General features: G+C 39.8%; 8 protein-coding genes across 15 annotated transcripts; 6 read left to right on the top strand and 2 right to left on the bottom strand.

Annotated features, from left to right (window-relative positions):
* Positions 1-261: 261 nt before the first annotated feature.
* LOC103463406 (tensin-3-like) lies at positions 262-45,653 on the bottom strand. 4 transcript variants are annotated; one of them, XM_008406725.3, is made up of 28 exons: positions 45,260-45,653; positions 44,937-45,016; positions 42,413-42,586; positions 41,712-41,762; positions 41,508-41,630; positions 41,326-41,390; positions 39,175-39,258; positions 38,923-39,035; positions 37,976-38,036; positions 37,824-37,899; positions 37,430-37,559; positions 37,200-37,265; positions 35,555-35,659; positions 30,081-30,959; positions 23,075-23,205; positions 21,404-21,512; positions 21,243-21,311; positions 11,022-11,166; positions 9,089-9,546; positions 7,535-7,618; positions 7,246-7,377; positions 6,255-6,350; positions 4,520-4,597; positions 4,063-4,140; positions 3,797-3,965; positions 3,223-3,291; positions 2,318-2,347; positions 262-1,850 (listed from the first exon to the last, which is right to left on the bottom strand). In XM_008406725.3, the coding sequence occupies exons 3-28, from the start codon at positions 42,560-42,562 to the stop codon at positions 1,709-1,711; spliced, it is 3,693 nt and encodes a 1,230-aa protein (XP_008404947.2). In that variant the 5' UTR covers positions 42,563-42,586; positions 44,937-45,016; positions 45,260-45,653; the 3' UTR covers positions 262-1,708. The 4 variants fall into 4 exon arrangements, with proteins under 4 accessions (XP_008404947.2, XP_008404946.2, XP_081462326.1 ...); XM_008406724.3 differs by lacking the exon at positions 44,937-45,016 and having other exon boundaries at positions 45,055-45,653; XM_081606200.1 differs by lacking the exons at positions 44,937-45,016; positions 45,260-45,653 and adding an exon at positions 44,446-44,462.
* Positions 45,654-46,588: 935 nt separating this feature from the next.
* LOC103463407 (PH domain leucine-rich repeat-containing protein phosphatase 1-like) lies at positions 46,589-63,925 on the top strand. The gene is made up of 17 exons (XM_008406727.3): positions 46,589-48,637; positions 52,190-52,386; positions 52,948-53,073; positions 53,289-53,437; positions 54,973-55,119; positions 56,626-56,853; positions 57,950-58,152; positions 58,238-58,298; positions 58,378-58,473; positions 59,680-59,835; positions 59,932-60,132; positions 60,267-60,429; positions 60,722-60,852; positions 60,928-61,044; positions 61,142-61,336; positions 61,430-61,667; positions 62,251-63,925. The coding sequence occupies exons 1-17, from the start codon at positions 47,107-47,109 to the stop codon at positions 63,358-63,360; spliced, it is 5,049 nt and encodes a 1,682-aa protein (XP_008404949.2). The 5' UTR covers positions 46,589-47,106; the 3' UTR covers positions 63,361-63,925.
* A 5,444-nt stretch (positions 63,926-69,369) lies between these two features.
* LOC103463410 (MARVEL domain-containing protein 3) lies at positions 69,370-75,073 on the bottom strand. 2 transcript variants are annotated; one of them, XM_008406731.2, is made up of 4 exons: positions 74,838-75,073; positions 72,970-73,063; positions 71,500-71,618; positions 69,370-70,824 (listed from the first exon to the last, which is right to left on the bottom strand). In XM_008406731.2, the coding sequence occupies exons 2-4, from the start codon at positions 73,059-73,061 to the stop codon at positions 70,166-70,168; spliced, it is 870 nt and encodes a 289-aa protein (XP_008404953.2). In that variant the 5' UTR covers positions 73,062-73,063; positions 74,838-75,073; the 3' UTR covers positions 69,370-70,165. The 2 variants fall into 2 exon arrangements, with proteins under 2 accessions (XP_008404953.2, XP_008404952.2); XM_008406730.3 differs by having other exon boundaries at positions 74,739-74,880.
* c4h8orf82 (chromosome 4 C8orf82 homolog) lies at positions 74,756-79,284 on the top strand. 2 transcript variants are annotated; one of them, XM_008406729.3, is made up of 4 exons: positions 74,756-74,884; positions 76,660-76,850; positions 76,935-76,983; positions 78,388-79,284. In XM_008406729.3, exons 2-4 carry the CDS (start codon positions 76,686-76,688, stop codon positions 78,864-78,866), a joined length of 693 nt encoding a protein of 230 aa, XP_008404951.1. In that variant the 5' UTR covers positions 74,756-74,884; positions 76,660-76,685; the 3' UTR covers positions 78,867-79,284. The 2 variants fall into 2 exon arrangements, with proteins under 2 accessions (XP_008404951.1, XP_008404950.1); XM_008406728.3 differs by having other exon boundaries at positions 74,778-74,889.
* A 978-nt stretch (positions 79,285-80,262) lies between these two features.
* naprt (nicotinate phosphoribosyltransferase) lies at positions 80,263-86,602 on the top strand. Its single transcript, XM_008406736.3, has 13 exons — positions 80,263-80,775; positions 81,741-81,868; positions 82,179-82,261; positions 82,687-82,817; positions 82,886-83,001; positions 83,545-83,741; positions 84,174-84,314; positions 84,404-84,488; positions 84,567-84,647; positions 84,727-84,829; positions 84,977-85,134; positions 85,707-85,814; positions 85,951-86,602. The coding sequence occupies exons 1-13, from the start codon at positions 80,367-80,369 to the stop codon at positions 86,035-86,037; spliced, it is 1,827 nt and encodes a 608-aa protein (XP_008404958.3). The 5' UTR covers positions 80,263-80,366; the 3' UTR covers positions 86,038-86,602.
* A 2,621-nt stretch (positions 86,603-89,223) lies between these two features.
* Positions 89,224-114,565, top strand: LOC103463411 (1-phosphatidylinositol 4,5-bisphosphate phosphodiesterase gamma-1-like). Of its 2 annotated transcripts, XM_008406735.2 has the most exons (32): positions 89,225-90,286; positions 98,667-98,816; positions 99,599-99,692; positions 100,936-100,983; positions 101,792-101,876; positions 101,971-102,051; positions 102,343-102,377; positions 102,725-102,797; positions 102,891-102,986; positions 103,063-103,181; positions 103,843-103,928; positions 104,026-104,146; positions 104,278-104,446; positions 104,675-104,794; positions 105,405-105,512; positions 105,609-105,793; positions 105,920-106,120; positions 106,693-106,812; positions 106,959-107,142; positions 107,573-107,650; positions 108,014-108,117; positions 108,205-108,301; positions 108,395-108,461; positions 108,730-108,896; positions 109,154-109,250; positions 109,340-109,564; positions 109,649-109,794; positions 109,899-110,013; positions 110,103-110,264; positions 110,361-110,449; positions 111,745-111,929; positions 113,027-114,565. In XM_008406735.2, exons 1-32 carry the CDS (start codon positions 90,025-90,027, stop codon positions 113,085-113,087), a joined length of 3,930 nt encoding a protein of 1,309 aa, XP_008404957.1. In that variant the 5' UTR covers positions 89,225-90,024; the 3' UTR covers positions 113,088-114,565. The 2 variants fall into 2 exon arrangements, 1 of the variants encoding a protein (XP_008404957.1); XR_533507.2 differs by lacking the exons at positions 111,745-111,929; positions 113,027-114,565 and having other exon boundaries at positions 89,224-90,286; positions 110,135-110,264; positions 110,361-110,453.
* Positions 114,566-114,703: 138 nt separating this feature from the next.
* LOC103463413 (alanine aminotransferase 2-like) lies at positions 114,704-122,456 on the top strand. Of its 2 annotated transcripts, none has more exons than XM_008406737.3 (12): positions 114,704-115,620; positions 116,167-116,354; positions 116,913-117,002; positions 117,556-117,664; positions 118,264-118,397; positions 118,803-119,046; positions 119,131-119,210; positions 119,275-119,411; positions 120,806-120,980; positions 121,064-121,219; positions 121,502-121,608; positions 121,701-122,456. In XM_008406737.3, exons 2-12 carry the CDS (start codon positions 116,238-116,240, stop codon positions 121,801-121,803), a joined length of 1,452 nt encoding a protein of 483 aa, XP_008404959.2. In that variant the 5' UTR covers positions 114,704-115,620; positions 116,167-116,237; the 3' UTR covers positions 121,804-122,456. The 2 variants fall into 2 exon arrangements, with proteins under 2 accessions (XP_008404959.2, XP_008404960.2); XM_008406738.3 differs by having other exon boundaries at positions 116,222-116,354.
* Positions 122,457-122,542: 86 nt separating this feature from the next.
* Positions 122,543-127,380, top strand: LOC103463414 (alanine aminotransferase 2-like). The gene is made up of 11 exons (XM_008406740.3): positions 122,543-123,107; positions 124,304-124,393; positions 124,492-124,600; positions 124,681-124,817; positions 124,904-125,147; positions 125,297-125,376; positions 125,460-125,596; positions 126,053-126,224; positions 126,486-126,641; positions 126,765-126,877; positions 127,122-127,380. Exons 1-11 carry the CDS (start codon positions 123,009-123,011, stop codon positions 127,210-127,212), a joined length of 1,428 nt encoding a protein of 475 aa, XP_008404962.2. The 5' UTR covers positions 122,543-123,008; the 3' UTR covers positions 127,213-127,380.
* The last annotated feature ends 13,956 nt before the right edge of the window (positions 127,381-141,336 follow it).

Here is a 141,336-nt window from a genome sequence, read left to right on the forward strand (position 1 = left end):
CAGAATACAGCCTCAATATTTTTCTACATTGAGATCAAAGCCCCATTGATGACTGGCCTTATATTTCCATTAGGAGAGATGCTGTCCCACACCATGACACTGCCTCCACCAAAAGCAGTTTGGAATTGGCAGGATAAATTTGCGAAGATCTTTTGCACAGCCCACAAACTCAACAATGTTGCTATAAATAATGCTGCAGATGATAAGTGTGTAGTTCAACACAAATCTAAATTAATAAAAAAAAAAGAGAATCAGACTAGAAAAGGGAATAAAACAAACCTGTATTTAGATATTAGGAACATATAGTACAAACATATAGTAGAACAATTTTTAAAAAGTGACCGTTATATGAAATCCTAATGTACAGTATGTGTTAATACACAAAATAGCATGGCACAAAGATTTTTAAACATCTTTAATGAAGGATGAGTGTTATAATACACAATAACATCTTAAGTACAACCACACCGTTGATGTTGGTTGTTATTCATTTTGACTGACATGAATTGTCCTGTGGTTACCAGGAAGCTGTGGTTAGATCTGTTTATGTGCCAAAAACTCAAACTGAGGTACAAATTATGTTTTAATGTTTTTTACTACTGTATAGAATTAATGTTATAAAAAATACATTTTGGTTAAAAAACCTTTGTTTTTAAATTTTACAAACGCTCAACAAAGAAACTTGACAATTCAAATTCAGATAAAATTTTTTCATCTTGGATATTTTATGTCATTGTTGTCTAAATATTCGCTGCTAATTTGGACAAAAGTGTGGCGCTGCCACTCAGATAAAAGAAACATGGAGCTATTACTTAGTTTCATGTTTTTACCATCATGTTATAACAATATATATAGTTATATCACTTTTTAGCAAATTTTACACGGACTAACACAATAAATTATACTGTACAAATATGAAAATTATATTGCTAGAACTATATATATATATATATATATATATATATATATATATATATATATATATATATATATATATATATATATATGGAGGATTATTATTATTGATAAAACAAACATTTATTTCAGGTATAATAAAATAAAAGGTAGTTCACATCTGTTTTTTTTCGTTTTTGTTTTGCCTGAGTGGCTGAAAAAATATGTTTTGAACACAATAAAAATTTCAGATATGTGTAGCTAGGAATTGCAAATCTTTGGAGGAAGCAAAAGATTTTTTGTGAAATTGTAGAAAAAATATAAAATACGGCAGAAAATGTAAAACCGAGGATCTGGTGAATAAGATGAGGCAAAAAGTGACAACTTGAAGACGACACCCCACTTTTATTATGCCATTAATGTAAAAACTAGTATAATTTTAGTAAGTTAGTTTTAAGAAATATATTTTTATTCCTTTAAATTATAAAATAGTTTAAAAGTCTGGAAAATCTTGCCTATACTTTCATATTCAGTGTTTTTTCAAAGCTGGAAGGCACGTCAACGCTTGCAAAGCGTCTATCCGACAATGTAAGAACAATGATAGCAGAGTCTTGGCTCCCTCCTCTGGAAGAATCCCGCAGTGCAGGCACAAATCATTTTGCAGAAAGAACCAACAGAATCCAGCGTGGAGTGTCAGGGATAAAAGTTTTTTTTTTGGCTTTGCAACTTAGCCATAATTGTGAAATGACTCAACAACTGGAATTTGATCCTTGCCACAGGTTCTCTTTATGCAGCAGATCATCTCCTTGTTCCATCACTTTTTGTGAGATCCAATCATGACTTTTGACACAAAGTTGACGATGGCACTTGCCGGCTGCTCAGGATCATGCTCAGCAAACAGATGGCATACATTTTCAGTTTCACTTTGAGATTTTCTAGCAACAAATCCAAAAATCCTGGAAGGAGGAAAACAAATGATTAACTTAAAAAAAAGGGATTACGTTTTATTTTTGTTGTTTTGATGTTTCAGCAGTGTACAGTATGAGATAAATGAGCCTGCAATGTTTGCAAAATTCAAAACAAAAGAAAAATCAAAATAATTTGTGTGTCAAATCACATTAGGAATCGTATTTCTAAATGTCTGCCTTAGTTATAAACCAACAAATACTGGTGTCAAATACTGGGACTGAATCATACCGTTTAAGGAACCATTGGCTACTGAAAATGAACCTTCGCTTTTATTTAAATTATTGCATTTATCTCTGTCTTAAAGATTAATTCCTGGTATAATAAATTCAAATCATTTAAGAGTGGTTAAAGTACACGAAGCTCAAAAATGAGAAATAAGAAAACTCAGTATGAGGGCAAAAAACAAACAACATGGCACATGCTCCTCACAAAGACTTGTCAAGAATGAACTTACTTGGCTGTGGAAACGCTGTCTCTTGTCCACCTATTTAGGACAGAAACCACAACTGACATCAGGAATCATAGAGATGGATTACAATGAAATTCATCATCTAGCATTGTGTGCTATTTAAATAACTAAATTGTTACATTTATTGAAGTCTTTACCAAGTCAGGTTAAAATAAATTGCAGCATGAACTCTGTCATGGTAAATATTGTGGGAGGGAAATGCATTTTATGAACAAGAATTTATTTTATTCTCTATCAGTTATAGCATCATTTCTGTAATAAAATATTTTTGTAAGATTATTTACATGTCAGAGTTGAACCCTTAAAATTCCTTCACACCAGAATAAAAAGCTGTTACATATTTGTTGGGATAATGATGTATTTGTGTATGCGTAGCTCTGTTACAAGTAGTCTAGCAAGTAGGCTGTCATTAAAATCCAAACAAGCTTACTGTGCCATAAAAAACAACGTGTCCCTCTAAAAGTTCTGTATTTGCAAATTTTAATATCTGACAAATTAATGCATCTTTTTATATGATGATTGATTAATGGTAGAAAGATAACTAACCCAGTCTGGCCTTATGTGAGAATATAACTGCCACCTGAACATAATATCTCCTTTAGGCAAATTTTGAGGCAACAAATACTATCAACAGTTTCTGACAATAGAGAAAAAAATCTTACTTCATGGAGGATGTAAAAAAGCAAAGTAATGTATGTTCAACATGACGGCACAGCTTCAAATCATTTCTTTGTTGTTGTTTTTTTTTTTTTTAGCCACGTTTGTTTCAAATCACTGAATTGATTTGCAGATATTTATTAATTATCAGTGACTGTAACTTAACTAACTGGTGCAGATTTTAGTTATCATTTGGAGGTCATGGCTGCTGTCAGACTGGTGAAATTACTCACTTCCTTCCCTGTGGGTCCAGAGAACAGAATATAACAGTGTTCACAGTGTAGTGTCTCCTGAAGAACAGCCTGCAGAGTCAAACACAGCAACACATCAGATTTGATTTGCAGTTACCTTAATCTGAGTTTCTGTGCATCCTTTACGAAAACCCAAAACTATTAAAATAAAGTACAACTGTAAAAACAATGGATATGTTATCACATAACACATCACTATAAAGTATACCATATTATACTATACTATATATATTTTAAACATTGCAGTCTTACTTAGCAAAAAATTATTAATACATAAATAAACCATTCAGAATTAGCATTTTCAACTATTTAATTTGCTCTGATTTTTACCCATATTTACAATTATGTGCCATTCAATATGAATGAATACTGAGTGAATATCCAATCTTATGGAAGACAACTGAAAGATTCAAATAAAAGCTGTAAATCATAAAATAAAATCAAAAAATAGTTAACTTTGGAACAAAACATGGCAAAACCTTTCAGCAACCAAGCCATTTACTTATTCCTAACTGTGACAATTCTGTTGTCAAGCTGTTGCCAATCAAACGCTCACTTCCTCTGGTTGTCTGTGAGCGTTATTCCCTGCGCCGACACTTTGAAGTGGACCACAGTGGAGGGAGGTGGAGGGTCCATGGAGAGTGTCAGTGTGGTCGCCTTCTGGACCGCTTGCTGACCCGTCAGAGACTCCAGCTCCACAGAACCCAGGAACCACACGTTGCACGCTAACTCCCAAGAACGCATTAAATGAGTATTTCACCAAAAATAGGCACAGTTGTCTGTTACTTCAAAATACTATTTTATTATCAGTAAATGTTTTACCTGCACCCTGTTTGAGAAGTTCAGCTGCTGAGTTTGTTGCTGTCTGTGTCGACGCGTCGTTCAGCTCCTCCAAAGGATCTATTGGACACAAACAGCAATGATGTCACACAGGGGTCACAATAAAGCAAGAAGAAATAAAATAAACATCATGGAAACTGATTCATTTTATTCTGAAAAGTGTCTCAAGAAATTTTCCAGCCTGGCAGGAAATCTAACATGTTTAACGTGTGATAGAATTACTAAAATGATTTCTGGTTTCTGTAAGCAAACAAATCTTTAGTATGTTTGTTAAAATGTGTTAAAAATAAAAGTAGAGCACAGAAGTTATTGTTAAATTTAAAAAAAAAAGGAAGCACTCTGCAATAACAACCCAGACTAAAATGTAATGTAAGATTTTGACTGAGACAGAGAAGGTAAACTCTCAGCTCTGCCTCCAGGATAAATTGTGGATGTTTACCTCTATCAGGCAGGATGAGTTTACAGGGCAGAGCCAGCGGGGTGATGGAGTGCTGACTCACCAGAGCTGTGAGGCTTCCTGTCACAGGAGCGAAAAATTCAATGTTATTAAAACATATAAGGACAGCTGCAATTTGTCTTTACCGCCAGCAGAGGGGGGCAGAAAACCATTTCAAAATATTGGGTTTAATCTGTAGTTGGTTTTTAAATTTATTTATTAAAAAAAAAATTTTAATCTATACAAAAATCAAATCAAATCAAATGTTATTTGTATAGCACATTTCAGCAGCAAGGCATTTCAAAGTGCTTTACATAATTAAAATAAAAACAGAAATAAACAGTGAGAAAGAGATAAAAAAATAATAATAAAATAATAATAAAACATTAAAACGTCAAAAAGAAAGAAAAAGAAATTAAAAACATTAAAGACATGAAAACATGGAAGACATCAAAACCGACACTCTAACCCTAATTTAACCATAAGCAACTCTAAACAGGTGGGTTTTAAGTTGAGATTTAAAAGCACCCGGTGTTTCAGCTGTTTTACAGTTTTCTGGAAGTTTGTTGCAAATCTGTGGTGCATAGAAACTGAATGCGGCTTCTCCTCGTCTGGTTCTGGTTCTGGGGATGCAGAGCAGACCAGAACCAGAAGATCTGAGGGGTCTAGACGGTTGGTACAGTAATAACAGATCTTTAATGTATTGTGGTGCTAAACCGTTCAGTGATTTATAAACTAATATCAGTATTTTAAAGTCTATTCTCTGAGCTACAGGGAGCCAGTGTAGGGACTTTAAAACTGGTGTTATGTGCTCTATCTTCCTGGTTTTAGTGAGAACCCGAGCAGCAGCATTCTGGATCAGCTGCAGCTGTTTGATTGATTTATTAGTCAGACCTGTGAAGGCGCTGTTGCAATAATCAATGCGGCTAAAGATAAACGCATGGATGAGTTTCTCTAGATCGTGCTGAGACATCAGTCCTCTAACCCTGGAGATGTTCTTCAGGTGATAGAAGGCCGACTTTGTGACTGTCTTAATGTGGCTCTGAATGTTCAGGTCAGAGTCCATCACTAATCCCAGGTTTCGGGCCTGATCGCTGGTTTTTAGTTGTAATAACTGAAGCCGTCCGTTGATTCGGGTTCGCTCCTCTTTAGGTCCAAAGATAACTTCAGTTTTGTTTCTGTTCAGCTGGAGAAAGTTTTGGCACATCCACTCATTGATCTGTTCTAAGCATCTATTTAGTGATTGGATGGGTTCAGAGTCACCTGGTGACATTGTGATGTAGAGCTGTGTATCATCCGCATAATTGTGGTAGCTAATCCTATGTCCTGTTATAATCTTTGCCAGTGGGAGCATATAAATATTGAAAAGAAGGGGTCCTAGGACTGAACCTTGGGGTACCCCACATGTGACCTTTGACCTCTCTGATGAGAAGTTTCCGATTGAAACAAAGAAATCCCTGTTCTTTATGTAAGATTCAAACCAGTTGAGCACTGGACCGGAGAGTCCGACCCAACTCTCCAGTTGATTCAGTAAAATGTCGTGGTCAACAGTGTCGAAAGCTGCACTGAGGTCCAACAGAACCAGCACTGTGGTTCTCCCAGTCTGTATTTATATGGATATCATTGAACACTTTTACAAGGGCCGTCTCTGTGCGGTGGTGAGCACGAAAACCAGACTACATACAAGTATATATACAAGTATATAGTGAAAAAAAAAATCTTAGAAAATTATTTTCACCAAAGTACGGCTCATTGGGGCAGCCTTTAAGACGAACTCCTTTAGGTGTACACTCAATCAGGAAGTGCCTCACCAGCTCGCTGGACAGATCTCCCACTGAAAACAAAAACAAAAGAATTTAAGAAGAAAAAGAGAACTACATTTACAAGTGAAATTGTTATATTAAATTTGATATCTTAGAATATATTTTTTCAATGTTTAAAATAAAGATTCTCATTTCACTAAGAAGCATCCTGGAATTTCCGGGATGAGTTTTCTTTACTTGCCATATTTCTGGAGTATTTTTTATGTTTTCAAGCAAAACTTGAGTAGAAAGATGAGTCATAGTCTGATGAAGACAAACTTTAATGTTTGGGTCACAATTTCCACTTGTGCCTCATACAAACACAAAAGATAACTATAGCCACACTCAAACATGGAGGAGGCAGCGTCATGCTGCGGATTTCCATTAGACAGGACAGTGTTTTTGTTGTTTTTCTTTTTGTCAAGAAGGATGAAATCACAAACAGTTTCAAATATGAACAAGTTTTATTCCAAATGCAGAAGCTGTTGTCTAACAAGCCGAAGTGAAAGATGGATTTAAGTTATAAAAGTTATAGAAAAAAACAAACCAGAAGAAAATCCAAGCCAGAGTCCAGAACTAGGCCTTAGAGAAAATCTTCTGCACCATTTAAAAAAAGAGATTTCCTCCCAATATGATGGAGTTTCAAACTGAGAGTGGGTAAATGTTGGCAAATCAAGATCACAAACTGTTGGCTGAATGCAAAAATGTAATCAAAAGATGCTTCAACAAAGAGCTAGATAAGGTGTTGATAATGCAGCAGCATTTTTTTAAATATGTTTCCCCCTGAAGAGATGTTAGTCATACAAGGACATGAATCATATTAAAAGTGAAAAAAGATTTTAAATGGTTCCTCATTATGATTTTTCACATCCCAGATCCGCTATAAAATTACAAAACCATGCATTAGTTCTAAGGTAATCCAATCACCTTTTTTACTGTGGTGTACCACTGAGGGAGGAGGCGTGGCCACCTTCATGGCCAGTCCGTACGCCCCGCGAAATGAATGGCTGTCTCTGACGATGAACGAACCGGGCTCTTTGTCCTTCAGCACCGCGATGGCTAATCAGAAGGTCAACATAGGGAGGAAGCAGTGAAAGGCTACAGTTAAAATCACATTCATACTGAAGAGGAAGAAAAAAAAAAAAAACTTTACACAGAGGTGTATTATACGCTCACTGGAGGCCGCCTGGCTTTCTGCTCCAAGGCCAATATTTACCTTGGTCTCTGGAAATGTCGGGCTTGTACCAGAACTTGGACGTGTCCTGAACAAACTTCACAGTGTCCTGCTTACTGCCAGAGTCTGTAGGGCACGAATCAGAGCTTGGCGTTAACTTTCAGGATGGTGATGATGGGTAAAAATGAGGAGCAAAGATCAGACAGATTCTCAAAGTCTGGACAGGTGGTGAACTGAGGTCATTTTAAGTTTGGCACAAATGATCAAACATGTTAAATTGACGGCATTCGGTGTCATTGACACCCTTTTGATATTTAAAGAAAATATATTTTTTATGAAGCTTTGCTCTATCTGGACAGACTTTATTCTTCTTCTTTTGTTTTATTTCACTTGACTTTAAGTTTCACTGTCTTTTATCTGAGGAAGTGCACTAAAACTTTTTATCTGGGACATTCTTCTTAAAAAAAAAAAAAAAGATTAATGAAGTTGTGGGTTTTCTAGTCTTTTGACCACTGAAAATAAAATCAGGTTCATCTCTACTGTAAGAAAACCATGGTTTCTGGAGGTTTCTGGATATTTGTGTCCCGCTCTGAATCAAATCAAATTAATTTTGGCACTTTTCAAAAAAGTAATTTATTATTAAATAGATACAAGGATTTCTTATCAAGCTATTTTGCCTCATTTGTCTGCAATTTTACAACTCATTTATAGAAGTTTTTGTTTTGATTAATATGCATTTTTACTGAAGAGTCCAAATCAAAACCAAGCCAATACCCAGCTGTTTAAAAATTACATTTTAAACAGCTGCCAAAATACTTGTCTTCGAAATAATCAACAACCAAAACCCAATAATCAATAGCCTAAACACTCTAGGGAGGCATCTCATTCAGTTACGTGAATCTGTGATCTCGTTCTTTCGGTCACTACCCAAAGTTTGGGACCACAGACGAAGGTAGGAACTCAAATCGACCGGTAAAAGAAAAGCCTGTCGCCTTTCTGCTCAGCTCTCTCTTCACCGCAACAGATTGGGACAGAGCTTTCATCACTGCAAATGCTGCACCAATCCAACAACTGATCTCCCTCTCCATTTTTCCCTTATTCGTGAACAAGATCCCAGGATACTTAAAACACTTCTACTTCTGGCTGAAGACCGTGGTCTTGGATTTGGAGGGACTGAGCCTAATCCCAGCCCCTTCACGCTCAGCTGTGAACTGCTCCAGTGAAAGCTGAAGATTACAGTCAGATAACGCGAAACAGACAGAATTTTTTTAGGTAAGATTTAAAGGATTGAACAGGTCAGCAAAACTAGGGGATAAAGGTGTACAACTTATCTCTTAGACAAGTAAAAGACAAGAAAAGAAGTGGCAGGACAATCTCTTCCCCTAACTTATTGCGCTTTGTTCACCTTACATACTTTACTGGAAAACTTAAGTTGCTAAAAGTTTTACCTACAAGTACATGGCATCATATGTTTGGAGAACATAGGTATAGGACCTTAAGTAAAGTTTTAATATAATTTGGGTTTAATAAACACAGATCAGAAGAAAACAAATCAAGCGTGATGCCGAATTGAGACCAAATAAGACTTAAGAGTACCTGCTCCGGGTGACGAGGCCCCACTGAGTCCTCTGAATGGATCTGAGGCCAGGGACGACGACAGGGGGATACTGAGGCTGCTGCCGCTGCGCGGGCTGGAGAACCCGCTCAGAGAGGGGGATCGTGAGCCCAGCTCTCCCACCTCACCTGTTCTTCTCTTCTCCGGCAGTAGGGGAGCGATCCCTGCATCTCCCCCAAGATTCAGATTCCCGAGTCCCTCCACGGCTTCCAGCAGGCTGTGCTCCAGGCCGCCGTTTCCCAATAACAACAACGAGGACAAGTCTGTGCTGTCGGTTCCACTGCGGTCCCCCGAGCTCCCTCCCCGGCCCCTCTGAGCGCCCCGTGGGGAACTGTGCGCATTAGGAGAGCTGAGAAGTAGCGGGGGTGTAGATTGGGGAGGATGCGGCGAGTTCAAGGAGTTTGGTGTCCGGTTGTGCCACACAGGAGGCGGAGTGGAGCTGCAAGTAAAGATAAAGATACAACATGGTTCGAAATATTTTTTTCACATAATAATTTAAGAAGCTATCTAAAATTGGAGAAACCCTTGACACAGATTCCCTGTTTAGGAGGGCTGTAGAAGAAAACAAACGGAGCTGGGTTGTGGGTGCAGTTCTCCAACACAAATATTCAGGCTTTAGGTGATATGAATTTAAAACACACATACAAATAATCCATGCATGCAGAAGTGCTACAGGCATAGTCTGTATTGTCAGTAAAAGATTCTGATGATAATTAAGCTGTTTTTAATGTCAGGACTTTATTTTATATTTTCAGCCTCCTCTTATGACTGTGCACAGCATAAAAGTATTGTGTCAAACCCGTTTGAGTTGAATGACCCATACATGGAAACAACCGCTTTGTCTCAGGTGAGACTTGTGAAGCTGCAGAGGCCAAAGGTTCACAGACGCAGCTGAAAACTCGCTTGATGATTTTGAATTTCTGTTGAAGCTACAGATCATAATCAGCTGCATGAATCAACGGGGCCAACGAGCTCTGTGTCAACAACCTGGACTACTGCTGGTCCAGGAAGGGTGAAGCCTGTTTATAACCGTAAGTCATGGTTTTATTTTGCAACGTGGGGGTAACTAACACTCCTATATTTGTGTATTTTTGCTGAGATAAAAAGACATATTTGAATAGCCGTTGAAGCAGCTGAAAGAATCCGGCTTTTGTTTGAGCCGGGTTCTACCTTGAGGTATGCGAGAGTAACAATCAAATATCAATGCGAAAGATATCAAAGCACAAAGGTCATCGCTGCATCAGAGGGTGCTGAACTCCAATTGTAAAGGAACAAAATATTTGGTAAGCTATTATATTTCAAATGCATTTACATCATGTCATGGATTGGATCTGTGCATGCCAGTAACATATTTGCTCAGTCAGATGAACTCTGCCTGAACTCTATGCCCATGCTTGATGTAAATTTTACTGACTTAGATGCTAAAGCTAACAGAGAGCGGTGAGAACATCATGATGACACAGAGAAGAGAGAGGAAAGTGTTTTAGTAAATAATGCAATGACAATCATTGTTGCTAAATAAACTACTACATGATTAACAAAGACTAAAAAGTTACATTTATAAGCAGTCCTTAAAACTGACTATATCTCTCTTTGTCAACCATTCATGCATTTTATTTTTTTCCTTCTTATACTTGTTTTTTTGTTTTTTTCTCAATCTATCTAGTCAGGGTGCATCTAAGCACCATAAGATCACCATTGTTGCAAGAGGCTACTGTCAAAATTTGACTATCCCTGTTTTAAATTCTAGTCCTCGGTGCATGCGAACGCTACAACGGTGTATATGCATAATCACATTCTGGATTGTTTACTATTTTCCAACCCTTATCGGTCTGCATCTTCTTTCTGGATAAATCACAAAATAAATGTTCACTTTATGACTCAGAAACGTCTTCTTATTTTGAAGACCTTCACCTGTCTGTGTGTTGGAGGGGGCTGCTAGTTGACACTGAGCTCAAGGAGCCAAAGATCCTCTGTGCGACAGGCACGTCCGATCGGAACAGATCTCCGTCTGCGGAACCACCAGAGTGGTTCATGCCATCCAGGAAACCTCTGGGTTCTGAGCAAAAGGACAAAGAGAAAGCAGAATCAATTAGACATCTAAACAAAAAACTAGTTTACTTTTGGATTATAGTTGGAGAGAATAGAAACACATTTGTCATGCTTTACAGTACAAACTTCTCGCTCATAAGGGATATAAGCAGGAACGAACAGCTTCATTTTTCAGATCTGCCGTTGAATTCAGCAGATCCTGCGTTGCAAGATGTGCTTTTGTACGAAGCAGAAGCTGAACTGGTGCGCGGCTGTCAGGACATACATGCAGACATGACGTCCTGATTGTGTCACTCCGCAAACACACAGACGAGCCTCCTCAAGCTAAAGAACAGGATCGTGAAGCACCATGAGTCACGGGGAAAACAGTCACTCATTATAAAGGGCTCGTTGTTTGGCCTGCTGAGCCTCCTCACTTCAGCCCCTCCTCCCTCCCGACTTCTGCTCCGTATCTCTGTTGCAGTGCAGGAGGTGCAGGAGTTAGCTCGCTGCCAGCTGTGTTAACTGTGTTAACATTCAAGCGAAGCATTTTGAGATTATTTGCATAAACTGCCTGTTTTAGCAGTTCATTGCATTTTTATGATTTTTTGAAACTACATTTAGCTACATTTTGTGTTTGATTTTTCTACTTGTAAATGATCTAACCACAAATTGCAACTCAGCTATGCCTTCAAATTGATGACCTAGTTTAAGTGAAATAAAAGATACTTTAACAAATGAATAAATACATGAATTATTTAATTTATGACTAATTAGTCTTTTATTATTCATTAGAATAGTGTAAATTACAATAAAGAATGGATTTTATATAAATCCCTGGATACATCACATGTCTTATGGCATGTATGCAGCTTGGAAAGTTGTTGATGTTGATGCTTGTAGGAAACACATTAAACCAAAGGGGAGGAGAGCACCACAATTCCTCAAACATTCCCACAGTCTCTGTCACTTTTTTCCCTCTTGGGATTGCTCCTGGAAAGCAGCTGAGCTTCTTCTCTCTGAGTTCCCATGGATCATTTTCCTCATGGTTTTTGTCACATCTGCTGCTTATTCTGCCAAATGACATTTCTACCAAACCTGCTGCCTCAGTGATGAGCAAATAACTCATAAGACAAGGTGTCAGTGCCATCTTGCAGCATAGACCATGTATTATTTTCTTTTTCTAAATGTAATCTGTAGAACGACTTCAGATTTGATGCACACGGAAACTCTCCAATGTGATCAATCTAGAGTATGGCCTCAAACACTTGCAGCTGAGCAGCAGCTTTGGGGCTCTGAATACATACTATATATGGATTCCAAACTTTTTAGTCTTTTTTGTTAAAAATAAAGCATTGTTTTTAGTCCACTCGACAATTATGCAATACTTTATGTTGGTTGATCACATAAAATATAAGACAAGTTTCTTACTGAATGAAAGCTTTTGCAAGCGATTCTACATTTACTTTTTTTTTTTAATGGAGTAAGCTGAAAAATTTGCAAAAGTCCTATTTCGTCTAAATCATCTGATTTAGTCATTTTAACTTCACAGTAAATGCATTGCAATGTTCAGAATTAAGACCGTTTCACCACCACAACAAGAACCCCAGTATTGAAACTGCACAGATTTCTCTTCGCTTTGAGTGAGCACAAAGCCTCTCTTCAGTTTACGGTCAACTTATGAAAAACCTTTTCCAGATGACACTGACCCATGTGGGCTCGTCTGCCAACCACCAGCAGCAACAGCCCCAGCCCACAACACATGCACATACTTTCTGCATCACAGAGTGATCGTACCGTGGCTCTGACTACAAAAGGGGGCATACCTTCACGCTTGCCAAGAAAATAGTTACTATTTATCAAAAGAGAAGGTCATCTGGGGATCTTCGCGTCTGATCACACTTCTTGTTGAACAAAAAGAAGAGAATTAAATAATGGTATACAATAAGCCAATAATACATGAGCAGCTATGCTGGGCAAACAGCCCACAGACCACAGGAATGTGGGTACAAGCACTTGCACTCGCACTGAGGCTAAAACTGAGCCCGCATGACCATCTTACAGCTGTTTATATCTGTCACGTTAAAAAAGTGAATGTTTAAAGAAGAGAATCAAAAGAGGGGGAAATCAGCTACTGCTTCCCAAACACACTTGTGCTATATCTAAACTTCTGTCCTTACCAAAAAAAAACAAGTGGGTTTTTGCAAAAGCTGCTTAGAAGTGAAAAAAATGTCCATGACATAAGATCTGAGGCCAGGGTGAGCAGTTCCAGACCTGAAGGGATGATTTAAAATGAATATTAGTAAGCACCTGCAGGACATGGAGGCATGTTGAGGGCACACTTCAACCATCTGAATAAGGTGTGATTTAGAAGGACAAGGTGGTTTTACTGGTGTCTATTTAATGTTAGCTATAAGCTCTGTGATGTACATAATGGGAGGTTTATCCACTAAAAGAGGGAGCAAACAACAGCAACACTGAGAGTTGCATAATACATTCAATATAATGAAGACATAAAGGAAACTGTGTGTTTAGAGAGAGGAGTAAGTTGGTAAGTTAAGAACCAAATATCAATTTATCTGCTGGTTTTGAATAGTCTGTCCTGAAAAGGACAGGACTGCTTGTAGTTCATAATTTATTGTTTAACAAACAGACCAAAGTGTTGAATTTCCACAACTCTCCTACACATTCCTGATTTATTCAGGAATTCCAGTCATTCAATAGCGGGGTGTTTTATTCTTCTCCAGAAAAAAAAAGACTTATCAGAGAAGTATAAGCAGGAAAAGCAGCTTCAGATAAGAAAAAAAAAGTTATGTTCTCTAAAAAGAGAACATAATAATTTCTGTAGTGCTGTTAAGATTCAAAAACACAAAGACGTCATTTTGTCTGTTGTACATTCATACAATTGTAATACATTCAATTCTGTTGTTGCCCATGTCTTTCTACCAAAAACAGGAAATAGGTTTCCCAGATCCTCTTTCTCTGGAAACTCTCCCCATATATACGTCTGAAGGATCCCCTTCTTCCTCCAGCTCAGTCCCCTCAGTCTGGCTTAAGGTCTTCACCCATTAAGCCATTAAATGGATGTGCCGAGACCAATGCTGTACTCTGCGTGATCTCACAGAGATAAAGCAGCTGCTCTGTTTCTGCTCTAACTTTTACCACATTCTGAACCACCTGTGAGTGACCCTTTTATTTATCAGCAACACGTCAAGCCTACCTGCTTTTGAGAGCTTTGATTTGTGGATTTTCTCCATTAAGAAGTTGACCTGAGTTGTTATTGCATTTTTTTAAGACTGAAGAATCTAGATGAACTCCATCTATAATGCAGGATTGAAGGAAGGAAGGAAGGAAGGAAGGAAGGAAGGAAGGAAGGAAGGAAGGAAGGAAGGAAGGAAGGAAGGAAGGAAGGAAGGAAGGAAGGAAGGAAGGAAGGAAGGAAGGAAGGAAGGAAGGAAGGAAGGAAGGAAGGAAGGAAGGAAGGAAGGAAGGAAGGAAGGAAGGAAGGAAGGAAGGAAGGAAGGAAGGAAGGAAGGAAGGAAGGAAGGAAGGAAGGAAGGAAGATCTGCAAGTTATCCGAGTCACCTGAAATCTCTCCACCGCCAGATGTATAGAGGCACAAAAGGAGAAAGAAGCTGCTTCAGCTGGACCACTTCAGCTAAAGAGACTAGATGCTCATGCCTAAAGAAAATGAAAACCTGATTCCAGGTCTCAAAATTGCAGCTGGGAAAAACATTTGCCATATAAAAATAACCAACTTGGAATATTGGGCATTGATTGCACTGATTCATCGGAAAAAGACATTTCTGTTGACCTGCATTCCTCATTATAAATGGCTCTGATTATTTAAAAGTAGCACAAGACATTAAACCCAAAAATTAAAGCAAGATGTGTTTTTACTTATTCTGTAAGAACAGCTAAACTATGAATATCTGCATGAAAACGTTGTGCCTTTGATTGGCTGTGACATCTCTGTCGGTAACCGTCACCACAGTAAGCACCCCAATGAAAACAAGAAAGGCTTTCTCAAAGCAATCAAGGTCAGTAGAGCAGAAATAAAAAAGGGGGGAAACGGCCCCTCTTTGTTAACCACTAATACATCAGCACACGATGGAGGCCAAAATAAGCCCTTAACAGGATGAGATCATGAACGCAGCAGTGGAACAAACCACCTCATCCCACCAGCAAATATGAGATGTCAGACAGGCTGCAGACGGTGCTATCCGGGAGAATGCAGATTGAGGTAAGTGTTTTGTTTTTTTTTTTTTTGTTTTTTTTATGTGCACAGAACAGATGTAAAAAGAAAAAACAGGTTCTTAAAAATATAGTAAAATGCTAGGAAAAGGTGAAAAATTATAGTTGTTTGAAGATGCCAGAGGCTTGTGTGCCTACTTCTCCATGCAGTTTCTCAAGGACAAACAGTACAGCACAGAAAAATAAATACAATAAGCAGATAAATGTCTAAAAATACCAATTTCACTGAGAAATCATAGCTTTAACAGGCAGCCCAATAAACTTTTAAGCTTTTTGCCACTCATGTGGGCGTGTACATACCAAGAGATGCAGTCATGATGGTGACAGCCCCAGAAGTTATCCCGTTACTGGCCGGTTATTTCAAAACTTCCAGGGTCTCTCACCTTCCTGTTGCTTTTTCTGCTACCACCCGCTGGGAATGAATTCTTCCTTTTTTACCCCGAACGTCCTCCTCCTTACTCAGCACTGCCTTTTAAAAGCCAGCCTGAGCTCCACTCGCAGAAGAGATCTTAAGTTTTTGAAGCCGGGATAGTTTTTTTCTCCCATCCACAACTCCTTTCATCCCCCAGATGGAAAAATAAGCCCCCCATTTGTTCTTGCCGTGTTGTGACGCCACTGGACTTCTGGGTTTGTATGGAGGGAGGGACAGAAAGAGGGAGGCGGGGAGGAGGTGTATGGAATTTCTTCCTCCTCTCTTCCTCCATCCCTCCCTCTGTTTTGCTGACCACTGAGCATTGTTCCTGCTGGGTCACTGCGAGAGTTTTCCCCCAATCAGAGCGGATTCCAGCGGGGTCAGGGGTGACATGTGGCCTTTTATGGAGCAGCGACAGCGACAGGAGGTGGTGGGGTTCGTAGGGCTTCAAAAAGGCCCCTCTGTCCAGGCATGTGTGTCCACTCCCACCATCTGCTCGCCACAGACACGGAGGACAAAGGCATGCAGACACTTTGACACTGACTCCTGCCATGCGTCTTGTCTTCGCATGTCATAAATTAAAGAGAGGAGCTGGCGATGAATTGAGTTACGTTGTGTTTAGTTTAGTTTTTAGTGAAAGCATGTGCCTCCTTTTAACCTTGGTGTCACAGGAAACAAGCTGACATGGATGTCAACATTTTGAATCTGTTCCTAAAGTTATAAAAATAGACACCAGTATGTTTACATTTCTGGAGAAAAGCTGAAATCAGTTGGAAAACACACTGGAAGTTGGAGAAATAGAGCAGCAGTAGCCTAAATATGTTTCTGGAGGTTACCTTTAATGTTTTTGCTTACCCTGTGACGCTCAAATCCAGTTTACAAGCAGAATTAGCTACTTTATTCTGTCAGGAAATTAAGAAAATAAAAAGTTCGAATGACATTTAAAGAGCAAAATGATTAGCTGTAAGAGGACAAGTTCTGGAATGCTTTTATTTATGATCAATTAATTTTCCCATAACAATTCAGAGAAGATTCTTGCATTATTAAGATTGCCCTACCACCTTCCCTTTTCTCTACTCAACCTGGGAGCTATACCTACCAAGACATGCCAAGCTATGAACATAGAAAGGAACCATAAAGTTTTTATTTTTTGGCTCCCTGGTACCAGATTATGACTCAAAGAATTAATATTTTTAATCCTCCATCTTTGCTGGAACTCTTGTCATTCAGGCTTTGTTTCCAGTAGAAGAGATGATGTATCTAAGTACCCTGGGACCCTTAAAGATAGGGTATAAAGCTTTCCAGGCATGCCCCACTTAAAGAAGACCCTAAGACAGACAAAGCACATGCTGGAGAGATTAAATAACCCTACTGTCATAGGAATTTCCAAGACTGAACTGAAGAGTATAGTTGGACAGAGGGGTGTCCCTCTTTGATATGTTTGTTTTCTTTGCACTCTAACCAAAAAGAGGTGAAAGACACTGGATGAATGGGCTATTTAATTTTATTCCTAGCTTTTTGGTGAATTTGCTCCTCCTCGAGGGACAAATTTACCAACATAACCTCATAACTCAGCTGATTATAAATATATATGTAAGCAAATACAAAGTGCACCTGAAAGACCTTAAAACTTCAAGAGCGGCTTTCTTTAAGTCTCAATCATTCAGCCAAAAGAAGCTATTGGATGAACAAATAATATGGATACATAATAAAAAATAATATATATTTTTTCATCTAAGAAAACCTTTAAATTCAGGACATTCAAGTCATCTGTAGAACTACTTCTGTCGTCATGGCGTTATAGTAAAACAGCAATCAACTAGCAGCAACTGCATGATTTTAGAGTGTTTTACTGTTATATATTATATGTTAGGACTTCGTTTACATATGGTTGAAGGCAACAAATACAGAAATAATGTTTCTTTCCTAGTTTTGCTTTCCATGTAAAAGAATCCATCATCCAGAACAATCTTTTACCTCCAGCTACTAATCCATCATAACTGTTTAAAAGATAACTTGGCAGCAGAGTATTTTCTGGGTTAACATTACAATTTATTGAGTTAACATTATTATTATTATTATTATTATTTATTGTGTGTTATGCCTTTTTAATCTCAGGAAAAAGCATCTTTGATTGACATATGGATCTCACAGGGGTGGCACAATTACTGCAACATAAAACATCCCTACAGATTGGCACTTGAAGCTCTTAGGGCCCTTGAGCTACCTCTCATTCATTACAGACAACAATTCAAACCATCTGAAGAAGTCTGTGCTGAGACTTTCACCTGACCTTTGACCAGTTAAGTTCAGACAGTCAAGTATTTGCCTGAGAGAGCCATTTGCCTTTTGCTAGACCTCATCTACATTCCTTCCACTGCACTCTGCTTCCTCTGGCTGACCACTTCTGCATATCACTCTTTATTTTGATGTGACCATAAGTACACAATGGAAATTAAGTTGTGTAATGGTTCAGAGTTCCATTTGTGCTGTCATGTACACAGGGAAGTACACAAGTGAAGCAGGGTTTTGGTTTGATTCACATTTGATGGTACTGTGAACGTGTCAGCTGTAAATTTTTATATCTCCAGCGGTCATTGGGCGAGAGGCGAGGTTCAATCTGAACAGGTCGTCAGTCCACCATAGAGCAGGTTGTTTGTCCTGTGAGGCACACAGGACAAACAACCATGCACACACACTCTATAACTAAGGACAATTAGAGAGGTCAATTGATCTGGTAGTCATGCTTTAAGACCGTAGTACCCAGAGAGAACCCACATCTCCACAGGGAGAACATGCAAACTCCATTCAGAAAGACCCCAGACCAGGATTCAGATCCTGAGTCTTGCTGCAAAGCAACAGCTGCGTATGAAGGCTAACATTTAGAGGTAATAGATATAATATAAATCGTATTTAACATTTAATTTTCCACTTTAACCTTAGCTCACAAAACAACCTTCCAACTTCAAGCAAAAATGCAAAACAAAACATTACAAACAAAAGAAAGAAAAAAATGTGCTAATTAAACTGTCTGCAACATTTGCCTTTAATGGCATCACTATCTGTTTAAAAAAAAATTATACTATAAAGCTATGAAAAAAATCTAATTTGTAATGAAGATGGTTTTAGCTAAAGTAGGGACCTCTATCAACTTCTGAAATTGATATAAGTTCAATCCAGACCAAATAAACCACTTTGAAATGATATAATAAAGAGTTAAAATTTAAAAATAGCTGCTTTTCTTCAGCATGGTACAAGTTAAACATTTTATTGTTGTGTTGTTTATATTACAATATGTTACATTACTACATTATATTACGGTATGACAAGAATAATTTCTTTCAGTGTATTCGTTCATAAATGGTAGTTTAACAGTGTAATTAACTTACACTTTTTTTCACTTTTGTTTCCTTATTTTTGATTCATATCATATGGCTGGATTTTGTTGAAATGCACATTCCTAACTGTAATCTATATAATAGGACTGAAAATGTTTATACATTTTAAATCGTGTGAAATTCAGGCCTGACCGACTGAACTGCCCTCTAACTACTACCAGAAACGCAAAACATTACACTAATCTGCTCATCTCTATATGTCAGCAAAAAAGAAACCAAAGCGCTTAATAGCATCATTAGCTGCGTTAACAGTTATTGCAATAGTTAAAATATTTTCGGCTTATACAACTGAAATGTTGTAGCTTTAACCTTTGTTCAAGAATAATGTTTTTCAGTGTATGGCTTAGATTGAGCAAAACTCAAAGAAAAGGTTAACTTTAAGCTCAAATAAAAGAGCTCTTTGTCTTTAGTTCATAGACTTGCAGCCTTGGCACAATTTATAATGACTTAAAATAAAATGACAATTATTTAAATGGATAATCTTACTGCTCCTGGCGAGACACAGCAAATTATTTCCCAGACAGCTGTTTGCATTTAATGTGGGAAACAGGAAACTGTTGTCTGAGTCACAAAATGTCAGCAACCAAAAGATATTTTGTGCCCTTTTCTGTTTCGCAGGGAGAGAAAATCAGGTGCTTTTCTGTTCTGTCTTTCAACAACTCTCCCTCCATCCTATCGCCCCCTGCTCCGCCAAACATGCTTACAACAAAGCAGAACTGCCCTTCAAGGGGGCAAACTGTTCAAAACACACAGAAAAAGGGCATTAGCAATAGCATGACCATTAATATCAGCAAAACATTCAACCTAACTTTAGTGCAGAACAACAGTGTCCCAAATCAGATATAAGCTCCGGCCTCTGAAAGACAATCGTGTTTTTGACACTACAGAAAATTCCTGCTGCAGCTGTGAGCTGAATATCTGCTCAGGCAGGATGTTCAAACAACAACAGACCCTCCCCTCTTCTCCTGTACCCTCCCTGAACAGGACACGAGTGGACATCCTGTCAGCAGAGCTCCTTTCCTCTGTTAGCTATTATTAGCAGGAATCCAGCCTCAGCTTATCCCACAGGGCCTTAACGGGCTCTCCAATCCCATCTCTGAAATTATTGAAATGTCTAATCCTAATTGATTAAAAATAAGTCTGCCTTTGAATCACCAAAAACAAAACTTCATGTTCACATGTCCAGCCAACAAACACAAACTCCAGACAAGGTGTGTGTTTTTAGTGTATTAAGCCATAAGGACATTCCAACCCTCTCCTGATCCTTGTTCATCTGAAATCAAGAAATTAACTCTTAATCAGACACATATCCTCATATACGATGCTTTGCAGAAGTATTCATGAACTTTTCTCTCTTTTTTTGTCCCATTAAATGAACAAGCTATAATGTATTTTATTTGGTTTGAATGTGATAGACCAAGACAAAGTGGCGCATCGTTATCAGGTGGGGAAAAAAGTGGGAGAATCTGTTTGCACGTGACGTCAGCTTCTTATCACGCACTATAAATCTGAACTTTACAGATGAGCAGCAAGAAGAAACACATGGTTGCTATCCCACGTTAAAAGTGTCACATTACATGAAAGGGACACAACAGTGATGACAGTATCACGTTACTCTAATATGACCACTTTCTACTTAATGGGTTACTATTTCCAAACCAGTAATCAGATTAAAATAATGCATCCAAGTCATTGTGCCTAACAATTTTTGACTCTTTCCTTTGTAAAAATGTATATTTGCTTTTTTCTTGTGTCATGGTGAGTGGCGTTACATAGGTGACAAGTCACGTTTTCAGCATGATGACAACTCATGTTATTTGGGGGTAATTGTGTCATATTTACTGCAGAGTCTGTTCCATGGATGGATGGAAAGCAGATCGGTTGGTAACTTTACATAAAAAGCCAAAGGCACATAGACATGCAAATTTGAGGAAGATGGTATCAAAACCGCAACAAAGTGAAAAAGTTCAGGGAATATGGTTCCTTTTTTGCAAAGTGCTGCATCTGGCCAAGTATTCACTTTAGGGGGGAAAAAACTACCTTGTGTCCAGCTGTGTTGGTCCCACTGTCTGCCAGCACCGAGTTGGGAAAACTCAGAGAAATGTTTCACTAAAAAGAAAAGGGGAACAAAACTGATAAAATTTCCAAATGCAGACACACCCACAGCCACAGGGGCGCAATTTTTTGACATCATCTCTTACCATATGGCGTTGGAGGAGACACTGGGAATGCCGGAGTCGCTGGGATGAAGTCAGAGTTGTCCATTTGTCCGCGGTAATCCACACTGTTAGTTTTGTAGAGATGACCATGCTTTAAAAAGACCAGCAAGGAGAATGAGGTGAGGAGAAAACCAAGAGAACATTGGAAATGTTTTTTATGAAGTGCTAAGAGGTGACAACCTCCCCCCTCACACACATAAACACACAGCAGCAGACATCAGTCTTGTGATCTGTGTGTGGCTGCAATGTGTGTTTTGGTGTAAACACTCAGGCCATTCATGCAACACGGGCAAAAGGCTGGGGGAAAGAAAAGAAAAGTCCAGATTTTCCAAAACAAAAAAGCCAAAGTGACACCTTAATGTTTTGGAAGTGCATAAATGATTTGCTTCGTTAGGTTTTTATGGTGACTGTTAAGATAGTTTTAAGACTGCTCTCCAATGAATCTGCTTCACATTTATTCAAGCTCTTGATAACTTAAAAACGTTTTTGACAAAAACAAATTTTCTACTGTATTTTCCCAAAATGATCGATTAACTTTATTTCAATCAGAATTCTTTCTAAAAATCACTCTGTTAATATAATAATAAAAGAATGACAGAAGCTCTTTAAGTAATCTTGTGCCAATCAGTTTTAAGAAAAAGCAAATAGGCTCACATGCTAAAAACTATTGCTAATATTTTTACTTCTGAAGTTTTGCTGGTTTGTCAAGGTGGAAAAAAATCCAAGACATCCCTGAGAGTCCAGCAAGCTGTATAACTGTCTCCTCCTTCAAAAACGGTAAAACTAAGATCAGATTGTCACAAGTGTAGAATTGCTCATCACTGGCATCAGGTGGGTGTGAGAGCAAATGTGTGCACAATGAAGTAAAGACAATTGGACACGAAGGAAAGTAACAGAGTTAATCCAGTCCAATGAGTAAAAAAATTGAAGGACACATCAAAACTCAGCAAGAAGTTCATATGTGCCTAACATCTCGAGAAGAAAAGGTAAGAGCTTCCCTGAGCTCTGTGTGGCGCCAACAGTTGAGCATCCTGATACAATACAGGTGTCAGGATGCTTCGCCTACAATACCGACCCAAGAGCACTGAAATGATTAAAGACTGGGATCAAAACATTGTGCAGCGGCAACTTTATCCAACGATCTCGGAAAAATTTGGTGGTGATTTATTTTCTGGCGGGATGGAGCATTTTGTCATGCCATAAAAGAGATTATGAAGAAGCTAAAATATCACAGCGCTGAGATGTTGGACCTATTCTCAGAAAATTCTACATATTTTGAAATGCCAAAAGCAGGTGGAGATCTCTTCAAAAACATTCTTCACTTTTCTTCAACATTTTGAAGCTGCAGGTACTTTTCTTGTTCGCGGTTTTATTGTTACTAAAATGTTTTAGGTTTATGCTCTTTGCATAAACCTATTGCTTCAGGTGCTTTTAAAATAAAGTCTAATTTACTCATGAGCTCCAAATGTTACCTGATAAAATAATTTGTATACCTTTGTATGTGTAACGGCAGCAAAAAGACATCGAAAATGTCAGCAAACACATTTTATTGTTTATTCAACGCAGCACAAAAGCTCTAAATCCAAAATGATTTAATCATCCACCCTTTCTTTCTACCTGCCAGTAAGTCAGCTGAGTTGAAACTGAGTTTACCTGGGAGCTTGAGAAGGAGGGGCTGTTGGCTGGGGAGCCTTTATAGCTCTGAGCTCCGCCTCTTTTCCATCCTGGACTCTGAGGGCCACCATAGTCCACCACATCGCTGACATGTTTCTGCTGTTTCCACCCTGATCAGGCGAATAAAGAGGCAGAGGAGGGAGGGAGTCAGACAGTAAAACAGATTATAATCTGACACGCAATCCGTTTGAGAATCAAACTCAGTCATGTCTTCTGTTGCTACACACATTTACACACACAAACAGTCTAGTTATGTTTTTAAAAAAGTATGACGTTAAACTAAATCGACACTTTGTTGTAAACACATGCCGACTTGCCAATAAAGGGTGATGACAGTAATTAGTGTTTGCCGTGTTTGCGTTCAACAAAAGCTTCTCTCCATGTGTTTTATCAGTGGAGGTACAGCTAGTGTGACTAAGAGAGTCTGCACCATAAACAGATGGTGGAACATTGCCGTGTCTCGCCTGAAAAACATCTGCTATAACAATTTTTTTCTTTTTCTTATTGATACAATAGTGACCTCTGAGTTCAGAATTACGCTGAAGTTTGTTCTAAATATCCTCCTGACTACCAGCAGTTCATTTTTGTCCTCTGTAGAGGAGATTCCTAAACTTGAATATCTCCCACCCTAGTAGAATTAATTCATTCTACTGAATTAATTCTTTTTGGTATCTGGAGAGGACATTTAGGGCTTTTCAATGATACCACATGTGAAGGGGTGAGACTTTTGTACGTACCTTTTACTAATTATTAAAAATGGCATTTATCAGTAATAACACATTTTATGGGTAGAGACAAAGTAAGTTCATAAAACCTTTTATTACCTTACAAAGACTGTGGGATTTAAAAAAATATGGTGATTGGACAATATCTTTTTTTCCTGGCAGTCAGGAGGATATGCATGCTTCCAAGCTGAAATAAATTATTTTGACAAACCAAATTGTAAATAGGCTGATTTCATTAACTAACACAGAAGAAATTCTGAGTCTTTGTCATTCTCCAGTTCGAATAATAAAAGCATCAGTGACACTGTCAAAATACTGACACTAAATGTAGCAATCAAGAGGAAGGGAGAGAAGGGAGCGAAATACAAGCAGTGCTCACAGGATTTCTAAAAAGTAGTTGTTCTTTGAAGACCGCAGAGGCTGTTGGGTTTGTCATTTTAATGATGCACCACTGATTTTCAGACACTTCAACCTGTTATACTTGGCTTTAAAGTCTCTGCTGCTGGTATTTAGAGGGTCCAAACCTGGGAATAGGCTAAAATTTTAAGGACTCAATTTTAGCCACCCAAAACGTCTCATAAAAGAAAAGCTGGAAAGAGCCACTGCAACTAATCCAGCTACTGTCCCTACAGCAGGCCGGCCAAAAAAGCTTCCATGGAAGTCTCAAGTATCACCTAATGTCCACCACATTTGTTACAGGACTGTAGTCTTTTCAGGAAGATGAGAGGGTGAAGGCATTATGTCAAAACTTCAAAAGCATTCCAGAATGCTTACAAGTTCCTCCTTCAAACTGTTCCCTGAAAACACTCACTATAATAATGAACCAAGACAAGTGTTAGTTACAGCTTAAAATGCGCCTGGGAGGAAATATCAGCTTCCAATGCTTTGACATGTCAATCTGCTGATGTACAAACACTCAGACCCCGTTTCCGCCACACGAATTCTAGGTTGCAGCCAAAACCAATAAGTAAAGGATGAGCGGTAGATGTTGAAGCAAAGACACTAACAAGAGTCGTCTGAGTTGCTGAAAAGGATATTCCTGTTCGTCCCGGATAAACCAAATTCTCACTGTTCTGAGCTCAGTTTGGACTGTTTCTCAAGCAGATGGCATCACAGAGGTCACAGAATAAGATTTACTGTTCTTCCGGGCGCTGTCCCAGTGGATATGACGTAATGAATTCACCATACAGCATGTACCGTCAGGTTGTGGAGAACCAGGCAAGGAGAGACAATATGGAGAGTTAAAGGAGTTTCCAAAAAAGCAACATTAATGATTTGTTGAGTTTCTCTTGCTTTCTGAAATGCAGTACTTTTATATTCCGTCATATCGTTGCATCTTTGCTGGTAAAAAATATATTAAATTTCATTTTTGAGCAATAACTTTTTGAAAAAGGTTGTTACAGCAGGCTAGCAGTCCTTGAACTTTAAGATTCAAGGATAAAATTACAAATTCACACATTACATTTTTTAGAATTTCTAAAATATTAATGATTTTTCCAGAAATTAATTTACAAAAATTTAATTAAAGCTTTCCACACACACTACATTGCCATGCAGAGTTAACTGGAGCTAAATGGTGGCTCGTCGATTTGCTTGAATCACAATCTTTGTCCAGATCCAATCACATTTTGGACTGCATTGCAAAATAACCAAGTATGTTAAATCAATATGTCATAAATATGCCCACATGGGGCATATACTGTTAAAAGCATTACAGGAGCAGAGGAAGGCTTCAGCATTCAATGTACAAATGGTTCCCAAGAGTCAGTCATATTCCTACATCCATGCTCAATTTAAACTGTTTCACTTTGAAGTGGGACAATCCTTTCAGAAGCCAATTCACCATGAGATATTTCTCATTCCTTGCATGTAAACCATCATGATGCCAAAATACTCTCAGAGGTTATGTATACACACGTCACACCAGCAGGAAACATAAACACCTGTTATTTCTTCCCCTTATTAAGGAACAATAAATGAGATCAAGAAAATATCCAAAATAAACATTCAGCACTATTTGCTTTTAGATTTTCCAGTTTTGCTTAGTTCTCTGGTGGTGTATTTTTTTAATTTATTTTAGTTTTTTTTTTCTCCCTTGTATCACAGAAATCCCTCTCATCTCTTGGTGTGAACACACAAAAGTTCAGGTTAGGGCTAATCTGCCTTCATCTGTGATTTGTACCCATAATCATTGCATCTTTTTTAGTCACTTTACCCACCTCACGTTATGTGTGGTTGCATAATGTAACCTCAGGATCTGTGTATTTCCAGTGACAACAAGGCAAGCAGTAGAGTAAACACGTCATTGTGTGTCACATACAGAGAGGCTTTGGTTATCACTGCGTGCACACCAGAGTCCTCCACTATCTGTTCGACTAAATTCTCCCAAACTTCAGCAAAACCCACGTTTACAAACCTCCGTCCTACAACAAACATACATACTTCTGTCTTAAGTGGAGATTTCCACCAATTGGTGGTGATTTGTACCTGGAAAAAAACCAGGAAGATAGAGCACATCAAAGTCCTTACACTGGCTCAGAGAATAAACGTTAAAATACTGTTGGTAGTTTACAAATCACTGAACGGCTTGGCACCACTGTACATTAAAGATCTGTTGTTGTGCTATCAACTTTCCAGAGCTCTGCATTCCCAAAACCAGAACCAAACATGGAGAAGCAGCATTCAGCTTCGACACACCACAAATCTGGAACAAACTTCCAGAAAACTGCAAGAAACACTGAGTTCCTTTAAATCAAGAATTAAAAGCCACCTGTTTAGAACTGATTTTGAACCATAACTGATGAAACATTGATCAACATATTTGATTTTTTGATTTTGGTGATGGCACTCATCAAAATATAATGTTTGTTCAATTGTTAACTGTATGGTATTTTCTTTAAAACTTTGTAATTGTGTGTTTTTGTTATTTAAAGTATACTTTCAACTGCCTTGCTGCTGAAATGTGCTATACAAATAAACTTGACTGATTGATTAATTGAAAAAACAAATAGTTTGAATCAGCAAAACAAAACCATGAAATTCAGTCTTAAGATCTTCATTCACCTGAACATGCTGGAAATTGTGCATTTTAGAAAGTGAGGCAGCATAAGTGTTTTCAGCATAATGGGCAATTCTTTTAAAAATATTCTAGATAACATCTGGGATTGGACTTCTGTGCAGTGCCACTACAGTTTAACAGTAATAAATTGTACTTGTCTTATCACAATTTTCTCAGTCTGATAATGTTTGATGTGATATTTATTTTGAATAGGAGTAAGTGGAGCCTTATTTTTACAAGCAGAATTGTCGCAATTGGGCTTTATTTAAAAGTAACTTATGGTTTTTCCATAGTTTCACTGTCTGCATAGCAAATCTTGACACAATACCTGCCATGTTTTTGTGCAATTGTCTGCTCAAGTTTGGGCTCTAAGGAACCTCAAGGATTGACACAAGTGACATATTTGAGACAGACAGGCAGACATTGAAAACCATAAAAATCTTTAAAGCTTCTCATCGTAAGAAGAGTTTCTGTCTCCTAAAGTTTGGCCTACTAAACATTTAAAGGGAAAATGTCTTAAGCCTAGGCAATGCTTTAAGCTTGAAAATATATTAATAAAGTTTGTGTTTTCATCGCCTATAAAACCAAATAATTTAATTTCAAAATATACTTTTTTTTTGCCACACCAAGAGTGTTTTGGAGCCACAACTGTAAAACAAGGAGTTTGAAACTTAACTGAAATAAAACAATTCTTACGAGAATATATCAAATGCAAATGGACTGTTGACCACAAAGAGAGGGACAAAGGGAGCACTTTTCATTTCTCCAATAATCCTGTAATGCAAGAAACATGAACAGGAATTTGACAGATTTATTGTCGCCTGAAACAAAACCCTGTCTCGGTTCAATAATAGCTAGGTCCATGCCAAGGCTATCAGAGATAGCTTTATTGGAGTCAACCAGATCATTGAGGAAACAGTAGTGCATACAGTTGAAAATATGCACAGTTGAAAATATGCACTATATAAAAAGACACATCTATATTTTTTTATTTTGTGAAATCAGAATAAACTCTTCCTGTTTTGGGTCAGTTAGGATTTCCAAATTTGCTAAATGCCAGACTAATGAGAACATTTTGAAGGCATTTTTTATTACATTCAAAGTCAAAAGTTTAAATACACTAAGATTACTCTGTATTTAAACAATTTGGAACTTTTAATATAATCTCTTTGGAAACTCCTGAAAGAAATTTTGTTGTGCTTTATTTTGGCACAATGACAATAAAAGGAATTTTAGAGTTGTAGCACGCACTCCTGCTGTGAAGTTTCTTGATATACTTTATTGATCCGAAAGGGAAGTTAAATGTTGTTGTAACTCATTAATTGAAAGTATTAGTAATTTTTAATTGAATTTGAATGTATACTTCCTTTTTCAACTGTACGTGCCTGTCAACGATGGAGGAAGATGCATTCCTTAAACATGCAGAACATATGATATTGCTATCATATGCAATATGATTGCATGCTAAAAAAATAGGCAGCAGTCTGATTTTTTTGGACATATCAACACATTTCACAGCATGAGTGCTACAACTCTGTGTACATATCTGGCAGATTTAGATTTTAAAAATAGTTTCATCCAACCAAGATGTTTGTGTAAAAATGAGAGCAGGATCATTAAAAAATGTTTTACATTTTATTTAAAATTGCATTAAAAAAATTATTAATTTCACAATAATCACTAAAAAGTCTCTTTTTAGTTGCCAAGCAGCTTTTTGCAGGTTTCCACTAGTATTTTAAAAATGTATTGATGATTCCAAGTCTTTCGTTAGGATACTTTCTCGTCACTGCTTTAATCTTCAGCTCTCTTCACAGATTCCCTATCAGAATAAAGCCAGTGATTAAATTGCTATTATTATCTAAATTATAATTAAACAATGTGGAGATGCTCACAAGATGTGCACAAAATGTATAATTAAAAAAATTATGCTGACATTTTGTTGTGCGCCATGTACTGACAAAAACATAATGTGACACAACTATACAAGAGTGGTATAACAAAAGCAACAGACATACTTTGTAGGCATGACAAAGCTTGATCTTTCTCAAAATGTGCTGAATCACCACTCATAATTAAAAAATATACTAAAATTATGAGATTTTCAGCTACAATTACAACAGCTGCACTGCAAAAACGAAGTATAATATTTGTATAATAACATACAGCAGTAGTAGCCAGAACTGGGGCAGAAATTTAAATGCTCATCTAGCTACTTTTTTTTAAACTGTTTGTTTGTTTGTTTGTTTGTTTGTTTGTTTGTTTGTTTGTTTGTTTGTTTGTTTGTTTGTTTGTTTGTTTGTTTGTTTGTTTGTTTGTTTGTTTGTTTGTTTGTTTGTTTGTTTGTTTGTTTGTTTGTTTGTTTGTTTGTTTGCTTTTTTAATAAAGACCATGGCCTCTGAAACATTTCTTGTCACTTCCTACAACTCTCTGAGCAAATAATCACAGAAATAATCATGGTATGAACTAATTTTCAAGCCAGTGACTTGTTTATTTCACACTTTTTTTTCAGGTCTTTTCTGAATTTTGGAAATAGAAATTGTAAGCTGCAAGTCCAAACACAATAGAACAAGAAACTGCTCAATAAAAGATGTTCTTTATGTTTCATTAGCAGTTGGGCTGGATAATAAATCAATAAATGTATATATTGTGTATATATCTGTCACGATATATACAATGTATATATCATGACAGACACACAATCAGTATGAATAAATAATACATCTTATATAGAACTGAATTTTCAATATATAAAATATCAATTGAACTCCAATTAAGAATGTATCCAGATGAAGACAGAGGAAAAGCTTCAGCTGTTCTCACTGCCAAGGTTGGTGGCATCAACTAACTCACTCACTCGACCTTTTGAGTAACTTGGGCAACAGCAGTTTCATGTTTCATCACTGTTTGCCTCATAACTGCTTTAAGATAGACAATGACACGAGGAAAAACTGTGGTTAATAAAGGAAATGTCACACACCACCGATTTGGCGGCATTTCAGATTCGTAAATCAAAAAACTATCGGTAATTATCGATTTTGACTGGAGCAAAATGTTTATTGTGATACGTTTTTCCGCCCTAACTGGCACATAACCCTTCTGCAAAACTATAAAATGACGCTTCTGTGATTTTTCATGGGTTTTGGTAGGACAATTTTCTAACAGCTCTCATACATTTTACATCAAGCATTTTGTTTAATGTTACCTGACTGATGGGTTTGTCCTTTGTGGCTTAGGCCGTTGGTGTGCAGAGAGGCCGAGCGGGACAGAGGAGAACATCTAGTGGGAACCGGAACAAAAGTGGGGTCTAAGTCCAGAATCAGCTTGTTCAGCTGCTCAATGGACTCGTCGATGTCTGTATTTAAGGAGGCCAGCTCATCTTCCTGGCAGGATGAAGTAGTATTTTCAGGCTGTCTGTTGTCCTGGTCTAACAGGCCTCTCTTCACTGCTTCCCTGCTGCTTAGTCCTCGTGTTGGTGTTTCAGGAAGCTCCAGAGGTGCTGGTCTCTCTTTCTTCGACCTGCTGGCTCCCTGCTCAGGGATGAGATCCACCATCTGCTGCTGTCGAACCCAGGAGTGAGTGGAGTACTCTGTTTGGGCTTGTCTCTGAGTTGCAGGTACATTTTCAGAAGGAAGTGAGAAAACGCTGCTCGAGTCTGGAGCCTGTGAAGGAGAACCGTCGTCCTCATCATCAAGAATATCCGTCTCCCTCTCGCTCGATGAAACGTCGCCATTGATGGTGGCTCCCAGTCCGGACTCATCTCCAGTCACTTTTCCATCACCAGCACAAGAAGAACCCAGTTCAGTCATGACCTCCAGAAGAGCCTGGATTGGTTCTGACTCAGCCCCAAAAATCAGCTTCTCAGCCTGGCTACAGGTGTCCTGCGTGGCTCCTCTTCTGGGTCCGACTCTGGTCCGCCCCTGTGAGGCAACGGAGAGGCCCGAGTCACTGCTGGCTGACGGCGCTCTGTCGCTGCAGCTCGGGCTGATAGACGGCAGAGGGTACAGAGCTCCTTCCTCAGTGCTCTTCTTCCTCACTTTGGAGTACAAATCTCTATTTCCAGATTCAAACACATGAGGGGGGCCTGGAAGGAGACAGAAATCACTCCGGTCAATTTAAAACCTGGTTTTAAAAAAATAGAGAGTCACCGCTTTTGGAAGATTCTTTTGCCGTTTTTACTAAACTTGAACTAGGCGACAGGATGCATTTTAGCTAAAACACAGACACTCTGGCTTTGCAAAAATCTCAAAAACATGAGTAAAATATTTCTCCCAGATCAGGCAGAAATAAAATTAATGTGATGACAAGATGAAAAACCCTATAATCAGTACTTTGTTGCGATTCTTCTAGTTTTTCTCTAGACTTTAATACTTTGAAGACTTTGCTTCATCATCAAGACTTCATCAACAGCAAACTTGCTTTGAATTAATGCAATTCCTTCAAAATAATGACTGAGATTGATGTATCTCTATTACCCAACATGCAGGTCCACATCAACAAATGCTCTAGCATCATGTCCTCCATACACTTTTCTCTCAGTCTTGCTTTTTTGTGCTTATGTGTTAATCATGGTTCTTCTTTTGTCATTTCTTTTCTGATCATGAAAATAATAATAACAATAAATTTTATTTGTACTACACTTTACATTATCAAAATCTCAAAATGTTAACAGAAATGACTTAAAAACAACAATAAAAAAAGCTAAAATATTAAGCATGTTTTGAAGAGGTGAGAAGTTCTTTGAGTTAAGAAAGTTAATTTCCATTCATGTGTTGATGAGTGAGGAGGGGGATTTTGTAAGTTATCCCACTGCATTGTGGGATGGGAAGCTAGTGAAACGAATAAAGAATAAGTGTAATGTGTTCATATTGTTGCGCTCTCGTCAGGATCCTAGCTGGAGCCTCTGAAGCCTCCTGCAAGATACCCCAAGGTAAAGGTAATTTTATTTATATAGCACATTTTTAGCAATAAGGCAATACAAAGTGCAAGGAGTACAGCTTTACATCGATCCAGGCTGGAGGAGACAATGGCATAGATCCGTTTTCCTGAATCTGGTGGAGTGAGAGAGGAGCAAAGTTTGGTAATGTTAAAAAGTTAATGGAAGTAGATCTTTCAGAGTTGGTCTACATGACATTCAAAGGTGAGGCGGGAGTTGATTTTAACTCTGAGGTTTGTAACTGAAGGGGAGAAAAGGATGTTGTGACTAGAGGAAGTGATGCCGATCATAGCAGATGACTGGATCTGACGGGGAATGATCAACATTACTTATGTTTTGATATTTTGATGATGATGAAGATACAGAAATTACTATGAGTTCTCTGTGCTGATGCTTTTGTTATCTCAGATCTGTCTGCATTTCTTTGGAACATTTTATTTGTATTTGCTATGAGCTGAACAAAATAGCCAATGTATTTTTTTAAATACTCTGTGTTGATCTATCTTTTATATGATTTTCATAATCTATTTGATTGCTTCCACTGACAGTTCTCCCTTTGAGTGAATGTTTCACTGTTTTTTTTTCTAAAATTATTGCTTACTAAGTAATTTGTTCTTTTTTTTCCCCAGGTCCACTTGTAAACTGTTTCTCATGACAATAATCTATAGCTCTGAGATTTAATGGTAAATACATACATTTAAATAAGAGAAACAACAACAGACTAGCAATTTGCTGTAATTATGTTTTCTGATTGTTGTTTACTGACTCGTGCAATTTGTCTCTGAATCACTTAAATTCTACTGGAAAACTCCAATTTACAGTCAAAACTTGTCTGACTGTATACAGTGGAGTGTGCACCTGCATCACCACGACCCATGAATCATGACTTCAGACACACTTGGTGTAGAAAACACAATAATTTTTTTTGTGTAGGCTGACAGGACCATGCGTGAGTCGGCATGTCACGAGAAAAAGCACGTGTCCATCACAGTCGTCTACCTGGGGTCAGACAAAGGTGAGTGTGTTGACTCACATATAGTTTGAATAGCAAGAGATCTGATTAACAGCTCTTCTAGCTAGTAGGACCAAATTGGTTCTGGTCTCACTGAAAAATCAAACCAGCTTCTCCACAAAACTTGTCAGCAGAAGAAAACGTGAAGCGTTCCAAAACTGAGTGGTAGACGACTGATTTGGTTATCATAATAAAAAATTATATGTGTTAGTCTGGAGGAATATTCACATTTTCTAACAGTGAATTTTGGATTTTCATTTACTGTAAGCCACAATCATTCAAATTATCGCAAATAAATGTTTGCAATATGTCACTTTGAATAAATGATCAGTAAAATACAAGAGTGTCACTTCTTTAACTGAATTACTATTAAGGTGTTGATGTTCTCATTTATATATATATATATAAAACTTTACACATATAAGCTTGTTTAGTGTCTTCTAATTTGTGGTCAACACCTTAAAGTATATAGATTTGGGCAGAAATAATATAAATATAAGATATGTTCAATGTTAAGCTTGTTTAATTTTGATAAAGTGAAAAACAATGTACAGTAACTACTGGATAACACGCAATGAATGCCACAGCTGTATAAGCCTCAGCCTCTTGAGTGCAGCGAGGCAATAAAACTGAAGTGCCAGAGATGCATGGTAAAAACTTCCCAGTGGTTCTAAGAGGTTTTCCCCACACTGATGTTCACAAACTGATAAACAGAGATCCAAAAGAGCAAAGCTTCAATCAGCCCAAACAGAAATAAAGGTAAGAAAGCTTACGTTACCCGCAGCCAGCAGGAAACTTTCACTGTCCGCTCTGCTGACTGGAAACAGGATGGAAATACTTTGCCGAAGCCTCCCTCCGGACTCAGGGAAAGAGGAGGCGAAACGGATGACAGGCAGAAAAGGAAAGAGAAGGATGACAGTAAAAGCAGACTGAAAAGTTTCAGAGCAGCTCCTGATTCTGCTCCTGTTTTTCCGTCTTCTCAGCAGCAGGAAGACATGTGAAGTACATTCTTTCTCCTAAGGTGCTAACAGCTCTCTGGTGTGCCCCCTCCTCTACTCTCTCCTTTCCCTCTCTCATGTTGCTGCACTTCAAATCCCCGCCTTCAACCCTTTAGTTTTTTTTTCTATGTTTCTGTCCCTCCCCCCCACCCCCCTGCATCCTGTTCCAGCCAACACAGGTAGCTGAGGGTGCACTCATGCGTTTTCATCTCAGGAAAGGAAGGAAACTAAAGGGTGGATCATTCACTAACCTCACACACACACACACACACACACACACACACACACACATAGGTGGAAGTGTGTCCTATACACATAATGCACTTTCAAGGAAAAAAAAAAAACCTCCACAAGGACCTTGAGCTGCCCAAATTTGGTGAGGAGAATGTAAACATGGAGGCGGACTCCGGGGGAGAAGGGGGAAGGGAATTTACTGGACAAATTGCAACCTGCAACTTGAACCTGAGAGCAGTGCAGATAGAAAGGGAAGGCAGATGAGGGGATGGAGTGATAGAAGCAGCACAGGAGAGAAATGTTAAGACGTTCAAGTAGAACAACCTGAGCTCCAAAACAAGAGGAGCAGCTGAGTTCCACATTCCTGTTTGCACTCCTGTGTGTGTTTTCCGTGTTTACGTGCCACTTTTTCACAAGTCTTTAAATCTAAATTACACGGCTGGCGGGGGCAGATTTAGCCATGGCATAAAACAGCTGGAGCTGAAACCTCAGCCACAGCTTAAAGCCATTGTTTCAGCTGTCTGCTGTGGGATTTTGTGATTTTGTGTTGGTGTTTTTATTCCGAGGAGCTGGAAAATTCTTGGGGGGGGGGGAAATCTGCAGCTTCCAGTCTGTTCGCTGTCTCGGTTGCTTTCACGAGAATTCCCAGAAACATTAAGAGGAAAGTCTTTATCACTAATCGTCCACAATTATGAGATATTTTGTAGGTGGCCAAGAAAGAAACCACAGCAAAGCAATCCAAAGAAAGCTGGAAATTTGATTGTTTCTTTTGAAATAAATTGTGTGAGAGTGTTGAAATCCCTCCTCTTTCGTTCCAGTTCGTACTCCACCAGAGAAAGACTCTCTTTCATCAACAAATTATTTCTTAAACATATACACCCGTTTTTTTAACCGATACTGAAAAAAGAGGGAATCTAATCAAAACTAGAATTGTGTGCAAATTGTCACATGAAGACCCGTTGGTGGCCCATATTTCAAGGCCTGTTGGACATTGTTGGCCCATATTTCTTTGAGATTTAACAAGATAGAAGTAAAAGCAAAAAATAAACATAAACTAGAAAAAAACATAAAAACATTAATAAATGTAAACTAATTGCAAAAAGTCTGTGACGTTTTTAAGTAGTAAATATATAAAACTAAGCAGTTATTAAAATTATGTCCAACAAATCATGAACAACACAGCTGAGGAGATAATTTTGTCCAACATGTTGCTCTTTTTCTCTCATTTAATGAAATCATTTTTATATGTACATTTAAAATACCCTTGTTGTTGTTGATACAGTCTAGTTTTATTTTTGTTTTATACGGTGAAATGTTTCTCTACTTTCATAATGTCTATTTGTTTTATGTTGTTTTTTGTTGTTTTTAATAAGTCACAGCAGTATAATTTCCATGTTTTTAAATGTTCCCCTCACATAACACAATATTAGCGGATTCCATCCTAATCCAGACAAAATGACAAATCAGGGGAGGATAAATAAGATTAAAAGTTACTTTACTTCTTTCATGGCGAGGCGAGTCCTGGAAAGAATCTCGTCTGACTAATGGGTCCATCGTGTCATAGTCCACCGTCACACAGCGCCCATTCAACCACTGCTCTCTACCTAGACATAAAAAATAACAAACACCAGTCACTCAGGGAATAAAACTCATCCCCTCCTTCGATTCCTCATAAAAATCAAAACGTGAGATGTTACATTTTGATATCCTCCCATTTTGTTTGTCTTTGTTTTTCCTCCTGTGTTAGTATCTACTGATTTAAATTCCTCACTGATATGCGTGTCCGATAAATCCCTCACATTGCTTCCTGTTGAGAAATGAAGAGCCTGGTTGCTACTACTGAGCGGGATGTTGTTGGGTTTTTGGCTTGCTGTCCAACACTGCCCCCTTCTGGATGCAAAACGTTTTCTTTCACAAATGAAAATTAATGATTATCCTCCTTTTTAAAAGTTACTTGACAGAAATGAGGGGTCAAAAATGTTAGACTAATAGTTAATTTAAATCTTTATCTTATTTATCACGTGATGCTTATTTTTAAGTGAAACTACATCATAGACATGACAAATTTCCACTTAAATTATCCTAAGGTATCATAGTTGTGTCGTTATAACCTTAGGGTGCAGTAAGACATTAACTTGCCATGCTCCATTTCTTTTCTCTTGTAGAAGGTACACTTGACCCACCGAGTTTGCGTTTAGCTGTGTCTTTTCCCGAATGGAATCGGAGACAGAGCCCTCCCTGTGCTCTTTGTTGTTCTTTCCCATGTCTTCTTAGTTTCTTGCACATATTTGATAAAAGAAAGTGCTCCTAATATTTTACTACACTGTTTCTTTTGTGGACAAAGCCACCATTGACATAAATATTGTTGCCAATAACTACATTATGTGTACTCTCTTTGCTTTTCTGTCCCATATGACCCCGCCCTGCGTTTACAGACTTTACTAAACTGTCTTTTAAAGCAAGAGTCATTTTTATTACAGTTGATAAAGTAGGAACCTTACATGTACTAAGAGGACTGTTTTGAGCTCCATTACAATTTTTTACTGATTTATTTAAAGTTGATTTATTTGAGAACACTGAGTGGTGAACATTTTATGTGCTTGCTTTGCTCAGGCTCAGGAGTGGAATTTAGCTCTTGCACATTCTGACAATGAATTGGGTGTTAAGATTGTTTAGAAAAGCAAATCAATCAAATTATTTTGCAGAACTGCTGATCAATTATGATACTGATACCAGAGCCAAAAGAGGTGCAACAAAGCATACATATGCTTTACAAATTTAGCTATCTAACAAATTCTAGAAGCGTTTCAGTCTATGAGGTCATTGTTTTAGGCTTTATTTTTTTTGCAAAAAAAAAAACTATTATGAATGTGGTGCATTCAGGATGGCATAACATTCATTCATGGAATTAAGTGTTTGCAAGATGTCTTTTTACTAAGTAAAAATATTTGTTAAAAAAGAAACAACAAAAACTGATTTTTATGTCTCTGGAGACCAATATCAACGCAATTAAATGTTTTTTTTTTTTCTTAATTTGCAGAGAAAATCATTTTAAAAATTAGTTGACTTGCCATGCATTCTGATAAAACACAGTAAAAGCTTATTTTGTTCCCACAACATGAATGTTCTGCAGAGTAATTCTACCTGCGATCTTTTCTGGGCTCTCTGAGAACAGCAGCTCCACTTTTCCATCATCTGGGAAACGGGAATCTGGAATATCGAGAGCCAAAATGAGACAGCTGCATGTGTTTCCATTTGTCCTTCAAGGTGCCAGCGTTAGTTCAGGTGTGCAGAGAGCCAAAAGTTTTATCAGTTACAGATTAAAGCATGGCAGAGCCCCTGAGCGGAGCTGGAACAAAGCAGGTTATAAATACCTTCAGCAGCACAGTCAAGGTCCGCCTTGCAGAAAGAGAGGGAGTGTCCGAACACCAGACCCGTGTGAAACTGGAGGCGGAAAACGACTTGGCGACTCGCTGATTGAAGGTTTTTTTCATAACACACCACCTAAAAATGAGGAACATTTGGGTGACAATGCATCTAGTTCAGTTTACCCCAATTGCTTCCCAATGTCTGTTTGAAGGGAATCTGATGACTTTAGTTTAAAAAAAAAAACACAAAAAAAATTCATCCTAAATGGGTAGAAGTGTCTTATTGCAATTGACTTGATAGTCAAATAATAGGAACTCTATCCATGTTATTTTGCCAACTGATGAAAGAAATGTGTTATGCGGAAAACAAACACATAAAGAAATAGTATGACTTTCTCACCATGATGTCCCCTTTGAGGAGCTGAGCTGGCTGAAGCACGATGTACAGCCGATCTGTCTGAGCAGCATTAACGTGACTGAAGTGAAGGCAAACACATATTAGTCACTGTCCTCTATCTACTGTGTTTAGAGTGACTAACTGATGAGCCTTACTAGACTGGTGATGTGCAAACTGCTTGCAGACTTTGATACACTCTAAGGAAAAGGTAGCATCCTGTGGGATTTAAAGAACACACAATAGTTTTCATAAGCTGCAAGCATAAAGTCATCTTAGCTAACAAAATGAAGGATAGAAAACATCAGCCTGTGTGCAACTGATCTATGTATTGTGTTTTACTTGAATTGAGTTGCTGAAACAAATATGACACTTAAATAATATTCTAGTCTATGTTTGTACATCTGTGTCCATAATACCGGCCACAACTTTCAGACACCTTAATGGGCTAAGAAGAAATTTAGTTGGATCATTGCTCTGTGATAAAAATATGGCCTTATTTCTGCATTTCATTTGGAAATCAAATGAGATGACATTAGGCTCATTGATCAAACCAAAATAACACTGAGTTTATTTGAGTAATATGATCTAGCTACATAGTGACTGATTATGAGTAGATCATAGAAAATAACTTCAAATCATTAGACATAAAGGCAGTTTTTAGGAGTCTTTTTACAAAATTGTCTGAAGATGCAGTACAGTACACCATGCAAATATGACTCAGCATGAAATTTCCCATGGTACATAGCTCCTTTTTGAGCCTTTTATTCTTAAAAATTCAGGGAAACAGCAAGAGCACAAAATGGCAAAACACCCAGAAAGCCATGTTTGAAACTCTCAAAGTGAGATTCTCATCAAACTCAGTGAAGTGCAGGTGATGCTGTTAAAGCTGACTATGAGGTGTCTTCTGTCTGACAATCTTCACCTGTTTTTTTCAAATGAACGTGGTACAACCTGTGAACCTCTCTCAACGTTTCATGCCACCACTCACCACTCCCTGTGGAACTGTTTCAGATGTGTTGAATGTGCTGTTGTAAGTGTGCCAACTCCAATTTGCAGAGCCCCTTTACAAATGTGTAGCTGCCGTTTTTCTTTTGATGCTTACCTTCATCTGGTCTTGTTTTGGGAAGACCGTAAAGAACTACACAGAGCAGAAAAGACGGAGAAGGGTTCATCCTCAATCCTCCTTTTAACATGCTGCCCACCATCCAAACATACCTGAGAAGACACAGCGAGTATGTTTCTGGCAAGCGTACTGATAAAAATACCACCGAATGACAATCTATGGATAAGTCAGATCTTGACAGATGAAGGCTGAATATGAGTCATTTGACTTTCTTGACCAGGGGGCTGTTACCGTTTCTGTGAGGGGATCATCAGAGCAGATAGCTTGTCGTTGTAGAATTTCCTCATGGCAAAGTGGTCCAGAGAGAGGTCTGCACTGAGAGAAATGCACATGTTCAGATAAAGTTGCAGCTGCCAGCTGAGCTGCAGATGGCTTGAAACATTTTGGTATCCTGCAGAGATTTCTGTCTCAAAGCCTGCTTAGATCTATCTGATTTGATTTGCACATAAAGTAACTGAACGCCTTTACTCTCTTGACTGTCTTTTTCTCACAAAATTATTGATGTATTTTAGGCTCTGCTCCCTGCAGAAACCAGGCGTCTTTCACAAGTCGTAGCATGTCTGCGATCAGAAGCTCATGGATTGTGCACACAGTGACAATGGTCACAATCAGATATTTCCCAACTGTTCAGCCATGATCAGCATGTCGATGCACACGTGCTGAGAGCAGGAATTTGATTAGAATCCAGCTGAACTTTTCTGACATCTGAAGATTAACTCAACCTAAACTAATATTCCTAATATGACTTCCTTGTTAAAAATAGAAGATGTGCTCGGTAAAAGCTATATTATTTGCACCATTGTGATTTGCCTACATGCACAACAACAGGATCTTGAGCTAAAAATCAAACAACTCTGAGTTTAAAGTCTCTTTAATCATCCAAGCTGTCCTTTGGCTTGTCAAGAGCTCAGCCTCTGTGTTTTGTTGTGTCAATTGCTCTTTGATCTTAACAACCACCCAGAAAAGCTCTTCAAGATTTGACAAAATCAAAAAACGTTCAGTGCCGCATGCTGAAAATGTCTATATAGATCTTTTCAACAGGAAACTCTTTAAAGCAAAACTTTAAAATAGCAACCTTAAAATTCTCTCAAGAAGCCCCCTACTTTACGGGATTTCTCTCAGAACATTACATGGTTAAAATCTAAAAACCATGCAATCTAAAGTGTTCTCGTAGAACACTTCTTATATCTACTCCACAAAAACAAAGTTAACATTCTACAAACACTACATTGTTTCTACTAATTTTTTGATGATGTGGTGTTTAAATGCTTTGATCTAACTGGACAGTTCCTGTTTATCAAAAGAAAGGAGATAAGGACGGTGCTGAAATCCTGTATTAGCTTAATCAGTGCCTGGATCGCAGCAAATTTAGTAAACATTAATGAAGTTTTTAGACAAGCATCTGCTGCAGTGCCATAATTACCGACACGAGCAATCCTGCAGTCTACATCCATAATGTGCATGTTTTGCACTGCCGTGAGCACACAACCCCAAAGTCCAGAAGCTTAAAGATGTATTAATCATGCTGCGATTCCTGAGCCATGGAATCAGAAACACCATACAGCACTGTTTTTACTTTTCCTCTTTTTTATCATCATTAAATATAATACCAGACTTCTTTTTAAGACCTTGACAACCATTTTGCATTTCAGCTTCAAAGCTCAGAACTTCCTTCAGCTTCTTCGCTAACAACCCACACAATTTAGAGACATATCCAACTCTCAGGCTACAAGCCCCAGTTCACTAGGTAGCACAGCAAAGTCTGATTCCTTTGTACAGGATCTGATCATTGCACTGTATCCACTGCCTTTCAGAGCTTGAATAGTTTGTTTCAATTGCTTGTTTGGAGGAGTGGTGCAACCTGATGGATGTAGCAGCTTTTATTGTAAGGCTGTTTGCAGCACAAAAGAGCCTTACAATAAATTGCATGGTCACTAAAGGGCAGTGGTTGTTTAATCACATTGTAGCCAGGTTGAAATTCTCTGATAACAAAGCCAAGCCAGTCTATGCAGGCGACACTTCATTGATTAGTTCCCATTGCTGCCAGGAAGCTCACCTACACAGCATTCCACTTATGCTCCACCAATGATAATGAAACAACATGCTCTCAACATGGAAGATTTACGGACTCTCAAACACGTGGGGTAATCTTGTTAAGCGTAACTTAAAGTACACTCCATCGTTAATGTATATTAGATGTCAAAATGTCTCCAAGACCCTCCAAAGACCATCCATCTTCTGGCTGCATAGTGTGATGGTGTAGGCTTAGTTTGATGTAAAGGGTGAAGAACAAGCTTGTTTCCTACTGTCTTCAAAAGTTTATTCACTGATGTACTCCAGTTCAACTCTATTTTAAGAAAAATTAGTTCTTAAACGTGTTACCTGGCAGACATGTTGCTGAAGTGGATGTATGATGCCAAGAGAACTCCAAGCCTTCCCATATCTCCCTGTTGAAGACGTTCACAGATTTAAGTGTAAATATTATGTCCCCCCATGTGGCACACAGATCACCTCAAACACAACTTAATGTTACTGTGAGTGGGCAGTGCCCCCCCCATGCTTACCCTGCAGTGTAACACCAGGACGTGTTTTTGAGAACCTTGTAGCCAGTTCTCCATTGCTGTGCACACATTAAAGATTTGATCCAAACTGGGAGCTAAGAGATTCAGCCAACCTGTGTTGAAACTCTGACAGGAAACCGAAAAGGGTATGTCACATTCACACAAAACTGAAACCTTGAAGCCAAATACCTATTAGTGCTTAATTACCTTGTGGGTCATTTTTGTAAGAACGTCATGCTTCTGGGAGAGGTTAATGAGCTGTATTTGAACAGAAAAGTGAACGTTCAGAAATTACAGTCATATTCAATAAATCAGAATAAGCACTCAGATCAGGGCCGTTTGTTAGATGGAAAATAATAACCCTTAAGAAGTTCACATTTTGTCTTTTAAAAATATTGTTTTTATTCTAATTTTAAATGTCATGTTTTCATTACCCGTAAGTGGAAAATCATCATAATTAACATAGATAATTATGTTATTTATGAAGCTAATTAAAATTAAAATGATTTTAATAATAACAATTATTAGCATAATTATCACAATCGGATTAAACAGATTTGTTCTATTATTTTCTGTTTAATCTTGCTGTAGTAAGAGGTATATTTAAATAATTTCTTAATTCTGCAGATCCTCTTTTAACTACACCCTTGTACTATGAGTGAAATTGAATTGGCTTTTCAAAAATTTTAGATTTTCCCCAATTAATTACGATTAGTTAGGGGATTAGCTGTTTCTATTCATATTTTGCTTATAAAAAGTAGCATTTTCAAAAATATTTTAATGTAGTCTTGGTTAATGTTAATAGTTACTGTCCTTAAGAAAGACCTTCAAAGTAGTTCTTTGGATTTATACATGAGTAAAAATAATCATGGAAAGAAAATAGCTGTTTAAAAACAATATTTTCTCACCATATAGTTGTGCCCATGCTTAGACTCCAGCATTGGGATAATCTTTCTCAGATTCTGCAGGTAGAGATCCTCTGGACACGTAGAAGGGCAGATGATGCTGATGATGCACTCTGTGATGTATGTCAGATCAATTTGTCGTAGTTCTTCCATGACAGCTTTTAGTTACATTGGCCTCTGAAAACATTTAGGAAGTGATGCAGGACATATATAAAAAGAAAGCTATTAAAAATTTGGGGAAGTGAGATTTTGAAGCGGTGAACGCAGCATTTATCAAGGTTTTGCCACGAGTTCATTGACCACGTGAGCCACATTGGGATTTCACTCAACAAATTTCTGATTTCATCAGTTTTATGCACTCCTTTTTTGAACATGTTGCTTCACAAAGTAGGGTTATGACCGAGCAAATGCTTAGTCACCTTAAACTCTCCCTGACATTGAGACTTGGGAAAAAAAGCACATGAGCAAAAAAACGAGAGTTCATGAACATAGTACTCAGCAGATTACAAATTTAAAACAATTAACAGAGACAAAGAAGATTTACTTTGTCTTAAAAAATCTTCTTTATTTTCAATAACAGCAACAGTCTAATTTTACTCAGTTTCACCAACTCTCTTTTTAAACAGTTTTACGGCATTTGATTTTCCATCTCACTACAGTTAGTTTCATCTATTCTGTATTTGACGTGCATAGAATGGCAGAAGAAAACCTGTAAAATCACTAAGCATTGCTGCTATTTACAAATAATTTAAATTGCTCTCAAACTGAAACTGAGAATAATGGCAAACAGAAATGTAACAGCTGACAGGAGGACATTCTTCAACTGATCAGAATTCTATAGAATTACAAAATTGATGTATTCTCAATCTGTACAAGTGTATATGTGCTTGTAAATTAAAATTTTATAAAGTCGACATGACTATTAACCCATTCTGAAATGATCAACACATGCACTCTGACAGTGTTTAACAGAAGGGTCTTCAATCTGGCATCAGTTTTTGTCTTTCTTAATATGTCAAGTGTTATTTTCAAATTGTTTTATCAGAATAAAAACGCATTCTAAGGAGTGCAATTTCCTCCCTCATTCCTGAGTAACCCATCCACTGGGCTACATGTCAGTATTTGGAAAAAAAACAAAACAAAAAGAGATCTGGTTTGGGAGTGAGATTGACACACATCTGGGCTGCAAGGAAAACACAAAGAGCTGTGCTTAAACTCGTGTTCACCCAAGCCTTGTGACCACAGCAGAGTAAACAGTGATGCAACCCTTTTCACCAGCTGCACACAATAATAACCTCCAGATATGTCTTATCATAAGAATTAAAACTGCACAATGGGAAAATGTTCATGTCATGTCTACAAAACGTGTCAAACAAAATTCACATTTTCGGAAAGATTTTTGAGAAATTCCTCCTAATTCAGTGGGGACTAGATAGCACACTTTAAGAACAAATAAAGTGAATTCACATTCAGAAACATGCTTACGACAAAATAAAAGCAATACAAACACCAATAAGTATGAGGTAGCTTACTAAATAATTTGAAGGGAACACAAAAAAAGTGAAAAATTATTCGATGAATGACTGCAAGAAAATAATCAAGGCATCCTCTGTTTCAAAGTATTTGGGGAATTTTCACCCGTGTCGTGCTTTTCCTCCCAAATCTGTGGCTTTAAATTTTAATTCTTTGTGTGAAAAACGTGACTTTTCAGACCTGGTCTGTTTCCTCACTTCCCATTCTCTGCTGCATCCCTTCTTTCTAGAGAATCCATGCAGTAGCAGCTAACAGGGCTGGGCAAACAAATCTTAATGAGTGACTTCTCTGCAAAGATATATTTCTGGGATGTTTTTCCAACATTTTTTACTGCTGCACATCTAAATTTGTCAGTGCTCCGCCTGGAAAACCAAAACAAGAAGTGTATGTCTCAACCACGCTCATGCTACCCTGAAAAGTCCTTGAGTACTAAGTGGGCCACATATAATTACAGTTTCTATTTCCCATTTTTATAGAATGGAATTCCCAAGTGGATCACCCACCTTTGTTTATTTTGTGTTTGACTTACGATCTTACAAAAGAACACTATTGCTTTGCTCGATGCAGAGTTTGATTGTCACCTAAACAAAGAGATCATTTGAAACTGAAAAAAAAAGCAGAAATGAAATTAACAGCAGCATCTTATGACTGCAAATTTCATTCTGTTTTAGTCAAACGCTTTTCATTTCCTCTAGCACTTTTTAAGGGTTTCCAAATTAACCTCCAGTCTTCCTTAGTGATCAAAGTAGAATTCATTTCAGAAATTATATATTAAGGTTATGTTATGTTGATCAGCTGAATTATAGCACTCCTACTGGCAGGGATTTCACTCCTTCCAAGTCCTTTAACATGGAGCCAGATATTAAGCAACATCTGAATCCCACAGCAAACACATCTGTGTATACTCTCTGCCTTAATGTTTCAGTAAATAAACCTTTGCATTTACAGTAGAACCATTCTTCAGTGAGATTTGCCAGTCATCACATGCTCTCACCTTCAGTGGCCATTTACATGCAGGGGAAAGACAAACTTCATGGAACAAAGAGCAGGTCAGCACTAGTTCAAACTTTTAACCTGTCAGAAAACAAACAAACAAACAAAAAAAGGCTTACCTTTGCTGCAACAAACAATGTGTTATATTCACAGCACAACACTGCAAGATGTCTGAGTGAATGGCATTAAAAAGAGACGAGGTGGAGACTTGACAGTAGGTGGGAGGAGGAAGGAAGAGGAAAAAGAGCTTGATAAAGTATACTGTGACAGCTCTGCTTGCACTTTGCCCTCTGTTGGACTGCTGTGTGACAGCAGTTCACTCACGTCTGCATGGACTCCCATAGCAATCCAGCAACACCTCTCTGAAAACAAACAGGAGCTGATTAAACAGTTTTATCTCCGTGTTGTCTGGGGTGACATATGAAGACATTAAAATTTAAAAACGACACTCAAACAACTTTTGATCATCTTAGAGTGGAAAAGGAGCTGTCAAACTAACCACGCCTTTTTATGGTGTTATGATTTGTGAAAGCATATTTTAATTATCAATGTCATGATGTTTTGGAACTTGCAGTCTTAAAAATTCGTGTTCATTATATGAATGTGTGTCAAACTTTATTTACAGACAAATTTCAAAACAAAATCCTTTCGAAATGATAGAGGAGGTCACACAATGAAACCAGTTTGTCATCTGAAATGGCTACTAACATGTTTTAACAACTGTGATACATATATTTTATAAACTTCTACTACTACACTACTACTACTACTACTACTACTACTAATAATAATAATAATAATAATAATAATAATAATAATAATAATAATAATAATAATAATAATAATCATCATCATCATCATCATCATCATCATAATAATAATACTTAAAAGTATAAAAACAGTGTTAAATATATAAAATTAAAAACAATAAAATATTATACAATTTTACTGTATAAGTTACAATACCTACAACAATTGTAGGTAGAAAGGGAAAAAAAGAGAAAATTACTGTGATCATTTTTCAATAAAACAGTACTTATTTCACTGTTTTATTGAAAACAGTGAAATAAAACTGTTTTCAATAAACAGTTTTATTGTTTATTGAAAACAATAAAACTGTTATGTGATAATTCAACATTTATTCCACTAGATGGCGTTAAAATATGCGACTTTCTAAAGACAAGGACAAGTGTATGGAGTTAGATTTGTTTCACAATTATTCAATTAAAAAAAAAATCATGTCAAACAAAAAAGTAGTATTCAAATCTAACTCCATACAAGTGTCTTAATAAACGTGACTGTGAAATAAAGAGTTTGTGTACTTGTTTTGTCGAATATTTTTTCCCCTCTTCATATCACTTTAGATATTATTATTTGACAAACCACTGTAACTTCAAGCTATGGTGCCATCACTGTCTTATTTCAGTTGCAAAAATAATTAATTCCGTGGAAAGTTCCGTAAAGTTAGTGTTATGATCTTATGTAAAGAAATGGCAAAGAATTATGGTTACTGCAGTTGTCAGTCATACATATATTTTTTTTGTCAGAATATTATTTCAACATAAAGAGATGGAAAGAGATTTGAGTAATTAACATAATTTTAACTTTATGATATACTGTGAAATATAAGAGGTCGACCATATTTTATAATTACATTTAGTTTGTTTGTATGCTAAGTGCAATTTCTTGACAAGTTGGGGAACTTGGTAGTTTCACTAAATTATAATAAACACTCTGAGGTACTTCCCACAGTGTACGGGGGTCATGTGCCTATGTGTGTGTGAAATTCCCGAGCCTTATGGTCGTACTTGAATGCGTCATAATTCATATCCAATGAGACCCCGCCCTGTCCACGCTCAGCCGCTGACCGTCAATCTCCCGGGTTCTATCAGTAACTGCTGCTTCTTTTAGTCGCCGTAGCTCTAATGTCAAACAGCTAGAGACCAGTTTTGCTCTCCGCACCAGTCCGTTAGCTCCGGTTGGAGAGCTAACGGCCGCCTGATGAAATGGGATGATGTAGCAGGATAACTCTCTGGAACAACTACGCAGTACCTTAGCATGCTAAGCTAACGCAAAGCCAGTAAGTAGACCGAGCCAGCTGCTGGAAGCTAACCCACACTAGCGTTCACCTGCGGGCTGTTCGTCTGCCACTGCCGTGGTTTGCTAACAGAATGGAAAGTGTGAAGGACAACGACTCTGGAATGCTTTCGGCTTCACCAGCACTACAGGGGACACTAGAGAATGGAGGGGACTTCGTAAAGCCGAGCGGATTATCTTCTCTCCCCCCTGGAAAGAGACCCTCCATCGTGGAGGATGAGGGTGGGGGCGCCGAAGCAAAACTCTTTGGGAAGGGACTTGCAGCCACCTCCCTTCTGCAGATTGCGATAAGAAACGGGATCTACCAGAACCAAGTTGCCAACGCTACGGGAAAAGGTAGCAACATTCCCGTCGTGAAAGCCGCCAACATGTACAGCTTGACGTCGGTGAACAGCAGCACTTCGGTAAACTCGCTGCTGAACAGGCGGCGACACAGACACAAGAGGAATTTGTCTCTGGGGGCTCCGCCTGGGGCGTCCTCAGTCGAGGCACCCAACCCCGCTCCCTCAGCCTCTCCGCTGAGCACTCTCAGCCTGGACAGGAAGACTTTCCTCCGGCAGAAGCAGTCGAAACAGCTCCAGGCCTCTGACAAGTCATGGGTGAGATCGGACCTCCGGCGAGGCTGTATCCACGTCCACGACTGGCTCACGCCCTCCATTCCGCGCCCAGTGCTCTGCACCGTGGACACCACAGCGAACGAGGTGGCCATTAAGCTGGAGGGAAGTAAATCTGGGGCTGTCCTGAGAATAAACTGCAAACCCGCTGCTGTATCTTCTGACCTAAATGATCTTTGTAAAGATAGTAATGGACATATGGAGACCGTGGATGTGAAAACTCCTAAATTTGAGGAGAACGAAAACACGAAAAATTGCCCTGAATCTAAAATGCCCTCAAATTTTTTTATTGATGACAAAACTGACAGTAACTCTTCATCTGAGATCTGCTTGAATGACATTGGCATTGATTTGAGCCAGAGTGCTGCAGACTGTTTTGGGGCATACTCTGGTTCAGATATGGAGAGCAGCACCTGTGAGGACTTCAGCCCAGGTGGCCCCAGGAGCACAGAGCACCAAGACTCCCTCAGTGAGAGCCTGGGTGTGGGTGTCGACTCCTCAGTGCCGAGTCCCAACTGTGACAGTGCCACAGAGGGACCTGACCCGTTTGAGAGCTCCTCGGATGAGCTGGAGCTCACCTCCTCCCCAACACACTCGACGGACAATTCTGCAGCAGACCAGCTGCCCTCAGAAGCCCATAACCAGGACGATGATACTAAAAGTGACACTGTAGATACCCCCGAATTAATCAAAGCTCCCTCCAAATGCTCCAGCAGCTCTCTGACTCGGCCTCTCACCAGCCAACCATCTGTCAGGCCTGACCAGGAGATCCCTGTGGGCGGCGGAGACTGGCCCGAGCCCCTCAGTACCTGTCCGACCCCGACCCTCTTCATCCAGCTGCATGGGGGAGTCGTGCGGCGGCTGGCGGATGATGAACGGCCTCTGCAGATCCTCAACCAGTACCTCACCAATCTGGGATTCGAAGACGAGTGGAGGGTGCAGGAGGAGGGGATGAATCCTGAAGTCGGCTGCCTTATACGCTTCTACTTTGGTGAGAAAGGTTTTGTGTATCACAGAAACGGGTTGATTGCAATCTGTTGCAGTAACTGAAGGGCTGATTCGATCTTTGCAAGTTAAGCAGTGAGAGACCCAAGCTGTTGCAGACCACTTCAGCAGTGCTTGGTTTGTCTCTACTCAGTTATTGTTTATCCATTCTCAGTGTACTGTGAGTACCGTCTTTGTGTTTGGTCATTGAAACTGTGAAATGAGTGTATGCAATTGTCCTGCCCGCACAATACCCAGTGGTGTGCCTTTAAAGCAGCTCCAGCCCCTCTGGCTGCTGCCCAGTAAGATGACACATCAGAAAGTAACAGGTGTCGTCCCTCAGCTCGCTGAAGACTGATGTTCAGTCTTTTCACGGCAGGCTTCTCTTCTTAAAGCCCCTCTGTTGTTTTTGTTATTGATAACGAACCTGTTTTGCAGATAATCCGGGTAAGAGGATAGGAAAAACATCCATGATCTCCTTTGGGATTAGCACAACTGGATACTGTTTTTTTGACCTTGTTTTCTACACCATCAACAAAGAACAGGGAGCTATAGAATCAGGAGCTGAGCGCCTGATTGCAGCTAATATTATCTTGTTTTCCACACAGAGATTTCAATAAATAAAGCAGGTAACACTGATCTGTCTTTAGAAAATATCTTCCTTTCTACTGCAAATATGGCAATTTTCTGATATGAAGAGCATTAAAAGGCAGTTATCAAAATAATAGTTTTGGATTTAAAAAATGTACATTTATTTTGACAGCTAAAGTTATTGCATAAATGTTTTTTTTACATTGTGTTCATGTTAAAATTAAATTAGGGACAGTAGCTTTGGTGAATAATTAAATACAATACATATTTTACTTGGTCAGATTTAGTAAATATTTTTACAGTTAGAAATGTAAGGATCATGTTGACTTCATTTTTTTATATATGCATTCTAGTGAGTATATTAAACTTATAATTCTTATTTTAAACCAATTTTTTTGCCAACATTCTCCTAGATTATCTCACTCATTATATATGCATGCTTATCTCTCAAAATCATAATCATCTAACATAGACATAATGCTACTTAACACTTTATTAGTTGCTGTATGGAAAGCAGCCAATCCAGGTGCACCATTCATTTGCCTTGGCACTGATTGGCCGTACGCCCAAGAACGAAGACAAGAAACATTGTGAACGTTAGCTTCTGAGTTAGTGCCATCATGGTTTCCACTGTGGATATTGAGGCATATTATGAGGTGTTTGAATTATTAAGACAGGCAGTTATAAGCATTTTTAGAGGGGGTCTCTAAAAAGCTATACCGGGGGTCTTCTGTTTTGGTTTCATCAGTGATTTAAACAGTTATCAGACTTTGAAGCCAGCTTCTCGCAACAGTCTGGGACATCTGCAGTAACCTGAATTAAGCGTTTGCTGTTGGAACCCTACAGATGGCAGCAGTTGAGCTATGAGGCAACCGGGAGAGGTCAATATGTGTGACTGACATGATAAGCAGCTAAGAGATGATGTCAGGTGACAATGATTCACTGGCATCCATCCAGCTTCTTGAGTAATTTATACCTCTTTTGTTTTTGGGAAGAACTAGGAAGTAAAGTTCTTTGGAAGATTCTAATTTTTGTGTACTGTTGGTAAGTGTGGTTTGGCACATTCTGGGTTGTTGACTTCTGACTAAGGGATTTTGATACAGCACAAATTCCACCAGCAAAGTGCCATGTGCACACATCTCTTTCTGTCATACCGACTTGCAGTGTGCTGACAGTAAGAGAAAAGTGACCTTAGGGGAACTCGGATTTCACCTCCTCAGTGTTTCAGATCTCTCTGAGACAGCTGGAGGCGAGACCTCATCCATCCAAAGGACGCTGCTTTAATCCACAAGGTTAAAGACTGATTCCTCAATCGGTCTGAACTCTGAGTTCGACGGTAATCGTTGGCAAAGTTGTTGCTGGTTGTTCCGTCGCAAAAGGGAAGAAGGACGTTTGGATACTTGGTGGAATTGGAATAAAGGTTCAGTTGAAAAATGAGTAATTGCTTGATGAGAGGCAGGATTTCCTCTAAACAGAGAAATAGAAGGAAGGAAAGGGCATGTAACAACAAAACATATCATGTGTACACCGCCCAGGGAAGGGTGGATCCACACAACACATAATTCACTCTATTGTTCAAATAGAAACAGGATGACAGCAGCTAGAATACCCCTGTCAATCACAATAGAATAAACCTCAAATGTTCATCTGAAAGAAAGTAGATACTTTTAACCCCATTATGCTTTGAAATATGCAGTAGAAGCACATCTTTTAGGTTTTCTGGACTCAACCATCAGGCTTTGTCTATTTGAAGCAAAATGTTTCAAAAGTTGTCTTGCATCAGAAGAGGTTAGAGTGTTTCTGTTCCTGTGTGTACCCACCCTGCAACACTGACGGCTTACGATAAACGGTGAATGTGTGTGTCCTTAGATTTCTGAAAATCTGAACATTAATTCAAATTCAATAAAATCTTGCTTTTAGGTGGAAAGCAAGATTTTATTTTAAAAATGCTCCAAATAAATCATGTATACAAACATAAAAAATTTTTGTATTAATTTTTACAACAATGGTTTATGACAAAGCAAGTTGTTTGATTGTGCGTCATAGTCAGTGTTCCCTGAATGGACTTTTTGGCTCAATATGTTTTTTTCATGTACCCTCTTTAATTTTCTTTATGTCCTTATCCACGATCTAAACCTTTATGTGTGGCTAAAAAGAAGGGGGAGAGATATTTACATTGTGTGTAAATATATCTCCATATATAGCTCCACCTAAGTTGTTGCTCAATGTTTCAAATGTCAATGTTTTTTGCAATGGGCAAAAAAAAAAAAAATCTGAAAAAGTACTTTGACACATGAACTCGTGTTTACTGTTGCCTCTGCTTTCTGCCTCTGACTCAGCACCCTGAAATACTCACGCTTCACACGATTTTCACTAAAGAAAAGGAAGTGCAGCTCATTGAGCGGGATCCTTCTTGTCGCTGCCCTCCCCCTGTGCAGAGGCAGGGCTGGTGTCTCCGTCGCTGGACGGAGCAGCCAGGAGAACGGAGGTTCCGCTGTTGTAAGACGTTGCGTAACAAGCTAATCTGATTTCAGGCCTCTTTGTGGTTCAGGCCCTTTCATGGGTCTCACTTTCTCTTGTTCCCTGGTGGATTTCATCTGACAGTTTTAGTAGAGGGTACATAGTGGCTGTGAGTGCAGAGAAATTTGAACGCGCGGGGTAAAATGGACTGCAGGAACTGTTGCTAGCCTCAAAGTTTGTTGCACTCTGGTTTTGTTTGTGAATGCTTAAAAACCCAACAAATCTCATCTGAGTGACTGCTCACTGTGGCAGCCTATTGAGCTTTAGTTCGCTTGCATAACAAGTCTCCTTTTCTGAAAGAGATACCCACAGAGAGGGAGATGATTCACAACATCCCAAAGAGCGAAAAATAAATAAATAAATAAATAAAAGCTCTCAACTGCTGGTAAATCTGATCATTAATGATCCTGTTCGGTGTCATTTAACCCTCCTGTCTCTGTCCTAACAGGTAAGCCTCGCAGCGTGGGGGGTTCTGAGCGCGTGCAGCTCTCCGGGGTGTTCAATGTGCGAAAAGGGAAGCTGGCGCTGCCGGTGAACCGCTGGTCAAAGCGTCAGGTCACACTGAGTGGAACCTGCCTCATAGTGTCGTCGGTGAAACACGCCCACACGGGCAAGATGCACATCCTGCCCCTCATCGGAGGAAAGGTGAGATGTTTTCTGCTCATTTTTAATCAGGAACATCTATCCTGTGACATGAATGTGCACTGCAGTGTGCCAAATAAAATAAACTCTTTGAAAAGCTTGTTGCTCCTCTTCGCCTGTGTGGTGGGGCTGCACAAAAAAGACGAAAATGACACTAAAACCTCAGAAGAACATTCTGAGCGCAACTTTGAATGCATCCACATAAGCATTCCAGTGGAATAAACAGGGCTGGTGTGAATGCACCTTTTGTTTAATTAGATTTGCCTAGATGCTTTTCACCCACTTTCCCTTTTAGTTTGTCAACATAATCCACCTTTTGTTTTTTTTGGGAGGGGGTTTTACATATTTTTCCTTCTAAAGTTAGAATTTTTTTTCTAATCGTTCAAATTCTTGAGTAACAGCTGTCAATATTTTCTCAACAAATATTATTGTTTCTTTGGACTTTGGTTGCCTTTAAGCATCAAGACAGCTTGTGTACATAAACAGCCCTGTTTCATCCCTTGATCAGGTGGAGAGTTGCGTTTCTTGTAGACGGTGGGAACTGAAATGCGTCCTTTGTTTCAGGTGGAAGAGGTGAAGAGGCACAGCCACTGTCTGGCCTTCAGCTCTGCCGGTCCCCAGAGTCAGATCTACTACGTCAGCTACGACTCGTACGCCGAGCACCTGCGCTGGCACAGGATGGCCTCCAAGGTACAAACTCCAAACATTGAACTGCTTCACAATTTTAAATGTTTACATTTTTGTCAAACTTCCCTCATAATGTTTCGGGATCATCTTAAAGCAACAATTTTCTGTTCTCTGCTCACAAAATCTGGCTTTAATTTTTAAAGATTGGTCTTTAAGCTGGCTGTCACAAGCTTCTCTCATGGCCTTTAAGTCGCCTTTCTCGTCCCGTTTCTACCCAGATCGCCTCCCAGAGGGTGAACTCTGTGGACCTGTCCTGCTGCAGCCTGGAGGAATTGCCCGGTCAGCTCTTCTACAGCCAGGACCTAACGCACCTTAACCTCAAGAACAACTTCATGTCCCTACATAAAGGTGTTCCTGCACTCACCAGGTGAGACTGTTCAGCTCACGCACAACACTCTTAACGAGACTGTTCGCAGTTTTCTGTTTCTTTTCTGGGGATATGCCACATGCTGGAAAGAGGAAGCAGTTTTGCTGAAATTACAGCTGATGCTCTTGTGGTTCTGAATGAGCTGCAGTGGAGATGACAGACATGACATCATGTGACCTCTTTGGGCTGGGGACGTCTCTTTGTATTTAGGTCAACATTCTGAATTAGTTACCGATGTTCAGCTCCTGTGAGGTTTAGGAATCCTTTTGCCCTTTAACCCTAAAATATAAGCTGAAAAAAAAAATTAATTTCAAAACCTAGATCTTCATTTTTTTCCGTGAAAAATCTTACTTTTGGGGAAGTTACATAAACACTTGGTAAAACTGAACCTGGCACTCTTGGAAAATTCCCTCTTCAAACCACAAGTTGATTGTTCGCTTTTGGTCAGAATAGAAACTGAAACTTGAACAAAAAGTATAAACGTAATGTAAGAAACGTCCCCAGCCTGCTCTAAATAATACAGTGTTTCCAGACGTTGTCATCCACCATGCGAGTGCTGAAAGCAGCGTGTCAGTTGGATTCCATCAAAGATGTTCTTCCTCAGATGAGCTTCGGGGCTCATCTTACAGTTTGTGTACACAGCTGTAGATTTGGTCAGGTGGGGAAGCTGACTACTTGTTTTGAATAAAAACAACTCGGCCGAAGACATTTTTACAGATCTATACTCGTGTGTGTGTGTGTGTGTGTGTGTGTGTGTGTGTGTGTGTGTGTGTGTGTGTGTGTGTGTGTGCGCGTGTGTGTGTGTGTGTTCTCAGATGTTTTCACAGGGAGGAAAGTAACCACAGTAAATCTGTTAACAGCTAGCTTATCCACAGCCAGTATCGTAATTTTGGTAAAACGTTGCTGGAAACAGATATTTTCCAATCAGTGCTCAGATTCCACCTCTCTTTATTATAACTTAATGTCGAGCAAGCTAACACTGAAGGCTGACATTTACTTGATGGAATTTTACATGTACACCACTATTGTTTCTGGATAAATACAAACTTCCCAGGAAGGGTTTTCCATTGTTTTGTTTTTTTTTAACTATGGATTGCTAGTAACTTTCCCCTTTGAAGGTCTTTCAGCCTCAGTCTGACCATAAAGCTGGTTTAGTTTAGGCCTATAAGGGAGGCACAGTTTGCATGGAATAAAAGAACCAACACAAGAATAAACTGAAAGAAATTAGGCGATTTCCATCAAAATACTTTGATATGGATATATAATGAAAAAACATTTGAAACAATTAGAAATTCTTAATATTTTTCAAGTTGATTGTTTGAGCCAATCAAGTTTAAGCCAAAATACATTGTGAATTTGTTTATCAAAGAGATTTAATGAAATTATAATTATTAAATTAGAAAAAACATCTTTTTATTACCTAATTTAGAAGAAGGTCAGAGTCTTATTATAGCAAAGATGAATATCTGTGTAACTCTGTGTCTGTTTTTCCCCTCCCTCTTTCATTCGGTGTCTCTTTCTCTTTTGCTCTCTAGGTTCTGTAAACTGAGAAGCCTGAGTCTGTCAAATAACGCTCTGTCTGAATTTCCTCTGGCCCTCTGCGACATCACTTCGCTCTCAGAGCTCAACCTGTCTGGAAACCGTCTCTCCTGTCTGCCTGCAGAAGTCGCGACCATGAACAAGTAAGTGAGGGCCGCAGTGAGCACTGAAGCGCCGTGTTGCACATGCGCGGAATGTTTCCTCACTGACCTGCATGCGGCTGACAGAGACTTTGATGCTGAGGCATCAGTCCAGAATAATCCCTCTGTGCATTAGAGGAGCATTTGGCTGAAAACCAAACATGTGTCCTGACAGTGCAGAGATTCCAGCTTCAGTGCAGAGTCATGCTGATTCTGTCGCTGCATCAGGAATGTAACCAACTGGATCTCCAGAGACCCGCTTGTCAGGCATTGTAGATATTCTCAGAAGAGTTAATGTTTAACAACACACCAAGGTCGGGACGGCGGAACATGAAAACACCACGACTGTCACAGTGGAGTTTGTTTTATTGCAAGTAGTTTTAAATTTTAAAGTCTTAGATTTTAATAAGTTAATATGTGATATGATAAATGAAAAAAATGTTCGTCTGCACAAACACACTTGCATGACCGGGACAAACATGGTGTTACATCACAAATGTAAAAACAAAAAACTGATCGGGAAGGATTTTATGGCCGACAGTCCCGATCAACTATCACTCTGCCAGAATGCAAATTTCAGAACTTTTCTTCTGTCAGGGAATGTGCCACACTTTACACCAAGTTAAGGTAACCACACTCTTTGGTATGGAAGTTCTTACTGAGTAAAGAAGATGCTGTTAGATTATGGCACAGCTGCTCCTTTTAGTCCCTTTGGGTCACTGGGTCCAGTTACATCCATGTTGGAACATGATGCTTTATGCCAGATCAAGAAATATATGAAGCCTTCCTGGAATCTCATTTGAAGAATGAGTCTAATGCCTCTGCTCCTTATGTGTAAAACATGACCGATTACAGAAAGACTCCCTTATAATTACGATAGATTACTTCAGTTATGAAATAAACATTGTAGCCAACAGTAGATCAGACTCTTTCCCTTTGTTATTACATTGAACACCATTATTTTACTTTGAATGGATCAAGTAGGAAAAAAAAGATCTTATTATGTATATGTTTTAAGAGGTGGAAAACGGAGAGAAAAAAAGAAGCTGTAACTTGTCTTGTAAAGGAAATGTGCTGCAATCCTCTTTAGATTTTATTTGTACAGATGGCTGGGTTCCATAACATGGGAAATTTGACTTTGTTTTTAAATTTCCTGTGAGGCACAGGGAGAAACTGCTCTGTAACTGGACCCTATTTTGGAGAAGTTTTATTTTTGACATTTTTTTAAAGATTAAGTTTTCAATTTGTCCAAAACTAATAACATGCTCTCAGATTCTTTATGCGCAAAGAGTTGGAGCTGACAGTTAGATTTATCATTATCAGTGCTGCAATGAATCAACTTTTGCTTCCATCATCGTGAATCAGGCTGAAGTGAGACATTATGTCAGCCATATTTGTTCTAAGCTCATCATAATATATTTGGATTTGATAGGAAAACGAGTCCTGACTGTTTTGATCTGGGTCTTCAGTGCTCTCTGTGTTAACCGTTACCTCTCCTCCTCTGGCCAGCTTGCAGACTCTCCTCCTGGACGGGAACATTGTAAGCTCGCTGCCTGCAGAGCTGGGCTCTCTGGAGGGCCTCACCTACCTCGGCTTGTCCTTCAACTGTTTCAGCAGTGTCCCTCCTGTCCTGGAGAAGCTCCGAGGCTTGGAAAAGCTCTGCCTGGCAGGAAACCGGCTGTCCGTCCTGGACGTGGCCGGGCTGCAGTGGCTGCACACTCGATATGTAGATGTCAGGTAAGAAGATCAATCACCGTCTAAAACAGTGTTTGGAAGATGAGGAATCCTTACTTAGCATGTAAAAGAAAATATGACAATCTTAATAATTACTTTTTATGATACCAGAAATCCTGTCAATTAGGTGTTGTCAAGGTTTCCAAAGTGCCTGATTTCTGTATGAAGTTTTTAAAAGTGTTTGACCTTCCAACTGTACAGTTTTGTAATAAAGTGCTATCTAAATTTTAATTAAAAGCCTACATTTGGAAAACGTTTATAGCTGAAATCGGATATTGTCACAGACCTAATAAAAAGGCACGCTTTTTTTCCCCAGCTCTCTGAAGTCATTTTTCTTCTTCTAGATGAGTTAGAATTACCAAGTTTATTTATGTTTGCTAAATTCCAGAAAACAGTGAATTTTTTTTTGCTGTTAGATATTTTTTGTAACTTTCTGTGTTGTGTTTAATCATTCAGTTTGAGCAGGAAGGTAATTTACTTTAACACCATGTTTCAGTGTAATAAACACCTATTCCTAATTTCTCAATGGCTTATAGATCAATGGAATTGAAATAAAGGTTATCTTATATTTTCTGTATTAAAGGTTATAATAATTGGGCATTTTAAAATATTTTGTTAAATTATTGTTCTTACACCATTCAGGTGTGTGTGTGTGTGTGTGTGTGTGTGTGTGTGTGTGTGTGTGTGTGTGTGTGTGTGTGTGTGTGTGTGTGTGTGTGTGTGTGTGTGTGTGTGTGTGTGTGTGTGTGTGTGTGTGTGTGTGTGTGAAGCTGTTCAACACATGTAATTTTTGTCAGATTTAACTTTACCTTGTCCCTGCTGTTGAATGTAGAATACTGTCACAAGACATTATGTACAGTAATGAATTATATCATATAATAATGTATTGAAACTGTCTTTTTTTAGTCCATTTGTATTCAAAGTGTGGTGCTGGTAAAGTTTGAAACCATACCTTGAAAATGCTTGAATTTTGCTATGATAAAATATATGAACCCTGAGTCTCATGACTTCTGACATCTTAGCTTTCTTTAAATTGATATATCCTTAAAAAAAATCTAATTGAAGAGTATAATGTCTTCTCCCTGTGGCTGTAATTCAGGCTGAACAGGCTTGACAAAGTGACAGTGGCTGATTGGGAGCAGCTGCTGCACATCATCCAGCTGGACGTGCGGGATGCTGGTCTACAGGAGTTGGACGTCAGCTGCTTAGGGAAGCTGGAGCTGCTGCGCTGCGACAGAAACTCCCTCTCCCTTCTCAGAGTCAGTGGCCACGCCCTCAAGAGCTTGCACGCCAGTCATAACGGTACCGACACTTATATCACCACGAGACCTTAAACTGACGAGGCCTGACGCATCGCCTTCACACACTGCTGTGCCTGTGTTTACAGAGCTGATGCAGCTGGAGGTGCAGCCTGTGCCAGAGAATCTGACAGTTCTGGATCTTTGCAGGTAGGGAAAATGTCGGCACCTCGCTTTCTTGCGCACGGTGTGCAAAACCTGCGCGCTGACTGGGTTTGTTTTTCTAAAGGAACAAGCTGGGAGGTGTCCCAGACTGGCTGTGTCAGAGCAGCAGACTGGAGGTGTTGGACATTAACCATAACTGCGTCACCGAGCTGCCCATTTGGTGAGCGGCACAAAAACACACCCCACACACAGCCACCGAAGAAGGTCTAATGAACGAAATATGACGAAAGGTTGAGTTAAAGATTCCTAAAACCGTAGTGGTTCCTGGAAAACTTTCAGCTGTCGAGAAAAAAAACCTAAATGATCTCTTTGCAGAAACTACTTGTTTTTTTCTCTTTAATCCACTCAGGATTAAAATTATGCGTCCAGACTGAAATAGAAACATAAATCCTCACTAATGTTTGCTTAGTGTCTCTTAGTTGGAACTTGCACACTTTGTAACATTGAACGAGCTTCTGGCTGAACATTTGACCAAACTTTATGGCTGAACTGGTTGAGTTCATTTTGAATGGATTGGTTTTTAGACAAACCATTAAACCAATGTGTTGTTTAAAGACATTGTCCTGTTGGTGTCCAAGTTTCAACCATCTAGCTACTGATTTGAACTATAGTTAAGGAATTTAGCACTATTGTGTATATTTTATTCTGTATGTTTGTGTAGATGAGGAAAAGTCCACAATAAATTCAAGTTTACCTTCTCGTCAAAAATCAGCAGAGTTATGCCTTTGTTCTGTCCTAGAAAAAGAATAACTAAACTGTAAGTAAAGTCCCAGATTAAAATGACATTAATGCGTACAAGCAGATGCAAAAAGACAAAGATTGTATAAAAGAAAAAGATGAGGTTCACTTATCTAAACTGATAAATCCATAAATACAATCAAATAAAACTCCCATATCATATATATGTTTTCTTTAATATGGAACTGCATCTTTTTCTGTTCCATCTGGTCGAGCTCATTAGAAGCTATGCAATGTTTCAGCTGTAGACCATTTTGAATAAGCCATTATGTTTGACTTTTTTAAACAACGTTTCCTTCCCTATTTTCATTTAATAATAGTGCAACATCATTGTTTATGTTCTATGTAGCCAACCACACCACTAAACAGCTGAAGAAAAAAACTCTTAACTTTCTCCTTTCTGCAGGGAAACAGTCTTACAGTTTGTCCGTTTGGCCACAATCTACATGATTCATTTCAGTTTCCATATAGACACGGAAACATGAATCTGGATCCAGCTGTGTTGAACGTGTCTCTGTTCTCTGCTGGTCCTCTTGAGTGTTTAAACTCATTGAACTTTAGCAACAAACTGGAGTTCCACTCACAGCTTTACAGTCCATGGCCTGATCCTCCTGTGTTTGTGTTACAGGCTGCTCTCTAGTGGGAGTCTGAGGAAGCTGCTGGCAGGCTGGAATGACGTGTGCATGCTCCCTGATAGGCTGGAGAGTTCCCAGCTGGAGGTCCTGGACCTCCAACACAACCACCTGACGGAGCTCCCCCACAGCCTGTTCATCAAAGCCCAGAGGTGGATCTATTCTCCTCACATTTCTCTGGCTTTCTTTGTCGTTTTGTTCAATTTTTACATAGTAGTACTTACTCTGTGTTCCGGATTTCATCCCAGCTTGCGCTACCTAAATGCATCGGCCAATAAGCTGGAGGATCTGCCACCAGCTAGCTTGTCAGATGATTCCTGCAGCAGCCTGGAGGAGCTGTATGTGACCAATAACAGCCTGACAGACAAATGCATCCCTCTGCTGACGGGACACGGCCGCCTCAGGGTGTTGCACCTCGCTTACAACCAGCTGCAAACCTTTACTGCCAGGTACAACGCAATAAATATCCGCAATAAATATCTCTGTAAATATATCAAATTATTAATTTAGAGTTTCAGCAGGTCAGTCATCATGCAGGCTAATCTTTGAGGTTGAGTTTCTGTGTTTTCTCCTCCTTCTGCAGTAAACTGGCTCGGCTGGAGCTGCTGGAGGAGCTGGACCTGAGCGGCAACCGACTGAGAGCCGTGCCCACCACCATCCTCAGCTGCCGGAGGCTGCACACGCTGTCCGCCCACTCCAACTGCATCAACACCTTCCCAGAGGTGCTCCAGCTGCCCGAAATTAAGGTTCGTCAGAGGAATCCCGGCATCGATCCAAAGTGCTTCAAAAATGCTGAAAATCTTAATTTTTATATCCATAAAATAACTTTGATTTAGCAATGAAATCTACAGAAACATTAAATCCTGAATGTTTTTGTTTTCAAATGTTTTATATGCTTTTGGATGAAATCAAGGCAGCTGACTGCTGTAGTTAGGCTGTTGTCCATGTCCTTAAACATCCAAACAAAGGCAGGAATTTAAAATCGGAGAATCTTTGAAGAAGCACGGTCATGTTGAGCTCTCTCTGTGCCGTTCTCAGTGCGTCGATCTGAGCTGCAACGAGCTGACGGAGGTTACGTTGCCTGAGGTTCTTCCCCCAAAACTCCTGGAGCTCGACCTCACCGGAAACCCTCGACTCAACCTCGACCACAAGAGCCTGGAACTCCTCAAGTATGGACATACAATCTTCAGCAGAAACCTTCAGACACAGAACTGTCTTTAAAACAATTGTTCTCCTTCTTGCAGCAACATCCGCTGTTTCCGGGTGGATCCATCTCCATCTGCTTCTGCCGCGAGCGAAAGCCACGGCGTCCCTGCGGTGTGGAGCCACGGCTTTACAGAGGCTTCCGGAGTCAAAAACAAGTCAGTCTTTAATTACTGGTTCTATTTTACACGCGTTTGTTTAGAATGTCTAGAATTAGAAGTGTTATCTCTGTTGATGAGCCGTTGTCATCCTCAGACTGTGTGTGGCCGCTCTGGCCCAGGACACCTTCTGCGGGATGCGAGAAGCTCTTTATGGCGTCTTTGATGGAGACAAGAACGTCGAGGTGCCTTACCTGCTGCAGTGCACTATGGGAGACGTTCTGGCCGAGGAGCTGCACCGAGGGCCGAGGCAGGAAGACTACATGACCAATACTTTCCTCACCATGCAGCGGTAAATGCTCACCTCACCAGACTCCTCATTAAAGAGGAAGACAGCTGCTTGTTAATGCTGTTTTTTTTGTTGTTTTTTTTGTGGCGTCTTTAGGAAGCTCGGGACAGCCGGTCAGAGGATGGGTGGCTCGGCAGCATTATGTCACATCAGACACGACCCGGTGGCACCCGGCGAACCCGGCAGCTGCTTCACCCTGAAGGCGGCCAACGTGGGCCGCTGCCAGGCCGTGCTGTGCCGAGGAGGGAGAGCGCTGCTGCTGTCCAACGTCCACACCGTCCGAGAGGAGACGGAGTATGAGAGGGTCCGGCAGCACAATGCCGTCATCACAGAGGTAACGAGAAAAGCATTCATGATTTGTTCTTCAACTCTTGGTTGAAATCTAAGGTAGTTTATAGTTTTTCCCTAATCTAAAAGTGATGTAAATCTCTGTATGGATGCTGAATGACATTAATTAGACCTTATTTTAACACTGAATCAGTCAGAGATTAGACAGACAGGTGGAAGTTACCATCTCTCATTTAAGGATGTCCTTATAGACTTTCAAAATCAAAGCTCATAGCGTTTTGTTGTAAACCAAATGACTTAAGTGTTGGGGAGTGAGGGACGGAGAAAAACATAATTATTTGTGAACTTTTGAAACTTGGTTTCCTAAACTACGTCATTATTAGAAACGTCTACAAAAATATTCAAAATCATTAAAATGTTTCTAAATATACAGTATTTATAGAGTTCAAGTTTTCCAGGTTAAATTAGTTCAACTCCATCATTTTGCTTCCATCCAAGTCATTTTTCTTCCACTGCTCAAACATTGAGTCCTTATTACTACATTAGACATAGTTTACAATAATAATAATTATTCTTATTACGTGTGTTCAGACGCTGAGTTTTTATCATGTCTGTTTCCATCTCTGCAGGATAACAAGGTCAGCGGTGTGACCGACTCTACCAGGATGATGGGATACTCCTTCCTCAGTCCCTCTGTGACGCCCCGCCCACACATCTCCACTGTGACGCTCACTCCTCAGGATGAGTTCTTCCTCCTGGGCAGCCGAGGATTGTGGGACTTGTTGTGTCCCAACGAGGCGATCGAGGCTGTGCGGAACGTTCCAGACGCTCTTGCCGCGGCTAAGAAGTTGGCGACGTTGGCCCAGAGCTACGGCTGCTCCGACAGCCTCAGCGCTGTGGTCGTCCAGCTCAACATCACAGAGGACTGCTGCTGCTTCTGCGAGCCGCCCCCTCCGCCGCCCAGCCCTGGGCCCGCTGCCCAGCCCGCTCTGCATCCCTTCTCCAGCAGCGACGGGGGGATTCCATTGCCGCCCACCTCCTCTGGAACTGTGAGCGAGTTGAGCAGCGAGTTCAGCACCTCTGAGATGAGCAGCGAGGTGGGGTCCACGGCGTCCTCCGAGGAGCCGCCAGCACCGCCCACGGAGCTGAGCTCCCATCTGAACGCTCAGGGCCGGATGGGTGCGCGGCGACCTGCTGCTGGGGGCGGCGGCTTTCAGAGGCAGTTCTCCGGAGCGCTGTCGGACAACGGGCTGGACAGTGAGGACGAGGAGCCCATCGCCGGCGTGTTCTCAAACGGCAGCCGGGTGGAGGTGGAGGCAGATGTCCACTGCCTGCTCTGGCACGGCTCCACTCACTCAAACACCACAAGCACATACAAACCCATCACCCCCGGTAACGAACTCTTGCCTCCTAACCTTACATCCCCGTCTCCCTCACCTGTCCCTCCACCCTCTCCGAACCAGGAGGCTCGCTCAGCCACGCTGGGCCGGCGGGCGCGGGCCAACGGCTCCGTCGCCTGCCAGGGCCGCAGCCAGGATCTGATTGAGGAAGCGGCAGACGCCCCCATCAGGAAACAGGGAGGCTACTTCAATGCCCCCGCCCAGCCCGACCCGGACGACCAGCTGATCATCCCGCCGGAGCTGGAGGAGGAGGTCCGGCAGATCATCCAGCAGCAGCAGGAACAGATGCAGACACACGCCTATCAGAGACCTGCAGACTATTTTGTCACGCCGCTCTGACTGCTGCAGTCCGAATCATCACCACCATCATCATCATCATCATCATCCAGCATCACTGAGGGAGGAGTCTCTGATTTAGTGGACCAGAAACTCTTTTTGAGGTTTCCTGACCCACTTTATTTTGTACTGTTAACAAACCCTGAAACACGATGCAATTTTTGTAACTTTGTTGATTTAAATCTTCACATGTAAATGATTATTACCATATCTATGATATGAAGAAGCACTTTGTGTTGTAGTAGCTTTTCAGATCAGTTCTACATTAAACGGTACTTTAAGAACCGGACCAGCGTTCGGATCGCAGCTCATGGCCTTACAGGTGTCGGAGTTAGGAACTGTTTAACTAACTCCTAGGAGTTTAATACTTTATTTAGTCACTGAGGCTTAACTAATATTCTCTGAGAGAAAAGATGATTATTCCTGAAGGCTGACGACGTTCCAGGTCCGTGTTCTGTAGGTGGCACTGCAACGTTTCTAGTTACTAACAGCTCAGAGTAGCGTTGCAGCAAACAGCACAAGAAGAGACCTACTTTTGCTAAACAATAAAGTTTTCAGATAACTGCAACATGTTTACTTTGTGCCTTCTTTCTCTGAAGTTAAATCATCCAGCAATTTTTAGTTTCAGCAATGACCTGAAGAATTTCACAAGAACCAGCAACACTTTTCCTTATCTGGTCACGTTACAACCACAAACATTATGGCATTTTGTTTAGATTTTATGTGGCAGATCAACAAAGTTGCTGCATATTTGTGAAGCAAAAATGGGATATAGTTGAGATTTTTTGCTAAAAAGAAAAGTCTTAAGTGCAGCATACCTTTTGCATACAGCCACCTTTTTGTTGCTATTTATAGCATGTATGGGTTTGTACATCTTCCCAGCAGAAGAGAGGCTGTTGGTTTTCCTACACAAACATTTGGCATGCAAGACAAAAAGTCCAGTTCTGTCCTTTTCTAACCAGACACTTCTTCCACAGGCTTGGTGTTTTCTGGCTTGTGGCAAAAATGTAAACAGGACACAACTTTTAAATGATTTTTTTGTGACTGCACAGCTAAAAACTTCTAAAAGCTCAACTCAATAAGGAGACGTGATTGATCCATGTTCGTGTGGCAATTTTCAGATTTTTATTTGTTGATTGACTTTAAAAGCATTTCCATGCACTGGACTAATTTGAGTTGGTCCATCATGTAAAATATAAGTTTGTGGTTGTAACATGAGAATGTTACATTTAAGACAGTGTTTCTCAACCTTTTTTGGGCCAGCGCCCCCCTAGCCTTTATCCAGGTCCCTCACCGCCCCCCACCAAAGAATTTGCAGGCTACTTTGCACTGATTATTATTTTATCATTAATATTACTACCACTATTGTAGATGTTTTGATTTTTATGCTTGTTTCTGTATTTATCATCAAAAATAATTTCCCAGGGAACAAAAAAGTCATGGGAATAGAAATTATTTTCACAGGCGTCTACGAAAAATGCAATGAACATTCAAGTTAAAATCGGTAGGCCTAACAGCAGCCAGAGTGGAAAAATATTCTTATTCTGTGCCATTTCCTAGTTGTTAAATATTGCACAAAATGACCAGATAAAAGATGTACAGCAATGTCAGTTTAAACTTTGAACTATTAGCAAAACGACTGAGCTCTGCAACATTAAAACATGGATAGAACTGTAACTACATCAATCATAGCTCTTCTTCTCTTCGGTTCAGCTCTGTGCTGCCTTCAGGAGAATGGGACATCAGAGTATCATCCATAAAACTTCACCCTCATGGCATTTATTGTGCAAATCAGAGCTTTCAGTGGAAAAACAAAAGTTCCAGATCCTTTTAATGCCATACAAATATGAGACAGAAACATGGATTATATCTTTATGTAGACCTGTCTATTGATTTATGATTAATAGTTTTACTGGACAGAGATTACAAAGAACAAATCTGGTTTTAATCAAATCCTAATGAGTAAATTGAAAGTGTCATGGAGTCATCAGCCTCATGACATTAATATTGACATGAAAAATAATATTGAAGAAATAAATATGTCAAATCTAATTAAAAACATAAATAAGTGATAAGTTATTTACTGTTATGGTCTGTAAGATATATTTATTCTCAGTACTAGATGTGCTAACTGAGAAATAAAGAGTTAAAAGTAAAATAACTATTTTTACATAATGAGAGTAGCTCCAAGAACTGCTGTTATAAGTTTTAAATCAATAGGATAACATTTGAGGGGAATAGAGAGGGGATGCATATTTTGGCAGCCATCCATATTGCCCAAAAATGCATCCCTGTGCTAATTTTAATAATTAGAGAGTTAAGAGTGAAATAACTTTTTCTACATAATGAGAGTAGCTCCAAGAACTGATGGTATAAGTTTTAAATCACTATAATAATATTTAAGGAGAATAGACAGGGGATGCGTATTTTGGCAGGCTGGAAATCCATATTGCCCAAAAACGCATCCCTGTGCTAATTTGAAGAATTAAAGAGTTAAGAATGAAATAACTTTTTCTACATAATGAGAGTAGCTCCATGAACTGCTGTTATAAGTTTTAAATCAATAGGATAACATTTAAGGGGAATAGATATGGGATGCATATTTTGGCAGGCTGGAAATCCATATTGCCCAAAAATGCATCCCTGTGCTAACTTTGAGAAATAAAGAGTTAAAAGTAAAATAACTATTTCTACATAATGAGAGTAGCTCCAAGAACTGCTGGTATAAGTTTTAAATCAATAGGATAATATTTGAGGGGAATAGATATGGGATGCATATTTTGGCAGGCTGGAAATTTTGCCCAAAAACGAATCCCTGTGCTAATTTAAAGAATTCAAGAGTTAATAGTGAAATAACTTTTTCTACATAATCTGAGTAGTTCCAAGAACTGCTGGTATATGTTTTATATCGATAGGATAATATTTGAGGGGAATAGAGTAGGGATGCATATTGTGGCAGGCTCAAAATCTATATTGCCAAAACATGCATCTCTGTGCTAATTGGGGGAAATAAAGAGCTGAAATGATTTAATCTCTTCTACGTAATGACACTTGTTCTCTGAGCTAATGCTATAAGTTTCATATCAACAAGACGGATGCAAATATTTTCAGGCTCATAAATTAAGTTGCATTTCCTCCTACATTAACAGACTAGAAGTGAAGCATGATATAAAATGTTCTACATAATGGGTCTCTGTTGCAATGCTTTTGAGCTATTATGGTATCAAAAGACAAAGTAGAGAATTTCAAACCATTTGCGGAGAACGTTTACAACAGACACGGACTGAAAAAAAAGTTCAACTCACATGTGTCAATAAAAGTGTAAAAACCGTATTTATTTCAAATAATTTGCGAAATAAAACCCACCGTATTAGGGATTACACGGTTGAGAAACGTGATAATGTTACAATTATCTTTAAAATGTTCTCTTCGGTCATATTTTTATCCGTTTCCTCGTCAATATGCGAGAGTTTAGAGCGATGCGCGCTCCCGCGACAGGGGATGCAAATTTGGGCAGGCGGGCTTTGACACCGGTCTTACAGGGACCTGACAGCCCGTATCAAAAGGCCCGGTACCCCATACTCCCGGAGTACCCCCCACAGGGCCTCCCGAGGGACACGGTCGAACGCCTTCTCCAAGTCCACAAAACACATGTAGACTGGTTGGGCGAACTCCCATGCACCCTCCAGGACCCTGCTGAAGGTGTAGAGCTGGTCCAGTGTTCCACGACCAGGATGAAAACCACACTGCTCTTCCTGAATCCGAGGTTCGACTATCCGACGGACCCTCCTCTCCAGGACCCCTGAATAGACCTTACCAGGGAGGCTTAAGAGTGTGACCCCTCTGTAATTGGGGTCAGACTCCAAGGGGGAACCCTCCGTTCCCCCTTTTTAAACAGGGGGACCACCACCCCAGTCTGCCAATCCAGGGGAACTGCCCCCGATGTCCAGGCGATATTGCAGAGTCGCGTGAGCCAACACAACCCTGCAACATCCAGAGCCTTAAGGAACTTCGGGCGGATCTCATCCACCCCTGGGGCCTTGCCACCGAGGAGCTTTTTGACCACCTCGGCGACCTCGTCCCCAGAGATTGGAGAGCCCAACCCAGAGTACCCAGGCTCAGCTTCCTCAACAGAAGGCATGTTGGTGGGATTGAGGAGGTCTTCAAAGTATTCCGCCCACCGGCCCACAATGTCCCGAGTTGAGGTCAGCAGCACACCATCCCCACTATAAACAGTGTTGGTCCTGCACTGCTTCCCCCTCCTGAGATGCCGGATGGTGGACCAGAATCGCCTCGAAGCCGTTCGGTAGTCTGTCTCCATGGCCTCTCCAAACTCCTCCCACGCCCGAGTTTTTGCCTCAGCGACAACCCGAGCCGCATGCCGTTTCGCCCGCCGGTACCCATCAGCTGCTTCTGGAGTCCAACAGGCCAAAAAGGCCCAATAGGACTCCTTCTCCAGCTTGACAGCATCTCTCACCGAAGGTGTCCACCAACGGGTTCGAGGGTTGCCGCCGCGACAGGCACCAACATCCTTGCGGCCGCAGCTCCTATAGGCCGCCTCGGCAATGGAGGTGCGGAACATGGTCCACTCAGACTCAATGTCCCCCACCTCCCCCGGAACATGTTCGAAGTTCTGCCAGAGATGAGAGTTGAAACTCCGTCTCACAGGGGACTCTGCCAGACGTTCCCAGCAGACCCTCACTACACGTTTGGGCCTGCCAGGTCTGACCGGCTTCCTCCCCCACCACCGGAACCAACTCACCACCAGGTAGTGGTCTGTGGACAGCTCCGCACCTCTCTTCACCCGAGTGTCCAAGACATACGGCCACAAATCTGATGAGACGATGACAAAGTCAATCATCGAACTGCGGCCTAGGGAGTCCTGGTGCCAAGTGCACATATGGACGCCCTTATGCCTGAACATGGTGTTCGTGATGGACAATCCGTGATGAGCACAAAAGTCCAACAACAGAACACCACTCGAGTTCAGATTGGGGGGGCCGTTCCTCCCAACCACGCCTCTCCAGGTCTCACTGTCATTGTCCACGTGAGCGTTGAAGTCCCCCAGTAGAACAAGGGAGTCCCCAGGAGGGGAACTCTCCAGTACCCCCTCTAAGGACTCCAAGAAGGGTGGGTAATCTGAACTGCTGTTTGGCCCGTAAGCACAAACAACAGTCAGAACCTGTCCCCCCACCTGTAGGCAGAGGGAGGCTACCCTCTCATTCACCGGGGTGATCCCCAACGTACAGGCACCCAGATGGGGGGCAACAAGTATGCCCACTCCAGCCCGGCGCCTCTCACCGTGGGCAACTCCAGGGTGGAAGTACGTCCAGCCCCTCTCAAGGAGAGGGGCTGGACGTACTAAATCTTTTAGGAGTACGCAGTACCCTGCGTACCCCCTTACTTTCACCCCTGGTGTTAACGCTATAAAATGAACGCTCTCTATCACCCATGGAGGGATTTCTGGATTTCTTTATTTAAATTGGTTCATTTTTCAGAGGGTATCGTGATTTTAGCTACCAGTAGCAGGAGAACGGAGCTGCGCCAAGAAGCTAACAAACACTGAATAGAAGAGCAGCTGCCATCGATACAGTTGCAGCCAAGCATGGTTTAATGTTACACAATACAGTTTTACCAAGTTGCTCAAAGTCTAAACTGGTATTGTTGTGGATTTAAGGTGTAAAGTTTACCTTCGACCAAACGCCCCCAAAGGCATCCCAGCGCCCCCCTTTGGTAAAAATGTCCGCTAGCGCCCCCTGCCGTCCACTGAACGCCCCCTGGGGGCGGTACCGCCCACGTTGAGAACCGCTAATTTAAGAGGTGTGAATACTTCTGCAAGACACAATAGCTGGTATTTTCTCTGCTGTGACAAACCCTGCTCTGTTTTCTAAAATCCTCTGAAGTGGGGGTTTGTTTTGTTTGTAATCGAGCCTTTGAACAGTTGCTTCACTGTCCTGTTTGTGGTAGTCATGACGCCCCCTGCAGGAGAGATTACAGCAAACATCACAAGTCTTTAAATCAAGTCAATTTTAATTTCAACTGATAGTTTTAGTTTACGGAAAAACTACAGAGAAGCACAAAAGGATAAATCTGTGATGTAAAAACAAATTATTTAACTGCCATCACATTAAAAACAAGGCCAGTGATCCGTAAGATCATTATCTGGGTAAAGTGATAAAAAATGTCAAACACCACAACTGCAAGAATTTCAAGCACTGAGAAACAAACAAAATAAGAAACATGATTTACAATTACTAGAGGTATTTACAGAATATAAAAACTTATCTACACTATTTCCTGAGTTTAATAAAGAATCTGAAAGTTAAAAGTGGCAACGGGTGGAAAAACAAGCAGTTAAAGTAAACGTCCTATTTCGCTTCACGATTGATTCCTGCTTGTTCTTTGTATTTGTTGTAAATCACATGGCTCCAAGAGTTTACATTACATCCATACTTCCTTTACTGTGATTGGTAGAAAAAACAGGAAGTCATTCTGCAGCTGATTCTATGCAGTCAAATAAGCTGAAAACTCTGATGGTGTTGGTAATCTTAAAATTAGACACTTGTCCTGAACGACTGGATTCCTTAAACAGAAAGAGGAGTCGACTGCAACTTTGATCAGTGTTGGGTTGAATGTCAGTAATGTGTGACTCATCGGTTTCTGCCGGATGATGAACTACGTCATCTTACTGTGAACACATCCGTGTCAGGAGTCAATTTTTGGTGATCAGCTTAAGCTTTCGTTATAAACCGGTCCTCCTCTCCGGATCGGCTCCGATCTGAACCCAGCTGGTTGAACACCTTCAGCCTCACACTGACGTCGTGTCTGCCCTCAGCGGGGCTCTGCTGTGGTTCCCCTGACCCTCCTGTTTCTCCGCATGTCGCCTCTTCTTCTCCCGTTGGTAGCGCTTCACTCCCCTGATTGTCTGGACCGTGAGCACGGTCCCAGCGGTGTACAGGATGGCGGTGATCAGCCCGAACAGCGCCACGGCTGCGTCAGCCCCGCTCACGTCGCAATTCATCCAGGTGTAGCCGTTCCGCGAGTATATAATCTGTCGCCGCTTGCACACGTCTGTGGAGTTGACCTGGATGACAAAGTGCAGGTAGAGGCCCACGGCGACCACGTAGCCCACGGCACCCACTGCCTGGAAAGCCAACGCCCCCACCAACAGCTTCTGATTCAAGTGGTGGGCGCGTTTGTTCCCGGCGACCACGAACACCAGTGAGACGACCCCGAAGGTCAGGCTGAAGGCTATGCCGCCGTAGATACAGGGCGCCCTCATCTGGCTGTACTCCATGTCCAGCCGTCGCACCTCCTGCAGCTCGGTGCCCTGTAAGTTGAAGCTGCTGTCGATGCTGATGCCGCCCACGCCGCCCATCGATGACAAGCCTGACATCACCAGCTGGGCCGAGACCACGCAGATCAGGACGAGGGCGTTGGTCAGGACGGAGCAGATCAGCACGATGCCTGGCCAGGACAAGAAAGATGAGGGGAAATTGGTTCCATTGTTAAAGTAAAAACAATTAAGTATAAAGAAACTTGGAGATCCAACTCTGGATGGCTAAATTAAAGTGACCTGGTCAAAGTCTGGGCTTAAAGTTGAATAAAAAACTATGACTTGACCTCAAACAGGCTGGAAATCTGCCATTGTGGCTGAATTAGAAGAGTTAGGCAAAGAAAAATGGGGCAAAATTTCCTAATATACTTGTTGCTGCTAAGGTCTGTACAACCACTTGTTAGGTTTAAGAGTATCAAAGTTAGTCTGGATACTTGTTCTAACTTCACAACGTCGTAACTTGAAAAGCAACTTGTGTTTATTATTGTATCTTGTTAATACAATTAGTTTCATAACAAAAAGGAAGAAAAATAAAAAACAAACTCTCACAGCATTGTAAATTGATTAGGGGAAAAAAAAAAAACTCCAAGTCTCAGAGTAGCTCGGCTTCTTCCCAGAATCAGCAACAAGCTTTGTCTGCTGAAACTCTGAGAACAGAGCGCAGCAGCAAACCGGTCGGACCGGTATTCACAGGAGGAAATAATGAAGCTTGATGAAACCAAAGTCTGCACTCTTACGCTGCAGCTGCCTTCAGAGAAGCTTTCGGGTTTTTTTGACCCACATATTTCTTCTGAGAGTCTGCATACCTCTCCGGGAACAGATGTTGGTACATTTGGAGTCCTGGTGCTCCACCCGGGGAGCGTCCCTCGAATACCTGGAAGGGGGCTCGGATTCTCGGGGGCTGTAACGGGGGGCAGTGTAAGAGCTGGAACACATATAATATACTGATTACTTTTCCATACAGTTTGTCTTGGTGGATACAAGTGTTTTTTCTTGTTTTAATCCGTTGAGAACACCACATAATTCTGATCAAGACAATAATAGCCTTTAAAAGGGACAGTGCTGATCAAACATAAATGTCAGATTAATACCACAAGATAATATGTAGTCAGGTTAGAAGATCGTAGAAAATTAAACATGACACTATTCTTTCAGACACCTCCCCTTTACTGAAGTAAAACCTGTAAGGACGTAATAGTCTTCTGTTTAGACTATGTGAAGTCAGGTTAAATATTCAATATATTTTTGCTGAGCAAAACATTAAAATAATTTCTGTCATTTGCTAAAACATAAAACCCACTATTGTTTGACTAATAAGACATGTTTTCCTGAAAAACATTGCCAACATACTACAACTGTTGCAACAATCTAAAACTATAAGGCCATCTTACAAAATTATTTAATTGGTTTTTTTTTGTAAACTAAAGTAAAATAAAAATACATATTTGCAAATTTGAGTTGGCATAAGTGATGCTAGTAGATCATTCAGGACCCTAAGAGAAATTACTTCACACCATACAGTGAAGACACTGTAAAATTAAAAGCTAATTTAATCAGTTTTGCTGCTAGTGTGGCTGTAGAATTCATTTCACTTGGATGTTTGACATTAGATAAATCAGAATTATTGCGTTATACAACTTGTTGCTGATTAAGCTTCACATTCTGTAGACTGTGGCATTTATGAAGTAGCCATTCTTAAATGACTATTCAAGAAAGTCATTAAATAAAGGTAATAGATAAAAAAAAAACTTGTAAGATTATTTTTAATATCATTTTTAATATCATGCAGCCCCGTAGGACCCGCGTAATATGGGGCAAACAAAGCACAAATGGTCAGTTTTTATCAGTTGAAATTAAGGGCGTGATTACGTCAATATACATTTGAAACCAGATATTTAAACACACTAAATAAAAAGACACGTTTTATTACTGTCTAATGTTAAGTCAGACCAAACGTTTTGTGGTTTAGCTTAGTTAGAATTCCAAAAATTATGTCTATTTGCTAAATGCCAGAAAACCTGGCAAGAAATCTTTTTTTTTTTTTTTTTTCGAAAATCTTTGGTAACTTTCCCAAATTCAAAAGTACAGTATCAGGTCAGTATCAGGGATAACTGTCTCTTTAAAGATTTGACCCAAAAACGTAAACGTGAATTTCAGTCATCCAAAAAGTTACAAAAATGTTTACTTCATAAGATCCCATAAAGGCAAAAGTTGTTAAAAACCAAGCCCAGAGAGAGGGACAACCTCCATTGCTCATAGCAGTGCTACTGTCCCACCTGTCCGGAGTGGACTGCCTGTTTTCCCGGGGCCGCCTCTGCTCTCCGTTCCTCTCCCGGTGTCCCCGGTTGGAATGGGGCGGTTGTTTCATAGCTGTCGAGTGTAAATTACACACAAAAGACCTTTAAATGACAAGAAAATTACTCTGCATACTTGTAAAAGTAACATTTTTATGTTAAATGCGCTTTAGAAAATTGTCTTTGTTTTTTAATCATTTAAATTCCAAAATATTTCCTCAGCCGTTGACGGAAATAACCTCAAGGTTGACGTAAACCACGCTGAAGCTCGCATCTGATTCGTAGCTCTTGATTGAGACTACAAAAGGAATATTTCCCCTATTTTAAAGAATCTTCACGAGTTTTGAACAGATTTATTTCAAAATGCAAAATACTTAGAATGATCTGACCTTGACTGAATTATTTGACACTGTTTATAGATCCTACAACAACTAAGTGAATATTTTTACTTTAGTTTTAAACTGGACAATCAATGCTTTTTCAGGCATTAGGACGACTTTATATTGGGACTTCTTGAAAAACGATGGAACTTAAGACTGGTCACATCAGGTCTAAGTTATTGAAGACTAATTTAATCTTTAAAATGTACTTTGTGTTTTGTAAAACCACAAAGTTCTGTTAGTATAAATACAAACAACAACAAAAAGAAATGTGTCACATAATTCTGCTTTGTGAAAACATCCATCCATCTTCTTTGCCCGTTTATTGGAGAACGGTCTCATCAGGTCTGGTGCCCATCTCTAACCATCCAAAACTCACTCATGATAATTTAGGAAGACAAATTAAACTCGGGGCTATTTATTTTGGTAAATTTAGATTTTGGGTTACCATATATTTTTGAATTACTAACATGGTTTCATTATAATAACAGTGACAACAATCATTTATTAGAATTATTTGTTTTTTTGCCTTTATAAGTCAGAATTGTGGAACAATTTCTACAAGTATGGGGTCAGCACCAACTGGGGTGGGCCTTTGGCTTTTTTTTTTTTTTTAACAAGAGTGGGAGAAGGCACGGGAAACCCTAGAATGTTGGTTTTTGTTTTCTCAAACAGGATAAATAAACTGTGAAATGCAACTTTCAAGTTTTTGACAATTAACTTATTTTGCGTGCATACAGGATATCATCACAGTCAGTTTGGCCAGAAGCCTTTCATTTATTTGTCATTTTTAAAAAAAAGAAATGGTAACACTTAATTTAGACATTAAAACCACTTTAGACAAGGTCCTGATTAAAGAATATATAGCTATATTTTTTAAGTGATTTATTTTAATTTATTATTTTATTAAAATAAAAACATTATCAATGTTTTTCAAGCATTATCTGAGATGCAGTTAATTTTAAAATGCGACTAGTCAAACATAGACTGAATATTTCTGCACTTATGTAACAACAATAAGAGCAGACTTTGTGATTTGTCGAGCCTTTAGTCTAATACCGGGAGTAAAAACAGAGTTTAGCCTGAAAGTACAGGAATAGCACCGAATCGGAAGCCAACTTCAGTGTCAGGTTTAAACGTTAACAAGGTAGATAGTGCAACTATTTAAGAGACGATATAGTCTTAAAACCAGTGACTACATACAACACCCGAAACTAATCTTGTAATCGTAAACTAAACACACTTTTGATTTCTAAAATTTAGTAGCGTTTTACGTTTGTTCATATTATCAGATATTTTTTTTTTTGGCGTTAGCTTCAAAAGTTCAGCGGATCGTTCGGACCAACTTTGATTTATTGCATTTTAACTTACTGTGAGGTTGACAGATGCCGTTTTTAATCCAACTCTTGTGTTATTTCTGACACCTACTGTGTTGTCAAGAGTTTCACGTAGAGACAGCTCCACCCTAACCTGGAAGAGGAGGAGAAGGAGGAAGAGGAAGGACTGCAGGTGTTCAGGTCAGGTCGGTTTCAGCTGGAGCTTCAGCACAGACTGAGAGCCTTCTGGATGAAGTTCTGAACATTTAATGAATCAGCTGCTTTGTTTCTGTGCTGTCAAGTCCTTGTTGTGAAGCCAAAAGAAGCCTCTGGAGGAGTTGACCTTTGAACAGCAGCAGCACTGTCTCTCAGAGTCTCAGCCATCTTGTTGTTTATGTGATTGAAATCTCCCTCCTCTGCTTTTTTTTCTCCACACCACGTCGTAGTTTTCTTAAAGATACTGGTTTATTTATTTATTTTTCATTTGTCAGTGTAGACTGAAAATGAAAACACATTATGGAGTTCAACTACTGAATTTCACAAAATACAAAGTTTAAAAAGTGCATGAAACACCTAATTATGCTCTAAATTTTGGTTGGTGACATCACAAAAGGCATAAGGATTGAGCTGATCAGTTTGCTCTAGTAATGTTATGGTGGATGAGTGACTTTTGACATGTTTCACCTTAAATTCTGAACTTGACTTTTGCATGTGGCTTTATCTTGCCTGTTTAGACCAGAGTTTGGGTGTGATGACCCCCCAAGCCATATGCAGAAGGTTGGAGTGAAGCTGTTAGCAATCAACTTCAAAGCTACCACAAATCTGCTTATATATTTACATTTCTCCATCTGATTAATTATGTGTATTTGCCACTCAAAATGATTGCTATATCCTGCTTAAACCAATGTAATTTAAATTTTCTAGTACAGTGGGACTGCATGCAGTGTGAACTTGCGCTGTTAGCTTCCTCAGACAGCTTCTTGTGACACTGCTGTCAGCTGAAATAATGGTGATTGTAATGTATTGCAAGTGTACATAGCTTTCAGATTTATTCTCATTAGCATGTTGGGAGCAAAATCATTTTAATCCTATTTCATTGGCATGCATAGATGATGGGGTTTTTTCCCCCTCTTTCCCAGTTTATGTAAAAGTATTGAAGCAAAATTTGCTTACGTTTGTGTTCAGTCTTCTTTGAATATCAAGGGTCATCCTTAAGCTGTCCTCTGAATGTTGGTGCGTTCAAGTAACCAAAATGCCTTGGAGTGCTAAAACAAAAGTTCCTTTAAGTGGGACTAGGGAATGAAGGCTAACTCCTGAAAAATATGTGCCCCAACATAATCTCCTCTACATCAAAGTTTACATATAAAGGAAATTCTTACATCCAATGTTTTATGGGTAATACAAGAGTCAAGAAAATATGATAATAAAGGCTAAATGTAGAAAATCTTTTTTAAAACCTAAATAGCTCTGGTGGATATATTTAGATTCTGTACAGCCTGTACTGTTGGGATTTACAAATCATCCAACAAGAAAAATACAAACTAAAAAAAACTCTTCAAAATAAACTAAACTGCACTGAAGTTAATGGTTTGTCTAAACATTTTAATAGTTTGATTTATTTTGAAATAATCTTGGTGTTTGATTCAATTTTGGACAACAAAAAACAAGCATTTAACATATTATATTTAACACCATTTCATTTTCTTTATATTATTTATGACCTGTTATCCGCGGATTTTGACTGTAATAAACACTCCTTCCAGTAGGGGGCAGCTTGTTTTACCGAAATCTATAAAGCATTTTCTCCAGCAGGGGGCAGCGACTCAAAATATGAGCGCTTCCGGTCGGCCGGTACATGAACTCTTATAAACAAAACCATGAGGACACAAGTTTAGCGTCATAACCTTCCCTGAAGACAAAAACAAACCAGTCGTAATTTGAATGCTGTGCCTTATATTGTCTGCTTTTTAACCCAGGACATTTGAAGCCTGTCAAACCGGTCATGTCATTCCTTCGGTTAGCGGTTCGAAGCTGCAGAACTCTGACCGATCTTCGTTGTCCGCCTGGCGGCTTCATTACTTGCAGAAGCACCGCTTCATACATCCAGGGCCAGAGTCCCGAACCCCGCATCAGGGAGTATTTTTACTACATTGACCATCAAGGACAGGTGAGCATCTGTCTAAGCCAAAAACAAAACATTTCAAACAAACTGTATTCCAGTTGTTTACTATGTTTTCTGTGACGTTTGCAGCTTTTTCTCGATGACACTAAAGTGAAGAACTTTGTCACCTGCTTTAAAGGTTAGAATTTCTTATTTAAGTACTACTAAAGCTGAGGGATGGACTAAATTGTAGAAATATTTGGAGCGTTTACCAGTATCACTCAGTGCTCCATTAATATGACTGCATGTTTTATTTTGTCTGCTGAGAAAGTGATGTTTAAATATGTTGTTGTTGTTGTTTTTTTTTTGTTTGGGAATCTGTTTTATTTAAAATAAAAGTAAATATATTAATGCAGTGATGCTTTAGTTGTTTTTCCAGAGTAAGAAGTGTATGTGTGTGTTTATGTCTATCCCAAACGACACTGAAACCAACGTGAATATCTTCAATATTATATGTTCATTAATGTGAAACATAATTAAACATTATGTTCAGACTCAAAACTCTCTACCGTTTGCAGCCAGTGACAGTTAATCTGAATAAATTGAACAGTTTATTTGCCATTTAATGTTTTGGCGAAACCATTTTTGCCTTGATCTACTCGAATTTACCTTTGGTTTTTTTAATATATAATTATGTAGAATCCTCTACAGAAAACCTTCATCCCAGAGAATAAATATTTGATGCACCAGATTACAGCTTTGTGCAGTCCCAGTAGCAGATAACAAAACAAATGTAATGTCAGAGTTAAGAGCAGACAGACAATAAACAACTGGGAGATCTAAATTTTGTATTGTGAATTAATAAAATCTAAATTAATAGTTACTCTGCAGTGTCAGGTTTGCTGAACCAATTTTGAGTGATTTGTCTTGAAGATTACTGCCCCCTAGAGGTAGACCATATAAACCTTGCATAATTTTTGAAACGCATTATATGTTAGACATGTATATTACTGTGATGATGCCCTTCTGAGAGACTTCAGGGTTGCCTTATTTGCTTTTGACCATGCTTGAGATTTAAGCGTATTTTAAATATCTTAATGTAAGGGCGTTAAATCTCACAGTTTCAGTCTCGGAGTTTCTACTTGAACCTCTATAGGTCTAATGACTCTCGATTACAACAAGATTGTTCTGGGTGCCCGACTGTTGGTGAATACTTAAACTGAGATAACCAGATTACATTAAAATACACTATGAGCAGAGAGTACAAAGCCTATAAGATAATTGTCTATCAAAGTGGGTACAAAAAGAAAACTTGAGTCACCTGTCAGAGAGATGTAGAGTAGATGGCATCAGGTTTAAATGTGGAGGACTCTCTCAGGCAGCTCATTTTTCTCAGAAATGGTGGAAGATAACAAAACTTCCAACAACCAGCACCCTTTGAACCGGTCTCCATGAAGTGTTTCTGAAGATGATCTTTTAGTGCAATTTTATTTTATTTGTTTATTATTTTAAGCACAGTTTAACACTAAGCTCTCTGCTACAGCTTTAAATACCATTTTTGTTCAGATTTTTAGCATCTGATGCATTTGTCTCATTTTTCCAGATAAACAGTTCTTGGTTTTCTTCTTCAGTCGCCTGCGGATAAATCAGAGCGGGCGTTACGAGGAGGATTTTCCTTTCCTGTCTCTGTGCGGCAGAGAGAGGAACTTCCTGCGCTGCGACGACAGGCCGGTGGTTTTCACCCACCTGCTGCCGAACCCAGCAGGAGACCAGGAGCTGCTCTCGTATTGTGGCGGCGCAGAGAAGCTCTCCGTTCCTTTCCAACCAGAGGCGCTGTACATGCATCCAGTCAGCGGGCGGGTTTATCATCCTGGACTAGAGCGCTCGGGCGGGGTCGGACTGGTCAGGTCGTCCCTGGCCATAGAGCTGAGTCCCAGCTTTGTTTATCCACCAGAGAGTGGCCAGTCTGGACAGCCCACACACTTTCTGTGGAAAGGACTGGAGCACAGACTGACCAATGAACTGGCAGGATGCTTCCCAGCAGTAGAGGATGGTAGTGGACAACAGGGGAATCTGAGATGATCTTCAGAACAGTTTATAAAATCTAAAGTATCAGTTTTCAACTCTGACAAGCTAAAAACTGCTGCTGTAGTTCAACTCTATGTGTTCATGTGGGAGAACAGTACAGTCTGATGAGATTGCATCTCATGTTGCATCGTTCTGCTTGGAGTTTGATTTTAATCAATAACAATCGCCATGTGAAAATTTGAAAAAATGAAGGTTGTATTTTCTCTTTTATCTTGCTTATTTTATGTCCTCACATTGTTGTAATACAACAAAATTACTGCTTTATGACGCAAAGGTCGCCGAAGTGTAGACTAGAGTAAAACAAAAAAAGATTCAAGTAGCATATTAATTACTGTTACATTTAATAACTTATTTGAACAAAATATGGCTATGTTGGTGAAAGACTGGGACAATAAATTTGTTGCCAGATGCATTCATTTGAAAAATCCTTTACCTCTTTTAAAAATCTTGTAAGACTTCTGTAAAGATGTAGAAAAAAACTCCAAAGGGGGATGGATTTTGAAGTGTTGGTTCATATCAAGCAGGTGGGATTTCTTATATATTTGAGGACAAGGTCCACCTCCCTGAAATGTAGCTGCCACAGATCCTTTACAGAAATGTAAACATATAACATCAGCGCAAATCAATGTCCATCTTTGTAGAAATTCGCTGACTTTAGAACATAGGTGCAAAACTCCAAACCTCCGGAGGCTGATGTCCTGCAACTTCTTGATGTTTCCTTGTGTCAACGTACCTTCATTTAGCATGAGTCTACAAAACTAGAATGGATGAGAAGATGTTTCAGGCATTGGGTAGCTTTGATGCAGTGGTGTGTTGGATGTTATACTTCAAATATCTTGCATTCAGTCTACATGCCAATCATCCATCTTTCCAGATGCTTGCAGAATGTGATGCTAAATGTAGTAGCTGAGATGAAAAAAAAAACTAATAGTCATTGCAATGATGGAAATGAAAGAAAAAACAAAGTCAGGAATGTAAAGGTTACTTGTGACTGACTTTATCATTGCTTTATGTTCAGGTGTAGTATCACAGTTAGCCAGGCTCACAACTAAACAAAACCAACAAAGATCATGTGAATAGAAAATAACATTCTAATCCAGCACCTAAGATATGGATAGTTTAGTATATCATCTGCTGGATGTTTTCATCTGTGGGTCTTTAAACTGTGTGTTATGTTTCAAACCATTTATATCTTTATCAGACTGCTGGTTCCTGAGAGCCTAAAGAACTGAATACCTAAAACTGATTCTTTTTAATAGAATGTGTTGAAAGCATCTTTGGGATTTAGAAATTATTCATGTTTGAAGGATTCATAAGTCATTGTTGGCTAGACCGAAAAACAACAACAAAATAAAATAACTAGAAAGCAGTTGATCAAAAAAAATGACATGAAAATAACAAGAATATTTTTGAGTGTTATCAGAGGTTTATTATATTTTAAATGTACATTTCAGTAGGACGTCCTGCGTCAAGCTTGTGGATTTATCAAATTTGATGGCAAAACAAGCTGTGCAGCATCCCGTTATTTTTACAGGGAGAACTGTTCCTCACCACAGTCGGTGCTGGACTCGTGTGGATGTTTGTGGAACTGCAAGTCCCAGAGATCCAAGCAGCATCAGAAACGAGGATCCTGTGCTCAGCCTCAGCCCGGGGAACATGGCAGCTCCGTCCACAGACACATGCGGGCTCATGGAGCGCTCGGTCCGGGAGCGGGTCCCGCCTCTGCTCACCGACCTGTACCAGTTCACCATGGCCTACGCGTACTGGCGGGCCGGCCGGCACCAGGAGCCCGCCGTGTTCGAGATGTTCTTCAGGGACAACCCGTTCGGCGGCGGCTTCTCGCTGTTCGCTGGGCTGAATGACTGCCTGCTGTTCCTCCGGAGCTTTCGCCTCACTGATCAAGGTGAGCGTTCAGCCTTTTACCTTCTAGTGTTGCCGTCGCGCTTGTCATCATAATCCTTAAAAACCCCACGGAACCAGCTACATTATGGTTACGGATCAGGAAGTGGGACTTTTCTTTTACACTCTTGTTGACACACACCGAGTTGGTTGTGCAACTCACCCAGCGTGAGAAGACGTGAGCTCCAGTACAGCATTTCTGCAGATTTTGACCTTTAGCTCTGTCCTTTTACACGAACACCAAGAACAATCTACAGACTACTGTGTGTTGCACAGATTAAGAGGCCCACATGAAGAAAAGAAGAAACGGGACACAAACAACGGATGAAGTAATTGGTACCCTAAAGAGACGGATCATACTGCGCGCATGAAAGCTACTAATGGAGGCTTTTAGAAAATGTCTTAAACTGTAATACGCTAATTTGTAAAGCTCATTTTAACAAGACAATTCAAAGTATTTTGCGCTTTGAATTGAACAAAAATATTTGTATTTTAGTTGCAAAATAAAGAAAAATGAAAAGTTGGAATACCAATCAACTCCAAACCAAGTGGGTGTTAGCTTGATTTAAAGGGGTGCTGTGTTTTCCAGACACAGTGCCATTGTATAGCACATGAAGTAACTGTTGCCTTCAGTTGTTTAATAAAAATATATGCATCAAAAGAAATTTGACTTTGCAATATGATGCATGCACTATGTTGTGTTGGTGTGTTACATCAGATCCTAATTAAATGCAATGAAGTTTATGCTTGTGTGAGAACAATCAAAGGGGATGAACATTTTTTTAAAAATGGCTTACTGCAGCTGCTGACAGGTGGATTCAAGTCACACCGCTGATGTCTGCTGATTTGGATTAGCTGCTCATTAGATTCAGTTCTATGACCTTACGGGTCATCCATGTTGCGTATTAGAGCACATGACTCCTAATAAAAAGTATTATGGTCAAGCTCCAGCTGTGTTTGTGGATACAGATGTGCAGTTCCTGCGCTCCGTCCTGCCTCCCAACACCGACCCTGCCTTTTTCGACTTCCTGCGAGGCCTCGACTGTTCGGCCGTGACGATACGCTCCCTCCCGGAAGGTTCTGTGGTGTTCGCCAGGGTGAGTTTCTGCCCCGTCACTGCTGCAGTCATGGTGGAGGAAATATACTGCTCAAAAAAATAAAGGGAACACTTAAACAACACAATATAACTCCAAGTAAATCAAACTTCTGTGAAATCAAACTGTCCACTTAGGAAGCAACACTGATTGACCCGACGAGGGTCCCTGTTGTCAATCAGTGTTGCTTCCTAAGTGGACAGTTTGATTTCACAGAAGTTTGATTTACTTGGAGTTATATTGTGTTGTTTAAGTGTTCCCTTTATTTTTTTGAGCAGTGTATAACAAACTGACAGGTTTCTCACACCTACAGGTGCCTCTAATGGAGGTAGAGGGTCCGCTGGCTGTGGTTCAGCTGCTGGAGACCAGTTTACTGTGTTTGGTCAATTACGCGAGGTAAAAGCTTCAGATTTGGGTCGGCGGATAAAGGAACTGCTTTTACTTGCATCTAAAATCATCTAGTCTAGCCAGATCAAATATTTGATTGAACTGACCTGTTTCGTACGGCTCAGTGGAAGTGAGCTATTAGGATGATTGTTGATTCAAAAGCTTTTGCTTCCTCTCTGATGACTTCAAATGTTGCTTCAGTATGTTAACATAATATTTGTTGCAATCTATTTTATGAAACCTATCATTAAGCAGGAAGTAAGCAGGAACAGCAAAACATTTTTTAGCTTACACATGCAAACAAAGGTTTAACTTTTTTATTTTTCTGCCAAAATAGTTTATGCACAGGATAATTTAGCCTCTGCTTCCTGTTTAATTTCCTTGAATTTGCCCTGATTTCAGTCTCCCATGTTCTGTTTTTTTCCTCCTCTCAGTCTGGTCTGCAGTAACGCAGCTCGTTTCCGCCTGGCGGCCGGACACCAGAGGAGGCTGCTGGAGATGGGCCTCCGACGGGCACAGGGGCCAGACGGAGGGCTGACCGCCTCGCGATACACACACATCGGAGGTGAGTGGACAAGCCTGGTCCTTCCAAAACCAACACCTTCAGAGACTCACCAGCAATCTGTCTTCCAGGGTTTGATCTCACCAGTAACGTTCAGGCTGGTTTTCTGTTTGGGATTCCTGTTGCGGGGACAATAGCACACTCTTATGTCACTTCCTTCAACTCCTTGGAGGAGGTCTGGCCACAGGTAACACCTTGTCAGTGGCCTCATGTTGGCAGTTTTTAGCTTTAAAGTATCAGGACTGATTGTCCAAACAGTAATTTTGAATTGGAAGTGGGAGTAATGCTGTGATTGTACCTTATTTTACAAATTCTTTGACAAATTATTGACATTCTTTGTTGATACCAGGATCAGTACAATAATAGTACATTGCTAAAGCTAGAGCTAGAGCTTTAGCAATGTAATAATGTACTAGGCTTTTTGCCTAGCTTCAAAAAGCAAGGCAAAAAGCTAAAACAAATTAGACAAGTTTTGAAGTCTAGCTTGTCTGAGTTGTGTGAAGTACTTGTCTGACATGTTAAACAATTAGAAACGTTTAAGTCAAAGTAACAACTTCTTGTTTCTTTAACTACTTTCTCAACATTAAAAAGAATTTGGGGCATAAAACTTAAATCAGATACTTGTCAGAAGAGCGTTCTGTGATTTGAGTAACAGAGTTCCTTAGCATCCTGAGGTCTGATTTAGACCTCAGGACTGTTTTGTGAACTTGCCGCATTTGTTCCCTCTCAGACACTTGTGACAGCGAATGGAGACCCCAATCCAGTCGACATCATTTCTCTGACTAAAGGCTGGTTGAGGAGAGTCTGTGAGCTGATGGGAGCGGAGCCTGGGAAAATCCGTGAGGGCGAGCTGGCAGCTTTCCTCTCCTATGCCGTCGCCTACCCTCAGAACTTCCTGCCTGTGATTGACAGCTACAGCGTGGGATGGTAACTCCTGACACTCTTATCTGGGGTTTTATTCTGTTGTTTTGGAGTTACTGGGTGATTTGATGTCATCAACTCCCTCAGCCCCTCACTCTCACTCAATAGAATCAAAAAACGTACCTAAGACCTATAGTGGTCACTTCCTTGAGGATTTGATTAACCCAGGTCAAACAGGGTTCCTATACACCACGCGGAAAATCTAGAATATGGAAAACATTTGCTCAACTGACAACAAGTGTTGAATATTTCCAAAATAAAAATATTTTTCAATGCAAAAAATACTGATACCAAAAGGAACCTTACTTACTTACTGACTTCCTTAATTACCCACCCAAAACATCTCCTTCCTTATTGATGTTCACTAGTAGCAGTTTGTGTGTCTGAGAATATGTAATGAGACCTGGTTAATAAAGTATTTCCTTTTATGTGTTGTAGTAGTGGACTGTTGAACTTCTGCGCCGTGGCCTTGGCGTTGTGTGAACTGGGTTACAAGCCTGTGGGGGTCCGCCTGGACAGCGGAGACCTCTGCAGGCAGTCCATTGAAGTCCGTCGGGTGTTTCGACTCTGCGGCGAGCAGTGAGTCAGGTGCATGATGCATATGCGTGTAGGTTTTCTTAAGTTTGTCTTGGCTATTTTGGAGAATCTATTGCCTCTCTCATCTGCAGGTTCTCCGTATCAACATTTAACTCTCTGATCATCGTAGGGACCAACAACATCTCAGAGGAAAGCATGGCTGAACTCAACAAGAAGGTGACTGAAGTATTATTATTAACATCAGCTTTTATTGAAAGTTTCAAATTAAATTTTTTTTTCTATGTTTTGCTTCAGGAGAATGAGATCAATGTGATTGGCGTCGGAACGCATCTGGTGACCTGCACCAAGCAGCCGTCTCTGGGCTGCGTCTATAAGGTAATATCTCAACCACCGGTGACCACGCTCAGATGGCTCCATCGTGTTGAGCTCTGTGTTGTGATGTTTGTGCTCCAAGCTGGTGGAGGTGAGAGGAAGACCAAGGATGAAGATCAGCGAGGACCCACAGAAAAGCACTGTTGCAGGGAGGAAAGCCATCTATCGACTGTTGGATGCTGACGGTGAGATTCAGCATGTTTACTCCACTTTTCACCTGTGGGCATACTCACCCTGCTCTCCTGGTGTAGCTCCGTATTTTTGTTTTGTGGAACCAGGTGCTGCTCCTGATCTTGCTGCAAACATAACTTCCTGTTTGTTTCCCCCTGCAGGTCATTGCTTCCTGGACTTGTTGTGTCTGATGGTCGAGCCTCCTCCTGAGGCTGGGTGTACATTGACTTGTTATCCTCTAGGGGGCGATAACTCATCTGTTTCAGTCACTCCGGCTCAGGTGACCTGTCTGCGAAAGGAAGTCTTCCTAAAAGGCCAGGTTAGTCTCTACATCAAGCTTTTAAAACTATTTTCCCCAAACACTTAAAATCAGTTCATGCACTGAGAAAGAGATGAAACATTTCAGGTGTTCTCTGAAGCCGCACCCTGTCCTCTTCGTCCATCGTGCAACCCTGGTTTTATTGTCTGCACATGCAAACCAAACAATATGTTATTACAACAGGGTTTTTTTTTGTAAGCAATGAGACTTAATTATCCAAATTGGTTTTTTGGTGCTTTTCATTTAATTATTAGATGTAGAGTTTAAGTTTGAGTTTTTTGTCACAATATACAAAGGAAATTCCTTGAGGAACTTTGATATAACTATCATTTCATTAACACTGTTAACTAACAGTGTTAATTAACACTGTTAGTTAACCGTGTCGTTGCCATGTCGGTTCATACAAAAACCGACATGGCATCTTAACATCTTGTCTTAATATTCAAGTTATTCAGTCTTCCGTCTTCTGAACACCATTAATCAGGACAAAACAAGATCTTTTTTTTTTTTTTACAAATCTAGACTGAGAAGGGACTTTTTGTCTTACTTAAACTGTGTCCCATTTTTTCTAGGTCACAGAGCCGCTGTGCAGTGCTGCAGAAACTAGAGCAAAGGTCCAGAGCTCCCTGCAGACCCTGCACCCTCGACATAAGAGGCTGCAGGAGCCTGACTCTTACACAGTGAGTTTAAATCTGGTCTGCATCCTATGCAAACCTACTTAGATTTCCTCAGTCTCACTTAACAGAAAAATAAAAATACTGCATTAGACTTTCTTCATTCGAAGAACTTTAAGCAGATGGTTTTCTTTCCCACCAGGTGGCGCTCTCAGTGAAACTCCGCAACTTGGTTACAGAGCTCCAAAAAGGCAGCAACAGCGACAGCAACTTTCTGTTAGCCAACTAAGAATGTTTTTGTTTGTTTCCAAAGTGCCTCGCAGTCAAATGTGTACAAGCTGAAGTTGACTTCGGTCTCTAGCACTGATTATCTCAAGCTCGATTGAACAGAGTAGGAAGGGGGGATGGGGTGGGGAGGGGGGCATCAGGGCTTGTGGGGATAAACAAATCACTTCAGTAAATGGTACTCAGCATATGTTTTTGCTAGCTGTTAGAATGTTTTATAAAAATCTGGTAAATGCAAAGTGGGCGGTGTAACTTGGGTTACGCTCATATTGCAGGTTTTAACGTTCACATTTTTTTGGTGGGAGCGTTGTTTTGATTATTAATGCGGACCACCTGACTTTCACTCCAGTATAAAACGTTTGTGGTCCTGAATTGATCTGCGTGCGCACGAGACATGACATTACATACAACACGCTGTGTTTGCAAAAGGAAATATAGGTCATCATGTGTGTAAAATGCTCTGGAGCATTTCTGCAATCCGAGCTGATAAAATCCATGACTTTCTGCTGTAATGTTTCTAAATACTTTGACAGGACCGTGTAAACTAAATGGAGCATCTGTCACATCTACCAGTCTTGTTTGGTTTGTTGTTTAATTTTGATCGTGTCACTTCCCACCTGCCCCGGTGCAAAATCTGAGAACCTGGTAATTTAAATAAGATCAGACAGGCGGCTTAGGAGCACATATGAAATTAGCCTGAGTCTAATTTAAAGACTTATAGCTTTAAGTGCTATAAGGCTATAATTCAGACATATTCCATAAGTCTGAATATTATTGAAAACCATTTTTTTCAGTAAATACACAAGGAAAAAAAAAAATGTTTTTTTTTTCAAGCCTTTATTTTTTTTGTTATGAAATTTTTTTTACGTACGGCTAATGAAAGCACAGCTTTTAAGATTAGAATATCACATAATGTTAATTTTGGATATTAGTACCTGTCCAACACCGTTTTTTTCTTCAAATTCTCATGTAAACATAGAAGTTTCTTTTCAAGTGAAAGTAAAGTAGTTCTTGCAGTTTTAGAAATGGAAGATAAAATATTTCCTTCCCAAATGTAAAAGCTGATAATTTATAGAAAAGAAGGTAAAAAAAAACAAACATTAAGATGAACTCTGACGGAGTGTTGTGACTCAGAGGAATGTTTTGCAGCTTACATGCGCCATCCTGCCATGCAACCTGGTGTTGTTTAAACGCAGTATGTTTATGTTCATCATAAGTAACTTCATGCGTCATATAAACCATCTCTTTGCAGAGTTGGCATCAAATCCTGTTTCTAACTGAACCAACTTAGAAAATGAGAGGCAGAAAGATGTAGGGTTTTTTTGGGTGACATCTTTAGAGAAAGCTTTCAAACATTTTTCATGAAGAACCTGCAAATATGCGAGTTTGGTGTAGACTTCTACAACTTTTTAGATCAACTGCGTCCTCAAAATGCTCCGCTGAAGGACACAAGACGGCAAAACATATGAGCTCTTTCAGTTAAAGCTCCATTGATCTAAATCTGCTGAGGAATGTAAATTAAGACCATGTGGGGATTTTGATTAAGTCTAGCATCAGTACCTCCAAACTCTAAAACCATGTTTTTAAGCTTATGTCAAGTAGACATGACAGTATTGCTTATTTTAATATGTTTCCATTTTGTCTAATAAATTCAGTTACAGCTTCAAAGGTTTTCTCTTTTGCCCAAATCATCCCTCCTTCCTCCAGTTTGTGGACTTTGTTGCCCTCTATTGGTAGCAGAAAAATACTGTTATTTGAAATGTGTTATAAATATGAGAACTGTACTCTTACGTGTCCTTGAATCAGGCTTCCAAGATTGAAGGTCCATCATCTCTCTAGACTCCTGCATAGGTTCTCCACCCCCCTGCTTCCTCTTTGTAAAAGAAAGTTTGTTTCGATTCTGATTGGTCGCCTTCTTGTCCAGCAGCAGTACGAGCCCAGATACACCCAGTGGACATATGGTGCCTATTAGACATGGAGAGGACGTGATATCATCCATGACCGACTCGTCCCCCTGAGGTGGATCAGTTGGCACTCACATACTTCGCATGTGTGCTGTTTTACAGCCTTCTTACAATTGCGAGAGATGCTGGGTGACATATCCATTTTAAAGTTAAGTACCAGTAATGGAAGAAAGTGGCTTTATAGTCATAAACTAATTGTGGTGGAGGGACAAAAATGCATCGTGTAAATGTCAAATTCTAATGGATATATGCATAACTCACTGCTTTAGCCAGGAATTTACAATGTAAGCTTCCAGTTCTTGCTGTGAGTCATTGCTTTATCCAGTTATTTTGAGGAAGGTAACCTCTAATTTACTTCTAATGGTGATTACATTGACTTTAAGTCCTAATACAAGTAAACTGAACAGTGAGGACACAAGAGTAACCTAATCCAGTTAACTTCAAATATGAAGGGTTTTATTAAATAAGGATTATTTTTGTAGATTAAATTGGGGGAAAAAAATAAATAATAATCACTCTTAGAGATGTGTAAATGGTCAGAAATTATGTGGTGCTTTTTTTGTGTCATGCTGAGCACACAACGTTCTTTACACTTCAGTTGATTATGAACTTTGTAGGTGAATAACTCATAGGTCATATAGGTGAACTTACAAAGAAAGAGTGAGCAATGAATAGATAAACAATAAAAAAATAATACAAGCCCACATTTTGAGTCCAGCATAACATCTGACTAAATGATAACAGACATTATAAAAACAATGGTTAAACGGTTTAAAAGTTTCTAAACTGGGATAAAATATGCAGAAAGTGGCCTTATGGCCAGCAACCAAGTGCAAGGATTGTGCTTTAACCTGAATTAATTCACATTTATTGAAAACCCCTAGATAAAAGTTGGGAGTTGTTCAGATTTCTATATCTATATATCTATAAATCTAAAAAATAATGTCTGTCAAATGTTTCAGGATCCTGACAACAAATCTAGTCTAGTTGAAGGGGAAAAACATTCCCATGTGACATACAGGATACATGTGAGCAACCCCTGTTATTTGAACCATTTTTGACCTACTGAGTTTAAGGAGATTTGACCCATTAACGGGAGAGAAAATCCTCCCTGCCTCCAAGCTGCAGATCTCTTGCTGTCCTGCAGAGGTCGCTCTCCTCTCTGCCTCCCCTCCTTCTCTCTCAGCTCTACTTTCACCCCACTCCCCTCGCCCCCCACACTCCCTCTGATCCTTCCAGCAGCAACAAAAAGGAGGGGAGAAAAAAAAAAAAAAAATCTGATCGAGCCTTTCCGGTCTGCCTGCCCCGGTTTCCTTTCAGCCCTCTGCTGCTGGAGCTGAGGGAGGCGCAGGATCGAGTCCCGGACGAGGAGGAGCCGGGGACTTTAAACCAGTCACGGTTACTCCAAGCTGCTGCTCCCGCCTCGGCGTGTTTGTAGACCCTTCATTACATAAGTCTGTGTTTCTGTCACCTCGTTCTGACTCGGATCTCCTGAACCCAGCAGTGGGACATTTCTGTCTATCACCCCAGCGGCGGCGACAGGCGGCGGCGGCGGCGGTGCCAGTGAGGATTTACAGCCGGACTGCGCTGCTCCTTTCTCTGCTGTCGAGGACTCGGGGAGGACCAGAAGGAAAACGCGAACTGGGTGGAAACCTGAGCCCAGCGGTGATGAGAACTAACCCTGAGTGGATTTCACTGGTGTGCTGCCAGAAGCATCTGGAAAGGATAACACAGGGATCCACTCCCCCTCTGGAGGACCAGAGCATAATTCACATCTCAGACATTTTGGCGTGTCAGCTCTGCGGCTGCTGCTGAGGGATGTCTTCCAGCTTGTTTTTTCCCTAAGAAATTGTCGTTGTAATCACGCTGGCTGTCCTGAGATTCCCAGATTCCCTCCTGGCACCAGTGGGTTTGGATATGCAAGATAGCGGTGCTCCTCTGCGCATTGGCTGAAGGACCGGGATCCTGCTCATAATTAAAGCCCCCCTCAGCAGATCAGTGATCCTGATCCCAGCTATGCAGTGAGGATGTGCGCAGCCAGGTTCAGCGGCTGCCTCAATGGCTGCGCAGAGGAGGCCGCCTGCGGTGCCGTCGCTCCGGCCATGGCCTCCAGGATGCTGGACTGGACCGAGGTCGGGCCCCGCATCCTCGAAAGCCTGGAGATGGGCACAGTGATGACCATCTTCCACCAGAAAAAGTCCCAGAGGCCCGAGAGGAAGACGTTCCAGATCAGGCAGGTCACCAGGCAGATAGTGTGGGGCAGGAGTCCGGATAAGATGGAAGGAGAAGGTGAGTGTTGGCAGCTCAGAGGAGTGCACTTCTGGACCTGCTTCGCCCTTTTAATCTTTTAGAATGTCACTAAGGGCGACCATGCATGTTTTAACTAGGAAGCAATTTGAATCGCAGGCATTGAACTGTGCGGTGTGCAATGAGGACTGTCAGAGTGCATGTGGCAGAAAATAGGTTCAGTCCAAATCCAGATGTGTATGAAACGGCAGAGTGACTACAATGAAGCAGCAAAACACAAAAAACAGACAGAAAACAGTAAGAAAATGATTTTATCTAAGAAGATGGTGCAAATGAATTGGCTGCAAAACCAAAATTAACTCAACATGTGGCTTATAAACATATAGTTTATGAGCCAAATTTTTTTCATATACACATACACACACAAACATATTTAATTTGGGTTGGTAGCACATTATTATGGGAAAGGGGGGGAAAACAGTGGCACAGTTTGTAGCACTGATGTCATGCAGGAAGAAGGACCTGGATCTGAATCCCAGTCTGGGTTTGTTTGCATGTTCTCCCTATGCATGCATAGGTTCTCTCCAGGTACTCCAGCTTCCTCCCACAGTCTAAAAATACATCTGTTAGGTTAATTAGATTCATAAGTTGTATGCGTGTGTGTTTGCATGGCTGGATAGACTGGCAACCTGTCCAGTTTGTAGCCCGCCTCCCTCACGGTATTGTTTGGTGATCTGGAAGGAGTTTGCTACAGCTGCAAACCTATCAAGCAATAGCAGGCAACCTAAAATCATAAAGCAGGCAAGGAGAACATCAGTCAGGAGCTGCTTGTCCTTCACAAATGTGCTCAAAACTTTTTCGATATTCCGCTTTTTTCAAAAAATCCCAATTTTGCAATTTCAGTGTTTCCATTACGGAAGAAACACAACTAAAATCACACATGCATAAGTTTATTCATGCTATAAGTAATTGAAAAACATGCTGCGCCATCATCTCCTCCTACCACTCCCTGTCTTCTTCTTTGTCTTTCCCACCTGTGGTAACATCCGTTTGTTGATTATGTTATTCGTGTGATGTGAAAAAAAAGTGTTTCCATCGCAGTTTTGTGAAATACATTCTTGCGCAAAAACTTATCAGAAAATTATTTTTATTTTTTTATTGCTGTGTTCCAAGCGTTTTATTTTTTGTAATTCTAATTTGGCCAGTTATATGGTCAATGGAAACACAGACATGGGAGGAGCTGCGCAGGTCAGCGGCTCAGGTTGGAGAATCTGTTGACATCAGACCGATGTTGGCTGATCACACAGCATGGATTGTGAATCTTCACGCTGACGTCTGTTCACTTGTAACTCAGCGAGGATGCTTGTTAGTTTTAGGCTTTGAGGGACTCAGAGTTGGGCTGGACAGTGGCATGACAACGAAATTAAACAACCAAAAATGTATACGGCCTAAATCTGCTTTAGTCTTCTCATTAGTAACTCCTCCCGCAGGCCTTCTCTCTTAGGAACGATACATCCTGTAAAATAGTTTTGCTAAGATCAATTTCCAGGTCAGACAGCCAACGAGGAGGCCCAGGCTGTGCAAACAAGATGATGCTACAGACTGAAGCGCAGCAGTATATCAGTAGAGACGAGGCGTTCTGTTCCTGTGTCAGGGAGGTTGGATGCTTTCCATATCAGTTCTCAAGAATCCATAAACGTCCCAGCCACTGCATATCACAAAGCTCCTGTGCATCGTTTAGATTTTCCCCAGGTCATGTTGACTCAAACGTGTCAGAAATCGTGCTGATGGAGACAGAAACTCAACACCAGTAACTGTTTCCTCCTGCTGCATTCTTTCTGGAAGGAGCTTGGTTTGTGTTCGTCTCATATCGGGCGTTGATGACCTGCCGGTGTATTTTGTCAGCCAAACGTAGCAGAGACGAGAGTCGTCCTGCAGGTTGCTGCTGCGTCAGAAATCTTCTCTGCTGCTTTTGAGTTGTTTTAGAGAGCTGCTGTCCTTAACCTTTATTTAAACAAGCAGAAAAGCAAAAATTCTTTCACAATTTTAGCTTTCTATGCTTGGCTAAACCGGCCCCTTAAAATACACACACATAGACAAGAGAACTTAATACAACACTCAGATGGTTTTTCTTCCTCCAGGTCATAGACTTTTTAATTGCTGATGTAGGAAATAACTTAAAATAACAAATAATGATTTCCATTCAGTCTTTAGTATCTAAACCTTCCAAAGCCACACATTTCCAGAGTTGTCCCTTCCCCCTCCTCGTGTCAAAATGTGACATTCTGTTGTGGAAAGGCCGGTCGAGTCCCTGCTCAGCTGACGCGCTGTCACGGCCTCTTCAGCTGACAGACTGAGCACAGCCCTGTGACCTCTGCTTCCTCCACTTCGACCTCTCAGTAACTCTCCAGGCACGGCGGCGTGCTGCTGCCGCACGGATCCTCGACTGGCCTCAGGCTTCCTGGCTGGATGTGGGCCCAAGCAGCAGACGCTTGTCGCGCGGTCCATCCGCCCCGTCTAGGGCGTGGAGGCTATTGTCTGCAACCCGGATTTTGTGGTCTGAAGACGGATTTGTTGCAGTTAAAGTTGGCGCAGAAGTAAAAAAATAAAAATAAAAGACTTAAAGCATTCTCAACTGGCATGATAGAGTTTCCTTCTGTCTGCCATGTGTCTTTCTAACTTTATGGCAGAGCTCTGTAAAGAAAATAATCCCTCGGCCTCAGAAGAACAGGTCGGATATGTTTCACATCAGACAGATGTAGGTAACTCAAGACAAGGAACGAATAGTAAAAGTATGAACAGGCGTAACATGAATACACCAGCATTTCGTCTGAATATAGAGTGGATATGAAAAGTGTCCGCTCCCATTTTTTAAATTAGAAGCTTTTCCTGAAGCAAAAACAGAGAAAACAAATTCAAAACTTCTTCCAGATTGTCTTTGAGCAGCCTTTGGTTCCTTTTGTTCGTTCACTCTTCTTGTGTTCAGAATTGTCAGCAGCTGTAGTGAATCTGATCAGAATCTGCATGTAGCACATTGACTGATCAGACCCACTGCACACATCTCCTCATTTGAAAGATTAATATTTTTGTCTGCTTATATTATGAAGTTGTGGTTTTCCTAAGATTCCTGTCTCATTTCTGGTTTCTCCTCTAATTAAACATTTTCAGGATTCTGTCTTTGTTTTTAAACCCCACTATATTTCCCAATCAGGTTTATTCATCCACACATTCTCATGCAGAGTAATGAAAATGTTCCTTTTACACACACACACACACACACACACACACACACACACACACACACACACACACACACACACACACACACACACACACACACACACACACACACACACACACACGTTTTCGTAACCCCAAATCGGCCCTTTACAAACAACCTCCCACCGGACGAAACCTCCAGCAGATTCCAGGAACTCAGCGGGTCTCTCGTTCACTTTATCTCCTACAGTTCTACCTCTTTGCTTCCTCCTGCTCTCATCTCTCCATTCTTTTCCTCCCAGCTATAATTTCCAAATTTCCGGCCCCCACACGTTTACTTAAACACCCTGCTTGTTTTCAGATATGCTCGCCGCACTCTGTTTTCTTTCACTTTTCTTTTGCGTTTTGAGGTCGTTATTCACATTGATCTGTTTGACCTCCTAACTCATCACCTCTGCCAGCTCTTTGTTTTTCTTTTTCCTGTGGTTTGCTTTAATATTTGCTTTATCCTACCACACACAAATCTCTGCAGATATCTTTTTTTTTTTTCCAAACTTGGATTGACTCTCACTTCAGCTCCAACCAGGACCTATGAGTTTCAGTAGGATTTAGCTTCAGTAGAGTTGGGTACTACACCAGGAAAAATGCTAAAATAAGCTAAAAAGAAATGAAAAAAAAAAAAAAAAACAAGAACACAGACTCTGGTTCTGTGTTTTGCTTTTAGATGAGTGCCTTGCCATGCGGTGGATGCATAAAATCCTGAGGCACAGGAAGTGTTGGGTTATCAGGGAGTGTCTCCCTTCCCGTCTCAGATTGAAGGACTGAAAACAAAAGCTCTGAATCTTCTGCAGGAAGGAGGGACATGGAACACAACTGAGGCGCCTCTGGTACTACGAGTGGTTTGACTCGTGCAATGAGTACTTTTGGACACAGTTAATGTTAGCTCTTTGTTCATATGAAATTTAAAGTTAAGTCCTTACAAACAGAAGCTAAACTAACATCAGTGAAATTTAGCTAAATACTTTATTTTGCACATTGGAAAACAACCTTGAAATCCAGTTTTTGACTTACTCAGTGTATTTTGTGGTAGTCCAAGATTGTTGTGTCCTCATGCTCATGGAAACATTTCTTGTTATTCTAAATCAGCTTGAAGACAGATATTAACAGTAACAGAGCTTTATATGCCTTGTAAAAGTGCAACGCATGACTCCTTTGATGGTTAGTTCATGTGTTGTAAGCTGTAAAAAATATGCTGATGATTTATTGTGTTACACTTGTTTCTGGAATTTAAAATTTCTGCGTTGTACATTTGACAAAGGAACTGGAACACTCCTGATATGAGATTTTTGACATGAAAAGTTGGAGCGTCTTTTAGCAACCCTCTGTACAAAATCCAATATCGCTGCTGCATATTCAACTATACTTCATGGCTCCAGTAACACAATGCTTTTTTTCCACTTCTGGTTATTCATATGTCATCAAATTATTCTCACAGGATACAGTATATTATCAGTTTGTGAATAAGCTCTCTAGATTAAAGAAATGCTGATAATGCATTTACATGGCAATTTGAATAAAATCAGTGTTATCTCCCTCAAACAGAGAACTTCAAGTAGCTTGGTGTTTTGTGGGATAGAGTGGGAGATGAATAGACAGACAGGGGCCTCGGCTGCAGTAATTAGGACCTTGCTCCAGTCTGTTATGGTGAAAAAGCAAAGCCAATAAGCAAAGCACTTGATTTACCAGGCTGTTCTGCCCCAAGCCATATGGACTATGACCCAAAGAAGTTTTTGTCCACATGATAATAGAACTGACATTCTGTTGCTGAAGTAAAAGCTTAATTTCTTTTAATGCTCTTTGCAATTTTTTTTTGTCCCGGGAGGGGACAATAGTTGTGAAGATTGCTGTGGTTATTCCAAAATATAAGCATAAAAGATGTAAGAATTGTATTTCAAATGTAAGTCCATCATTGGACACTTTTTGAAGGGTTCACTTCCACCAGAACCTCTGTAATTCTTTAGTTTGATTGAATTTCTTGGACTTCGTCTAAACTCGGGGTGCCATCTGGCAGGGAACGATGTGGCCAACTGTATCACGAACAAGTTTACTTCACTGGAAATACTCTGCAATTATGAGCAGCTGGCAATTTCAGGTCAACAGAACATGCAGCTGTTTTCGTAAGCTGTATTTCACGCTAGCACTGAGAGCTAACTGAGAAGGGAGAGACAGCTGCCGATGAAGCAGCTCTGATAAGGAAACATTCTAGTGTAGAACATCGGATCTGAGTCATCTGTATGTTTCTCATGTTCTGACCCTTCATGCTCATTAGAGGTGATGTCTGCCTGGAAGCTGAAGCAGTGCTGTGTCCTTATCACAGCCATGTTTACTGCAAAGGCCAGGATTAAAAGGTTGTGGTGTGTTTTTGTGAAGTGGAGGAGTTGTGAGCTGAGAGCCTGTTTTCCTCAATGTCCAACGCCCAAACTCAGTGGCAGGAAATGATAAAGGGAATGCAAAAAAAGACCTACAACTTCAGGGACAGTTTTGGTCCCTGCAGTAGTTGTAGGTCCACTTCAGGGACCTACAAGTGCACCTGTATGCAGATGACCGCATGCTTTACATTACCAGACTTTACAGTTGACTCTACTCTGAGGAAGACAGTTGATAGCCATCAAACTGCTGCTCAGTTGCAATGCATGAGTTTAGGTTAGTTTTAATCTGGTAGGAAACTAAATTAATTTATGTTTTTCAGAACTAAATCTTGAATATAAGGTAATATAGGTATTTCTTCCTATATTACTTTTAATAGTGAGAGAGTTTCATAGCACAACACTGTATGCTTTCTAGTACAGTACCAAATTTGTCAAAAGGTTAAATAAATTGATGATGCTACAGAAGTATGCATGTTTTGACTCAGGCCCTCTAAACATGAACATTGTATCCTGACCTGCAAGAATCTTCCCCTTTTTTTATTCCTCATGTTAACCATCCATGGTTCCTGCACTGTTATTCTTCTCTTTGTAGTTGAAGCAATAATAGTCTACCCAACTGCTTCTACCTGTTTTATGCCCATGTATGGAGCAATACAATCTGTCTTTGGTGCCGTCACAAGAGAGACGATTAGTTATTAAACTAGACAGGAAGTGAGGACAGACAACGGAAACCTTTGTGCAGTTTGAATAAATTTGAAAACTTTTTCATAGAGAAATACAAGCCAGAATTAATTGGAAAACATCAATTGTTGTTTTAACTGCTTTAAATATTTCAACACTGCCTCTTTAACATAAAAATAGTTTTTACAGTGCATGTCAATGTTTATCTTTAACAAAGTGATACATTATTTTTTTTTTACCTTTTTGAATATGAAATTATATTTCTGCTTTTGAACACTTGAATGGAGATCAAAGAATGATCTCTTAAAACGATCAACTAAAATCCAGCCACCATGTGAAGAAGATGATGCTCTCAGTTAATCTCATGCCAAACATTCTCCCTTCTGTCTGCACATGGAGACCATTCAGATCAGAACCAGATCTACTCTTGTCTCTTTGATTCAGGATTATTTACAACCTCCTGAAGGCAACCCACATTGATTTGAACATGATTTGTTTCTTGTCTGCTATCTGCTGAATAAACAACTTAAGTTGTAAAGACGTGTTTTTCAGTGGCCAAAAGGTATAAAGTCGCTGATTTTACGTAGAAGAAGTTCCACTTGTGGAAAATTGTTTTCAGGGACTTTTGTAAAGCCGTTCAGCCGTGTGTGAATGTGCTGAGTGTCTATGAGAGTGTGTTTATGTGTGTTTGCACTGGACATCTGCTATGTCAATAAGCTGGAGGTTTTTTTTGTGGGTGTGTCAACTGCTGCAAGTGTGAAAGTAGAGTCCAGAGTTTACATCACATTCTGCGGTTGCTTCCTGAACCTTAACCCTTCAGAGTCAGCTTCACTCACTGCTAACACACTGTCAGACTTTGACTCTTTGACAATGGACACATTATAAGGTTATTTGACTTAAAATACAAAAATACAACACATAATATATTTTGGTAAAACAAAAAAAAAATATATATATATATATATATATATATATATATATATATATATATATATAATATAGACTCCTATCTTATGAAAGCTGATTTAGACATAGACATTTATATCTGGCTAAGAGCAAACCCACACTGCTGACACAGGATATACCCAAGGTTGTTGCTTGGCCCACACAGATACCACAATTTGGCACAATCTATCTGTGTGCAGCTTCAAAATTCAAATGTTTCAATATGTTTATTTTGGGATTTAAATGGCTTGTCCTGCTCAAATTTGACACCAAAGATGAGATCAAGGACACAATCCAGAGTTATCAACTGACAATAAGCAGTTTGTTTTTCAGACGCTCTGGTGCAAACATTACAATCTCAGTTTAAGAGCTGAAGACTAAGTTAATCAGACTCTAATGTCTTTAATACATAAAGACATAGAAGCCTTCCTTTGTTATTAAGCAATTCAGTTCTGTAGCCTAAGCAAATGATTTGTATTTATCAGGCTTAAAGGAGTATCATCAGCATACTACTTGTGTATGCTGATGATATCCATGTATCCATCTATTGGTCAAAGAACCAAACAATGTGATACTTCGTAGGATTGTTTCATAAAGATACATTAACATGAACAAATCAAGATGTTTGCCAAACTTAAAATTGATTTCATCTTTTTGCTTTAGGAATATTTTCTTATTAAAATGTCCTTAAGGTCCTTAAATGAACATTTTATAGTTTTCTAATAAATTTAAACAAGTAATATAGAAAATTGTTTTATTTTGCAGCAACTTGCATCATTACTTTGAAAACAAAAAACAACCCAACAAAAAACCTATCCCTCCCACTGACACAGCTTTTACCGGTCAGTACAGTACCAGTACAATAAAAACTTCAGGTCTTTTCGTGAGTCTGAAAAGTATTCGTGCAGTTAAAAATGTCTGCAGATATTTTACGCTTCCTGCAGCCCACGGTTGAGACGTTTGTGTATCTGTTTCTGGTCTCCTGCTCACAAAGTGACCATTTGTGCAGCTTTCCAGCAACAGGTTTCTGTGTGTTTGGCACGGAAACGAACAACGTGCCAAAGTGTGATTAATGGTTGAACATATTTGTGTTCATGCAACTCTATCCTTCCTCTCTCCTCCTCCTCCTCCTCTTCTTCCTCCCCCAGTTGACATACGGGAGATCCGGGAGCTGCGGTTGGGGAAAGGCTCACGTGACTTTGAGCGGTACCCGGAGGAGGCTCGTAAACTGGACTCGGCCCACTGCTTCATCGTGTTGTATGGCCTCGAGTTTCGCCTGCGGACGCTCAGCCTGGCAGGTCAGCATAAATTTGGATAGATTAAAGGTCCCAAAACTTGCTGCTTTTATTTTGTAGATTTATTTCTTGACCTAAGAAATCTTTAAAAATCAGGTGTGCTCCAGAGTCTGTATATTTGGTTTGGTCTAAAGCCAAGAGTATGACTTAAGTTTCCCACTTTAATGCTTTGGCTCAATAAACCCTCTCCCTGCTTGTATCCTGAAATCTAATGAGAATTTATTATTAATGACTTCACTGGTGTTAGACAAAGATAGCAAAGGTTTGACACTTAACAGTTGTTCACATGGTTTTATGTTTCAGTTCTGCAATTTCCATAAGCATAGGGGTATCTTGATTGAATCTTTAAGTAAAAACAAATCACACACTAATCAAGTGATTTTCAAAAGCTACTTAATATCTAATGTGTTTTTGTGTATACATTTTTGTCTGTGTTTGTTTCTTTACCAAAGATTGAGTATTTCCTCTGATGTTGAACTTTGGCTCATCAAAAATGACAACAGTCTTTTCTTTCTACCAAATGTAGAAAAATAAAGGTTTTGGGTTGTAATACACACTTATCTTAGAAACTATTTCTGCACAGCCAAGTAATGAGAATTGAGATTTATTGATGATGGCCTGTGAGGTGTCACATGGTTTTCTATTGGGGCCAAACTAGTTTATTTTGTAACATGTAAAGGCAGTTATGATTTGCTTAGCTGGTCAATGATGCTAATATTTTGTCCCAAAAGATTTGCTAATGGATACTACTGATTTATTCTATATTTATTTCTGTGTGATGTCAGCCTACAGTGAAGAGGAAGTCAACATGTGGATCGCTGGTCTGAACTGGCTGATGGTCGATACCCAGAGAGCACCAGCACCACAGCAAATAGAAAGGTCTGTAAACCATTCGATTTTCAAAAATATGCCATAGCAGTTTCTGTGAAAACTACTTGATGAAGCTTTGTGCTGTTGTTTATTTTTAACTTTAAGACCAGTAGTTATCTATAATAGAAACATTAGTATTGGACTCTCCATGCCTAAGCAATAATAAAATACATCCCCACTTAAAGACTGAATTTTCCTAAAACCTGGATTAATTATGATTAATTACATTTTAGGCACATCTTTTGCAGAGGCACCAATAAATATGGAGGGTGCTGGCATTAATGAGCTAAATAAACCTTCCAGTCAGGAGCTGACAGACTGGTAGGTTTTGCAGTGTAATAAAATTACATGTTTCTGAAGTCATTAAAGTACTTATCAGTGCTCCCCACCCTGGATGCATTTAGTGTCGTCTGGCTGCAGCAGGGAAGAGGCAGCCTGGACATGGACTCAGAGAAGACAAATATTTAGTTGGAGATAAAAAATATTTATTACTGGTGAATGTTCAGAGGCTGTTTTTGGCGTCAGGGGTGAAAGCAGGAAAACACCACGAGGCTGTGAAGCAGACAAACAGCAGACAAATGAAAAGGCTAATTTTGTCTGTTTTTCTGAAGTTGTTTTTAGGAAGGGTCCATCAGCTGATTTTAATGATGTTTAACGGATTTCATTCGGATCATCTTTAGGTTGAGTTGTTTAAAGGACAACAGGCCCCATGCATGTTGAGCCTTGCTAGCAAAAACACAAAAGGGCAGCTGATGAGCCGGTAGGAGAGATAAAGACATTTAAAGTTTTTTTTTCAAGCTGCTGAATGATGCAAGACATGTCACCTGTCTGCCAGTAATCTGGGCCTATGGTTGATTCATTAACTTGTTGCCCGGCTGTTATTATTGTGGCGACCGTATCAGCTTTACAACTGATTACAGTTTTATTGCGATTCTACGTACAATTAATTGTGCTTAAAACATCCAAAAGCAAAAATGTAACCAGACAAACTCATAAATAATACATGCAATTAACACTCAACATATGTTACTGTGAGTTGTAAGTTGTACTGTGAAGGTGAAACTTGTTAGTTTTATTTAGCATTAATCAAATATTCTTTCTCTTCCGCCATTGAGTCAGACAGAAAACAAAAAGTGCATTAAAAACTAGCTGCAAGTCTGATTGTTTTTCTTTTTCGGTACTGCTTACTTTCCTATAAACATTTTAGCTCAGATCAGTTTTCAGTCAGCATCCTTTTCCTCCGTCTCTGCAGGTGGTTGAGGAAGCAGTTTGAAGTCATGGACAGGAACCACGAGGGCTGGTGAGTGACACCGCAAAGCATGTCAACACCCAATCTCAGTTTTAACAGCAGCCAGTGAGGAATGCTGCAGCTTTGCAACAGTTGGCAAAAGTGAAGGTAAAACCAGATCTGGGTGTCATCAGAGAACATGTTAGGACTTCATGCTTCTGTTTTGGTGTCGGCCTCTCCAGGACAAACAGCCTGTCACGGCTTGATAAGAAGCAGGATGTGATGAAAGAATAGGGTGAGGGCAACTTCCTGTCCTCTGTGAAAATAGAAACAGTAGCCAGTTGGAGCCCTGGGAGGCGACCTGACTCAAAGTGAGCGGAGATCCAGGTCGATGACCTTGAAAAACCCTCTTTGGTTCAGAGGACTGAACTGACTTTTTTTCCCTCCACCTGCTTTATGAACGTCCTTCCTCTTTCTGGTTCTGACTGTACCATGTGTTTACTTAATTACCAAATGATTATCCATGTGCTGTTCTTTCAATAAAACAAAATGTGTGACTAACTGAAGCATATGCACCTACTGGCATCCTCCATTAAGACATGGTCAACACCTCGACCTGATCGATATGCTTTGATAGAAGCATAAAGAAGCTGATCAGAACAAAATCTTTGTGACTCTCGATGACCTGAAGCACCATTAAAAATAAGATTTGATCAAAATGCAGCGTTAGAGGCAAATAAAGTCACACCTAAAGCAGCTGTTAAGGATATTTACTGTAAAAGTCTACAGCAAAAGTCTGTTGTCTTTTAAATTGTTCTTGGTGACTCATTAATGACGGTGTGATAGTATGACTGACACTTATCTTTTCTTTCCTCTGCAGCATCACATTGAAAGATGTCAAAGCTCTTCTGCCTCAGATCAACTACAGAGTCCCCAACATGCGCTTTCTCAAAGACAAACTGCAGGCCAGATGCTTCATGATTTTTTTGTTTCTGATCTCTTTGAAACTGAGCCGAGCTCCAGTTTGTGTCGTAACTCCTGTTTTCTGTGTTTCTCCAGGAGGTGGAGGCAAAGAATGAACTGTTGTACTTCAACTTTGCACAGCTCTACAGGACGCTTATGTTTGACGCTCAGAGGAGTGTAAGTCTCGGTCTAATCCGGAAGCAGTTTTGCTTTAATAGTCACATTTCATAAAAAGCCTGGCAGACAGTTTTAGACAAAAGTTGCACGAAAAGCACGAATTTTCAAAGACTAAATTATGACGTAAAGTGAAACAAATAGGTTAACAGGTTCTGAATCCCTCTTTAGTGAGTTTTACACTGATACTTTGACAATTCCCACCTCTGCACTCATTTTGTCCTCTGGTGTTTATGACTCACCTGACCCCCACACACCTGCCTTTCACCTGGGTCCTTCCCTCTACCTCCTCAGATTATTGAGCAGCTGGATCTCTCCTTTCCCCTGCGGTGAGTTCCTCCACCTTCACCTCCGTTTTCTCCTCCTTCACACCCCAGTGTTCCCAGTGTACTTGTCCAGTCCGTCTTTATTACAGCAGTCTTGTATTTCAGAAAATGTTTCCATGTGTTTGTGCTGTCTTAATGGCACTAAACTGTTTCTGTTTCTGCTTGGTGCACGAGAAACATTTTCCTAATGTTAAGAGGCATTACCTTGAAAGTGGTGTAATTAGATTTGGCCCAACCAAAGGAAAAAGTCTGCTAATGTATCACATCTCTTTTCTCTGAAAGCTGACCTTTACTCTTGTTCAGCTTTCACACATCTGTGGTTTAACATCTTAAGTTTGGTGTACTCGTAGAAATGTGGATCGACCAGAGCTCTGTCAGATCTCCCTCTACGACTTCCAGAAGTTTCTGCAGATGGACCAGAGGGTACGGAGTGCACATCAGCACAAGACACAATCACACAAACAAAAATCCGTAAAGCCTGCTTTGCCTCAGCTTTCTTCTTTGTCTTTATTTCAGGAGTCCTGGGCATCAGATTTGAGTCGAGTCAGGGAATTTCTGATGACCTACATGAGAGAAGGACCTCAGCCTGAACCAATGCTGCAGCTGAATGAGGTGACAAACCCTCTGAGACACAAGATATATTTGAAGGACTGTACCATCTTACTGTACATTTATTTGTGTTTTTTAGTTCCTTACCTTCCTGTTCTCAAAAGAAAACACTTTGGCAGACCCTCGACTTTCACCAGTTGTCCCTGACGACATGAAAAGGCCTCTGTCACAGTACTGGATCTCCTCTTCACACAACACGTAAGATAACCAGGCCCATAACTCAAAAGGAAATGAAAAGTAAAAGAAAATGGATAAGGTTACATATTTTTATGGCTAATTTCTATGTAATAGAGATCTACTCAGAAGATCTCTTAATCTTCTGAGTAGATTAAACTCAGTTTATTCAAAATCTGAAAGAATGAACTACCAAAAGTAAAATAACAAAATAACCTTTAGATTAATACTATGGGAAAGTTTTCATTAACTTATACAGTTGTATTCTCATTGTGAAGAGTTGCTTTCAGATTTATTTAGATTCAGATTTATTTATTTCTCATCTTTTAATGTGGCCCCAATTCTCAAGGTTTTCCAAAAGGGATTTTAGCTTTGATTGTTCAACCAAAAATGTTTTTAAATTTGCAACATTCGGCTTATTTTGTTTAGTTTGGCAACATACAGTTTAAAATCGGTTACAATAATAGAAAAAAAAAACTTTCTTAGTAATCATATATTTAAAATTAAATTATTTTCAAGGAAAATATTATGTGCATTAAGCTAAAACTACCAATTACCATTGTTTCTGAAGAAGCTGCTTTACTTTGAGATCTTAAGACAATAATTTATATTTTTACTGGTATTTTTTTCTGTTCAGTTTTATCCCTGTACACATTGTATGAGCATCTGTTACCTGGTCTTTCAGGTACCTGACAGGTGATCAGTTTTCCAGTGAGTCGTCTCTCGAAGCCTACGCTCGTTGCCTTAGGATGGGCTGCCGCTGCATTGAACGTAAGGAAGACATTTTAAAGCTGCTAGTAATTGTTGGGGTTGGGAGATTGATTCTGTCTTTGAGAGCCGATGTTGATTCTCTGCTTTGTGCTCTCAGTGGACTGCTGGGATGGACCAGATGATCTGCCAATCATCTACCACGGCCACACTTTAACCTCCAAGATCAAATTCCTGGATGTGCTGTACACCATCAAAGAACACGCCTTTGTCACATCCGAGTGAGTTCGGCTGACCTTCTTCAGCCCTTATGTTTGCTAAAATCACCTTCGAAATATGAGCGAAACAACATTTTCAAACAAAGACCCTCTCCAACAGCTCAGTTCACCTTCCCGTTGTTATACCTGTGCAGGTATCCTGTGATCTTATCCATTGAGGACCACTGCAGCGTGGTCCAGCAGAGGAACATGGCAACGCACTTCAAGAAGGTGTTTGGAGAGCTGCTGCTCACAAAGCCGGTTGACAATAACGCGGACGAGCTTCCTTCACCCTACCAGCTCCGCAGGAAGATCCTCATCAAGGTGACTTCTTGATGCCTATTTGAGACCAAAAACGTCTTTAAATGTTAAAAATCTGACCACGAGTCAAATGGAACTCTCCATATTCACAAGACTTTTTTTTTTAAATCTGTAACGAGCCTGTTAATTTTGCATGAATTCTTTATGGTGAAGAATCTTATTCCTTGAAATTTCTAAGCAGAAAAGAGGAAATCTGCTTACTGAGTCTCTTTTTTAATTATTTCATTGCAGCACAAAAAGCTGGTGGAAGGAACCCTGTATGAAGAGGTGACTTCAGCTAGCTACTCTGAAAACGACATCAGCAACTCACTGAGGAACGGCATCCTGTACCTCGAGGACCCCATCGACCATGTGAGCACTTCTGTTTTTATTCAAGAAACACTCAAGTTACCACAACGATTGAAGCAGCAAAAAATAAATAACAAATGTAAGAAAATATACTGAAAACTGAATAACTTTTGAAATACAAAAGTATAAAAACGAAATCCATTTTAATGAGAAAAAAAAGTCATATGACAAAACGTAGCATGCCTTTTAAATTTAGGGCAATTTCATTCGTCTTAATATCTTCCCATTTATTGCTATTCTTGTTCTTGAAATTTCTCACCTTACATGGGATAAGAAAACATTTAATGGTGAAAGCAAGGACAGCAGCAGGTGGTAAAACCTCAACAGGCTTTTATCACAAAAGAGGCAGAAGCTCGCTGTGGCCTTCGCCTGATTGGCTCAGAGCGAATAGAAAGCTAGTATGAAATACAAGATTAAAAAATATGACACAAAAATACAGTTCGAATGAATATGGCATTATATTTCAAAGAAAATTTCTTGGGGAAAAAAAAAATACAAAAGGCCTTTTACAATTTTTCAGTATTAATATTTTCCTTTTGACACTGCAGTCATTCCTAAAAACCTGCTTATACTTGAACTTATGTTTGCTGAAATATTTTTGCGTACTTTCCAGACCTGGACACCACATTATTTCGTCTTGACCAGCAATAAGATTTACTACTCAGAGGAGACATCTTGCTACCAAACAGCTGATGAAGAAGAGGAAGATATGTTAAAGGAGGTAAGGAGATAATCTGGTTTTACTAATCCAGTAAAAAGTCTATATTGTTTTTGACATCTTTAATGTTAATGTCTCCCCCCTTCTGGGCTTTGTCAGGAGTGTAACAACAACGAGCAGCACTGTGCAGAGCGCTGGTTTCATGGGAAGCTGGGAGGAGGTCGCGACGGTCGGCAGGTGGCAGAGAAGCTGCTCCAGGAGTACTGTGAAGGCGGGGGTAAAGACGGCACCTTCCTGGTGCGAGAGAGCGAGACGTTTGTCGGAGACTACACCCTGTCCTTCTGGTTAGTCATTTCTCTTTTAACTTGGTACAATGGCAACTAAAGCGGTGCACGTTAGGTTAAGATTACAGCTATCGGATTCTCATCCAGCCAATCACAGCAGGAAATCTACTTTTCCTCCTCCTCCAGGCGTTCTGGTCGGGTGCAGCACTGCAGGATCCACTCGCGTCAGGAGTCTGGCTCCACCCGATTCTACCTGACAGACAACCTTGTGTTTGACAGCCTCTACCATCTCATCTGCCACTACAGAGAGGTGCCGCTGCGCTGCAATGAGTTTGAAATGAGGCTGGAAAATCCCGTGCCGCAACCCAATGCACACGAGAGCAGAGAGTGAGTGACTCAGACCAGGAAACTTCGCCACTGGAGAAAATATGTGTATTGTCCTACTTAGTACATCCTTAAAATACATACATTGTCTTCTTTGCATTGTATAATGTAGGAGGAGATTTTTCTATAGAAAAGTTGCATAAAATATATTTTATTTTTAATCTCGCTCTCTCCCTCCCCAAATTTGTTCATTAAAATTAGTCATTATTTCAAGACTGTTAATATATAGTAACTGACTTCATGAAGCAATATAGTTTATAAATGTAATGCATAACATCTGAGTTTAAGGTGGAACCAAGCATTTAAATTCAGTCACATTTGACACCATGTTTCTTCCTATTTATAAAAAAAAGTAAACAATACTTTACTTTTTCCTTGTTAGACTAAAAATAATAATAATAAAAAACAAAGAGTGATGTTCTGCTGAATTGTGCTATACAAATAAACATGATTGATTGATAGGACATTCTCAACATTTTAACCAATTCAAACAATTCCCTTTTTAAAACAAACTAAATGGTAGACAAGTGGAAATACAGAATAGCTTGAAAATAATAGCCTCTCTTGTTGTCCAGGTGGTACCACTCCAACCTGTCCCGTGTTCAAGCTGAGCACATGTTGATGCGCGTTCCCCGAGACGGAGCTTTCTTGGTGCGAAAACGCAGCGAGCACAACTCCTACGCCATCTCCTTTAGGTAACTGATCAACATAGCCCCACATTTGAACTCAATAGTCTCATGGACAGTACTGCTCATGAAATTCTCTTGAGTTATTCTGTGTGTGTGTGTGTGTGTGTTTTTTTTTTTTTTTTTTTACAAGTTAACTCTCTATTGGCTTGCAGGGCGGAGGGTAAGATCAAACACTGTCGCATCCAGCAGGATGGTCGTCTCTTCATGTTGGGGGGTTCGGCAGAGTTTGAGAGTTTGGTGGATCTAGTCTGTTATTATGAGAAACATCCTCTGTACCGTAAGATGAAGCTCCGCTACCCAATAAATGAAGACACTTTGGACCGAATGGGCACCGTGGTAAGACATTGCTCAAAATGAAAAATGAAACATTAATTTGTCATCAATATTTAAATTTTTAAAATTTGAGACCTATTTTTTATGATATATTCAGTTAAAAATGTTTGAATCAAAACATTTAGTCAACCACAACATCCTGTCATATTATTTAGAGTCTTAGAGATGAGAAATGCTGTCTAGCTATTGGATTAATTCAGTCCTATTAGATTCAGCATTTTTTTTTTTTTTTTTTTTTACTAAGACTTTTCAGCTTGGCAGGAATCTACGAGTAAAATCACATTTCTGAATCAAAGCGGAGTAAAACTCTCAGAAATGTCAATCTGCTTCTTTAAAGAGGAAAAAACATATAAACACCAAACTGGAACACTGGTAGGCCAGAGCCCCACATGTTTAGAGGATGTGCTAAAATCTGTTTAATTTGTCTTCTCAGGAGCTTGACTATGGAGCACTGTATGAGGCCAGAACTCCTCATTTTTATGTCGAGGCCAACAAGATGCCCACAGCGCGGGTGAGCTGGAGCATTAATCCTCTACACTGACTCTGTAGCGCCTACAGTACTGCATGTTTTAGGTACAGCAGCAAGTAAACAAGTAAAACAGTGACCCTGGAGAACCAGGATTGGTAGTTGTAGTAGTTTGTGTCTTTGGTAAAATAATTATTTGCAAATGCTAAAAGTATGACAGTTTCTATTACCAGGAAAAGATGATCATACACACTATAACACTCATCTCTGAAGCCACTCAATAGCTTCATCAAAACATCTGTAAAAATCCCAAAAGACATATAAAGAGAAAAGAAGGGCCGTTGTTTTGTAGAGGCATGTTCTGCTCATAGTCTAACTGCAAACATTTCTTTTTACCTTACATTTCAGTGCACAGTCAAAGCTCTGTATGACTACCGAGCGCAGAGAGAAGATGAGCTTTGTTTCCCCAAACAAGCGCTTATCTTGAACGTGGACAAGCAGGAGGGCGGCTGGTGAGTGCTCAGCTATGCAGCTTCCTCTAGGTCACTTGTTTTTATATAAAAGTCCGTCAACGTCGACGTGCTGTGTGCTGCATTCAGGTGGAGAGGCGACTACGGAGGAAAGAAGCAGCTGTGGTTTCCTGCAAACTACGTGGAGGAGGTGTCCAGCTCTCCTACCACAGAAGTGGATGAAGCAGTGAGTCGAGATTTGAACTTGACATCCGAAGATCTTCGTGCCGTCATTTAACTATTGGAAATAAAACACATTTTTCCTATTTTTTGTTGTCAGTCTACAGAGAACAGTCCTCTGGGTAATCTCCTGAAAGGCTTCATCGATGTACCCACCTGCAATGTTGGTGAGTAAATCTTTGTTAGAATTATGTATTTCTTTTAGTTCAGCAAAAACAGTAATATTTAAAGCTTATCTTAAACTATATTAAAGAGGCTCCCAGCATTACTTTTTGCAAATATCCCACACCTTCAATTTACTGTTACAGTAGCACCTTGCAGATGATTTTCTTATGTCAGTGTTTTAGCTCCCAGATTCTCTCCAAAAACAATTTCTCAACATGAAACCCACCGAATGCCTTTCCATCCTCCTCCTGTTTCTCTCCTTCCCTCCAGCCGTGCATAAAGACGGGAAGAACTCCCGGCCCTTTGTGTTTACCATCCACTCGCAGCACCTGAGCTCTCACCCGGTCCAGAGTCTGGACGTGGCAGCGGAGAGTCTGGAAGATCTCAACTGCTGGGTCGGCAAAATCAGAGAAGCTGCACAGAATGCTGATGCACGGGTCAGTGCAACGCTGCACAGCAACACAGAAAACACCTACAAACACCATCCACACTGATGTTTCTGTGCAACTATCAGTGCTTTGCTGTTGATGCCTCATGAAGTCTTGTCACATTACAATCACAAACCTCAGTGTTTGTTTCATTGGTCAAGTCATTTAGGGACTTGACTAATGGAAAGAAAACGATACATGGTTCAAAATCTACATTTCACAAGTCATGAGAAGATGTTAAATTTGTTTGATCTCTACGGCAACAGATGCAGGAGGAGAAACAAATGGAGAGAAGGAAGAAGATTGCTGTTGAACTGTCTGATCTTGTGGTTTACTGCCGGCCGGTACCGTTCAATGAAGACAGTGAGCTTCAAAATTAACATCATTACTTAAAAAAATAAAATAGTTAAATGTTCTATGTTTAAGTTTCTCTGTGATCTATCCGTTTGCAGAAATCGGGACTGAGCGTGCCTGTTACAGGGACATGTCTTCCTTCCCGGAGACAAAAGCGGAGAAGTTTGCGACTCGCGCCAGAGGAAAGCGCTTCCTGCAGTACAACCGCCGGCAGCTGTCCAGAGTTTATCCCAGAGGCCAGAGACTGGACTCCTCCAACTACGACCCGCTGCCCATGTGGCTCTGCGGCTCCCAGCTGGTTGCTCTCAATTTCCAAACTCCAGGTCGGCGTCTTCTTTTGCTTCAGGAGCAAATCTCACATTAAGTCAATCAGAAAACAGAGAGTTCTTCAAAATGCTTGTTTGCAGATAAACCCATGCAGCTGAACCAGGCTTTGTTCCTGCTTGGAGGCAGCAGTGGCTTCGTCCCCCAACCTGACATCATGAGAGACGATACCTTTGATCCTTTTGACAAGGACACACTGCATGTTGAGCCAATCACCCTCCAGCTACAGGTCAGCCTGACTTGTAGTTGGAGCCATTCAAGAAGATGTTTGATGAGAAGCAGAACAAGAAAAACCTGAAAATCTCCTAACATTTCAACTTTTGTCTCAATCAGGTTCTGGGAGCACGCCATCTGCCGAAAAATGGCCGCAGCATCGTTTGTCCCTTCGTGGAGGTGGAGATCTGTGGAGCCGACTACGACGGCTTTAAATGCAAGACTGACGTCGTAGGTGAGGCGGCTGCTGCGTTGCGTCTGAAGCGTTTTGTCTCGGTGCTCTGACTCGACACGTTAACCGTCTCCTCCTCTCGGCCCTCCCAGCTGATAACGGTCTGAATCCTGTGTGGGTGCAGAGGCAGTTTGTGTTCGACATCCACAACCCCACCTTCTCCTTCCTGCGCTTCACCGTTTTTGAAGAGGACATGTTCAGTGATCCCAACTTCTTGGCACAGGCCACATATCCGGTCCGTCTGCTGCGGACAGGTGAGCCGCTGCCCCCCCCCCCCCCCCCTCGACGCATCAGATGAAAATTGTGTTTTTAATTAACGTCCCGCTCCATGTTATGTTTCCGTCTCCTAGGCTACAGGAGTGTTCCTCTGAAGAACAGCTACAGTGAGGAGCTGGAGCTGGCCTCACTTCTGGTTCACATAGAGATCTACAATGCAAAGGTAGGTGCAGGTTTTTACCTGGGTGAGGTTTCATGCTGGATGTAAACCAACAACATCACTCCAGCAGCGGTATTTTTGTTAAATGATTGAAAGAATTAAATATTTGCGCAAGAATTCTCTCTTGCCTACTTCATTTGAGACAAAAGCATACCTCTGTCATAAGTGACACAACATGTTATCGGTTCATTCTTGAGGTTCCCTTCATTTTGTGCTGCTCCTCTGCCCCTCAAATGCAACAAATGCTTCTTTAAAGCTTTTACAGACACAATGTATGAAAATGCAAATTTTAGTTATTTAAGGTCACTTTTTTATCTTTGGGGATTGTATCTGACAGATTTCCTCCACAGCCTGGAAAGGTATTAAAGGTTATTTGAGTATTTTGCATCGCTACGCAAGTTTGAAAAAGAAGATTGTTGAAATGTTTTTTGTGTTCCCAGCCTTTATTTCCTCTCCTGTTGTTGAAATGTTGTGTCCTTGTATACTCCTTTATGTTCTTTCTTCATGTCTTGTGTAATACCTCCCATCTTTCCCTCCTTCTTTCTCCCTTTCCTAACTTGCGTTTCCTCACTGTGTCCTTCCTCTCTTCCTTTCATGCTGTTCTTCCCTATTTCTATCCTCCCTTCCTTTGTTTTTTTTCCTTTTGCTATGTCTCCCTTCTTTCTTGTGTCAATAATTATTTTAATAATTGTTAATTCATAATCAGATAAAGACATTGGTAGGTTCTGCCATTTTTTCATTTCACTACTTAAGCCTTTTTATGCACATATAGAGAGACTTTAAATGACACAAATAAACATATAATTATATTAATAAAGAAAGTACAATAATGAGCATTTATTTTGTGTACACTTCCACACTTAATCATTTATTTAAAGCTCGGCCTTTTCTGCTTGACTTAACATCAGTACTGTGTAGAGCAGATCTGTTGATTATTTTGTTGGATAAGCAATTAAGAATTGGATAGCAAAAGGTTTTCAATAGATTTTATTTTTTTTTACAGAATTTTAAAACAATTCTGTAAAAAATGGTTTAAAGCTAAGCCACTTAAGGAGTTCGGTGTAGAACATTGTTATAGACAGAGATTGTTTTATTTAAAGGTAAAATATATATACTTTGGTACACTTTTGGCTTAATTACCACTGAGAGTGGTGTTCATTGTTATTTCAGGTTTCAAATTTAAAGCTTGCCAACTATAGAAATATCTATCAGTATCTCCTCGCTGCTGTGACCTTACATGACACTGACCTTACATGACCTCTCATGTTCTGCTCTCCTTGCCCTGCCTGCGACTGCAGGAAGAAGACGATGAAAACATGTACACATCCATCGAGCGGCTGAGGGATCGGACGAGTGAGTTGTCCACCAGGGTTTCTCTCCTGGAGAGGTCGGGATCCGCAGATCTGAGCTACCAGCAGAGTGTGGAGGAGCTCAGGGCCACTCAGGACCAGCTGAGTGAGCTAGTGGAGGCTCGTAACCACCGGTAACGGATGGCGCACCATCAGAAGGGACAGAAACATACAGAAATAATGAATGTTCATTCCTGACATCGGCATAAAATCAGATTACTTTTTAGACAACATGAAAAACAGGACAAAAACTGCAATTCCCTTTTTGTAGCTCTAATGTCATGAAAAATGTAATCGAGTGGAATGCAGAAATACTTTGAAAATGTGAGTAAAATATAAATTGCATGACATGTAAATATTGAAAACTTCACTTCCTTAAAATGCCAAAGTAGCACTGAGATTTTGATGCTCTCTGTTGGCACAACATTCTGTGTGTCATCAGGAAAACAAGATGTTTGAACTTGCAAACCTGTTAAATCACAATGCCCCCGTGATGGAGAGCAGCCGCAAACCATCTGTTGTCAGAACGGTCATCTTGTCCACAATTACTGAGTTCTGAAGGCTTGGCGGAGCAGGCAAAACCATAAGATGTATGTTTCAATAGCATCATTTTTAGTTAACCTGAGACCATGAAGCTCTTAAAAAAATTACCAAACAACAAGCTCTGTATCAGTCTGGAGCTGCAACTGAGGGAAATGCTTTTACATTGCCCTCAGTTAGCAATGTTAAAGCAGATCACAGGACAATTAAATATAGATATAACAGACTGAACAATAATGACTTGTTTTGCAGGATTAAAATAAAATGCCAATTTTATTTTAGAAAAATGAGCATCTGTGTTTGCCTCTGAGCACAAACACGCGAAAGAAAAAAATCAAAGTGTTGCAATGACTCCACTAGAGTGAAACTTTAATGAACTGAAGCAACATCATAAAAAATTCTCTAAAATGATATATGGAGCTAATAAGTTCATACAAATGATCTGTTGCTGTTATAAGAAAGCAAAGGTTTTTAACGCTGCTTCTCTATTGTTACCGTTTTTAGTTGTGATGTTCAGATAAATAGAACTCATAACTCAAAAGTGGTTTGAAAAAAGAAACCAAGGATTCATTTTTATTCTGTCCACGTCACCTTTTTTTCTTCTTATTATTTTTTTATATTTACCTTCTTGTTTGAGTAAATGTTTTGAATTCTAACTTGTCTATATCCTAAATTTCTCCTTGTTTTCCAGGTTGATGGAGAAGAAGAGGAGGGAGAAACTGAGGCAGCAGTTTGCAGCCAAGCGCAGTTAACCACTCCGACCACCAGAGAGCGCTAGCCTACAAACACAGTGCCTGGCACGCTGTGTAGCAGCTGCCTCTACAGAAGCGACATGCAATCTGAAACAAGAAGAGAAAAGCAAAGTGGGACATATTAAAGCACTTAGAGTGAAAAGATTACAAACAGAAACATCTCATGGACTAAAGACATAAAACTAAGCTATAAAACAGTCAGGATTTAAGCTGAAACATATTAAGAGCAAACTGTGGGAGCTACTTCTAAAGGTTTGATGAAAACAGCTGAAACGGTAAGGTAATAAACGGATAGAAGTGCTTTTCGTTGCTGTGGAAAATTTCTAAAACTGAACATATAATGATTTTAGAAGAGTTTGACTCGCATAAAAGGTTTTAGTTTTCAACTAAGTGAAAATTAAATATTACATTTGCTCTTACTGTGTATCAGAGTTTACAATTTAAAACCAGATGAAAGAGAGAAGAAAACTCAGGTTACACACAAAAAGTGAATAAAATGTTGATATCTGGATGTACAAAGGGAGCTGTGGGCACATGTAGCAAAGAGGAAATATCCTGTATGTGCCTTGTTGTCAAACTTTGTAAAGTTGGCTAGAAAGACAAAGAACTGCTTTTAGGTAGAACTGGAAATTTTTCCTTTATGGGAAACATAAAAAAAACTGGAGAAGGAATGCACTCTTTTGGCTCAGACCACTAATCAGGAAGGGATCTAAAGACTGAAGTCTCCTTATCGAGTCGTTTTGGGGCAATAACATGAACAAGGCCCTCAGAAGAGCACAAAATGTCAAACAAATCCTCACCAAAACACATAAGAAGAAGGTCGTCTTCTAGTACATGTAAGGGCTCTATACTAATTCATACTACCTTCAAAGAAAGGGCACCCCCTGGATGTCAACCATTACACACAAGTCAAATAAGGGCTATGACAGAAAACTAGTAGAGCACTTGTTTTTGATTTGTTATTGGGGGTTTTTTCCCCGTTTTTCGCAACACATCTAATAAACCCGGTTGGGATCAGCCTCCATCATCTGCCTCTAATCAACAGATGTGGATGAGCTGGTCCTGGATCTGCAAAAAGCAGGTTTGATTACTGCATGGCTTCCTGTCTGACCCACCCATCAGGAGCTACTTTACCCTTGACTAACTGATCATTGTGTACATAACTTATTTTAGGTGAAAGAACATATTACAAGAAGGATGCTCTCTGTAACTTTATGGTAAAATTAATATTGTGTAACTGGAGCTCCCTTTAAAAAAATGTTTTCTTAGATAAAATCCTCTCTTTCCTCCCTGCAGTACGCTGTACTGTGCTGGGACTTCTATGCAAAAGTCATCTTCTCGGCCTACAGCCTTTGTGTTTTAGAAAACCTGACTCCAGTTGTGTTTTCTCTCCCTGTACCTATGCTTACTGTCCAGTATTAATACTCCGTATTACAAATTATGTGCAAGTTTCCAGTTAATAAAGCTCTTTATGTATATTTCTACAGCGAGTTTGTGTCTGAAAGAGAAAATAACTACCTATCTGCCTGTGTGAAAGTGAACAGATTTTCACCAACGTTTACCTATGGGGCCCATATGTGTCTCAACTCACAGAGGTCATAATGTGGACCATATGTCATTTTGGAGGTGAGAATGACTTGTATATGACAACAGTCTGACTCCTAAATAAGCTTTGGACAAGTTAAAAAAACTAACGATGCCAAATAAAGACAAAGCTGAATAAATTAAATCCAGAAAGAAGACAGAGCCTTTATTTGGTAAAACAATTACAGCTATGAAATAAAGGGAGGATGATTATTTATCGAGCCAAGTATTGATTTAAGAAATTTGCTTAATTATTTGATTATGTGGTCTGGAGATTTCATCACACAGATGGAAATATGAGTGTTTACACATCCCTACCTGTTTACCTGTCAGAAGACTGCGCCGGAGCTTTAAGGTAATACTTACAAACATACGATGGATGTAAAGCAGCTGAGTGATTTATTAAAACCACATACATTTCTGCTGCTGTAAACAATTGATAACATTTCACCTCCAACCCATCAAGTCAGAAAAATGGGCTTTAGATGCTGCAAATGGTCTGGCAAAGGGATCAGATCATGTTTAATCTTTAACTCCAGTTCTCCTAAATGTTATTAGCAGCTAAAATTTTGACTCTTAATTTCTTGTCAATATGAAAAACTAAGAGATGTTCACATCTGATGCTTTTCTGTTTGTAATTTGGGTAAATTTTGCTACCTCAATATGTCCCTGCTGTATAAAGCAGAACTGTTGGCCTCCAAAAGGGTGAAAACAAACCAGACAAAACATTGTCTAAAGTCCAGCTCAGAGTTCAGTTGTAAGTCCAACTGAAATAATTGAGAAGATTATACATCAAACAAGTTAGAGAGCAGATAAATATATAACTATATATCAGCTAAACATTCATCCAATGTTCTGAGAACAGCAGTCCAGAGACCTTCACCAAGAACTCAATAGCAGCTGTCAGACAAAATACATCGAGTAAAGAAAGCAGTTTCTGGAAATCTCAGTAAGTTAAGTTTAAGTATTTAAAAAAATATATATAAATAAATTTTTTATGTTATTTAAATTCAAGACCCACATGGTTCATTAAAATTAGATTTAAAGTTGTCAATGTTTTGAGATCAATCAGTAAAACCTTTAGACTTTTTTTTTTCATCAAGAATAAGTCGTTATATAAATTTCATTAGATTAGTTTAAAAAATATAATCCATCATTATTGACAACAATGTATATTTAAACAAATAACCTGCAGAAGTTTAGTTGCATGTTTTTCTTTTTTATAATTCTGGCACTCAAGTTTTTTGTTTTTGCATTTAAGTTGGCTTACTTTAACAACTTCCCATAGTATAAAGTGAGCTTAACAGCTGTTAAGTTTGATAAGTTTTAGCCAACTATCGGATGTCCCTGTTTAAATCAAACCTGGTTAGATGTATGCTTTTTTTGGCTGAACAAACAGAAACGCAGTTTATTAAACAAACATTAAAAGGATGAATCTGGGAATGAGCTAAACATTTAGAGCTATTACATTTAGCTCTTGTTAAATGTAATTTAGATCAGTTACGGCAAAGACTTCAAACCTTGAAAGAAACAAAGGCTGTTTATCTTAGAAGTGTTGACAATCTGATGCAAAAGCTGATGACGTCCCTGCAAGAAGTGAATCCCAGAGTGAGAGGGATCAGACTCTCATCTCAAAGTGGGCTGCATAGTCTGACTGAGAACATCACCAGAGACATCATCAAGGTAAGCCCAACCATCTTTTTTCATTTAGTAAGAATTACTGATAGGTATGGTAAATACAGTAAACCATTTTTTTTTCCAGCCAAAGGCTTAATATGTCAAGACAAAGTAAAAAAAATCTCATATCATATGGCCAATAAATAATGAGACAAAAAAAAGTGTGTCCAACAACTGAAAATTTGCCACAAAAAGAAAACACAAATATAAAATAATTGCATCAAATCCTAAAAAGAGTCTCTGAAAACAAAAAAATAATTAATGTATTGCAATGGTCTAGTTAAAGTCCAGACTTAACCTGAATAAAGCATTGTGGTTGAAACCGAAGAGAGTCCTGAGCAGAAAGTCATGTCTGCAAATTTAACTGAGGCACATCGTAAAGAAGAGTGGAACAAATGTAATCAACAATAATGTGTTTTTCAATCTAATATTTGCTTCCAAGTGCAGTAGAAGTGAAAACCTGAATATGAAAATCCCTCTAAATGCACTTAAGCCTATAATGGATTGTGAAAAGGAGATGTATTTTAAAACTGATGTGCCGCCTTATATCATGTTCGCATATAGGGGGCGCCACAATCCTTCAAGGAGCTGATTGACGTCAGTTCAGGTGATCCCCAGAGAGCAGGAATGAAACCCATCTCATTTGTTCGCCAGGTGAGTTTTTTTATATTCCTTAAATTGATTCAGACAAAAATCCTTTTTTAATTTACTCCTAATGTGAACGATCCCAAAAGCAGATATCTTGTCAATGAGTTCATCAACACCAATGGATTCATCAAATCTAGGAGCTCTAATGGTAAATATTATTTGGCCACAACAAACCCTGATATCAGTCCTAGAGATTTAGTGGGCACAGCTGGAAAGGTGCGTTTGAGTAAGACAAGCTGACTCAGTCATAACAGTTTGTCAAGAGGAATGGACCAAAACTCCAGCAAACATGAGAAGCTTCACCTGACCACAGTAATGTAGTGTAAAAGGAAAAAAGAAAATGCTTTATTCTTGACTTTGATGAAAGAAACAAAATATTGTTTGGAAAATAATCTTATTCTGGTATTAATCAAACAAAAATAATTTTGGTTTTCCTAATTGTGAATAATGTAATGTGTGACAATCAGGAAAGAATAATTTTTTTAAACAATCATCAACATCATGCATATGTCATATTTTCCTGCTTCAATTCCTCTTTGAATTTGATGCCATTTTCTAGGTGCTGGCGGTGTGTTTGTGCCCTGAACTGCTGAGTGATGAACATCTTCCTCTGGACGTCAGGCTAAGAGCCCTGAGGCTCCTGGAGGCTTGTGATGGTGAAAGTGTGGGTGAGGATTTGAAAAACAAAACATGAACAAAACCGTTTATTAAACCCAAATTTTACTGAGCTTTCTTCCTTGTGCTGTCGACATAAAACTGATTTGCCCATCATTTACAGTAACTAACTAAAGCAGGCTTTAAAAGCTCAAAGTGCTGCAACTAAATATGCAAAAGTTAAAACACAGAAAAATAAAGAAAACTACTTAAACTAGAGGTTAAGAAAAAAGAAATTCAATCCAGCAAGTTTATAAAGGCCAATTTCTTTTGTTGCTTTTGATAGTCTTTGTGTCGTCATCTCTCTCAGCTGAAAGAGAGACCAAATAAAAATGAGTTTTATTTTCACCATCTTGCAACTTCTAGTACATGATCAGATGCAACAACCGAACAATAAAAAATGTCATACTGTCACACACAGCATAAGTAGTACACACGTAAATAAATTGTACATATATAAAACAACAAAACAAACAATATCCCCGAAAAAACTGCTTACGGTATCATCCATCTCAGCCATCTTCTAATTATAGCTCAGAATATGGATACAGTTTTAAATATTTCTCTAATACTCGGTTTAATGAGTTAACTGATTGTTTATTCTGATCTTTAGGTTCCTACACTGCCTCCTCTGGACTGCCTCACATCAGACAAACTATCGCCGAATTCATCATGAAAAGAGATGAAGGTGTTCCTGCTTATGCTAAAAACATTTTTATATCCTCTGGAGCTCAGAGAGCCGTGATGGTAAGACAAAGATTTGTTTATGAAGAACTTTAAAAGGATATTGTAACAACAAAACGCTTGTGGATGACCTGACGTAAAGAAGAGCAGAGCTTCTGCAATTTTATTAATGTTTGCCCACATCTGAAAAATGGCACATTTGCAAATTCTAGTGTGGTTCCAGAAATGAGCAACAGGAACTACCTCAAAAGAAATGTAATCATTATCAAGAAAAAGAAAAGTAAAAAGATCAGGCTATAATATATATCTGTCAAAATTTCCTATTCCCAAGTCAGAAACTTCTGCTTCTCTATGAAGGACATTAAAAGCACCTGACCAATCCTGAGTTATTAAAATCGAAGTAACAAAATTGGTTAGATTATTGCCTAAATTCCGATGGGAGAATAAAGTTTGTCATTGTGTTTTAAGGTAATATTAAAGCTGCTGTCTGGAGGGGAAGGGCGACTTCAGACTGGCGTGTTGATCCCTCAGCCCTGTCCGCACGGACTGCTTCCTCTACTAGACGAGGCCGGGATGATGGCGGTGCCTTACCGGCTGATAGAGGAGGAAAACTGGGCTGTCGACTTGAGTGAGCTGGAAAGAGCTCTAACGACCTCCAGAGGGCGCTGCGAGCCCAGAGCAATCTACATAAGCAACCCAGGAAACCCTACAGGCAGGCGGCCTGCACACTTCACTGTATGCAAGCCAAATTCAGCTCGTTATCAACCCTGAGGAAGCTGCTGTTTTCTGTTTTCAGGACATTTGCAGGACAGGAAGTCCATAGAGGAAGTGATTGAGTTCGTAGCAGCGGAGAGACTCCTTCTGCTGGTTGATGAGGTGATGATAAAATGTCTCCTCAGAATCAGGAGAATATTTTGAGCTGTTCTGCTTTTCCTTCTAGGTCTACCAAGACAGTGTTTATGCACCAGACAAAGAGTTTATTTCATATAAGAAGGTTCTGTTTGAGATGGACGAACATCTGAGAGACACTGTGGAGCTGGTCTCCTTTCACTCTTTATCCTGCGCCTGTGTAGCAGAGTGAGTTTCTCTTCCCTTCCTCATTAGTTGAAGTCAGATCTCAGAGAATCTCAGTAAAATATGGGGAATGATTTCCATACTATTGACTTAAAAACTGGCTTGGAGTTTTGAGACAAACTCAATTCAACTTTCTTTTTACATAAATGTTTTGTTTTATTTCAATATTTGAATCTTAGTTATTTTTAAAATCTTTAGTTTATGGGATTGAATGAAAAATATATTAATAAATAAGTATTGTGACAAAGCATAGTAATTTATGTATTATTATTATTATGAAAAATAATATAAATGATTTTTCTTTTTCAAATCTGAAGATACATTTTCAATATTTCTCCTTTAAAAATATTAATATTGGTGACAAAATGAAAAATATCATGCATAATGCAGTTTTATAAGTACAGACGCCACAATTTAAAAATAAAAAAATATATAAAAATGTGCTAAGTGGAATAACATGATTATCACTGTTTAATTGTAATTCATTTAATTTTTATTTTTGTATAGATGATTGAAAATAGTTTCATTTTTAAAATGAGTTATTTTTATTCATTAACTTTAATATTTACTTTGATTCTTATTTTCAGTTAAAATGATGCATCCTGTCTCAGAATGGACAAATGCTTTATTCAAATCTTATAATGTCACCGTGTTTTAATTTATACTTTAATTATATCTTTTAAATCTTGAGAAATAATAGTTGTAGTTGTTTTGTTACAATTTTTTATGATTTGTTTTTTATGTTTAATGGTTTTGAGAATTGTATATTGTTTTAACACTGGTAATGGAAAATAATCGTATAGTCTTCAAACAATGCTATTTCGGTTGATTTCTTTTCTTTTAGAGGGTACATGAGAAATAAGCGGTAATGACATTAAATTGAAATGAAATGAAATTCAATATTTTATAATTTGATAATGAGAATGAAAACAGCTTTCAAAATAGTCCATTAAAATACACTGCTCAAAAAAATAAAGGGAACACTTAAACAACACAATATAACTCCAAGTAAATCAAACTTCTGTGAAATCAAACTGTCCACTTAGGAAGCAACACTGATTGACAACGGGGACCCTAGTCGGGTCAATCAGTGTTGCTTCCTAAGTGGACAGTTTGATTTCACAGAAGTTTGATTTACTTGGAGTTATATTGTGTTGTTTAAGTGTTCCCTTTATTTTTTTGAGCAGTATAGTTTTGAAAGCTGTTTTTGTTTAACAATTCTACCTTGAATGGCTAAGACATCACAAGTTCACGCTGATTTAATTTCATTTTAGAAATTGATAATGTGACAGTTTTTTTTGTGTTCACATGTTGAGAATTAAATAAGTTCCCACAGGATTTTCATGTTTTCTGAGCTCTAATTTCCATTACTCATCCCCCTGGTGACCTGTGTGTAGGTGTGGCCTCAGAGCAGGATACATGGAGGCGGTCAACATGGACCCAGGGGTGATGCATTTCGTCGACACCATGCTCTGCACTGACATCAATGCACCAGTCACAGGACAGCTTGCACTGGATCTCATGCTCAGCCCACTCAGTCCGGGCGACCCTTCATATAACACATTTGTTCATGTAAAAGCAAAACCAAAGCCTCAACAGCAACTAATGTTTTTCCTTTTCTAATATTCTTCTATTGGATGATGTTTTCTTGGAAGGAGACTCTCGTGGCTCGAGCCACTCTGGCCCAAAATTCTCAGCGGGCTCTGAAGCTGCTGAACGATCTACCGGGAATGAGCTGCCGCCCGGCGATGGGGGGAATCTACCTCTACCCACATCTGGATCTACCAGCTGAGATCAAGGAGCAAGCCAATGTTGTTAATTTAATTTAATGACATTTAATTTCATTACATTTTCGCTAATCCCATTTATAAAGAGAAAATAAGGTGTAGAATTTGTAACTGATATAAAACGACAACACAGAAGAGTAAGAGTAAACAGTATTTCACAAAAATGGGCATAAATAAATTGACTGCATACACTTTAGTTGAACATTTTAAAAACATGCTGTGGTTTTCCTTGTAGCTGCTGTCTTGGTCTTGTGTTGGAAACTTTTATTTTTTTTGTTGTAATCTTTCACATGGCCTTGTTTTCAGACGCTGGGACTGGAAGCAAATGTGTTGTACTGCCAGATGTTACTGGAGGAGGAGGATTTGATCGTAGGTGCAGGAGACGATGGAACAAGTGGCAGCCATTATCTCAGGTAGGAAACAAGATGAGACAAAACCCAGCTGAGCTGGAGCCAGACAATATGTGCAAAATACTATGGTTCATAATCTCTTTTGTTTGCTTTAGATTATGTATTCTGGTTCCACCTGACACGCTGGAGGAGGTTCTGTCTCGCCTTTCCTCCTTCCACCTTCGCCTCTCTGACAGAAAACTTAACAGAATTGTGTAGGACAAAGCGGAGAAGCAACCAGCTGTCACCAGTAGAGGAAATACACCAAAGCCACATCAGACAAGCAGAAAGATCATATTTAAATGATATTTGTTTTCTTTCCTGACATTTTTAGAATAATGTTAGAAAAAGCTTTTATTGAAGGAGAAACGTATTTACCTTTTTATTAGTCAGAAAAGTCTGGATCCTTTTTAAAATTACTGTTAGGTTTCGCTTCCATGTCAAAACACAATGCATATGTGAACTGCTTTTCAGACTTGCTTGGATTGTGATAAGAAAACCATGAAAATATATGAACAAGAGTAGCTGTTTTAAGAATTTGACTGTTATAAAATAATGCTTATGTGAATAAATACACAATAGAAGAAAATGCAAATATTTATGTAGTTCTTTGCTGACCCTAAACTTTCTATTCACCTGATAAGTAAATTTGGTAGTTGGTTGTTTTTCTCATTTTCAAAATGTTGATTCCATTCTCCTGACATCCACCTAAATATTCTGTTGTATGATGCACTGATGTTTTCTAAACAGCTTAAAAATCAGAATTTGTTCTCAAACTTATCCTGTAAGGATTAAAAAAATAAACACATGAAAATAATGGGCTTACAGCTTTTATTTATTTTAAATAAATTATTTTAATACTTTTAAATGTATTAATCTTGTCCTTTTATTGTCTCATACTACAAAAAGACAAAAGTTATGGTAATTATTTTTGGACACATGTTGAACAAAGTGGCTGAAATATATCTAACGCATATCTGATAAATGACTGAAACATCAGCAAAGAGTTAAAAACAACATTTGGATTCACACTGTGTGATACAGTAAAAGGAATTCATTGCAAAATTGAAGATTCTTTGTCTTTTGTTGAGGAGAAACTGCAAGACATGAAAGAGCCAGTGTGCAGAACTATAGGATTTGATTGGAGCCTCTGTATGAATCTGTCAAATTTGTGACAAAGCAGACAACTGATTAAAAAAATTCAACAAAGAAATAAAACTTTTATGTTTTACATAAGCTTTATAAAAATCAGTTTTATGAAATTGTATTAAAATATGCAATTAAATAAAATTCTTCCAATTGGTTTTACAAAGCCAAAAACATATTGGTCTGGATAAACAACAAGAGGTTCTGCCTTCCTGAACACACGCCTCCTTCCCGTCCCGCTTGGCGTGTCGCCCTGTTCCTCAGTCAGATGAACCGAGATGAGCTCCATGAAGGATGTGAACCCGAGGGTCCTTGGGATCAGAGACCCTGTGAGCCTGCAGAGCCTGGCTGCACGGATCACTGAGCAGATCGCACAGGTGAGTTATTAGCAACTCCAACAGGCAACACATTCTCACTCCCAACTCGTCACATGTTGACGCTTGGGCAGGTACCCTCAGCGTCACATGTTGACGCATCGGGTGCCCCCTTCGCGTCAATAATTGACGAGATAAATATCCAAGACCTGTTGGAGACCTGTTGACCAGTTTTGACTTACGGTAGTTCCATGTAACTTCTACGGTAATGAAATGTTTTTGGATATGACGGTCAAAAACTGTTGGTCTTTTATCGTTAATTTACTGACTTTTTTTTTTACAGTGTACAACAGAATAAAATATTGAACAGTGTAGAAGAAATGTATAACAGCTGTAGGCGTATGAGGTAAAAGCTGAATATGTAGGTTGCTTCATTCATTGACCAAAGTTTATAGAGAGGTGAAAGTTAAACTGGAGCCATAACTGTTTGAAAAGGCTCTTTGTCTGATAGCTTCATGGTTAAACTTTAATCAAACCACAATCTTGAAGGTTCATGCTTAACATCAACACTTTTTAGAGGACAAAAGCATACTCAGCTGTTTATGCAGTTACACTTTTCTTCATAATGCAGGGTTTATTTTTTCTTTGAAGGAAACCATATCAGCCAGTGTTATTTTGTAAGCTCAGATCTTCATAGATTTTTATCTGTACACATTTTAAATGGCTCATTTAACTTGCTCTGTAGATAGTTAATGGAGTTAACTGAGATTAACCTACATACTACTGAATAATAGGAGTCTCCATTTTGAAATGTATTCCTAACTGTTTTAAGTCTTTAATTTCAGGTTCCTCCTTGTGTGGTTCAGGCTTCAGAAAATTGTAAATGTAGAAGCTTTCATTAGCCTAGCATTTGAAGTCCTTTCAAAACACAGAGAGCATTAAAGTCTGCTTGGTCATAATCCTTCAAGGACAGCAATTAAGATATGAGTCTTGTTAGTTTATGGTCTGATACAAAACCATAATATTATCAGAGTTCAGACAGGTGGAATAAATGCACATGAGATGTGACTGATTGTGATGTTTGATGAGTTGTGCAACTTGATTTCTTTCCTTCATATTTAACCTAGATGCTTTCTACCTGCATGTTCTATTTTGATTTGATCCAGCTTAATCACATGGAGTTGGTTAGGCTCCAGTAGGGAGCAACATACACTGTCACAGAGTTTGTGAAAGTTTTGGCATGTTTCCTCTCCTCTCAGGGTGAGCAGAAACCTTTTCAGAGGGTAATCGATGTCAGCTGTGGGGATCCCCACAGGGCCGGGATGCCGCCCCTTTCGTTTGCTCGCCAGGTTGGTACTAAGCATTTAGTTTTTCATTTAGTTTTTTAAGACAAACAGTTTCCCTGAGTTTGTCTTTACAGCCTGTCACCTTCTGCTTGCTTTCTCAGGTCTTGGCAGTCTGCTTGTACCCCGAGCTCCTGAAGGAAAGCAGCTTTCCTGTGGATGTTCGTCAGAGGGCAGAGAAGCTGCTGGGTGCCTGTAATGGAGGCAGTGTTGGTAGGGTAAAATATATTTATCTCGTGTGATTTATTTCTAGCAGTTTCTGCTTTAAAACCTGATCGATTTGACCATGGCAGGCTCCTACTCTGCCTCCTCCTGTGGGATACCCCAAATACAGAAATCTGTAGCCGAGTTCATCACAAGGAGAGACGGTGGTGTGGCTTCAGATCCAGAGGACATCATCTTCTCCAGCGGCTCCCAGAGGACCTTAAAGGTATGACAGTTGGAACTGAAATATAGGCAAGATACCTCATGATGCAACTTTAAATGTTTTATTCTGTTATCTACGGCTGCGTTTAGCTGGTTCTGCACTTGCTGTCCAGTGGACAGGGGTCCACTCAGACAGGTTTGCTGACCCCCCTCCCGTGTCCACACACCCTGCCAATGCTGCTGGACGAGGTGAGGGTCAAATTGGTGCCATACCTACTGCTGGAAGAGCGAGGTTGGGCCTTAGACCTGGAGGAGCTGCACCGAGCCCTGAAGGCCGCCAGGAGGCACTGTGAGCCCAGAGCTATTTACATCAGTAACCCAGGAAACCCCACAGGTAGACGTCTCAGAGTCCCACCACCACCACCAGGCACTTTAGAACCAAAGTTATTCATCCTGCTGGGAGATTCACTTTAACATTTGTAATTAACTTTTTTCCCAAATTTTATTTCATTGAAGCAAATGAAAAGTGTTTTGTTCTGTTAGGTCATGTACAAGACCTAAAAACCATAGAAGAAGTGATTCGTTTCGCTGCATCAGAGCGGCTCGTTCTGTTAGTGGAAGAGGTAAGTACACCCTGAACAGGCTAATTGTTTGTCTTACTAATAAAAATTTGGCTCTTTTCGTTCACCTTCTCACATTATCGTAGGTGTATCAGGACAGTGTGTTTGGACAGGACAAAAAGTTTCTTTCATACAAAAAAGTCCTGTTTGAGATGGGAGCATCCTTCTCAGAGAGTGTGGAGATGGTGTCGTTCCATTCAATATCGGCAGGCACAATGGGAGAGTGAGTGTGACCAGTGGTTCAACAGCAACACGAATGCATTTTTGCTTAAGTGACTTTATGGTTATTGAGAAACTTTTTCCTTTAATCGGATACTTACACTCCAGGCGTTCTCCTATGTTGTGTTTTTCGTTTTTTTTAGTTGATTAGTCTGTAAAGTTCCAGTTTGATAACTAATGAGTCAACTTTTGTATGGAGAAATAATGAGGTTTTTTTGAAGTGTCAAAATTGGGATTCTGGAATGAAAAATAACTTTAAAACATCTAAATGTCTATGTATGGTCCTGTATGCCTGTCTATGATGCCCTGTGCCCCGGACGTGAAACTTGAGTTTGTTTGTTTTTTCCTCTTCTTTTTCATGGTTAGTTGTTTAGTAAATTATATTTATGGCTATTAATATAATATATCTGTCTTATCTTATTTAGGTGGACCTTTTCTGACTTGTAATTTCTCTGTTTAGGTGTGGTTTGAGAGGAGGCTATATGGAGGTCATCAACATGGACCTGCTGGTCAAAAACTTTTTAACGAGCATGCAGGGTCCTTCCAGCCCTCCAGTTTTACCACAGTTGGCACTGGAAATCATGGTCAGTCCACCATCACCTGGTGATGCTTCATATAAAGTATTTACTCGGGTAAGGAGAACACTTTTTAAGTGCATATTTGCAAAATGCATATTTCTGAGGGTATGCACTGTTTGGACGCATAAGACATATAAGATGTTCAGGTTGAATAGCAATCTCATTCATCACAGCTAGATTTGGAATAGATTGAGTGGACTCAACATCATCTATATATAGGCTACTGAGAAATTAATGGAATATGCCTAAAATATAGGTGTGCTTTCTCTTCTATTGTATCTTTGTTTCTTAACGTCTTTGCTTTATTCATTAAAGGAAATTCTTCAGAAAGTGGAAACTCTCACCCAAAACGCTCAACGAGCATGTGAGTTTCTAAATGGCGTTCCAGGGATGAGCTGCCAGCCGGCGATGGGCGGAGTCTTCCTTTATCCTCGTCTGCATTTACCTGCTGAAATCATACAAGAGGCTAAGGTCAGCTTCAAACAAAACAAAAAAAGTTAAATATGTTACCAAAAACTCAATAGACCGAGCCTTTCATACATTTTTATTTTTTTTAGTAAAACGTCAATAATTGATAAGTCTGTTATATGACAGAGATCAGGGCTGCAGGCTGATGTTCTGTACTGTAAGAAGCTACTGGAGGAGGAAGGTGTTTGTTTGGGTCCAGGCTCTGAGAACGGACATGACAATGAAAAGTACCACATTAGGTGAGGACTGAATATTTCAGATGATTAGCATGTTTATGTTAGACTTAAATGACTTGTATTATTAATTAACTCTAGTTTTCAAAGACCTTGTTAAATCTGGTTTATGATCTTCCAAGGTGTATTTTTCTTTTAAGTTCTATTTTTAACTAATGAACATGTAATAATATAGATTTCAGTCATGTGGAGTTTATCTATCTGATGTAAAACTAACATTTTCTAAATATTTTTTCTGTTTGTTTTGTAGACTCTGCATTTCAGCTCCCGCTGCAGTCCTGGAGGACGTCCTGAAACGTCTTCGGTCTTTTCACCTGCGGATCCAGGACAGACATCACTGACAGAGATCCAAAGGATACAAACTTGGCATAGAAAAAAAACACCTAAACAAAAAAACATCCTAAAATTGCTTTGAATTTTAAACCTGATAATCAATACTTGACCAGAGTGGAGAAAAACCTAATTTTAATTAAAGCATGCTGCGCTGCAGGCCCCGCAGCTAAAGCTCACTGCTTCAGTGTTTGTCTTTCTCTCTTTCCTGTCTCTCTCAGACACCGTCAGCAGACAGCTGCTCATGCAACATCATAATACATCTACAGGATGTTTCATTATGTTAACAGAGAGTTGTTCCTCCCTACTGTTGCCCTGTAATTGAACAGAATAGGGGGCTGGGAGTCTATGCAACACCCAAACTCACTAAATCTCTCGTTTTCTCGAGTTTATTATTTTAATCTTAACCTGAATGTCTTGGATTTGACAAATTGTAAAAAAAAAAAGTGAAAAGCCTTGATTTGACCTTCAGAGTGAACTCATTTTATAAGAACTTTTGTAAATAAATTGGTATCAGTTATTGTTAAGCATTTGTATATTACAAAAAAAATTTACAAATATTTTAACCTGGCAGTTTGAGTTGGGAAAGTGTCTTAATTAGATGATGATATGTTTGCTGTCACATATCAGCAAACACACCAGTGGACAGACTTACACTGGTGTGTTGGCCCCCCTGCCATGTCCACACACATTACCCATGCTGCTGGATGAAGTGCGGGTGAAACTGGTGCCCTACAGGCTGACGGAGGAGCGAGGATGGGCCTTAGACCTGGAAGAGCTGCACCGCGCCCTAATGACCGCTAGGAGGCAGTGTGATCCCAGAGCCATTTACGTCAGTAACCCGGGAAACCCAACAGGTGCATAACACATATATACTGTAGTGACAGTAAAATTAATAGAACTGCTAAGGCCTTTGTTTAAAAAAATTAAAGACTGTAAAGTGCGATGTGTAAATTTGCAGAAATTAGAAATGTAGACATTATCCACAGAAAAACCTAAAACTTCTACATTCAAAATAAAAAGTCCTTCAAGAGAGGCTCCACCAGGTTCTATTTGTTGGTTCTATTTACTGCTTTTGGTTCAGTCATTGGATGCATAATATTTAATATGTTTCTTATATTCAAGTGTTTCTTTTGGTTAAATTATAACTCTGAACTAAATTATGTAACATTATAAAGCGTGTCTTTTATTTAAAATAAGACTGACACGTAGTCAAACAAGTTGAGGCAATCTAAAATCAGAATCTTGATTTGTTGGTAGAAACCTAATCTGTCAATAAAGACCAAGTAAATGTCTTTCATTGTTTTGACAGGTCATGTGCAAAACAGAAACAATAGAAAAAAATGATTCACTTCGCAGCATCGGAGCGACTTGTTTTGCTAGTCAAATTTCTGTGATTATTATGTGATTATTTAAAATTCGTCCTTTCTTTCTGACTTGTTGCACCATTTTAGGTTTACCAGGACAGTGTGTTTGGACAGGACAAAGAGTTTCTCTCATATAAAAAGGTCCTGCTTGAGATGGGAGTTTCCTGCTCAGAGACAGTGGAGATGGCGTCATTCCACTCAATATCGACAGCCACAATGGAAAAGTGAGCATGACAGCCATTATCTCTGGAGTCTGGACTATAGATACACTCTGTTTCGTCATAATTTACACGAAATATGATGCTTTTTATGACAGTTTTAAAGAAACAAGGGGCATTTCTATTAAAAGAGGTGTCGATTTAAGTAGTCTTTGAAATGTGAAAAATGCACTTCAAAACAGTCTATGATGTACCCATTATATTGCATTATATTGGGATTTTAAAAATGTGTCCTGATATATTTCAGATGTTACGACTGTCAGCAGATGTTCTGTACTGTCGGAGCTAACTGGAGGAAGAAGGTATTTGTTTGGGGCCTGGCAGTGAAAATGGACACAATGATGAAAATGTTCACATCAGGTAAGGAGACATAGAAATCTATTGTTTGTGCATATATTACAAACATTGCATACTTTATAAATATTTTATTGACAAATTTCTGTTGTGATACATTTTAATGGAAGAGGTAAAATTTAAACGTGTAATTTGTTTTTGTTCTTTTGATTACTAATCAGTCAGACATGACTAAAGTAGTTTGCTCCTCTCATTTCTAAATGTCTCAATTTGTTTTTCCTCTCAGGCTTTGTGCTTTAGCGCCTCCTGCTGTCCTGGAGGATGTCCTGACACGTCTTTGTTCTTTTCACCATCGTCTCCTCAACAGACCTCCATCCATCCATCCATTTTCTTGCACCCTTTTTCCCTCAGTGGGGTCGGGAGGGGTGCTGGTGCCCATATCCAGCCAACGTTTCGGGCGAGAGGCGGGGTACACCCTGGACAGGTCGCCAGTCTGTCGCAGGGCAACACAGAGACACACAGGACACACAACCATGCACACACACACTCATACCTAGGGGCAATTTGGAGAGGCCAATTAACCTGACAGTCATGTTTTTGGACTGTGGGAGGAAACCGGAGTACCCGGAGAAAACCCACGCATGCACAGGGAGAACATGCAAACTCCATGCAGAAAGACCCCAGGCCGGGAATCGAACCCAGAACCTTCTTGCTGCAAGGCAACAGCTCTACCAACTGCGCCACTGTGCAGCCCCTCAACAGACCTGACTGATGAAATATGAAGGATACAAAGAAAAAAAAAAATATTTTAAAACTTTTGTGAAAAAAGGTTTCCAAAACTATGGAAATCATGGAAACCCTGCTATCAATATTTTCAGATGCACATATTATGATGATGAGGTAATTATCTCATAGAATAAAATCAGCACTTTTGTCACTGCTGAGGCATTTGTCTTGGGGGACAAATAAAATTGTCCGCTTAGATTTACTTTTAGACAATAAATAAACACAACTTCAATTTTAAATTGTAGAAACGTATAATCGTTTTATTTTAAAAACGCTGAATGTAAATGCAAAATAAATAACAACAACCTATTGTTCTCCTCTGGGAGGAGACTCCAGGGCAAGTCCTGCTTACGCTTGAGGAACATTTTATCCCTTGTCCCTTGGAAACATCTCAAGGTCACCCAGGATGAGCCCCAGAGTGTCATCAGGAGAAAACAGTGAATTGTTGGTTAGACAGAACATCTCTGCAGATAATGACTTCATGCATAAAAAGCTAAAAAAGTTATCAGGTTAGAAAGCAAAAACAAAAAAAAAAGAAGTAATAAATCAAATGAAGGTCCACTGACCACAGTGACCCCTTATGGTATACTGGAGCCCTCCATCAGGGCACCATCGTGTGGGTGAACCTCAAAGGAGAGTCACTTGCTCCTCAGCACTGAAAAGTCTGTTGAAAGGATTTGGGCACTTAACAAAAATGTTTCCAGCTCCAAAGAGCTTTTCTCTTGCTCTCAGTGGGTGTTTTTACTGCAGCAGGTTTCCCCCAGCTCTAACGATTCAGGTCACTTCTGGGAAGATTGGTCAGCTACTCCCATTCAGGCTGATTGCCACAGTTCACCAGGACCTGTAAAGTAGCAGAAAAAAGTTTCTTAGTTAAGAAAGGCTTTGGCAAATAGAGAGAACCTTCACTACTGGAAGCATAATTTAAGCTAAACCCATTTGAACTGAGCTGACAAAATGGCCTAGAACAGGGGTCTGCAGCCCATAAGCTCAATGGATCTTCTACAATGACTCTTAAAATAATAAGCTCTGTTTTTCATGGAATACATGCATTGGATTTCCACCACAAAACATATGGAGATATTCATTATGTGTAGAGCTGTCTTTTTTTTCTGGAAAGGTTGTGTAACTTTTACAGCTCTAAACACGTTTTATTAGGTTTAACTATAAGAGCAAAAATTGTAAAGGTTTCAGTCTCAAGACTAGAAATTGAATGTGGTGTTATGTGTCGTATTCACCACCAGATGTCACTGTAAATTTGGACTTTCGCCAAGCAGATTTCAGAAGCTGAGTTTTACTAATGAGCAGTGGCGGAGCCAGAGGGGAGGCCAGGGGGGCCAGTGCCCCCCCTGTCATCTGATTGCCCCCCCCAGTGGCCCCCCCAGATGATTGACATGTAACAGCACCAGGTTATTCCTGTACATTATTTGGAATCATTCTAAGTCAACCTAATATCTAAAGAAGAAAAACAATAATAAATATATCAAAAGAAATATATCATGTGACATAAATAAATAGATTTAGATCAGGCGCGATACCAGCCTCCTTTGTACTCATAAAAACAAGCTGAAATTCTTGTCCTGGGTGTTTCAGTTGTGCTGCGCTGTGGTGCAACTCAAAGGCTAAAGCACTTCATACCTGGTGGTTGTAAAACACCAATAAGTTATTTATTGATCCTCCGCAAAAAAAAGAAAAAACCGAAGAGGGGCCGACGATGTTCGTAGTTTGGAGGAGAGGTGGCGCTAGAGTTTTTTCGTTGTCCGTCAAAGAAAAAAATAATTTTATTTCCAATTTGTAGTCATCAAACGAAACATTTATTATTTCTCTGTTAGAACGTTTTTGAAATCAGATAACAATTCACGAAATGACGTGATTAGCAGACGACAGAACTCTGATCGTTTCCTGATCCCGCATCATTTCCCTCAGCGGGAGAAAAACTCCGCAGAAGCGGATCAGCTGAGCTAGAAGCTCCAAAGTCTCTGGTCCGTTAAAGCGTCCAGATCAGAGATGATTCTCTGACTGATATTGTTCTTAGTATGATTAATAATGAGCTCCACGATGTTCTTTGTGCGTAAAGTTGAAACTGTCTGCGCACCAAGTGGTCAGCTGACCACAGTCTGGACAGAAACCAGCGGACTGCTCTCTGTTCTTATCAAGACGAGGCTGAGGAGGGAATCTGACATATTAACTAGTTTTTACTGGTTTTGTTTTTAAAACACCATTAACTAAGCAGTGTAACTATATATTGTATATTTGGCGTTTGTCATCTCATGTGTGATTAGTTGGAGCGTAACGGTGGAGCATTTACGCGCATTTATTGCCCAGCGCTCTGCGCTTGTTTCTGCCTAACGGATCTGCACTTTAAATTATTTCCTCTCTCAACAGTCAGCTGTTATTCCTCTACTTAAACTACAATAAGTAGATCACATTCTCTTTAGGTTTTCTCTGTGTGCTGCAAACTCATTAAATGTAAACTCATTAGAAGCCCGAACCACCATCAGGCAAATAATTCTGGTCCGACCCGAAATATTGTTACCTGTCAAACCAGAGCTTCCTAACCAAGGTGTCCATAACTCTTCAACACGCTGTCAGCTCTCGGTCAGAAAGACGCATTTAGTTCAGTGTCCATGAGATGATATTCAGAAAGGATCTTTTATTTGATTGATTTTAGTTTCCTCTGCGATGAACTCTGCATAAAGTCTATCATGTCTCCATGTGCGCCAGTCAAAGGTGTTAATTATAACATGTCAAATGACAGAGGGGCTTAAAAATAACCAAATATTCAGTTTGGTTATTTTTTTAAATTATAGATAGATAGATAGATAGATAGATAGATAGATAGATAGATAGATAGATAGATAGATAGATAGATAGATAGATAGATAGATGTACACACACATTTTAAATGTTGCCCCCCCAGAGGTAGTCCTGGCCCCCCCTTGGCCCCCCCAACTTTAAAAGTCTAGCTCCGCCACTGGTCTTTACACTTATATGTTAAGTATAATTTGCATGATAAGTGGCTGATTTACAATTATATGTCAACCAAAATTTACATGATGATTATTATTAATTGAATTGAACATGATTGTATATAATTACAAAAGGTGAAGTGAAACATATTTAAGTGTGATTTATTTGGATAGAGGAAGTCTTTTATTTTGAAGGATGCTTAACAGGATCTGGTTCTGTCTTTTGTCACTGTCTTGCTTCTGTTGATTTTAGTTGCTAGGTAACGAACAGCTGTTGCCGTTATCAGCATGGGCCGTTTTCTCCTCAATAAAAACTGAACAGAAATGTTCAGTAAAAGACATCCGAGCCCTGTCTTGATTGAAGAAGCTTTCTCTCCGTAACATAGGGACTTATAATATATATATATATATAGTGAAGATTCCTGCACACCTCAACATCCCGGAATAGCACAGTCTGACCCAAACTCTTGCCCGAGTTGTTCTTGAAATCTGCCTTTGAAATACAATCATGAAGCCCTTTTATACCCAAGACTCCTGAATGACGCAAGACAAGAACTTCTAAGTTTTGGACCTCAATAAAATGATGTATAAGTGCAGGGCTGGATCCTGTTGTTTCTTATGTTTCGTAAAATAGTCACAGCATTAAATTGTCTGCGAAAATGTATACAAATAAATATAATAAGTCACAGACTGTTCCTAGCACTGTGCAATTATTAATACATTAATAATCCTAATAAATTTCCGTAATTGTAATTAAAAATTATAGTGGAAAAAGGCTTCAGAACATTTATACCACAGCAGGTATGGAAAACCACAAAAGCAAAAATTAAATCATATACAAATCCTTTAATCTCTTCATGTAAAATAAAAATTATAATGTTTTATTTAAATATTTATGCCAGCTTGAGTCATGCAGAGCTGAGCTGATCATTTCCATAGCAACGATCAGAAGCAAGGCGTTGCACCAGAAGTCCAGTGAGCTCACTGATGAGGTCATAGGTGACATTATGTACATCACAGTAGATCAAAGAAGTTCTAATGCTTGAATGCTGGAATCTCTAAGCATCAGTCAGGATCCAGACATTTCTACATTTCTTGGAGTTTCACAATTGTGTAAAGCAACAATGTTCAGTTTTGCGACAGCGCTTGTTCCCCTGATATTCCCGGTTGGTTGGGGCATCGGATATGCCGTGACGACTGGGATGAAGAAAGTGTGCGATCGTTTTTTTCCAGGTAAGGATGGCAACGAAGAAAACGATCAGAATGAAGAGGACGATCTGTTTTGGAATGGATTTCCATCCAATTCCAAAGAACGAACCGACCCGGCTGGGGAGGTTTGTTCGCTGGATGTTGGGACCTCGGACTCCATCTCGTCCTCTGAACGAGACAGTACAGAGGACGATGGTACTGTCTCTGGACAAACCGACCCGGCTGGGGAGGTTTGTTCAGAAACGATGGTACAACGTGAGGGTGAGACTGCAGTCGCAGAAAAATCTAACCCGGCTGGGGAAGATTGGTCTGCGGCTGATCTCGCAGCCAAAGCTGTGGCTGAAGTGACAGCCAAAGCTTTGGTTTCGCTGGTCCCATCCTTACAGGATAGTAGTCCTCTGAAGGCCACTTTCTCAGGGTCCTTTGAAATACAACGTTTCCCGGACGGGGATCGTTGTATTTCAGAACACAACAGAGTTGCTTGTTTGTCCGAAAAACCAGCTCTAAATGTAAATGTCTCTGTTGCTGTCGAGGTTTCCTGTTCCCCTGACGTTAATGCAGTGGATGTCGTTGGCTCAGATCTGCCAGATGTAGGGACGACATCTGCAGGACCAGGACAAGAGGAGGAGAACTTCAAGTTCTCCAATGAGCTCCAGAACAGCTGGGTGAACGCTGCCTTCCAGAGCGTCCTAAACTTGAGCGTCACCAAGCGGTGTCTCGCTCAGGAAAGGGTTTTTCTGGAGGCATCGTCCATCCCCTGCTGTGGGAGTCTCCTCCTCTCAGCTGTCCGCCAGCCCGGCAAGCATTTTAGTCAGGAAGACCTTTCCCCAGTTCTGATGGAGCTGAGGGAGAAGAAGCTGCCATCAGGCGGGGGAAAGGATTTCGACACAAAAAGTTTGCTGGAGTCTGTGCTGGTCTGGCTGGATTCGTTTGGTGGCGACACAGATAGAGAGTTGTATGACAACGACTCCTGCTCTAACTGTGGAGCCACTTCCCTCAGGCTCCTGAACGACGGCGCCCTCATTTCACTTCCACCAGTATTATTTTCAACCAGTATTTCTATACTGCTTGAATACTGGTTGGATTTGGCGTGCAAACGCCGTTGTTCAGGCTGCGGGTCACCCTGGCAGAAGAAACACTGTCTGACCGATAACAAGGTCCTGGTGTTTTTTCTGCATAGGTTTACCAGGGAATACCGAACAAAAGCCACTCAGACCATCGATGTGCCTGCAGAATGTGGGACGGAGACGTACCACCTGTCCTCCGTCATCTGTGGGGATCCAAAGCAGACAGACATTTACTGTTACTTAATGAAGGGAGAACGAACCGTGAAGGCAGACAACGAGCATGTCTTCACTGCAGACAGCGACTGCAGTGAAGACATGATCAACAACGGTTTCATTTACATTTACGAAAAGAAGTGATCAGACACCAGAGGTTAGTTTCTCCAGCCCCTCCTCTGGAAGAAGACAAAGGGCCCTTTGGAAAGGAGCTACAAATATTAACATCGGAAGAAGAAAAGAATCCTAGAAGATCTAATTAGTAATCATTTTGAGCTGGAGAAATCTGACTGGGACCAAACATGTGTCTGATTTAAATTTATGGGACAAAATGTAAAAAGATTTGACAGGTTTCTCTCCGGGCACTCCGGCTTCCTGCCACAGTCTGAAATCTCCACTTAAATGATCCAGTAGGCCAGGGGTCACCAACTCCAGTCCTCAAGGGCTACCTACCATCCTGCAACCTTTAGATTCACCTCTGCTCCAAAATGTCTGAATTTCCTCACCAGCATTCATTCATCTCTGCAATAGGCTGGAAATGAGCAGCTTATTTGATCCAGGTGTGTTTGAGCAGAGACACATGTAAAAGTTGCAGGACGATGGATGGATGGATGGATGGATGGATGGATGGATGGACGGACGGACGGACGGACGGACGGACGGACGGACGGACGGACGGACGGACGGACGGACGGACGGACGGACGGACGGACATTTTAAATGTTGCCCCCCAAGAGGTAGTCCTGGCCCCCCCTTGGCCCCCCCAACTTTAAAAGTCTAGCTCCGCCACTGCTAATGAGGCATCATAAAACCAGATTTGTGTGTCTACTTCATGTCCATCCACGAAACAGGGCGTTTTATTATACAAGTTCATAAGACTTTGTTGTGTTAAAAATATCAAATGCATGTATTTTTGAATTATATGTTTTAATTACTAAGCATGCATGCAACGCTCAACAATGCAAAAGGCTAAAGTGACTGAATTAGAAGGCGGAGTTGGCTTTGTTTCAATCCGGAGGGTCTGGAGTCCTGGAGCCCAGCCCAGTGAGTGAATGAGTGAATTTCAGATCACAGGCCATCGGCTCCTTGCTCATTACTGAACGATGCATTAAATCCTCAGCTGTAAATAATGTGATCGCTGCTGTGCAGAGCTCAGGGCCGTCCACAGGAAGTAGGGTCCATTCTTTCTCTTGCTCCTCTTTATCATTCATCGCTATCCTCTCACCGTGAATGGAGTTCAGATTTGCAAAAGCTACCTAATTATTCCACTCCAGTAGCTCTGGGAAAATGAGTGAGAGGGGTAATCATTCCTCAAAAGCAGAGCCCAACAATTCCCACTTCCCCCACCTTTTTCCACACCGCCTGAGCTCAGGCAGCCACAGACGAGTCAGAAGGAAACCACAGCAAAACCTCAGAGGCTCTACATGAACGCACAATCAGCAGATTTACCCAACAGACAAAACAAGGTACTAAATAAACAGCTTAAATTTCCATATCTTCTCGTTGCAGAGAGCTGTTAATGTGAATAAATTGAGTTTAATAAATGTCTGCACTTCTGTCATTAAATCATTAGGCTCTTTCACAAAACACTTCAATCTCGGGCTAAGAGCCCTTTTCACCGTCTCATTGAGCTTTCTGCAATAACATAGGGGGTTCCATCTAAAGCAGTCTTTGGGCAAAAAGCCAGGTACATGCTGGGCAGCTCACCAGTACATCCCAGGGTAACACAGAGACACACAGGAAAGACGCACATGATTAAAAACGAGCTCACACTTGAACCTAAGAGCAACTTGGAGAAGCCATTTAACCAAACCCTGATGTTTATGGAGTATGGGAGAAACCTGATGCATGGAAAGAGACAACATGCAAACTTCATGCAAAAAGACTCAGGCTGGGATTTGAACTTGCAACTTTCTGTCACTAGGAAACAGTGCTATCAACTTCACCACCATGAAGTCCATAACCAGGACTACAGAAATTTAAAAAATAAGACAGAGATAAGCAGCCATCCTGACTGATGATTTACAATTGTAACCAGAAGTTTACATACTCTGAACAAAAAGACACACGTTTTTCTTTCTTTCTTTAAATCAGACCAAACTCTCCTTTCTGTATAGTTAGAATTACCAAAGTTATTTCTATGTGCTAAGTGCCATGATAATAAAAGAATATGTCAGAAATTCAGTTAACGTTTTCATCAGATGACAAAATCAGCTTTTCTCAAATCCATAAAGAAGAAATGAAAACTGCTTATCTCCTCTCAGAAGCACAATTATTAACAAAGGCTCTGTGGATAAAAATAATAAACATAAATAATAAATAAGTGGCAAGTGCGGTCAAATGTGGCAGCATTTAATATTAATGGAGCAATCTCAAAATCTTCAAGAGTAAGTATACAAAACTATTAAAACTGCAAAGCAGAGATGACTTTCACTTAGCATTTAATTGCATTTGGACAGTCTTTAGGCGCACAGAGGAAACCCAGACTGAGGTAACAATTAGCAGCATGGAGACACCGGGGTAATTTGGCTTGATACAAGAACATCTGTGTTTCTTTGAGCCTGACATGAAGAGGAACACCGAACAGAATAGATCTCAGACAGGAAATGAAACAATGAAAATGAAGGAGCCTGACAGCATCAATTTTGCACAACCATTCAAAAAGAATAGCAATGATCAATGATGGAAATGATTATCAGTTTTACTCATATTTTATCTTTTGTAATTATTGTGTTTTAGAGCCAGCGTCCAAAAGAGACTGATAGGTTGTTGCAGACTTCTTCTTTGTGTACCATTGTTGCTATGAAACAACCATCATTTGGATCCCACTTAATTTTGCCTTATGTGCTTCGTCTGGTTTCATAAATGCAATTCGATCCTCATGCTAATCCAATCTCCATCACAACTGCCTGCCTGTTTATTTGGCCATCTGCCTGCTAATCAAACTGCTTTTATTTCCACAGCAGGGAGGCATTCATGTACTACAGTTCTTATTGTACACCTTAATGTAAACATGATGTGCTGAAGGTGACGAGGATCAGACTTAAATCGGGGACATGTTTTTGTCCTGCAGGCAGCACACAAGCTGTCAGGATGTTCACCGAGGATACCCAGCAGAATGAACTGCTTGTTTTCTATTTTCCCTTGCAAGAGAAATTTTTTAAAATCAATCTCACAAGAGCAGACAGATGAAAGGAGTTTTGATTCTTAGTGTCATAGATTTGCACCCATTCAATCACAATTTGAAGCAGAAAGACAAGAAAACAAAAAAAACGGTAAAAGTTGTCCTGCAGGTGACTAACAAAGCTGGATTTACAGTGAGGATGAAAGTTGAGGCAGAGTAAGGTGGAAACAGCAAAGGTTTATTCTTCAAACAAAGCATTAGGAACAAAACCGCAAGTGTAACTGCAGCCTTAAAAAGTTCCAGCTGTGAAGGACCAAACCACTTTTAAATCACAGAGGGTCTCAATTGACTATTTCCGCTTATATAAATAAAATACCTTTTACCAAATACAAGCACATTTGCATTTATTTTTTATAAATATTTTTGTTTTATCCTTACACCATAATGAAACGTCACAAAAAATGAAACAAAAACAACCCATGAACAATTTTCCCCCCACACACTTTTCCATGACTTCTGCCAGAACCTATATAAATAGTGTCCGAAGCCCGAGGAAAGTATTTGTCCAAACACCCTGGAGAGGACACAGAAAAGACAGGTGAGTCAGTCCATCTTAGCACCTCCACACTTAACAGATTACACACAAACATTTGCTCAGGTTTTACAAACCAGTAGCTCCTTGCTCTGAGTAACAATTATCCTCCCTTCACAGGCAACAGTGTTTGTCTGTACTTCACACTTGTTCCTATGCAAATAACCAATAATGAATAAATGAGTTGGTGAAAGTGCTTATGTAGGATAAAGAGTGAGATGAACAGCTGGATTAGGATCTAGAGTAGATGAAGGTAATGCGAGTGTTACACCGGTCTGTCGTGGTGATGAAGGAGCTCAGCCAAAAAGCTCTCTATTTAATGGATCATTCGCTATCCAACCCTCACCTGTTTATAAGGCATTTACCCTCGGGCACACACAGAATGTATTGGAAAGACGACATGTTGCTTGTGGGTCAGAAATGCCTTGGGATCCCCCAGAATGAGTGTTGCTAGGGAGAGGGATGTTTGTGTTTCCCTCCAGGTCTTGTTAACTGCATGGTGGACAGACGGATGCAAGGAAGGATCACCCATTGTCCGTATCACTTCACCACGTCCAGACAGATTTCCAGCGTTTGTTGCCACAAAGCGGTGCAGGTCAGAAATTAACCATCTTCAGAGCAATATAAAACCAAAAATATTTTAATGACAAAGTTCACAAAAAATTTCCATTTGAATGCTGTATGATGACCATGATGAAGTAGTTAGTGTAAACACAATAAAAACACTTTACATATAAGAGATAGAAACAGTGCAGGAAATAGTGCTTGGATAGAACCAGCACCAGGCTGGTTAATGTCAAAATGTGACATGACAAGAGCAGATTCTACAAACAGTTTGTCACAGGATGAAATCACAGACAATCCATGGAGCAGAGCAGTGGATGAAGGATCAGAAATAAAGAAATTGAGAATTTAAGATTTGCAAAACAGGGGGGAACAAAACATGAACTTGGCAAGAAAGAAAGAATAAGAGATCTTGATTCAAGATTGACCAAACTTGACCTTTCTCTGCCTTTTTCTCTCCGACTCAGTGACTCTGCAGCAGGATCATTAAACTATTCCTCACAAACCACTGCACTAATCAACTCTTTATGTGGCTTTCTGTTGCACAATCTATAATTTAATACCACCAGGATGATGAGCAGGAAACATCAGCGCGGCTCTGAGGCCAAAGAAGATCCATCAGCAGCAGCAACGTGAGTCATTCTGTGTTGTTTGTTAATATCTCTCTGAGACATAATTGGCTCTTTATGGATTCACGTTGAGGACAGATGACGGGGGAAGCTTTGAAATGCCACAGAACTGCAGAGCTGTCACTCCGGTTCAGCCGAGTGTCGTGCACTGCTTCTCAGAAGTGATGCTTGACAATAAGCGTTGCCATGGATGCCCACCCTGCGTTCTTTTCTCCAATCTCTTCCTGTTCTACAGCAAGTTTTTTTTTTTTCCCAATAAGAGACCTCAGCAGACACCCATTTCTACGAGGCTTGCTGTGTGTGTCTGTTTTCCATGTGGATCAGGCTCGGCTCTGTAGGCTGTAAACTTGTTTCCTTTAGCTCCCGAGAGCCAGCAGGTGATGCTGGGGGGGATGGGGGGTTGGGGTGGGTGAGGGTGGGGTGGGGGGTGGGGGTGAGTAGAGCCGGCTGAAGGGCAGCAGGGGAATTGGTGGAGCTTTGGCAGGTACAGCTGCCCCCGGTGGCCTCCCCTGGGATGAGCGACAATAAAAAAAAGAGCACGTTGCAGGCCCGGGTCAGGGGTCGGACAGTTAGCATGCTGTTCCCAAAGCCTGCAGGGCTCTGTAGTCTCATTACTGTCAGAAAAGAGAGGAAAACATGTTCAGGTGGATGCAAAGTCAAACCCTGGTCTTATTTGAGGTTCAAGTTTTTCATAAATTAACTAAAAGAGTTTGATTTATATCTTTTTAACTAGTACACACAAACAAGAACATTTTATTCATAATCAGTTCTATATTGATATATGTTATACTTAATGTCCCAATATGGATCTTTTTCTTATTTTTTGGTCTGAATCAGCAGCCTAAAGCCATAATTTATTCATAAATTGTAATATTTCAGCAAAGTTAATAAAATCAATGCACTGTGAAAAATGTAAATGATTTTCTCAACCATTTAAGAAAGTTAAACTAATGTATTGTATATATTGATTACAAATAGAGTAAAAATATCCCAGTCCTTTATTTTGTGTAATTTTGATTATAATGGTTTCCAGACAATGAAAATCCAAAATTAGTTAGCTCAGAAGATTAAAATATTGCATAACACCAATTTTGAAAAAAGCCTTT

This window comes from Poecilia reticulata, chromosome 4 (genome assembly GCF_904066995.2).
Source record: "Poecilia reticulata chromosome 4, P_reticulata-male-v2, whole genome shotgun sequence".
Lineage (NCBI taxonomy): Eukaryota > Metazoa > Chordata > Actinopteri > Cyprinodontiformes > Poeciliidae > Poecilia > Poecilia reticulata.

Excerpts from the sequence above, each read along its gene's own strand:
- LOC103463406 (XM_008406725.3), bottom strand. The coding sequence starts at position 42,562 with ATGGAAGAACTACGACAAATTGATCTGACATACATCACAGAGTGCATC. Across the intron at positions 39,036-39,174 it reads ATGATCCCCTCACAGAAACG|GTATGTTTGGATGGTGGGCA; the intron begins GTAACAGCCCCC and ends GTGTCTTCTCAG. Across the intron at positions 21,513-23,074 it reads CCTCCTTCTCAAGCTCCCAG|CATGGTCATCTCTACAAAAC; the intron begins GTAAACTCAGTT and ends GTCTTTTTAAAG.
- LOC103463407 (XM_008406727.3), top strand. The coding sequence starts at position 47,107 with ATGGAAAGTGTGAAGGACAACGACTCTGGAATGCTTTCGGCTTCACCA. Across the intron at positions 48,638-52,189 it reads CCTTATACGCTTCTACTTTG|GTAAGCCTCGCAGCGTGGGG; the intron begins GTGAGAAAGGTT and ends CTGTCCTAACAG. Across the intron at positions 60,430-60,721 it reads TCCAGCTGCCCGAAATTAAG|TGCGTCGATCTGAGCTGCAA; the intron begins GTTCGTCAGAGG and ends TGCCGTTCTCAG.
- LOC103463410 (XM_008406731.2), bottom strand. The coding sequence starts at position 73,061 with ATGAAACAACCGCCCCATTCCAACCGGGGACACCGGGAGAGGAACGGA. Across the intron at positions 71,619-72,969 it reads AGGCAGTCCACTCCGGACAG|CTCTTACACTGCCCCCCGTT; the intron begins GTGGGACAGTAG and ends TATGTGTTCCAG. Across the intron at positions 70,825-71,499 it reads CAACATCTGTTCCCGGAGAG|GCATCGTGCTGATCTGCTCC; the intron begins GTATGCAGACTC and ends TGTCCTGGCCAG.
- LOC103463413 (XM_008406737.3), top strand. The coding sequence starts at position 116,238 with ATGCAAAAGCTGATGACGTCCCTGCAAGAAGTGAATCCCAGAGTGAGA. Across the intron at positions 118,398-118,802 it reads GAGCTCAGAGAGCCGTGATG|GTAATATTAAAGCTGCTGTC; the intron begins GTAAGACAAAGA and ends TTGTGTTTTAAG. Across the intron at positions 119,047-119,130 it reads CAACCCAGGAAACCCTACAG|GACATTTGCAGGACAGGAAG; the intron begins GCAGGCGGCCTG and ends TTCTGTTTTCAG.
- naprt (XM_008406736.3), top strand. The coding sequence starts at position 80,367 with ATGGCAAAACAAGCTGTGCAGCATCCCGTTATTTTTACAGGGAGAACT. Across the intron at positions 83,002-83,544 it reads TGGAGGAGGTCTGGCCACAG|ACACTTGTGACAGCGAATGG; the intron begins GTAACACCTTGT and ends GTTCCCTCTCAG. Across the intron at positions 85,135-85,706 it reads AAGTCTTCCTAAAAGGCCAG|GTCACAGAGCCGCTGTGCAG; the intron begins GTTAGTCTCTAC and ends CATTTTTTCTAG.
- LOC103463411 (XM_008406735.2), top strand. The coding sequence starts at position 90,025 with ATGTGCGCAGCCAGGTTCAGCGGCTGCCTCAATGGCTGCGCAGAGGAG. Across the intron at positions 103,929-104,025 it reads GGGCTGCCGCTGCATTGAAC|TGGACTGCTGGGATGGACCA; the intron begins GTAAGGAAGACA and ends TTGTGCTCTCAG. Across the intron at positions 108,897-109,153 it reads CACAGAATGCTGATGCACGG|ATGCAGGAGGAGAAACAAAT; the intron begins GTCAGTGCAACG and ends CTACGGCAACAG.
- LOC103463414 (XM_008406740.3), top strand. The coding sequence starts at position 123,009 with ATGAGCTCCATGAAGGATGTGAACCCGAGGGTCCTTGGGATCAGAGAC. Across the intron at positions 123,108-124,303 it reads TCACTGAGCAGATCGCACAG|GGTGAGCAGAAACCTTTTCA; the intron begins GTGAGTTATTAG and ends CTCTCCTCTCAG. Across the intron at positions 125,148-125,296 it reads TAACCCAGGAAACCCCACAG|GTCATGTACAAGACCTAAAA; the intron begins GTAGACGTCTCA and ends TTGTTCTGTTAG.
- c4h8orf82 (XM_008406729.3), top strand. The coding sequence starts at position 76,686 with ATGTCATTCCTTCGGTTAGCGGTTCGAAGCTGCAGAACTCTGACCGAT. Across the intron at positions 76,851-76,934 it reads ACATTGACCATCAAGGACAG|CTTTTTCTCGATGACACTAA; the intron begins GTGAGCATCTGT and ends TGACGTTTGCAG. Across the intron at positions 76,984-78,387 it reads CTTTGTCACCTGCTTTAAAG|ATAAACAGTTCTTGGTTTTC; the intron begins GTTAGAATTTCT and ends TCATTTTTCCAG.